This window comes from Pteronotus mesoamericanus, unplaced genomic scaffold, assembly GCF_021234165.1.
Source record: "Pteronotus mesoamericanus isolate MK-2021 breed Mesoamerican mustached bat unplaced genomic scaffold, CSHL_Meso_final contig_436, whole genome shotgun sequence".
Classification (NCBI taxonomy): Eukaryota; Metazoa; Chordata; class Mammalia; order Chiroptera; family Mormoopidae; genus Pteronotus; species Pteronotus mesoamericanus.
In genome coordinates, this window is record NW_026555164.1 from 471439 (window position 1) to 603510 (window position 132072).

A 132072-nucleotide genomic window follows, 5' to 3' on the forward strand; every position below is an offset into this window, starting at 1 on the left:
AGAAAACGCCACTCCTGAATAAAGCTAATAAGTGCCTACTATGCGGGGAGGTCCTGGGGCAGCAGCAGCCACAGCTGCTGCCCTCCGGTTGCCTGGTCTGTAAGGCGGGGAGGGCCAGACGCACAAGGCTACGTTGAGGTGAAGAGGCGCCGTGTAAACGCTTAGGCTAGCACGTAGCACTTAGTAGGTGCACAGTGGAAATTAGATGCAGTCGTTTACAGCAGGTCAACTGGAGACAACACCACCTGTTGACTTGCTGGAACACAGTCGCCAGGAAGGGGTACTGCGCCTGCTCTGGGCCCCGTGGCCCGGGCGGAGTCGGCCACACCGGGGACTCGGCAGGGACGTGTGTGGTGAGGGGTGAGTTACGTCAGGGGGGCATCGCAGGTTCTCAGCATGAACGGCCGAGGCGGGTGGCAGGCCCTCTCTTCCCAAACGCAGATGCTGGCACCGGAAAACCATCAGATGCAGCCACTGGCGCTCTGGAATTCAGCCCAAGGCGCAAAACAAGGCAAAAAGTGTTGATTCATCAGGAAAACTAAATTTCAGGATGAAGTGCAACGGTCCTCGGCATAAAACACCAGGCGTCCCTCGGCTGGCGGGGAAGGCGGGGAAGCGCGCTCCCTGGCGCCAGCGGGGAGGTGCCCGGGTGCTGGGCACCCCAAGGGGGCTCGGAAGCAGCCGCAGCAGGAACCCACCCACGAGCGGCTGCGAGTGGCGGACAGTGGGTATGGCGAGTCGCGGCCGTGGGGTAGAAAGGACGTCTTCAGCCTCACGGAGAGCATCCCAGAGCACCTTGCGCAGGCGCGGCCAGCACCACCCAGGGTGGAGAAGGACCGAGTCCTGCCCTGGACCCGGCCAGGCGAGGCTGCCCTGCTCACGGGCAGCATGGTGGCCTGGCGTCCCAGCCCCCCCAGAAGAATGGCAGCAAGACGCGAGGCCCCCACACACGCGCCAGCCAAAGCCCTGCAGACTAGCCATGGACTCGTAGAAGCAGACGTGTTTAAAAATGCCGTTTATAACAGCTACTCTCTGCCCACAAAACACTTAGGTATGAACCCAAGCAAACGGGGATGGAACTCGTGTGCCAAAAATGAAACGCTGACGGAAGAAATCCAAGACGACCCGGGCGCACGGAGACCAGCGCAGACGGGATGCCAGGGCCCTGCGGGTGGGCCACTCCAGGAAACGTCCCAGGAAGTGCTTTGAAGATGCAGGCGAGCAGATCCCAAAATTAATTGGTGGAAAGAGGAACAAATGAACTATGATAACTAAAGCTTTTCTGAAGTCTGAGAATATAGCTGGTTAAAGAGTAGTAAGCAATGTGTTGCGACTCGGGGTTTGAGGACAAGGTCTCCCTCAGGGCCCAGGGCGCCCCTCACCAAGGCCCAGCCGCCTGGGTCGGGCCGGCTCCCTGCTCCAGCGGTCGACCGCGCGGTGCCAGGAGCTGAGAGCGCGGCTCCCAGTTGCTGATGAGCGCCCGGTCCCCAGAGCCGTTCTGCCCAGAGACGCCCCCTTGCACCTGAGGTTGGGCTGGCCGAGCACGGTGGCCTCCCGTCGGCCACTCGGGGCAGGGTCCCGAAGGGCAGCTCTGCTCTGGGTCAGCGCCCCAGGGGACCCGACCTCGCCGGGGAAGGAGAAGCCGCCGCACGCGGCACTGCCCCCGCTCGGTCCTGGCGCCCACCGCAGGGGCGGCCCCTGCCTGTCCCCCCAGCGCGCAGCCGGGAGACCGGCGGCCGCCCGCCCCGGCAGCAGGCGGCGCTGGGCCTGGGCGGCGCTGAGCCCCGGCGCTGGTGTGGGCGTCCGCCGCACGCAGGTGCCACCCCAGCCCCTGGGGCGGGAGCGCCGGGGGGCGGGGCCTGCGGAGCTGCTGCGCCGTCACCATGGCAACGGCCCCTGCCGCGCCGCCGCAGGTACCGGGCCCCAGACAGCGGCCCCGGGGGGGGGGGCGGCCGCGCGCCCTCCGCACCCTGAGGAGCTGCGCCCGTCTCTGCGCTTCCCTGGCGGCCTCAGGCCCCCTGCGCGGCACAGGGCGTGGCGGCGAGGGGTGTTTGGGCGCCTGGGTCGTTCTGTAAATCACCCGACTCCCCCTCCACGGGCTGGCGGGACCTGGGGGCCTGGCTGGCGTGCAGGTGCCTAGCCTGCCCCCCACGCCCGTGCCGCCCACCTTCCTTCTCCGCTCTCTGATTCAGGGGCCTTGACCTTGCTTTTCTGGGGGACGCTCCATAGCCAAGAGCTCCTGTGTACCGTGGAGGCCATTGAATTGCACCTCGCAGGCAGCTCAGTTTCCTGGGTGCTGGGTCCAGAGAGCTAGGTAGCGGGAGCTTGCCCCCGAGGGCCCTGCTGCGCAGGCGGGCGGGGAGACACGCCGGCTCTGCAGATGCCCGACGGTGCACACCGGTGCCCTGAGGTCAGAGGGCAGCCCGTGTCCGAGGCCAGGGCCGAGGTCAGCCCTCGACACCCTGAGGCCGTTCAGCCCCGCCCCACCGAGGCTCCGCCCCCGGGGCCGTCCTCTGGGCGGCCGGGCCCCCGCAGGCCGGCGGCGCGGGCACAGGTGGTTTTCGTGCATCCGCAGGTTATTCTTAACCAGCAGTGACGTCACCGGCAGCCAATAGGAGGCGGGTTTATTTCCAGGGCCGACAGCTTGAGGGCCGTTCCTTTCGGCAGGATCTTCTTTCCCAGGCTGGGGCCGCGCGTGTCCCCCCAACCTGCTCACAGAGCGGGCCTGGGGGCCAAGAAAGGGGGCGGCGCCTGCACCCCTTTCCCCTGCTCCTCGGGAAGGCGGCCCCAACTAAAGCCGCCCCCCACCCTCGGCTGCTACGCGGGGACCACTGTGACCCGGGGCTCTGAGTGGGACTAGCGGGATATGGGGGCGGGCAGCCCAGGTGGGGCCTGGGCAGGCTTCTGGCTCAGGCTTCCCACGCTGACCGCAAATTCTGCCCTCCTGGCTCCGTGACCTTGGGCGCTGTCTGTGCCCAGCTGGCTCTCCGTCCACCGGCCCCGGGCAGCCCCGCCCGGCACCGGGTGAACCTGCAAGGCTTGGTGACTGGCCGTTTAGTAGGTCACGTCGCGCGTAGCGTCGCTGAATGGCCGTTATTCCGTGCCATTCAGTAGTGAGAGATCATTTAGCCCATTCCACCCAGCGGTCTCTCGTGCTCGGCAGCCCCGCCTGATGGCTCGCAGCTGCCCAGCAGTTCCACGGCGCCGGGCACTGTCCCAGTGCTGGAACGGAGCACCCAGCTCGCCTGGCGTCACCCTCTGCGGCCTGAGCATCTCCAGACGGCGAGGCGCCTGGTTTCCAGGGCCCCGCAGGGCCGCCCGGGGGCCGTGGGGGCGTGAGAGGGGGCCCTCTGAGGACACGGCCGGACACACGTCCCTGGGGTCAGCGCGCAAGCCCCTGGGAGGTCACTGCCTCCCACCAGCAGCGGCCACTGCTCCAGGCAGCGTGGCCTCTCACACGGGCCAGCCCCCGCAGGGACGCCAGGGCCACTTGGCTCCCGCTGCCAACAGCTGCGGGGAGCCCAGGAGGGTCGGGTGGCCGCGTGGGGGGCGGGGCGCAGCCCTGGTGCCAGGGTGTCCGATAAATACCCCCCGAGGTTGCAGGCGGCCTCGGGTCCTGGGTGCTGGGGGCCTCTCGGGGGAAGCCGGGGAGGCCGCCCCAGGGACCCCGGCCCCCTGCCCTGTCTGGCCCATCCCAGCCTTGGCCAACCCCAGCGTCTCCCAAATCCGGAGTAACCTTCAGGCAGAGGGGAACACATTAAATATAGCGACCGGCTGGGAGGGGTGGGGCGGGTCTCACTCTCTTGCCAGGCGTTTATTTTTAATTCCTGGCTCCCGTGCGGCGGTATCAGCAGCACAGAAAGTGCCGGGTCATCTGCCTGGCCGGTGGGCCGGCCCGGGGTGGGCCCCAGCTGCCCTGAGAGACCTCCCCACAGGCCTGGGAGGGCTGCGTGGCCCCCTTTTCCTGCCTGACCCTCGGGGGGCCCCCACGGCACCCCATCAGCGGCAGGCGTGGGGCCTGGGCCTCCGCTCCCACCCACTCAGCACACGTGTCTTGAAGCGCTGCCCCGCATCCTCCCGGACCTGGTGGTACAGAGACGAGGATGGCCGGCGGGTCCTCCAGGCCCGGATGGGCGGGGCCGGCCGCGGAGTTCTGGGACGACAGGCAACGAGCGCCTGACAGGACACAGGTCCCAGAAGGCCCAGGGTCTCCACAGGACACGGGGGTGCCCCATTCCCCTCCGTGAAACCCATTTTGGCCACTACCCTTGTCTTCCCAGGGCCTTCGGGATCCTCCACTTCCCTCAGGAGGCGGCCGCCTGTGGCTTGGCCCTCTGACCCCGGAAACGAGGGGGGTCAAGGGGCCACAGCCCGGCCCTCCGGGGGGCGATGGCTGTGTCGACGAACTCTGCGCCCCTGGTGAGCCTTGTCCGAGGGCAAACACCAGAGCAGGCCTTTGAGATACCGGTGGGCAGCGTTCTGGGGACACGCTTCGAGGGTCCCCACACAGAGAGGGGCCCAGGGCGGAGAATGTTCTCTCCAGGTGCCTCAGAAGGAGGGTGGTCTGAGTGGATCCGCTGGTGGAACCTCAGAGCACCTGGCCCAGCTGAGGGGACCCTGGAGGCCACCGTTCCCGGGCCACACCAGGGGGCCCACTGGGGACAAGCCTGGCTTTGGGGGCCCGCTGGGCTGAGCCATGTGGCGGGCGGGTGGGTCGGGCGCCTGCCAACAAGGAGATCCCCAGGGTCCCGCCAGGAGGGCCTGCTCCCCGGGCGCATCTGGGAGACGCCTCAGAACAGGCACCAAGCACGCAGGGCTCAGCCTGACCCTGGGAAACGCAGGCCATGCCAGCTGCCCGGACCCCCACCTCAGGCTGTCCCCCAACCCCGGGGGCGACCTGCTTCTCTGCCCAGCATCCCTGCCCCTCTGTCCCTGCAGGCACCGCCATCCCTGGGAACCTCCTTTTAGGATTGAAGTGTCTTTCTGCCTTGTCCTCCCTCCACCTCCCTCTCTGGCTGTGCCTGAACCTGGCGTCTTTATCTGTCCTCTGTCTCCAGCTGCGTGTCTCTCCTGGCGCTCCTCTCCATCCCGGCCCCTCCCGCGCTCCCGCTCCCTGCCCCGCCCCCCCCCCCCCCCGCTCTCCGCCCCCGGCCGCCTCCGCCTGTTTTTCCCTGCGCTCCCCACAGGCGCGTCTCGTCCCCGCGCCTTTGTAGCTCGCTCGCCGCATCCCGCTCCCGCGTCCGCGCCGCGCCCGCGCGCGCCCGCCGCCCGCGGTCCCCGTCCCCTGCGTCTCTGCCCGCGCGCGCCCCGCCCCGCCCGCCGGTACCGCATTGCCGTACTGCAGGGGCGCAGTGCACTGCGCCCGCTCCGTCAATAGGTGGACCCCTCCTGCAGAGATAAAACCGTCGCGCCGGCGCCGCCAGCCCCTCTGGCTGAGACCTCGGCTCCGGGTAAGGACGCTCGGTCCCCGAGTCCCCGCCCCCGCCCCCCGCGCCCCGCTGAGGGTCCCCCGCCCGGGGACCGGCCCTGGGGGCAGAGAGGCGCCGGGCCCCGCGCCCGGGGAAGAAGCTGCGCTGCTCGCCGCGGGCACCGGCCGCCCACCCCGTGCGCCCGGCCCCGCCACCGCGGCTCGGTCCCCACGGGCAGCCGGGGTGGGGTGGGCGCTCCTCGGTGGCGTTTGTTTACGCGGCGGCAGCGGCCGGTCTCCTGGGCGCTGCCGTGACCTTGGGGCCGCCCGCGGCCCTACGGGCTTGGGGCAGGGTCGTCGGTGCTGCGGGCTTGTGAGGGTCGGGCCTGGGGGGAGGGGTGCGCGGCCGGGATGCGGGAGTGGGGGGAGGCAGGGCGACCTGGGGCTCTGGTCAGCAGCCCCCTTCCCCCGCCCCTGCAGAGTCCACCCGGCGGCCGCATCCCCGCGCTCTCGCTGGGGCTTGCCCTCCCTCCCCCAGACGCCGGTCCCTTTGGGCTGCCCAGGCTCCGCGGTGACCTCCAGGATGGGGCAGGGGCTGTGACTCTGGGCCCTGACCGAGGGAAAGGGAGGGGGGTGCCCCCCCCCGCCCGGCTGAGGGCTGCTGCTGAGCTTGCCTGGGGGCCATATTCTCCCTCCCATGGACAGAGCAGGGACCCCCACCTCCGCGCCCTGCTGTCCGCCCGCGGCCCAGACGGGGGGGGGGGGGGGGAGGGCGGCCCGGCTGCCCCGGGCCCCGGATCTGGGCCCCACACCACCCCGCCCGAGCTCTGGGCCAGCCTGTGTCCCCTGGGGCCTGCCAAGAGAGGAAGATGGCGCCGTCCCTGCCCGAGGAGGGGCGTGGGGGGGCGTGGGGAGCTCTGACCCCCCCCCCCGGCAGCTCTGTGGTGGGGGCGGGCGAGGCGGGGGCAGCTTCGGGCGCGGGGCGCCGGGCCGGGCGACTCGCCAGGGGGCTGCTGACAGCTCACGGGGCTGCCCAGTCTGTGTTTCTTCGTGTCCCCGCGTGAGGGTTCAGCCCTTCCACGGGTGGCGGGGGCTCTGTGGGCCTGGCCGTTCGGGGTTGCTGCCTGGCCCAGCCGGTCGGGCACAGGCTGGGGGGCTCTTCCCTCCCTCCCAAACGGGGGCACTCGGCTTGGCCTGGGGGACTCGGGCAGTGGGCAGGGCTGTGCCTTTGCTGGGCTTCGCTCTGAGGCTCTCTGTCACCTGTCCCCCTACCCCGTGACCCCACAGACACGCTGCGCAGCACCCCCCGCCCCGAGTCAGAACACCCCAGGTCGTGCGGCCCCCTCACCCCACCCCGGGCACGATGGGTAAGGAGAAGACCCACATCAACATCGTGGTCATCGGCCACGTGGACTCGGGCAAGTCCACCACCACCGGCCACCTCATCTACAAGTGCGGGGGCATCGACAAGAGGACCATCGAGAAGTTTGAGAAGGAGGCGGCCGAGGTGAGTCGGGGGGCTGGGGCTCTCGCCTCTGCCTCCCCCGTGCGAGGTGCCAGGACAGACACAAGGGTGGGTTTCCCCTCAGAGGCTGGGCTGGCCTCCCCCTCCATGTGGCTTGGCTTATCCCCTGCCGGGCCAGCGGGCGTGAGCCCCGAGGCCCCGGGCGGGAGCGCTGTGAGGGCAGCGGGCGGCTGCCCACCCCCGAGGTGTGCCTGGGGCGGGGCAGGCGGCCTGCTGGGCTTGGCCCGGGGTGGGGGGGTCTGGGGGCTGCGTGTCGCCCTGCCCCCGGGCCGCGGGACACGGCGCCGCCGGGGTCTCCAGCGCCCCGGAGCCTACCTTCTGCGCCCCCAGGGCCGGGCTCCCGTGTCCCCAGCGCTGAGGCCCAGGGCCGGCCCGAGGTGGCACTGCCCTGCCTCGTTCCAGGGCTGGGCCAGGACTCAGGGTGGCTATTAATAGCGGATTGATGGGCATGTGGCCCGTCAGCTCCCTCTTCTCGTGCGGGCTGGGGCGGCTGCTCCTCCCTCGTGGCACCTGGGGGGGGCGTGGGATGGCTCCCTGGCTCCTGAAGCTGCTCTTTGGCCACTGGGGGGGGGGGAAGTGGCCATGGAGTGCGCCTGCCCTCTGCACCCCTGACCCCCACCCGAGCTCTGCGAGAAGCCCCCGTCTGCCGGGATGACGGAGTGGCTGGAGCTGGGGCCAGGGCCCCGGAGGGACAGTGTCTGGCCTCGGGGTGGGGCGGGGGTGCCCTGAGCTACCTCCCTCCCTTGCCTGCGCCCCCGAAGCTGGGTCCCTCCCCACTGTGGGCCTGGAGCTGGGGGCGGGGGTGCTGACGGTTCATGCGGGGCCTCTGGTCCAGGTCCCCTGTGCCCTGCCTGGGCGGCCCCTCGTGGCGGGGCAGCCCCCCGGGAGGGCAGGGCCCACCCGCGTGCGTCCCGGGCTGGGCGGTGCGTCCAGCCAGGCAGTGACAGGAACTGCTGTCCCAACGGCAGCCTGGCCCGGGCGCGGGGCTCGCGCTGAACGCCCAACACAGGTGTTCGCAGGGAGCAGCCGCCTGGCTTCCCCTGCACAGGTGGGGCCAGGAAGGGGAGGAGGAGCCTCGGGGCCGCCGGGGCCTGGCTGGCTGTGGGGGGAGCCCGAAAGCCAGGCCCTTGCCTGCGACCGCGTCCTCCTTCTTTCTTTCTTTCTTTCTTTCTTTTTTCCCCCCATTAAAAAGAAACCACAGAGGGTTTTTTGGTTTGACAGCCTGGAACTCAGTGGTGTTATCGGCTTCTGGATGAGGCAGGGACCTGGGGGGGCGGCCCTGCTTCAGATAAAAGGGAGCCCCCCAGCCAGGGGAGGGGTTTGGCGGCGGCGGCTCGCCAGGAGCGGGCCCCAGGCCCTTGCGCCATCTACTGGTGGAAGCTTGAGTTGCAGCCACTGAGGCCGGCGGAGGCTGGACCAGAGACCCCGGATGGGCCGGCCTGGGCAGGGCAGCGGGGAGGTCTGGCTGTCCCTCAGAGGTCCTCGCGCCCGGTTCCCTGGTTCCACAGACCCAGGGCCCCAGAGGGGAGCGAGAGGGGCTGGGGCCCGCTTCCTGCTTCTCTTCTGTGACACGCTGCTCCCGCGGCCCCGGGGGCCTGCTGGCCTGGCCAGCCGGTCGTGGGTCCCGCCCTGAGCCACGCCCCCCGCCTCCAGATGGGGAAGGGCTCCTTCAAGTACGCCTGGGTGCTGGACAAGCTGAAGGCCGAGCGGGAGCGCGGCATCACCATCGACATCTCCCTCTGGAAGTTCGAGACCACCAAGTACTACATCACCATCATCGACGCCCCGGGCCACCGCGACTTCATCAAGAACATGATCACCGGCACGTCCCAGGTGGGCGGCCCCGGGGGCCTGGGAGGCGGGGCGCCTGGAGGCACGGGAGGGGGGCAGGCGGGTCCCCTCGGCTTCCTTGTCCTCGTGCGGGGCCCTCACCTCTGCCACCACGTGCCCCACCGGGCGCACAGTTGCCCAGGGTTGCCAGTCACGTGCCCCAGCATGTCAGCCAGCGAGGGCGCCTGGGAGGACAGCCAGCCACTGACTGGGCCACCTTTGCAGGCAGACAAAGCAGGGGCTGGGATGGGGACAGGCAGACAGACAGACAGACAGGTGGAGGAGCCGCGCCCGCCCCTCGGGCTGAGGTCCCCGGGCCCCAGCGCCTGGCAAGGGCCGGGCTCACTGCACGGCCCCGCGGGCAGGCGGACTGCGCTGTGCTGATCGTGGCGGCGGGCGTGGGCGAGTTCGAGGCGGGCATCTCCAAGAATGGGCAGACCCGGGAGCACGCGCTGCTGGCCTACACGCTGGGCGTGAAGCAGCTCATCGTGGGGGTCAACAAGATGGACTCCACGGAGCCCGCCTACAGCGAGAAGCGCTACGACGAGATCGTCAAGGAGGTCAGCGCCTACATCAAGAAGATCGGCTACAACCCGGCCACCGTGCCCTTCGTGCCCATCTCGGGCTGGCACGGCGACAACATGCTGGAGCCCTCGCCCAACGTGAGTGCCTGCCGGGGCGCGGGCGCATCTCCGGCCGGCCGGTCGGGGAGGGGCGCGGGCCAGGGGCCCTGCCCCCAGCCTCCCTGAAGGGGGGGCGGTGCCGGGGGTGCCGAAGGGGGAGGCGCTGGGTAGCGGCATGTTGGCTGCGCCAGGAGACACGTGGCACAGCGGTCTCTCAGGTGGGGCTGGACTTCCCGGCCCGGCCAGATCGCCTTTCATCTTGTCTGGGCCGAGGGGGTGGCTCCGCTCCCGTGTGTCTCCCTGCTCAGTGTGTCTCTGACGGTGTGGATGGGAGCTGGGCGGGGGCTGGTGGTTCAGGGTCTCAGTGGAGCCCCCTCGGGTCAGCCACCGGCCCCAGGACGCCCGGAGGGGGCTGCGGGGCGGGGCAGGGCCGGGCAGGCTGTCGCTATGGGCACCGGTTCCTCCTGCCCAGATGCCCTGGTTCAAGGGCTGGAAAGTGGAGCGTAAGGAGGGGAACGCCAGCGGAGTGTCCCTGCTGGAGGCCCTGGACACGATCCTGCCCCCCACGCGCCCCACGGACAAGCCCCTGAGGCTGCCCCTGCAGGACGTATACAAGATCGGCGGTGAGTGAGGGCGCGGGGCCGCCAGGGCCGCCCCTGGGAACAGCTGCCGCCTGGGGGTCCAGGTGGCCCTCTGGACTGTGGTCCCCACCTGAGAGGTTCTGGGACCTCTCTTGTCCAGTCCCTGCCTTTTCTGTGGGGCCGGGGGAGCCTGTGCCAGCCTCTCACGGGCGCACCCCACCTGGGGCTTCCCTGTCCGCTCCCTCCCTCCCTCCCCCCACGCGGCCGTGCCCCATGCCTGCCAAGGAGGACTAAGGGCCCCCCCGGCCCCCCGCCCCTCACCGCCCGCTTCCTCCGGGCCTAGGCATTGGCACCGTGCCTGTGGGCCGCGTGGAGACGGGCATCCTGCGGCCTGGCATGGTGGTGACCTTCGCGCCTGTGAACATCACCACCGAGGTGAAGTCGGTGGAGATGCACCACGAGGCGCTGAGCGAGGCCTTGCCCGGCGACAACGTCGGCTTCAACGTGAAGAACGTGTCCGTCAAGGACATCCGCCGGGGCAACGTGTGTGGGGACAGCAAGTCCGACCCCCCCCAGGAGGCCGCCCAGTTCACCTCCCAGGTGGGTGGCCGTGCGGTGGCCGCGGGGCACGTTCCTGATGGCATTGTAATGGGCCGTGACGTTGGCGGCTGCCTGGAGCCAGCTGAGTGCCGGACCCCCCTGGCACCAGGGAGAACACAGACCCCTCTCCACACGTGCGTCCCGGAGGCCTGGAGGGGGGACGCAGGGCTGAGGGCCCCCGGGAAGGGTGGACATGGGGCGGGCCCGGCCTGCTGCTCAGGGTCCCCCTGAGTCCCACCTGGGTCTTGAAAATGCTGTTATCGACTTATTGCTGGCGATGTCGTCGTAATTCTTCCATTCTCTGCATTTTCACTGCATTCTTTGCCCGCCTCCTCACATGAGAGTAATTTTAAATATTGGCTTTGCAGCTAGGTAATTGAAGTCAAAAAATGGAGGTCCAGTTTTGTCACCCGCCTGCCTTGGTTCTGGCCTGGGCTGACAGTGCAGTGGCCCTTTCAAACCGCGCGCCTGTCTGTTGATTGTCTCTTGTGGTTTGTTTATCTGTTTATTTCAAATGAACAGTGAGGCCCCAGGGTCCAGGTCTGGGGTGGGGGTGTCTCATAGCTGGACCTGCCTCCACGGTCAGCACTCCGGGTCCGGGGACCTGCCTGGCGGGCTGTGGCCCCTCCCCGCCTTGGTGCCCACCTGCCAGATGTCCGCGTGTCCCTCTGCCCGCAGGTCATCATTCTGAATCACCCTGGGCAGATCAGCGCCGGCTACTCGCCGGTCATCGACTGCCACACAGCCCACATTGCCTGCAAGTTTGCTGAGCTGAAGGAGAAGATAGACCGGCGCTCCGGCAAGAAGCTGGAGGACAACCCCAAGTCCCTGAAGTCGGGTGACGCGGCCATCGTGGAGATGGTCCCAGGGAAGCCCATGTGTGTGGAGAGCTTCTCCCAGTACCCGCCTCTCGGTGAGTGGGGTGTGAGAGAGGCCCAGCCCGCGGGCGGCTGACCCCGGCAGAGGGCACCACGGTCGGGGAGGGGCCTTTAGTTTTCTGCTGCGCTTAGCGCTTAGCAGGAGACCCACAGCCTCGTCTCAGGGGGCTCCACCAGGCAGGCCTAGGATGGTGTCCCCCTCTGCAGACGAAGGTCCTTAAGCGACTCACCCAAGGCCGGTGGCTAGTCTAGCAGTGGAATTCAGGCTGACCGCCTGCCCCCAGCGGGCTGCCGCGCAGATCCCATAGGGTAACCCAATGACTTATGCTGGGCTGAGCGCCCAGCGCGAGTTCCTTGGCCCGTGAGCCCAGGGACTAGGGACCAGGGGGGATGCTGCAAGCGCCAGTGCGCACGCGCATTGCATCCCGGGGCGGGGCCTGGGAGCCCCGCCTACTCATGCTCCTCCCCTCAGGCCGCTTCGCCGTGCGTGACATGCGGCAGACGGTGGCTGTGGGCGTCATCAAGAACGTGGAGAAGAAGAGCGGCGGCGCCGGCAAAGTCACCAAGTCCGCGCAGAAGGCGCAGAAGGCGGGCAAGTGAAGCGCGGGCGCCCGCGGCGCGACCCTGCCCGGCGGCGCCGCGCCCCGTCCCCAGCCCCGGCCCCGCTCCCGGCCCCGCCCCGGCCCCGGCGCCCCGCCCCCCCGCCCGGAGCATGTCTGCACCTCCGCTTGTCAGAGGCTCTCGGTCCGCGACTGGATGCTCGCCATCAAGGTCCAGTGGAAGTTCTTCAAAAGGAAAAGCGCCCCCGCCGCCCTGGCTTCCGCCTCCAGCCTCCGCCACGCTCAGTGCCCGTTTTACCAATAAACTGAGCGACCCCAGAGCGTGTGCGCCTGCTGCTGGCGGGATGGGGGCTGTGCGCCTGGCAGGGGGCGGGGGACCCGCACGCTCCGCACGCCCCTTCCTGCCAGGTGCCCCGCGGCGTCCGCCCTCCCACGCTGCCCACGGCGGGCAGTGGGGCCCGGCTGCAGCGAGTGTCCCAGCCCAGGAGGCCGGGTCCCAGGCCCCGCCTGTCGGGTTTGCATCCCGGACAAAGACTCGGTCCCTTGGGATCTGCAGGCAGTGGGGGAGGGGGATGTCTGGGGGTCTCTGAGAAGCTGATGGGAGCTGCGGGTCCCTCCCCCACGAGTAATTCTCTCTCTCTCTCACTTTAACACACACACACATCCGCTCCCAGCCTCCTGGCTCCCCTCCCCCGCCGGTTACTGGGGGCACCCCCACCTCTGCCGCGTTCCTCCCCACCCCCGGCTCACCCAGAAACCCCAGGTGCAGCCCTGACCTTGGTCAGCGAGCGTGGGGACGGCAGGGTGCCCCCCTGCTCAGCCCGCCCTGCCACAGGAAGCAGCCCCCCACCTGCCCGCGCGGCCGCACGCGCAGCTGAGGGTGGGGTGAGCCCCCGGCCGGGCGCAGGGTCCAGGCCCAGCGCGGTCCCCCCGCCCCCGCACGCGTGTCTCCGGCCACAAACGGCCTCGGCTGGCAGCCTAAGGTGGCAGGAAGGGCCTCAGTGCCAACCCAGAGTCCCCGGGGCGAGGTCAAGGCGTGGGCGGGCCCGAGGGCAGAGGCCCCTCCGCGCCGCTGGCCCCTTGGCTGTGGCTACGTCACTGCAGTCTCTGCCCCTCGGGCCCCACGGTCCCCTCTGTGCCCACCTGGACAATCCAGGGTGATTTCATCTGAAGGCCCCTCACTTAATCATTTCTACAAAACCCTTTCTGGCCACACAGGCCCTGGGTGAAGCCTGGGATCTCTGGGGGCGTAGCCAGCCCACGACCCCGGGGGTGGATACGGGGTTTGGAGGTGCCCTCTGGGGGCTGCCGCCGTCTCCCCCCGAGTCCCACGGGGGGCTGGGCCCCTGGAAGCGGTGTGAAGGGAGAGTGGCCCGAGGAGCCGGGTCCGGGGGCGCGGGGGGCCGCGGCCTGGGGAGGCTCTGGGCGGACCGCAGAGGCCCCGCGGGGTGGAGTCGGCAGAGACAGACGCCGGACACGCAGCGGATCCGGGTTTCAGATAAGCGGGACAGCTTCTGATACAAATCTGTTCCGGGCAGCACTTACGCGGACCAACCGTTTGCTGCTCGCCTGGACTTCAAGCTGCTCTGTGTGTGTGGCGCCCCCTCTGAGGGACCGCGGCACCTCCCGCCACTGCCCCGAGCCCGGGCCTGTCCTGGGCCCCCCCCACAGCCACCGTCATGGAGGGGACCCGGTGTGACCGCCAGGAACTTGTCTTCCACACTTGGCCCAGTTAGCACTGGGGTCAAACTGAAGGAACTTGGCCACCTGAGACAGGGTGATAGTGAAAACCAGCCCCCCCGGGATGGGATGAAGCCCCCCCGCGGGGCCCCCGAGGGACCCTCGCCCTCCCAGCCCGGTCACTGGTCCCCTCTGGAACCCCCCGGTCGCCCAGACGCCGAAGGCATCACGATACCAGCCTGTCCGCATGGCAGAGGCCTGCCCTCCAGGCGGCCGTGTTTGGGATGGGACACAGCTCTCCCAGGCTCGTGGGCCCCCAGGGGCGTGTGGGGACAGGCGTGGGGGCATGTCCCCGTTCCCATCTGCGTCTCCGTGGTGGCAGGGGGCCTCCTGGGGGGGGGTCTCCGTGCCTTGGGCACCCCCGATGGGCTGGCGTGAGGCAGGCGGGTCCAAGCGGGTCCAAGCCCACAAGCCTGAAGCCGGGCAGGGTTCTGGGCCGCGCAGCACCCCCGGTGCCCAGCTCGGGGTGGGGCCCACGCGTGGGGAAGAAGGGGGACAGTGCCGCGCGGAGGGGGGAAATGGGACTTGGGCCGGGCGGGCGTGCTGCAGTGGCGCCCGGCGTCCACGCGGGGGCAGCACACGCAGGCACCTCTCCCAGGATTCTCGGATGACCTTGGCGCGGGAGCTCCCCTGCCGCCAGCTCACTGCGCGCTGCGGGTGAGCGGTCCTGTCCCCCGCTGTTCCTGCGCGCGCTCAGGGAGAACAGCTGCCGGCGGACGGTGGGTCTGGGCCACAGCTGGGGCGCGGGACACAAAGTGGGCGTGAGACGTGCCCGCCTGTCAGGAGGGGAGGCGGTGGGGGTGCGGGCAGGGCCCCCGCGTCGCGCTCTGGCCCTCACAGCGGCGGACGTCACCGAGGCCGCAGGTGTGGACGCTCAGCTACTGGAGACGAAAACAGAGACGTTGAAAACACGCAGGCAGCCCGGGCCGGTGCCGCTCGGTGGACTGGGCGCCGGCCTGCGAACCGAGGAGTTGCCGGTTCGATTCCCAGTCAGGGCACAGGCCTAGGTTGGGGGCCAGGTCCCCCGTGGGGGACACGCGAGAGGCAGCCACACACGGATGTTTCTCTCCCTCTCTTTCCCCATCCCTTCTCCTCGCTCTAAAAATAAATAAATAAAAAATTAAAAAAAAAAAGGGCAGGAAAACTCCGCTGCACAGGACAGAACAGGAAAGAAGCACCAGCTCTGTCATCGCAAAAAACCCAGTTCTCTGGGCAGCAGCGCCCGAGCCCGGCTCCACCTGCCACACGAGGACGGAGCAGAGGACCCCGGACGGGCTGGGGGAGGGTGGGTGGCCACTGAGGTCAGGTGCTGCTGGGGGCAGTGCCTCTGGCGGCGGCCGCTGTGGGGTGAGGCACAGGCGCAGACTCGGGCGCGGAGGGAGCTGGGGCCTCAGCTTCGGGAGCCCAGGGGCAGCTGGACAGGGCAGGGGGCACGTGAGGGGGCCATTACAGCCGGGACAGCGTGCCCCAGGGCGTGGCAGAGCTCCCAGGGCCAGCCGCGGGCAAGGCTCCCGCCCTCCGCTCTCTGGTGGATCATTTAGGGCAGGAGCCACCGGGACCCCTCTGGCAGCTTCAGGCTGCACTTCGGGAGCCTCTGAGAAGTTCGTGAGCCGCTGTGGCTGTGGGGTCCCGCTGAGCTGGCCCATACCGATCCCCCTCCGTCCTGTGTCCCCCAGGCTGGAGAGTGGCCCTGGCAGTGACTGTCTGGTGTCCTAATAGTGGCTTCAGACCCCGGATCTGTCACCGGGGAGTGACCGTCCCTGTGGGTCCGTCTCTGGCTGGGGGCCCTCGTGTGTCTCCGACTGGGACGGTGGGTGGCCGGCGGACAGGTGTGTGAGCCCAACCTAGGCCATGGGTCCCTGGGTGAGTGTGGCCGGGGTGTGGGGTGGGGAGAAGAGTGTCCAGAGCCCTCGGGAGCCGGGGCAGCAAGCGTGTGCACGGGTGCGCACGCGTGTTCACAGGTGCGCACGCACATAGGCACATGGGTTTGTATCCCTGTGTGTGCATGTGAGAGAGAGCATGCGTGTATGCTCTGTGTATGAATGTGCGCTTGAGTCTGGGCTCTGCCTGCCTGCTGGCTGGCAGCCTGGGGTCCAGGCCGAGCCCCCGGGAGGCGCCGTAGGCGGCTGGACCAGGCAGCGCTGGGCAGCTGCCCCCGTCCCTCAGCCACAGCCGGGGCGCTGTCCAGGCAGCTGGACTGTCTGGCTGGGAGCTGCGGGTGGACCAGGGAGGGAGGGAGGAGGCGCCGGAAGAGCCGTGACCGCCACCCGCCCCACGTCAGGTCGACGCGGCGCTGGGGGTCTGGGCCTGGCCGGAGGCTGGGCAGGGAGAAACGATCCCCTTCGGTGACAACCTGAGCGCCAGTGAGAGGTGACCAGGGAAGGAGGTGTTTCTGGGCCGGGACCTGTGGTTGCCGGGCACCCAGCTGCCACTCCCCAGCCTCCAATCTGTGTCCTTACCGCCAGGGCGTTTGGCTGCCCTGCAGGGTGCCATGACCTGCTCAAGGTCGCAGGGCTGGGAGAGCCCCCAGGGCGCCACGGTCACGCTCTGCAGCCAGCTCCGCGCTGCCCCCAGCGTGCCGTGGGCGGCCCTCCTGCCGGAGCCTGGGCTGACCTGCCCTGGTTTGCTGGCCAGAGAGCCCAGTCTTCCTGTCCCCTGTTCTGGCTTCACGTGGCTACCTTGTCCTGGGGCAGGGGTGTGTGGGAGCGGGCACTCCGAGAGCCCACGGGCCCTGGCTGAGGCTGGACAGCTCTGTCCCAAGCTACTGGACATCTGGCCAAGCCCGCAAGGCGCTCGAGGGAGCCTGGGCGGGCAGGCAGCCAGCGTCCAGATGCCGGCAACGCGCGTGCGGCAGGGCGGCGGACCCGCCGCTGGCAGCGAGCCCGTCTCCACGGCGCGGAGCTGCAGTCGCCCACGTCTTTCCTCCCAGAGTCCCCCGGCAGCCCCGAGCCGCACGCGCCCCCGGGGGCACGGAGTGCACATCCTGTCTGGCGGCTCCGAGCGACGCCCGTCTGAGAACAGGGTGGCTGCTCACTCCTTCGGGGGACGTCGAAGAGCGGGGCTGGGGGCGCACGCGTGGGGCGCGGGTGTGTATCTGGGGGGAGGGCGTGTGCAGGGGTCAGCACGGCCCTCCTCGGCGAGCTCCCCGTCCAGTGCGGAGGGCGGCCAGCGGGAGGCAAGCACATACATAAGGCAGCCTCAGGCTGCGGTGAGACACCGGAGCCGAGGGAGCGGCAGGGGGTCCGCTTCAGGGAAGGCCCCCCCCCCCCAGAAGATGCGCAGGGGCCTCCCGGCGCCAAGGGAGGGAGCAGCGCTCCTGAGGAGGGGTGGGTGGTGCCAGGCCCCTGTGCCTGCTCCAGGCTCCTGCAGGTTTTTGCTGCTGCCGCGTGGGGCCTCGGGGGGTGGGCGGCAGGTGGGGCAGACCCCGCCGCGAAGAGTCAGTGGTGAGGAACGTGTGTGGACAGCACCCCGAGGCCGTGGGTGCCCGGCAAGCCGAGACCCCGGCCGACCCGCGCATCCCCGCGCCGTGGGGCCATCGGTTGCTCAGGGCGTGTCTGCCACAGAACAGGGACAATCGTCACCGAGTCTCCTGTGGCCCACTGGTGTGGGGAGGGGGGCGTGCGGCTGGAAATGACAGAACGCACAGTCTTCCCCGCACCCCGCGAACTGGGGTGTGCACAGGGCCTCGCGGCGGGGGTCCCCTCGCGGCCCCAGAGCCTCCAGGCCGACTCCCTCCCGCCTGGGTGTCCAGGCTGCCCCGGCTGCCCGGCCTGCCCCCCGTCCCAGGCGCCGAGGCCTCCCGGTGGCAGGGTGTCACTGCGGAACCAACGGCACCAGGCAGCTCCCGGGTGCCATTAGCTGGGATGCTTGTTGGGAGCTTAAAAAATCAATGCTGTCTCGCGTTACGACTTTCCCTCACTTCCTGCCCCCGGTGAGCTGGGCAAATGCCACCCAGCCTCCTCCTGATGACCAGAAACTGCCGGGCGCGGGCGGCGGGGCCGGGCCTGCCTCCTGCATGGCATCCTGTGGCCCCACGCACAGCGCGAGGCCAGCAGGGCTCGGGCCCAGGCCAAGTGATGGAGAACCTGTCCTTTCTCGCTTCCCCAAATTAAGTCCGTTTTCCGGGCTGGCGGAGCCTTCCCTCCAGGCCTCGGCCGGGATCATCTGTTTTCTGCCGGCAGCCGTGGCAGGCGTGGGGGGCTGGGGTGCTGGGGAGGAGCGCACTGCCTTTCCGCTGGGCAGAGGGGGTGGTGCTGGCGAAACACGGAGGTTTTTCAGGCCGCCCCCCCCGCCCCCGCCCCGGCCCCGCAAGCTCCAGCGTAGGGGGGCACCTGGAGGGCCTGCCACGGCCCCAGAGCAGACCGGGGCCGTCCCAAAGGGCCTGGCACGCAGGCCGTCAGAGCCGGTGCATCTCCACGTCACCAGGGGACCGGCCTGACCCCGCGGCTGTGCCGACTCGTGCCCCCGCCCTGGCCCATGTTAGGGCCGAGAGAGCAGAGCCAGGCGCCCCAGGGTGGGGAGGGGCAGGTGTCCGACCCACGCGGCCTCGGGGAGGCTCACACTGCGGGGCCCCCAGGGGTCTGGCTCCTGCCACCAGCGGCTGTGACATCTGCTGACCTCCCAGCATGGGCCCTGTCTGTGTGAGGCTCGGCGTGCAGGACAGTGACAAGGCCGGAGGCCCACAGAGGCAGGGAGCAGGCCCGCGAGGGGAGGGGCGCAGGGCGGGAATCCTGAGACCCCGGCGCGGGCGGGCGTTGGAGAGGGTCTCGTCACCTCGCTCACCAGCCTGTGCTGGCTGCTCCCTGTGTCCAGTGACGGGGCCGGGGCCGGGGGTCAGCGTGCGGCCAGAAGTGCTGACAGGGCAGCGCCCGGCCTGGTGGCGGCCCCGCTGGCCGCCGGCCCGCCCAGGCTGGAGCTGGGCGCTCTGTGCGGCTGAATTTTTCCACTGCTCCCCGGTGCCTCACTGCTGTCTTGGCAAAGATGGCTCGAGCCTGAAAGCTTTCCCGTCTATTTTTAAATAAGCGGCATTCTTGTTGCTTGCGTTGACCTCACCCCAACGGAGCGTGTTCACAAGTTGTTCCGCCGGGGGGGGGGCAGGGGTGCGTGTGTATGTGACACCAGGTCGAGGACATAAATGACCGAGGAGCCGGCTCGCGAAAGGACGTCGTACCAGGGGAAGCTGATGTGTGAACCTCGCTGGAGGGTGCGCCTTCCAGAACCTGCCGAGCGCCTTTGTGGACGAGAGAGCAGAGGGCCCAGCAGGTTCCCTGCCGCCCCGGCTGCTGGTCTCCTGGCCAGAGGGGCCTCCCTCTCCGCACGCCCCTCCTGGGGCGCCCCTGTCCTTCCTGGGCCCCGCACTCTCACGTCCACGGAGAGCCAGAGGCGGGGCTCCCCTTAGCAGGCGCGGGCTGCCCGCCCTCCTGGAGCCTGTCTGAGTCACGGACACTTTATCCGGTCCCCCCAAGGGCAAGGGTCACCAGATGCCACCCCTGAGGGTCCGGCTGTGCGGGGAATGCAGGGTGTCCCTTCTTTCCTTGTGCCACCTGGGCCCCCGCCTGCCCGGGCCGGGCCGGAGCTCCTTCCTGGGCCCGCGCGTAGCAGGGGCGCAGAGCATGGTCAGTGAGGACCGGGGTGGGGGTGGGGTCAGGAGTGCGGCCGGGGCCTGCCCGCGGGCGCAGGCGTGTGTGTGGCGTGAGCCGTGGTCTGCCCCCAGCGCTCGGAAAGGCTCACACGTCGGCCCCGTGCCCGCATCAGCCATCACGTTTTCTGCTGAATTACAACAGAACAGGCCACACGGCTACTCGCTTTGGAGAGCACAGGGCAGGGCCGGGGCTGGCTGACGGGCCGAGTGACCAGGGAAGACAGCGCCGGCTGCTGAAGGGCCTTTCCCTGGGTGACCCGAGGGCGCTGGGCGGACGTGGCGGGAGGCTGGATGTGGCCAGGGGAGGCACCTCCATCCCGGGTCGGGGGGGCAGGAGAGGCCCTGCCAGGGCACTGCCCACGTCAAGTGCCCCTGGGCTGGGAATAGCCCCTCTGGCCTCCCAGCCGCAGGTCCCAGAGGGACCGTCCAGGACACCCCTGGCCCCCCGCCTGGGCACCGCCGCTCCCCCGCAAAGGGGCAGCCTTCTGCCTGCGTCCAGAGCCTGACCTGCTCGGTCCTGGCCGGTGCACCAGCATCCCCGCTGGCCTCAGACAAAGTCTGCAGACAAAACGCAGGCTTCCGGGGGCCAGTCCCTCAGGCCCCAGCGCTGACCGCTGGGCCCCCCTGCCTGCAGCGGCGGAGGCGGCCGGGGCTCCCCCTGCCTCTTCTTCTGGGACCCCTCCTCTGGGCCCAGGTCAGGCCACCTCTTAGGGATTCCTCCCAGACGCCTCCCTGCACCCAAGGGGCAGCATGGGGTGCAGCTCCGGCAGGGTCCCCCGCCCCCCTCCCCCACAGTCCCAGCGCAGAAGCTCCACAGGGGCTGGGCCCGCCAAGCCCGAGCCTGGAAGGGCTGCTTCCTCCCCGCCCCGCGGGAAGTGGCCAGTCTGGCCGCTCGGGCGTGCGCTGGCCAGGTCCTGCCCACCGCAGAGGCGACCTAGGGGCCGGTTCCCTCGTCAGGGCGCAGGCGGTCGGGCAGCGGGAAGGAGTCCGTCCGCCCGGTGACAGCGAAGCCTGGCTCCGCCGGCCCAGCCCCGCTCGCTTCCCGCCCCTCCCGGCTCGCGCACGGCCGGCGCGGCGTCGCAGGGGTTAACGGGGGGCGGGGCGAGGCGGCGGGCGGGGCGAGGTGGCCGCCGCGTCCCTGCGCGAGACCCGGGACGGCAGGAGCGCGGAGCCGCCGCTACCGCCTCGGCCATGCGGCTCTCGGGCCGAGGGCCTGGGCTCGGGCCCGCGCCGCCCCCTCCGCGCCGCCCCCGCTGAGCCCGCGCCCGCGCCCGCGCCGCCGGCACCATGGTGCAGAAGTCGCGCAACGGCGGCGTGTACCCCGGCCCGAGCGGGGAGAAGAAGCTCAAGGTGGGCTTCGTGGGGCTGGACCCCGGCGCGCCCGACTCCACCCGGGACGGCGCGCTGCTCATCGCCGGCTCCGAGGCCCCCAAGCGCGGCAGCATCCTCAGCAAGCCGCGCGCGGGCGGCGCGGGTGCCGGGAAGCCCCCGAAGCGCAACGCCTTCTACCGCAAGCTGCAGAATTTCCTCTACAACGTGCTGGAGCGGCCGCGCGGCTGGGCCTTCATCTACCACGCCTACGTGTGAGTGCCCGCGCCCCGCGCCCCCCGCGCCCCCCGCGCCCCCCGCGCCCCCCGCGCTCGGAGCCTGATCCCGCATGCCGCGGCGCCGGGGCAGAGCGAAGGGCGCAGATTGGAGGGCTCAGGCCGGAAGGAGTTTGGGGTGCGGGGTTCAGGTCGGGTGGGGGCGCCCGTCCCCTGCCCCCCCCCGCCGCCCCGCGGCCTGGCCCGGTTGCATCAGCCCCTCCCCCGCAGCATAGGACGGGGTGTGTGGAGCCCTGGCCGCCCCCCGCCCGGGGGGGCCCCTCCTCGCGGCCACGGCGCGGAACAAAGGGCCAGCGGGGAGGGAGGGCGGCGCTGCCGTCCTGCCGCTGCATCTGGACTCCTGGGGGTCCCCCTGGACTGGAACCCCCCAAAGAAGTCTAGGGTGGGGGAAGGGCTGGCTTACCCTTTCCAGCCCCCGAAGCCGCTCACTTCATCTGGGGCGGGCGTCCGCCTTCCTGGAACGCGGAAGGGTGCTCGCCTTGCCCCCCGCCCACAGCCCCAAGCGCAGGGCAGGTGACTCCGGTCCCGCCGCGCTGCCCCGCCCCTCCCCTGCCCTCCGGCGCACCCCTCACTCCCCTCCCCCGCCCCCACGCAGCCCTGGCCCCCCTCTGCAGCTGCTGCTGCCCCCTCCTCGTTCGGGCTGCGGACCCTCCTGGGCAGAGTGGGCACCCAGGGGGAGGGGCGCCGCTGCCTGGGCCTGCCCGCCCGGCTCCCAGAGAGGCTGCGAGTCCCCCCGCCTGGCGTTCAGGGAGCTCCGGCTCCCGGGGCAGGGCCCGCCCCGGCCGGCGTGGTGCCCACCGGGCCTTCGGGGGGTGACGCCGGTGCAAGTCAGCGTGTGCGGCCGTGGGGTCGCCGCGCCCGGCCCCTGAGCCGCAGGCGCCCTCTCCCATCCCGCCCGGCCGGGCCAGCTCGGCCATTTTGTTGTGTGAAGGCATTTTGGGACGGGAGCGAGGGGTGGATGCTGGGAAGCGGTCCCCACCTGACCTCGTGCCCCCCTGGGGCGAGGGGGTGTGTCCCCGTGAGTGTGCCCGCGACCTGCCCGAGGACCCGCGTGTGCCCCGGACGGACCCTCTGTGGGTGGGCACGACGGCCCTCAGAGGGAAAGGCCAGGCGGCCCGCGGACGGGGAGTCCTGGGGGTGCCGCGTCCCTGGGGACACCCTAAGCACGGCCCCCGTCCCCGGGGCCGCGGTGGCCAACCCGGAGTCCCAAGGGCAGGGGCTCCCCGGCCCGGTGAGTGTCAGCCCCCGCGGGCCCCTGCGGCGCCTCCGGCTCAGCCTCTCCCAGGCGGGTGAGCTCAGAGGTGCCGCCTACCCCTGGAGGAGCCCTGTGTCCCCTCCCCAGTGACCCTCCCACGGCACCCCTCCCCTCCCGGCCGGGGCTGGGGGGCTCCCAGTGGGACTGGCTCCGGCCATGCAGGTCCTGGCCCGCAGGGACCTCCGCTGCACAGCAGCCCACCCCGCAGCCCGGCGGCTGGGCACGGAGGTCCCCTCTGCGTGGCCCCGTCCCTGGTCCCGTGTGGCCCTTCGTTGCTAGGGCCTGAAGTGACCGGCCCGTGGTGCCAGCTGCCCCTTGCGAGCTGCAGTGTTCACACCAGAGGCAGGCGTGGGGGGAACCTGGGTCCGGCTCTGTGTTGGTGTGGGGCAGGGGGGTCTAGGTCGTCTGTTTTTCTGGGGACCCTGCGCCAGGACAGGCGGACCACCGCCTGCGTGCGGTGGCTTCGGGGGCACCGGCCCTCACTGCCGAGGCAGCTCTGCCCTGCCGCTGGCTGGGGCCGCTCCTCGAGCCCTTGGCCGGGGCATGGGCTTCCCTGAGCCCCCTGGCTCCCAGCTCACCGGTGAGGAGGCTCAACTCAGGGAGGGCGGCCCAGGGCCAGGCAGGAGGGTCGGTCGCCGCTGCTGGGCGAGGCCCTTGAGTCCAGTGAGGGATGCGCTGCAGCCTCGGTGTTCCCGTCAGTGAAGTGGGCGCGGCAGGGCCTGCGGGGGAGCCCCTCAGGGTGGCACCATGTGGGCTCTGCCCACGGTCATATGTCTGTCCCGCCCGGCACATCCGCCACAGTCCCCGGGCGTGGACCCTCCACCGACACTGTGCCAGCCTCCTCCGGAGGCCTCCGCCCCCAGGGCGTGGCTGCCCTGCGCCCCCGCTTGGCCCAGCTCTGGCTGACGCGCCGACCCCTGCTCTGGCTTGTGGGTTCGTTAACTGAGTGACATTCAGGCTCCTCTTCTGGGCCTGGCGCCTTGTGGGCCTGGGAAGCCAGGGTGCGGGGTGGGGAGCCCCGGGCTGGCAGGCCTGGCCGCGGGCCGGTCCTGGGGCCTGGGACAGCGCCGAGCCCTCCTGGGCCACCTCTCTCTGCCCTTTGTCCCCACAGCCCGGTTTCTGGAAGGTGGAGGGGTCCCCCTGGGCCCCTGGGGCCCCCTCCTGCCGACCCCTGCGGAAGGGTTTCTCTGCAGACGCCCCCTGGGCACAGGGCCCTGGCCGCCACCCCCTGCACCCCCCACCTTGCAGAAGCTCTTCTGGAGGCTGGAGCCTGCTGGGTGCAGGTGTCAGGAGGGGTCCAAGACCCCAAGGTGTGGGCCGGCCCTTTGGAAACTGCTGGGAACGCCCCCCCCCAGCCCTGAGGCCCCTGGAGGGTCCTTCCCCGGCTCATGCCGGGTGGGGAGCGGGCCCAGCTCTGAATGACAGGCCAGCCAGGTCTGGGCGCATCAGGTGCTTCCCAGGCTGGGGGGCGGGAAGGGGCGCCTCTGGGCCGCAGGCAGCCCTGAACCCGCTGCCTCCATCCACGCCCACCCTGCCCCGGCAGAGCGGGTGGCGGTGCGGCGGGTCTGTGCCTGCGGGGGGCATCTCTGTGCCGAGGATTTTCCGGTGCAGGGTCTGGTGTTTGTGGGGCTTCCTCCACGGGGGCGTGAGCCACAGGAAAGGCCCCAAACCACCGTGCAGGGGTGGGAGGGGCATCTGCTCAGGACGGGGCCACGGTGTCGGGGGCGGGGCCCCTCGAGAGGCCCGCCCCCTGTGACAGGAGCCCCGTGGGCCACACTCGCCATGCGCCTGCTGTGTGCGGGTCCCTGGGGGCCCCTTCGCTTGTGGGTAAACTGAGGCCGGCAAAGGCTGAGCGGGTGCCAGGTCGCCCGACTCAAGTTGGAAGGGTGCCCTGCCTCCGAGAGGGGTGCTGGGGGTGCCGGCCGCCTGGCCTCCCGGGCACCCGGGGGCCACCGAGCGGCCAGGACTCAGCGCAAGAGCACGTGCCGACCGGCAGCGGGGGCCTCCCCCGGGCTGGGCCCTGAGCCCTCTCTCGCGGCCGGCGGCCGCATGTGCCTCTGGAGCCCCTGAGGCCGGGCTGCTGGGCAGGTGTCCTCCTGCGTCATGGGCCCCGTCCCTTAGCGTGTCCGGCCGAGCCGGGGTGTAGTCCCTGTGGGGCCTTGGGTGACCCAGTGGGGTCACCTCCTTGCCCCTCCCGCCTGCCGGCCCTGAGTGGGCGGAAGGCGGGCCTTGGTTCTCAGTCTGGGGTCCTGCCTGTCGGCCCCCGGCCCCCTCGGTCTGGCCGCGTTCGAGGGGCCAGTGCGGGCAACCCCGGGACCAGTGCTGTGGGGGGCTGTGTCCTCAACTCTCTTCACGTCTGTCCCGGGAGGAACCGCCTATCCATCAAAGAGTTGGAGAATCTTATGGAAACTCCCGAAAAGGCGAAGGTGCCGCTGGCAGACCGTGGCCTCCAGGGAAGCCCGGGCTCTCGGGCTGCCCGGCGCATGGGGGGCCTCCGCCCTCTGGAGGACTTCTTGTTCGCAGGAATTTAACGTGAAGTCAACCCGCGGCAACAGCGTAGGTTAACGCACGAGTGTGCCCGCACTGCGGGCGAGTCCCACAGACCTCCCACTTCCGCAGGTGACACGGTGGCAGGAAGCGCAGCGCTTCACAAACGGCCCCGCCCATCGGAGTGGAGAAAATCTTGGTGTTATTGGGAACCTGTCCAAGTCAGATCCTCAGCCGGTCTCCCCGGAGACTCGGAGGGCGGCAGCGCAGGCCCCGCCCGCAGGTGTGGGTGCTCCCGGCCTCGGGCGTGGGGGCTGCCCTCGTTGGCGAGGCTGTTCCAGGGCACACGCGCGTGGCATGGCTCCACAGACGCTCCCGGGCCCCAGGCCCCGAGTGCCCTTGTCCGAGACGTGGGGTCACAGTCCCGTGAGTCACCCTGTGCTTGTGCGCGTGACGCTCACAAAGCTTGTGGGGCCGTGGGCGCCTTCCCCGGGGCTCGCTCAGTGGAACGAAGGCCGTCGTCCTGCGCGGTGGGCGTGTGCTGGCTGCGTCCGCGGCCGCCGGCGCCCCAGCCTGGCCTGGGCCAGTTCTCAGTCCCATCGGCCGCTGCCTGGGCCTGGATGGGGGTGTCACTGCCAAGCAAGGAAGGGCCTGGGCCCGAGGTGTGTACAAGACCCCAGGACAGTACCGGCTTTTGAAAAAAGTAAAAGGTTTTTATTGGGAGGTCATTGGGCAAGGAGACAGGAGACGGGGGCTCAACCCTGTCACAGCCGGTTCCGCGAGATTTGAGGGCTTTCAGCACCGGGCCTTCCTGGACAGCGCCCGCCCCCACCCCCTTGCTGGGGACAGTGCGGCTTCAGGCTCTGGCTCCGGCCTCGCCCTGCGGTTCTGTGTGGGGAGCGGCTGTGGGTTCACGGGGTGACTCGTGAGCTTTGGTTCTGGGTCTCGTTAGACACGGGATGAAACCCCTTTGAGCTGGTTCTGCTGTTCGCAAGGGGTTTGGGGCTGCGGTTCAGATGTGAGGCCACACCTTGGACATCAAGCCAAGCAAGCCTGATGCTTGCACGCGGGACCGGCCGCCTTCCTGAGGAGACTCGGGCTCCGCGCGGCCCAGGTGTCTGGAGGTGCCCGTGTCCTGCTGCGTGGCAGGCGACCCGGCCTCCCGATCCTCCGTGCGTGGAGACAGCGGCCGTCTGGCTCGAGGAACGCCATCAGCACTGCCCGTGAGCCCCGGCCGTACCGGAACGCCACGGGGCCCCGGGCCATCGGGTTTCCACGCTGGCTGCGTCTGCGAGGCTGAAGTGCGCGCTGACCGGGTCGCGTGGGCCGCGAGGCCGAGCCCACCCTCGGGCGGCGCTGCTGCCCCGATGAATGGGAGGCGCCGGCCGGGCAGCGCGGGGCTCCGCTGGGCTTCCCGACACCCGTCTGCGGACGGCTCGGGCAGCCTCTGAAACTGGCGCCGGCGGAGGAAGTGCGTCTTCCTGTCACGCCGCCTGGCGCCCGTCCCGCCCCCCACCCCCACCCCATGGAGCCCGAGCAGCTCAGTTGGATCCGAGGTAGAAGGAAGGGCAGCAAACTCACAGCCGTCCCCGGAGAACATCGTTCTCCACCCTGGGTTCGGGCCCGACAGCCTGGTTCTGGGCCGCACTCGGGCCAGGTCCCCTCACGCCGCCCCACCGAGCCCGGGCGGGTCCCTGCCATCACGCGTCCCACTCACAGGAGCTTGTCATCCCTAATTTGTCCTCGGGGAGGTGGGGGTGTGCAGGAGCGGGTCAGGGATGAGCGGCGCCTGTCCCTCTCGTGCAGGAAGGGATCTGCGGCCACAGGCTCCGCAGGGAGGCCCCGGGCGGGAAGCCCGTGGGTGGGGGGCACAGCACCCGCTGTGTGTGGCTGCGGTGGGTCTGCTCCTAGTCGAGGGGGCAGGAAACAGGCCGGCGGCCTCGGGGGTCTCGGGGCCCCTGCACAGGAGCGCCCCAGCCGCGCCGGGCCTGCGTTCCAGAGGCTCCGCCGGACCCCAGGGGAACATTCCGGAAGAACAAGGGCCTCCGCGGGTTGGTGCGGCTGCGTCGCCCCGGACCCACGCAGGGGTGTCCCGCCAGAGCCCCAGGGCGGGTCGACGTCGGGGCCCGCGGGTCCTGCTGGGGGGTGTGAAGGGCAGGAGCGCAGGCCCCCGCGTGGGGGTCCCCCCTAAAAGCAGGCCAGGCTCTGCGCGGGTGCGCGGTCGGTCCCGGGGGCCGCGGAAAGGGCGCCGCTTGCCCTGCGATGCGTGTTCCGCGGGAGTCGGTGAGCATGACCCGTCCCTGGACGGCGGGTGTTGGCGTGTGACGTGGCGGCCCAGGTGCTTCGCACGCCTGCTGCCGTTTAGCCCCAGGCGAGGTAAGGGGGCGTCCAGGTGCGGGCCCGGCGGGTGCCGGGCTTGGGGAGACCTGGCCTCCCCCCGCGGCCCGTGGGCGCAGGAGGGACACCCGCTCGGGGTGGCGACCCGCCTCCCTCGGGCAGGCCCTGGCTGGTCCTCAGCGGCCGGCTGCCCGGAGCCTCCGTCCCGCTGCCCGGCAGCAGGCGCCGCTCACAGGACGGGGCCGCGGGGGCCCGGCAGGCCGGTGACTCACCCGGCCTCTCTGAGGGCTGGCACCGTGGCGGGGCTGCAGGGGGGACAAGGGAGGGGGCGTGTCCCGGGCCGCCGGCCCCGGGTCTGACTTCTGTCTCTTGGACGTGTGGGTGGTGCTCCCTGTAGACTGTTCTGGCTGCAGAGTGCGGCCCCCCCGCCCCCTGCGCCCCCCAGTCCTGTCCGGCCGGCTCCGTCCCTACGTGCAGCATAACTAGAGAACTTAGGACTTTTGAGTTTGCTTTTCTATTTAGGTTTGGAAAGAGTATTTGAACGTCTGTAGGAGGAAAACGCCAGTGTCTCCTGGGGCCCAGGTGTTGGGGAGGGGGTGAAACGCTTCCAGAGGCCGGTCCTTCAGAAGGGACGTGGCGGGGGGCGGAGCCTGGGCCACCCCTGAGCCCCGTGCAGGCTGCGGTCTGCCTGCTTCCTGCGGGTAGGAGCTCCCCTGGGCCCTCGGGGGCCGGGTCTGCCCGGGAGCCTGGCGGGCTCCCCAGGAGTCGCGGAGTTTGTTCTCCAAGAGACCGGCCTCGAGGAGGAGGGACGGGGTGGTCTCCTGGGATGGGCCCTTTCCCCGGACGGCAGGGCTTGGCCCTGGGAGCGGAGCCGGGGAGCTGGCCGTGGTCCTGAACGGGGATCTCTGCTCCCCGCTCAGCAGCGGCTCGGACGCGTAGGGAGCGGGGAACCGAGTTACCATCGCGCGGAAGGAAGTCGGGGTTTGACCTCGCGGCGGGTGGCGGGCGGCGGGCAGCCAGCGCCATCTGAGCGAGGGGGCGCCGCGGCCTCTTACGCGCTTGGTTGGGGTTCATTGCCTCTTCTGATTACAAAAATGACAATGGCCGCTGTAGGAAATTGGGAAGATGCTGAGAAACGCAAGGAAGGCTGTCGGTTTCTCCCCGGTTATTTCCAGCGTCTGGGCTCCTCTGTGCGTTTCTTAAATGACGCAGGACTGAGCCTCAAATCCTTTTCTGTGTTAGCAGTACCTGGCGACAATTTCATCACGGACTTCCAAGCCGGGGCACATGCTGGTGCCTCCCGGGGCAGGTGACAAGGGGGCCCTGTCCCCAACATCCCTTCGGCCTGGGGGAGCAGAGGGCAGTGCCCCTCACAGACCCCACGCTCCGCCCTCGGAAGCCCCCTGGTCCCCTTCAGGACACCGGCCGCCGGCTGGGGGCCCCGTCCGGCGCTGTTGGGAGGCCGCGCGCCGTCGAGCCAGCTCCGTGGGGCTGCGGGCTTTTGCCCTCAAGCTGATTCTGACCTCACGGCCTCGGCTGCCTCTGGGGCCACCCCTGCGCTTGGGGGTGCACTTGGGGGGCCGGGTGAGCAGAGCAGGCGAGGAGAGCGGTGACCCCTGCTTGGAGGGGTCAGGACCCCCCTCCCAGAGGGCAAACGGGGAAAGAGTTGGGGGCCGGGCGGCTCTCGGAAGAGAAGGGGATGTTGAGAACGGAAGCCGGGGGACATGGGGGAGGCGGCTGCGAGGCCGCCGTGCGCACAGGAAAGAAGTCCCGGCAGCGGGATGGGTGCGCCCCGGGCCGGGGGCGGCGCGGGCCGCGAGGCTGAGGCCGAGGCGGGCGTCGCAGCGGCTGCCGCGGGGCGCGCCGGGCGCTGTCAGGGCCTCCCCGTGCAAGGCTGAGGCGCGGTCTTGGGAGGGGCAGAGGCGGGGAGGCCGCTGCCCGGTGTGAGGCCGGACACCCTGCCGAGACTTCGTCCAGCGCTGCGGTCCGTGGCCGACGGGCAGCGAGCTGCCCTGGGTGCAGCCGCCCTCTCTGGGGACCGGCGGGAGGCACCTGGGGAGCCGTGGGCTGCGGCGGCGGGCTTCCTGCCAGGCCCTCGTGTCCTCCCGGCCTGGCGGCGCAGGGACAGCGCTCCACGCGCCCGCGGCTCCTGGAGCACCTGGGGCTTCCCCGGAGCACCCGCTCTTTCAGGGGCACCCGCTCTTTCTGGGGCGCCTAGGGCCCTGACCTCCACAGCCCCCTGCCCTGTGGCCGAGGCTTGGGGGATGCTGGCCACCCTGAGGTCACTGGCCCCTGGGAGCCCCTTGCTGCCTGGTGTTGGGAGGAGGAGGGCTGGATGGAGCCTGGGCGGGTGGGGGAGGGGCTCGGGCCGCCATGGCGGCTGCTGGGGGCGTCCAACGCCGAGCCAGGAGCGGGACCCCCGAGGGCCCGGTGCCTCCCAAGTTGTGGCCTCTCGTGCCGGATGCATCTCTCGAGCACTTGCGTGTAGAGGCTGGGTGCTGGGTGCTGGGTGCTGGCCCGCATCCCCCACACAGCCTGAGGCTCAGGCAGGAGCTGCCAGAACCTTCCATCCTCAGAGTAGCAGGCGCAGCCGGGTGCCGGTAGATGGGGTGGGCCGGGGGGGCGGCCTCTGGCGAACCTCGGCTCGAGAGACGGGCCTGCGTGCACAGCAGCCCCCGGAACGCGGCCTCCCGCCACCCCCACCCTGGCAGCCGGCGAAGTCCTCTGTCACGGCAGGCGCACGCCTGGGGCGGCGGCACAGCCGGGCTCCCGTCACCCACGATCCGAAGTGGCAGCGGGGCCTGGAGGCAGAGCAGTTTATTAGGGGGCGAAATTAGATTCCCGGTGGAGCGCCGGCCGCAGCCCTCAGGCCGGCCGCAGCCCCCACGCCGGCCGCCGGCCGCGGGCAGGCGGGGCTCCCCGGGGAGCCTGGCCACCGGCCTGCAGGGCACTGGCTTTGGCCTCGCGCGGGCCGCCGCTCCCATGTACCCGGCGCCTGGGCCCTCGGCGTGTCTGCGGACCCCGCCAGGGGAAGGGGGCTGGGCCGACCCCGCCGGGCCACCGAGCTGCCCTCCAGCCTGTGGGGGCTCGATGTCGCCCCCCCCCGCCCACCTCCCCGGGGCTCTGCTGCGAGCAGCCTGCAGGGCGGGCTTCCCGAGCCGGCTGCCCCGCCTGGAACTGGGACCAGCTGCTTGAGATGCTGTTTCCCTGGCAACCGCTGCCAGGCTCGGGTCTCCACTTTGAATTCATTATCATAATTAGCCTCGGGCTGTGGGAAACCACCTTCCCGTCTGCCTGCCTCCCGTCTTTTCTTCCCATGCTGGGGGACTGGCGAGACCCCCAGGGCTCCCAGCCGCCTGTCTCTCCCTGTGTCTCCTCTCCCGGAGGAGGCGGCCCCAGGTCCCCTTGAGCTTCCCTTGTCCTCTGGGACCTGAAGGGGTCCGCGTTCTGGGTGCACAGGGCTCCTCCCGCAGAGACACCCGGGCAGGGGGCGGAGGCAGGAGCGGGCGGAGGGGTGCTCGGGCGGAAAGCTCTGCCGGAAAGCAGGCAGGGGCCCCCGCCGCGCTCCCGTCCCTGGGCGCCCATGGGCGTCTCGGCGTCTGCCCGGGGTCACCCCGATGGACAGCGGGGCTGCAGGAGGTCATCCCCATCATCTTCATGTCTGAGATCCGTCCCCCCAGGGCCGGACCTCAGTGAAGTGTCTCCTGTCCCTGAGGACGCTGTGCCCGGAGACCCTGAGGCCAGAGGCCCGTTTCCCCAAGCCTAGTTCCCCGTCGGGGGCCCGGGAGGCTGCCGCGCGCTGGGTGGGGCGGTGGCTGGTCCCAGGGTGCTGAGGACCGGAAGAGGCCCGGGAACGTGCGTCTTTCTCCACATCCAGCTGCTTGGAGGGGGAGGCCCCGCCGCCTGGGGGTACCCCCCCGCGCGTGGGCGCGGCCCCATCCTGGGCCTGCAGGTCCGGTGGCGGGGGGGCCTCTGCCGTCCCCACTCCGGGGGTGTGATAGGAGGCCCGCGCACGCAGCTGCCCGGCCTGCCCCTCCTCGGGCGGGTGTGGGCGTCGAGAGCCTCCTTCCTGAGCAGCGAGTCGTCTCCCCCACCGGGCGCCATCTGGGGCCGTCTGCTCCAAAACTTCAAAAACAAGCCTGGGGCTGCGGGGTGGGGCCGCGGGGGGCGGGGGCTTGCCTTCGTCCGTCTGGTCACGGCTGGCTGGGGCGGGCTCTGCGGCCCGGCTAGGCCATCCCGGAATGATCTGGAATGATCCCCTCAGAGCCGCCCTCAGCATGCAGGGTGGAGAGGGCCCGGCCAGCTTGGGACTCAGAGTGCCCTGCCCGGGGCTGCGGCAGGCCCTCCCCGCCCCCTCTCCGGTCGGCTAGACGCGGCCTCGGCTGGTCAGGGACATGCCGCCCCAACTCGCTCTCCCTCTGCCAGGAGCTCGCTGCCCTCCCGGGCTGTTGACCCCGCCAGCTCTGCCCGCTCCGCAGGAGCGTCCTCGCGGACACCTCCTCAGGGAAGCCCACCGGGCTCCGTGCCTCCCCTGGCTTCCCGCCTCACGGTGCTGAGCCGGGCTGGGCCCGGGCGCCCCGTCTGCGGTGCAGGTTGCCTTCTGTGCACCCCCACGCCCAACCTTCGGATCCCAACGTGGGGCCTTGTACCCTGCCCCGCTGGTGGGCCCGCTCCGGGCGCGGGCGCGTGTCCCCACGGCCGCGTCGGGAGAGGACGCCACCAGGCGGGTCGACAATTATGAATATAAGGCACACGAGAGAATCTGGACGTTTTTCCAGGGCTCGGTTAATTGAATAAATTGGCTAATGAGCAAAGGAAATTAATTGCGGTTTTGAAATGTGACAGTCTCTCTGAGGCTCTTCGTCTGTGGTGGCAGGCGCTGTCTGTGCCCCTCTGTCAGCGCCTCTGCGCGTCCACAGTCCCCGGGGGCCGGTCAGCCCCGTGGCGGGGGGGCCTGTGTCTCCGGGCGCGGTGGCCAGGCTGTGGGGCAGGGCCGCCGCGGGCCCCCTGGTGCTGGGCGCACGGTGCAGCCCAGGCTTGGGCGCCGCAGGACGGGGCGGGCGGCCCAGTGGGTGTCGCCGAGGGTCAGGCGGACGAGGCAGCGTTGGCCCCAGCGGGCCTCAGCCGCCCCCCACCACGGGGCTGATGGCCCCGACGAGTGCCCCGTGGGGCTGGGGCTGGGCCACGGTGTCCCGTGGGAAGGGCAGGCTGTGGGTCCTCCTCCCGCTTCCCCTCGCTGTGTGCTTGGTGCCCCGCAGGAGCCTGGGGCCAGGTTCTCAGGCATCGGCTTTGGGCGGGGCCTCAGCTCCTGGTGCCCGTCACTTGGGACGGCAGGGCGGCCAGAGACGCAGGTCCGCAGATGGGACCCCCAACCCACAGACGCCGCGTCCCGTGGGACAGGACCCCTCACAGGCCCCCGCAGGCCAGGGCTGCGCGTGAGGTCGGCGTTAACAGGAAGACAAAGTGTCTGCCGCGGACCCTAGAGAGGGGCCATGGTGAACGAGGAGCAGCCATGGCCGGGTGGCCAGGGGTCTCGCCTGCAGCCCAGGAGGCCGGCCCGTTCCCTCCGGCGCTGAGTTCGGGCGCCCTCCCCGAGCACCAGGCTGCCAGGGCGGCCGGGCGGGTGGGGGCGCGGGCGGTGGGGGTCCCTGGCCGGCTGACGGCGCCCCCGCCCCGCAGGTTCCTGCTGGTCTTCTCCTGCCTGGTGCTCTCTGTGTTCTCCACCATCAAGGAGTACGAGAAGAGCTCGGAGGGCGCGCTCTACATCCTGGTGAGCCGTGCAGGCAGGCGGAGGACAGCCGCCACCTGGCCCTTGCCCAGCGCCCCAGCACCCCCGCCCCCACGGCCTGGCCTCGCGTCCTCCCGACCCACGGGACCTGGGGTGTCTCTGGCCCAGGCGGGGCGTGCGGGTGGTGCCGCTCACAGCGACCCCGAGGGGCAGGGCGGGCGCCAGGGCGACCCCGGTGGGATTTCTGCGCTGCGGTTGGGGATGGAGGGGCCTCCAGGTGCAGAAGGCACGTCCGGGGAGACCCCTCCCGGTCCTCTCCCGGGTCGGCCCCGGGCTGGGGGGAGGCACCAGAGGGCCAGGCCACGCCCCCGGCCCCGGCCGGACGGCGGCTCAGCTGCGCCCCCTGCAGGAGATCGTGACCATCGTGGTGTTCGGCGTGGAGTACTTCGTGCGCATCTGGGCCGCCGGCTGCTGCTGCCGCTACCGCGGCTGGAGGGGGCGGCTCAAGTTCGCCCGGAAGCCCTTCTGTGTGATTGGTGAGGCCGGGCGCGGGTGCAGGGCGGACAGGGGCCCTGGAAGGGGCCGGGAGGCCAGGAGAGACCGCGGATGCTCCGCCCACGTGGCGTCCGAGCTCGTGGTTCATGGGGCCGGAGAGGCAGGGGCGCAGGGCGGCCGTGCCCAGGGCAGGGCTGAGCGGACGCCAGCCACCGTCCCCGCGCTGGGCGCTCCGCCTGCGCCTCCTGGAACCCCGGCCGGGTACCCCCCAGCCCGCAGCCTCCTCGAGCTCCCGTCTCCGCAGACATCATGGTGCTGATCGCGTCCATCGCGGTGCTGGCCGCCGGCTCCCAGGGCAATGTCTTCGCCACGTCTGCGCTCCGCAGCCTGCGCTTCCTGCAGATCCTCCGGATGATCCGCATGGACCGGCGCGGCGGCACCTGGAAGCTCCTGGGCTCCGTGGTCTATGCCCACAGCAAGGTGAGCCGCCACGGGGCAGGGCCCAGAAGGTCCGTGGGCCGCCCGCAGCCCCTGGCTCGGAGGCCGGTGGGTGTGTGGGAGCCAAGCCCCAGCCACGCCCATTCAGGCCGAGGCTGGCATGGGCCCGGGCACTGGAACCCACAGGTGGCTGCAGCCGCGCCCCATCTGGGACCCCCCCACTTCTAGGGAGCCCCGGGAGGCCCGGACCCTGTCTTGCCTGGATGTGCCACTGTGGTTGGGGGTGGGCCCACAGGCCCCTACCCACTGTCCCTGCTGTCTGAGCCCTGAGGCAGGGACTCGGTCAGCCGGACCAAGCGTGTTGGTCCCCGAAGGTGCTGAGGTGCTGGACCCCAGGGACAGCCAGGGTGTCTCGTGGGGTCGGGTCTCAAGCTCCAGCGTTCTCTGGCCTCACGGCCTGTCGGCTGCCAGGGGACACCTTCAACCCTGGATGGAGGCACGTGCGGGGCTGTCCTGGGCTGCTGTCCCCCCGGGGGTGAGGTGCACAGTCGGGGGACGCCCCAGGACACCCGCCCCCCCCGTCGCCTGCCCCGAGCCTGGGGCCGTGTGGCCGGGCAGCCGCCGGCCCTCGGTGCTCCCGGCAGCAGGCGGGGCTGGACGCGGGTCCGGCGCTCTGACGCGGCCACCTCTGCAGGAGCTGGTCACCGCCTGGTACATCGGCTTCCTGTGCCTCATCCTGGCCTCCTTCCTGGTGTACCTGGCGGAGAAGGGCGAGAACGACCACTTCGACACCTACGCAGACGCGCTCTGGTGGGGCCTGGTGAGTCCCGGCCGCGGGGACCCTGGTCCCCCGCGCCTGTGCCCCCGTCCCACCCCCCGGGGCCTGGGCTGGAGACGCCCGGGCTCTCTTTGGCCCGAGACTTCTCCCTGGGGCCACCTGCTGGGCACGCGGGGCGTGGCGCCCAGGCTGGCTGGGCAGGTGCTCTGGCTGGCTTGCGGGCGGGCGGAGAGGGGCCCAGCCCCGGGGAGCCTGCAAGGCCTGGCCCTCATCTCCCTCCCTCCCTGCCTCCCGGGCCACCTGCGTGTGACCCCTGCTGGTCACACTGAGGGACGGAAAAGTTGGTAAAAGGGAAGCCAGGCCCTGCTGGAGCGGGGAGCTCAGCCCGCTGGGCTGCCCCCGCCCCGCCCTCCCCTGGCCTGAGCTTGCGTGTGGCCCCCTGAGGCAGCCCCTGGCCCAACGCTTGTTTTCCTCTCGGCCCCGCCCCTCCCGGGCCCCGCCCCTCCCGGGCCCCGCCCCCTCCGGGCCCCGCCCCCAGGCCCTGGCCTCCCTGTGCCTCCCGGCTGTGGGGGCAGAACCCTCAGATGCCCGCCCACCGCGGTGTGCAGGGAGAAGAGGGGAGGCGTGAAGGGTTCTGTGGTCTGTCACAGGTTGGAGGTCGGCTGGGGCCACCAGCCTGGCCTCACTGAGGCCCACGGGGGCGGCGGGGGAGGCGTGGCCTCCGAGTCTCTGCCACCACGCAGGGTCCAGCCTGCCCTGCGGGGCGTGGGGGCCCTGGTGTCAGCCCCCGAGGGCTGAGGAGTGTCTGGCTCAGGGCCGCCGGGCCCTCTGTGGCCGCCGCCAGGTCTGGCAAGTGACCCAGCTGGCTGTCCTGCAGATCACCCTGACGACCATCGGCTACGGCGACAAGTACCCCCAGACCTGGAACGGGCGGCTCCTGGCGGCCACCTTCACCCTCATCGGGGTCTCCTTCTTCGCGCTTCCCGCCGTGCGTCCTATCCCTTTCTGCCCGTGGTGGACGGGGGGCCTCGGGCTCCCGGGGGCCCCAGCAACATGGGGCGGGCTCCCCACAGGGTCACCGTCCTTCGGGAGCAGGAGGTGGCAGCGCAGGGGCAGAGGGGGCCCTTCCCGGGAACCCACGTGCGACTGCCCCAGCCTGGAGCGGGGAGTGCCCGCGGCTCACCCCCAGAGGGCCCGGAGCGTCTCCAGGCTGTGGCTTCCGGCCCCGCCCCTGCTGGGCAGCGGCAGCTCCTCCCTCCGGCGGGACCGGCCGGCAGGGCCCCCGGGAACGGGATCAGAGCCCTACGATGACCCGCTCCCTTGTCAGGCCTCCAGGGGGCCGAGGACCCCGTCTGCTGCAGCAGGGGCGAGGGCTCTCTAACTGCCCACCCAGGGCTGGCGGGGCTGGGCAGAGGGCAGCTGGCGAGCGGCCGGCGGCCTTGGGGAGGCGGCTGTCCCCGGTGGCCCTCGCGGAGGCCTGGCCGGCGCTCGCTGCAGTGTGGACAGATCCGGGAAGGGCCACGCGTCTCCGCCCCGGCGTGTTCACTGTGGGCCCTGCCGCGCCCCTGCAAGCTGCCATGTCCTTCACCCCAAGTCCAAACGTTCTCCCCCAACCTGGCATCCAGCTGGCCGGGGGCTGAGGAGCTGGGAGGTGGAGCCCCAGGGCCGAGTGGAGGGTGGGGGGCCACGTGGTGCCAGAGGCTCCGTCTCACCCCGGTGACTTGCAGGGCATTTTGGGGTCCGGCTTCGCCCTGAAGGTCCAGGAGCAGCACCGACAGAAGCACTTCGAGAAGCGGCGGAACCCGGCCGCAGGCCTGATCCAGGTGAGTCGGGCAGCGCCCCGGCCCCCCGGAGCCGCGGACCCGGGCCGGTCGGGCGCAGGAGCCAAGCCCTGCTCGGTGCAGGCCCGTCTGTGGGCCGGCCCTCGTCCCTGTGCTGGACGGCGTCGGTCCGTGTGCTGGGTGCCCGGTCGGAGGCCCGAGGCTGTGCGGGCTGCCGTCCCGCGTGGGCCCCGGCCCCGGGCCAGGCTGTCGCCGGTGCCGCTGAGCAGCCTCTCCCAGCGCCCTGGCAGACAGAGGCGTTCTTGCTCAGAGACCCCCCTCCCCGGTGGCCGGGGGTGCATGAGCCCCATCTGCGCTCCCAGCTCACAGAGCCGGCCCCCCGCCGGGACGCAGCCGCCGCCCCGCGTCCCCGGCTATCCCGTGAGCTGGCCTTTGCGCCGCTTGCCCGCACACCCACAGGGCTGGGGCGTCTGTCCAAGGCAAAGGCGGGGCCCGCTGCAGCCATGGGGGCCGGGAGCGGAGCCCGGAAACCTGGAAAGAGCAGGCTCGGCAAGGAGACGTAGCGGGAGGCGAGGGAGACACGGGTGTGTACCGGGGTCCGGGAGGCCGCCTACGAACCCGCAGCTGGACGCAGAGTCCGAGGTGACTGCAGAAGACCCTAAGCCTTCACCGCGGGCTGACCTTCGGGCTCTGTGCCAGCAGGAAGTGCAGGCGGAAGCGGGGCTGCACGCGGCCTGGCCCCGCGGGGAGGGAGCGCCCCACGCAGGGCCAAGCTGCGCAGGCTGAGTCTTTGCTCCCGCGTTGGCGCCTTGGGCCTGGCATGTTGCCGCTGAGCACTGAGCTGGTGGAACAGAGGCCCGAGGAGCCACACGCGCGGAGGGACGCCGCGGGCACGAGAGCGTCTGGAGCGGCCCTTAGAGGGGTCACAACGAGCCGCCGCAGCCGCCGCAACCAGCACGGGGCAGCGGCGGGGCCTGGCCTCCCGGGCTCCTGCGTTTCCCTGTTGAGAACGTCCGGTTTTCAACAAAAACAGGAGGCAGCAGAGAACAGGGGGAATAAGAGAGGGGCGCAGAGAGAACTTCAAGAAATAAGGCCGAAGGCTTTCCAAATGTGCTGCTGTCACAACCCTGCGCGGCCAGGACGTGCAGGGAGCGCCGTGGGGTGGACGCCGGTCGGCCAGAAGGCGCGTGCGGCCGGACCGCCGGAGCCCGAGGGCCGAGAGAGACTCGCGGGGGCAGCGCGGGAAGTGACGCGTCAGGGACGAGGACCCCGGCAAGACTGACCGTGGAAGCCACGGGGGGGGGCGGGGGCGGGCGCAGGGCAGTGCCGAAACCTGTGGTCAGACAAGAACGGCCCGGCTGGGAAAACCACCCTTCACAGGCGACGGGGAGAAGACATGCCCGCGCAGCCAACAGCCGCGGGAGTCGCCACGGCGCCCGGCCACACGCGTGCCGGGGCGGTGAGCGCGGAGATAAACGCAGACGCCTGTGGCCGGGCGCTTTCGGTTTGAAACGCGTTTTTCCCCCTGTCTGTTTGCAAGCCCCGGGCATAAAGCAACAATCACACACCTGCATTTCCGGGCACGCAACGCGTCGAGACGCCGTCTGCGACAGTAACAACAGGCGGGGGGGCCGCACGGGAGCAGAGCCGAGCCGAGCGTTGTCGCCCGTGGACGCCGCATCGGCTTGATGTGCACTGCACCGCTGGGAGCCTGCGGTGTCCACCGTGAGGGCGCGGCGCCAGCCCCACCACCTCGGCTTCTTAGAAACGACCCCAACATCGCAGGCAGTGAAAAACGTAGACAAAGGCAACTCGATCAGCTTGGAAATCTTTGCTGCAAGCGACGGCAGAGAGTGGGCGAAGGTATTTGCAGCTCTGATGTCTGACAGGCGGCTGGGACGTGGAACACGTGAAGGACTCCTACGGCTCACTTCGGGAACAGGCAAAGGGCTCCCCCCGCCCCCCGACGTCTCCCCAGAGATGGGCGGGGCCGGCCAGCCGTGCGGAGCCTTCAGCCTCGCTGGTCACGAGGGGAAGGCAAATCGAAGCCACAGGGAGACGCCCCCGCCCCGCCGGGAGAGGACGTGGAGGAAGGGAGCCCTCGCGCTCTGCGGCGGGGACGTGAAACGGCGCAGCCGCCCTAGGCAAGTCCGGGGTTCCCCAAGAAAGTAGCCATCACGTGACCCAGCAACCCCGCTTCAAGTGAACGCCCAAAAGCGTGGACGATGGGCGTTCCACCAAATGCACGCACGCCGATGTCGGGGCAGCCTTGCTCGTGACGGCCGCAAGGTGGGGACCGCCACATGCCCGCCACGGAGGGGCAGATGGGCCGGTGGCTCTGCCTGTCCCAGGGCACGGAATTCAGCCTTAAAAGGAACGAGGCACGTGGATGGGCCTCGAAAACAGGCCACGGGAAAGGAATCAGCGCCGGGCGCCACACATTACGAGTCCTTCGGAGGGAAGCCGGGGGGACTACGCAGCCTGGGGGCCATGGGGGTGGCTGCCAATGGAGGTGGGGGTGGCTCATCCTCAGGTGACGGGACTGTGGCACCAGGTGGAGGTGAGGGTCACACAGCAACTAACTGCTGCTGGACTGTGCACTTGAAGGTGGTTAAAATGGGGAATTTGGGTAATTTCACCACACGTACGAAAGCTGAGGGCAGAGGCCCAGGCCGGGCTGAGGACGGTCTGACCAGCCGGCCCGGACCCTGCGTGGTGGTCAGTTTGACCCCCTGCTGCCTGTGGGCCACCACGCTTGGAGGATAGGCCCTGTGTCCCCGGTCCCCCGGCTCCTGAGGTCACATGGGCCGGCACGTCCCTCAGGACTGGGGAGGCAGGAGGCGACTGTGAGGCAGGTTATCACCGCCAGGTGTCAGGTAAGAGCGATGAGGACAGGCAGGTGCGCGCCACCTGCCCCATGCCAGCCCCCGCCCCCCCGGCAGGTGGCAGCCACAGGGCAGGACCTACAGAGGGTAGACGGAGGCTGGGGGGTGGGGACAGGCACCGGAGACCCTGGGACAGGTGGGAGGGCCCCGCCGGGCCACCGTGGCCCCAGCGCGGCCCGTGGTCGACCCGTGTCTCCCCCGCAGTCGGCCTGGAGGTTCTACGCCACCAACCTGTCGCGCACGGACCTGCACTCGACGTGGCAGTACTACGAGCGGACGGTGACCGTGCCCATGTACAGGTACCGCCACGCCGCCACGGCCCCGCGCCGCCCGCCCTTCGGAGACCGCGTTTTTGGTTGTTCATTGTTTTGATTGGTTTCTGTTTCGTTTCTTTTTTCTTTAAAAATGCACATACTTTTCAAAATGGAGTTCTGTGTGTGGTTTCTTTCGCTATTGGTTTTGTTTTTTTCATACCTCGCGGCTTTTGTTTTCACCTCCACCCCCTCCGCCCCTCCTTAGCCTCCCCGCCAGGTGCGCAGTGTCGTGGGCACCGTGGGGACCCCCGCCCCGCCCCAAGCTCGGGCACGCGCCCCGGGCGCCGCGACCGCGGGGGCGGCCGCATGCTTTAGGGGACCACGGCCTCAGCACGGAAAGGGGGCGACCCCGACCGCGGCGCGGCTGTAGGGCCGAGGCCCGCGTCCCCTGGGGCTGCAGGCGGCTGTGGGTGGGCGAGGGGGCGGGAGGCCCTGGCTGGGTGCGGCTGGCGGAGGCGCCAGCAGGCCCGTGCGGCCGCGTGGCCAGCCCGCAAGCGCGTCCCGGGCGAGAGCAGCGGGCGGCCCCAACGGGGGACCTGCCCGGGGTCGGGCTGTGCCCGGCTCCGGCTTTGACGGAGGCCCTGGGCGTTCCCGCCCCCGGAGCCTCAGCAGCTGAGGGTCCCAAAGCCGGGGGTGGCCAGGCAGGCCAGAGGCGGCCCCCGCCTGCCGTCAGCCTCAGTAGGGATTTGTCCCCCGGGCAGAGGGTGCCGCCCTGCCCTGCGTCCGCCCGAACGCGCTGCGCCCCGGCCCCGGCAGGGCCCCCACGCTAACCTTCTCTGTTCTGTTGTTCCCCCCGCCCCCTCAACCCTGATTCCGTTTTCTCCTCCTTATCCCCTTCTTTTAAAATTTCCGTTCTCTCCCCTGTGTGCGTGCGTGTGAAAACACTTGAAAGCTCGCAAGCTCAAACCTACGGGGCCTCCAGGTAGGACATGCATGGGACAGAGGCGTGTGGTGTGGTCTGTCCTCCGTGTGGGGCCGTCGCGGGGCCACCCGCCGAGCCCCTGCCTCCCGCCCCTGCCTGCGGCCGGCCGGGCGCTGCCCTCGGCTCCCTGGGCTCCTGTCTGGAGTGCGCCTCCCCTGCCTCCCCGGTGTCCCCTCTCCTCTGTCCCCTGCCTCCCCCTCGGCCGCTTCCCTGTGCTGGACCGTCCGTTCCGGGTCGTCTCCTGTTCCTTGTCCTGCTGCCCGCCTTGTCTCGGTGGCCGGGGTCGCTCCCGGGGCCCCCGCCCTCAGCCCCCGGGCCCCGTGGCACAGCGCAGGGGCGTGGCCGGGGGTTTCCACGTCCCCGTCGGGGACACCAGGGCCGCCGGCCTGGTGGGGCCCCCCGTGGACCTGCTCCCGCGGGTGGGAGGCGTGGCCCCGTGTGCCTGCACGGGGCTCTCTCCTGCCTGAAGGGGGGCACGGGGTCGTCTGCCCAGGCTGGGGGTGCCGAGCTGCTGCAGGAAACCCCACCCCACAGCACGCCCCTTCCTTCCCGGGGCGGGGGCCCCGCACGGTCCCCACCCACGGCCCCGCAGAGTGAGGGCTGCCCTCTCCCCATGTGGACAGAGCTGGGGTCCTGGGCCAGAGGCCTCTCCTGCCACCTCCAGGGGTCGGGAAGCCCCCTGGCTGCCCCCCCAGAGGGGAGGGCGGTGCTTCGCCGGGCAGGCAGGGCCTAGCCGCACGGTGGGTGGGACTGAGCCCCCCATGGACCCGCCCTTCTCCCTGACCCCGGGCCTCCGCGGGGAGGAAGGTGGCAGTGGGAGCTGCTCCGGGCCCCGACAGGGCCCTCCACCGGGAGCTTCCGGGTTCACCCTCTCCAGCCGACCCGCGCCCCCCGGGGTCGGCCAGGCGCCCCGCCCCGGCTCCGACCTGGGTCGCTAGTGCTGCCCCCAGGCCGGCTGATCCCAGACCAGCTGCCGCTCGGTCCTGGGGGTGCCCCTGACGTACCCCCCCACTCCTGCCCGCACACCAAACCCGTGTCTTCCCCAGCCGACCGCCCTTGGAGGTGGCGGGCTGCGTGTGGTGCGTGGCCCTGTGTGTGGTGCGTGGCCTTGCGTGTGGTGCCTGCGCATCCCTGCCCCAGCCCTGCCCGCCCGTGTCCCGCCCCCGCTGCTGTGTGTCCAGGGCATGGCGCCCCGTCTGCGTGTCTGACCTTGGACCTGGTGGGGGGGGCGTCCTGGGGCCTCTGCGCCCACAACGTGAGCACCTGACTGCCCAGCCTCCTGCCTGGCGCTGACCCGCGAGGACAGCGGGCAGCCCTGGGTGGGGGCGGGCGGGGGGCGTACAGGACCGCCCGCCCCCAGCGTGTCCGGGCACCGCTGCCTGGCCTGTCCTGCGGGGCCTGCAGAGGCTCGGGACAGTGACTGGCCGGGCCCCGGGAAGGGGAGGGGCCAGGGCAAAGCCAGAGACAGTGGGCGGAGGTCAGGGTCGCGTGTGCAGTGGGGCCACGCTTGTTCTGCCTGGGAACCACTGAGTGTTCGAGCGCAAAAATGACAGGGGCCTGTCACATGGAGGGTGGCGGACGTCCTGAGCCCCAGCCTGGCCTGGAGGCGGAAGGACAGAGGGACCTGGAGGATGAGGGGCGGAGCCGCCGGGCGGCCGCAGGCTCAGGAGGAGGCGGGCACAGCCCCGCGGGCAGGGGGACCCAGAGCCAGGGGCCTGGGGGCTGGGAGGGACTGGGGCTGCACAGGCCGAGGGGTGAGCGGGCGTCCCGGGGTGGGGGTTGGCCGGGTCAGCAGGGAGAGACCAGGAGGTGGGGAGCCTGGGGCCTCCCCCCAGGAACCTCCCGGGTCGCAGGCCCCCCGCCCTGGTGTGGAGGCTGGGCCTCGGTTCTTCACGGAGGTCCTGTCTGCGCCTTCCCGGGGGCCGGCAGGTGGCGGGGGCGCGTGAGGCGGCCCGCAGGGCTGTCTGGGCCTGGGGCGCGGGCCTGGGGCAGAGCCAGGCCAGCTGTCGGGGGCTCCGGGGCTCCTCTCTGTGCCGGCAGCTCCTGTGCAGCCCGCGGAGCTGCTCTGGGACCCTCCCTTGCCCCGGGTCTGCAGAGAGGGAGCCTGGGTGCGCGGGGGCCTGTGTCGTAACTGCTGGCCTCGGGGTGTCCAGGGACTGGAGAGGGGACGGTGCCCACAGCCCCCGCGGGCGAGGCTCCGCCCCCACCCCTGCTGTGTGAGCCGGTCACCGGGCACTTCCAGGACCGAGGGCCCGGGAGGTGCGGCCAGCGACTGCGGGTGGCACTCCCCGAGCCCTGGGTCCCCGCCCCGGACCTCTCCGCTTCCTGCCGGGGCCAGGCCGCGCCCCCAGGCTCCCGATGCCCACAGGCGGGCGCTCACGGGCCTCTCCCGCCCGCAGGCTCATCCCACCGCTGAACCAGCTGGAGCTGCTGCGGAACCTCAAGAGCAAATCCGGGCTCACGTTCAGGTCAGCAGAGAGGCCGGCGGCGGCGTGGGCGGCCGGGCGTGGGCATGTCCGTCCTCCTGGGGTCCTGCTGCCCACGGGCTCTCAGCGGGGACAGGCCGCCCGGGCAGGGGTGGCCGTGGGGCCTGGCAATACCCGAGAGCTTGGCATGGAGGGGCGGTGGGAGCGAGGCGGAGCCCTGAGTGGAGCAGAGCGGCCGAGGGGTCCGTGCGGGCCCCCCGAAAAGACGTGTCCGTGCCCTGGAACCCATGACCGCGACCGTACTGTGGAAAGGCCTTTCCCACGTGATTAAGTGAACGACCTCAACGCGAGGCCGCTCTGGCTCAGGGTGTCTAAATCCAGCTACGAGCGTCCTCGTTAGAGACAGCAGAGACAGATGGCCCCGTGAATGAAGGCGGAGATGGGACGACGTGGCCACCAGCCTGGGGACTCCAGGGCCCACCAGGAGCGGAAGGACTGTCCCCTGCCGCCTCAGCGGGCGCTCCGGCTCCCGAGCTCCACGCCTGGCCTCCGGAACGGGAGAGCCCCCCGTGCGTGGCGCTCGGTCCAGGCAGAGACAGAACCCACCCAGGTCCCCGTGTGGGAAGTGGGCGCCGCGGTGACAGGGGCCGGATGTGCAGCAGTGGCCTTGGGATCACGTGGCAGGCGGCGGACGGTTTGGGGAGACCTGTGAAGCGCCGGAGCAAAGAGGCCGGGTTGTGCAGGGGAAACGGCGGCTGGGACCGGGGACAAGGAAGGCGCCGGCTCCCGCTCGGCCTGGAACGGCCGACAGACGTGGCGGAGCCCCCGGCGAGGTCCCAGCCGGAAGTGAGAGGCGTGGCCGCCGCTGGTGCCCACGCTGGGCTGCCACGTGGGGTGCTCGGCGCAACCCTTGTGGACAGGCTGGGGGCCCCGCCCCAGTGTCCAGCTGCACGCAGGAGGCGCGGCCTGGTTTCTCCTGCCACCGCCGCCGCCGCCGAGGGAAAGACACTGAAGGGAGACGCGCATCGGAATCCAGGGGGAATGGCTGAGCGAAGCGAAACCGCCTCGACGACGTGGGGGTGTCGGACGGCAAAGGGCAGGGAGCCGGGAGCCCCTGCAGGGGAAAGTGCGCGTTGGGGGCGGCGGCGACGTCCGTGGGGGGCCTCCGTGCCCGCGGTCCCTCCGGCCCCGAGGCAGAGGCGCGTGTAGACGGGGCCCGGGGCAGGAGCGGGGGGCCCAGCCGGAGGGCTGGAGCCCCCTTCCTCCAGGGCCAGCCGCCTCGGCCTCGCGGGCTGGGGGCCCTGGGCGGCGGGGTGGGCGGGGCCCTGGGCGGGGGGGTGGGCGGGGCCCAGGACGCTCGGGAGCCGCGGGGAACTGTCTGACAGTCCCGTCGCTTCTGTTTCCAGGAAGGAGCCGCAGCCGGAGCCGTCTCCCAGGTCAGTGCGCCCACGCCCGCACCTGCGCGTCGCCGCGGGGGCCCGGGCCGGTTCCCTGTCCCCGGGGAGGGGCTTTCGGCGACGGAGGTCCCAGGGGGGTCCGTGCCGGGGCGGGGCAGGCGGCAGAGAAGGGCGCTCGGGGGACCGGTCCTGGATGCCCGAGGGGCAGAGCTCGGTTTGCTGAAGGTTTCTGGGGGGAGTGGGAAGGTTCCTTCTGTAGCACAGGGTGTCCTGTCTTTTGGGGGGCCCTGCCGGTCCCCGCCTGTCCAGTTTGCGGCGGGCCGTGGGCGGGAGACCCTGCGGTGAGGTGCTGCGGGCGGTCTGCCGGCGGCGCGTGGCGCCCACAGCTTCGTGGGGGTAGAGAGAAAATCCAGGTGCCGCCACGGCCTCCTGTCTCATGGACTCCAGCCTGGCTGGGCGTCCCCGTGCTGAGTTCTCTGAGCCCCAGGCGACAGACCAGCATGCGGCCCTCTCGCCTCTCCGCTCCCTGTTGGTACGCAGGCGGCCAGCTGGTTGCTCGGGCAGGGCACACGGAGTCGGGCTGAGCCCACCCGCTCCGATGGCCAGGCGAGGGCACCGTCCGGCCCCCCAGGTCCCCAGGGAATGGTGGCTGGGGCCCAGGATGGCAAAGCGGGCACTACGTTTGCCCTGAAATGGCCAAAGATCAGCAGTGAAGGCCCCTCACAGAGGCTGAGAAAAGAGCACCGGACCAGAGCCGGTTTAGCCAGGGGGGCGGGGGGCGGGCAGGCTCTGCCCCGCGGAGCGCCTGCCTGGAGGCGCCGGCGGCTGCTGCGCCCCGCCCCGGCCCGCCCGCCCGCCCGCTCGCCCGTCGAGGCCCCGGTGGCCCGCGGCCGCTCCTCCGTGTGCTCCTGGCCCCGGCCCCCCACCACAGCGACTCCGGTCTCAGCCTCTCTCTCTCTCTCTCTCTCCTCTCCTGCCTCCCCCCAATCTGCACACCTGGCCCCTCCCAAGCGCCTTTAATCATGTCCTTGCCCTTCTCGGGGCCTCCCCCGTGCGCTCTGTCTTTGGGGACGAGGTGCTGACCTTGAAAGCAGGACTCAAGGTGAGGACACGCGGGAGCCCCCGGGCTCTGCTCCCTGCTCCCCGCACACCGATCCTCCGTCTCCTCCCCGTGTGTCCTGTGTCCCTGCCTGCCCGTGACCCCGCGGCCTCCCGGGGGCACCTGTCAGCCAGGACATGGAGGGCGGCGGTGCCGTCCCCTCCCCTGGGGCCGCCGCAGACCCTCGGTGCGCAAGGAACCATCCTGCTCCGGTGTCCTCGAGGGGGTGGGAGTCCCGTGAGGGGCAGGCGGGCAGGGCGGGCGCAGGGACCCTCGCCCCGCCCCGGGGTCCCCGCCCCTCCGGAGCCCGGCTCGCAGCGGGCGTCGCATCTGCTCGGAGGCCAGGCGGCCGGGTCGGGCTGTGCCGCTCCGGGCGCGTCTCTGACCCGCCGGCCTCTGACCTTCCCCTTTCTGGCTGCCCTCCCCCGCCCGTCCCTGGGGGAGACCCCTGTCCCCAGCCGCTTCGCCCCGTGTCCCCCTCGTCGCGGGCGTGTCTGTCCAGTCTGGTCTTGGTGCGTGTGTGTGATGTGTCTCCTTCCTCGGGGGCCCAGTTCCCTGGGCTTGACGCCCCGGCTCTCCGACGGGGAGGTTCGGGCTGGCCGACGGGGGCAGGGAAACCCCGGAGGCTGGGCTGGCCTTGCGCTTGTGGGGGCGCCGGCAGCGGCCCCCCGGCTCCGCCAGGGTCGGGGCTGCGCCGCCCCACGCAGGGGCCACTAGTCACGCGTGGCTGTTTACGTTTTCATTGAAAGTGAGCGAGTCCTGTCTTGCATGCTGAGGGCCCACGTGCGCGGCGGGTGCCCCGTCAGAGAGCAGTGGGGGGCCGTCCCCCACGGGGCGGCGGTGGCGTGGGGCCGAGGGGCCCCAGGAAGTGCTTCCAGGGCAGGCGACAGAGTGGGGAGGTTTGCAGCAGCCACGCTGGTCACGGGGGTGGAGACAGAGCCACGCCCGCCGCCCTGTTTCCCGGGCGACCGCCCCGAGGTGGGGGGCTGACCGCCGGCCTGGGACCCTGGGAGGAGCGGGCCAAGGGGTCCCCGTCTGTAGCCGCCGGGCGCACTCTGATGGACCTGCGGTTGATGTGAGGGGTGCCCTGGGAGGGAACGTTTGCCCCAAATCGGAGGGGCTGCCGGGTGGGGCCCCGGGGCCTGGGGCCACCATGTCGCGGGGACGTCTGCCCCGTGTGCCCGCGCTTGCCGGGACCGCTGGAGCCCCACTCCCTCCTGCCAGGATTGGCTGTCCAGCAAGCCCTGTTCTTCATCCACGTGACAAGGCAGGTCCCACGGCGGGGCGGGGGCGGCTCACGGGGCGCTCGGCGTCCTCGGAGGGCGAGCCCGGGAGGGCCAGCGGCCGGCGCCCAGGACCCTGGACGTGCCGGCTCCGCCGACGCAGCCAGGCCGGTCCTCCGTGCGTCCGTGGAGAGAGGCATCTCGCGGCCCGCAGGGGCCACCGGTGCTCCCAGGAGCGCGAGTGCGTCGGGCGCTCCTCCCCGGAGCGGAGACACCCCCCCCCGGCCCCGCCCGCGTCCGGGTCCCTCGGGAGCCCGGTTTGAGACCTGCTGCTCCAGGGGCAACAGCTCGAAGGCGAAGGGCGAGGGGAGGGCGCGGCCCCGGGAGAACGAGGGCTCTCTTGGGGTTCCCGTTCGTCGCTTTCCTTTGCGCTTAGACATTTGCGTGCTCTGGCGAGGAGATGGGGTCTGGCAGGCTGACCGTTGCGGGAGTTTCCGGCAGACCCCCGCCCCGGGCAGGCCGGGGGCCGCACCGCTCGGGCGCGCCCGCCGGCGGGTGCGAGGCCACGCTGCACGTCTTCCTGCCCCGGCGCGCGCTTCCCGGACCCCTGTCCGCCTAGAACGAGCCTTTCGCGAAGTCTCAGCCCATGTATTATTTTTTTGTTCGCATGGATGTAGCAAAAAATAATACATCTTCTCAAAGACGTGACCCCCAAGCTCTGACTCTGGAAGGAAAAGATATTTTTGGAGGAAAAAACACAAGTGTTTTTTTTTTTCTCTCCAAAAATAGGGGACCGTTTTCTCTTCCAGGCCGGCAGAAGACCTTAGGCGCAGCGTCCTCACGGTCCTTGTTCAGACGCAGGCGCGGCGGCTGGCGGACCCGCGCCCACAGCTGCCCCCGCGGCGGGCATGGTGCCCCGGCGCCCCTGCCCGGGCGCTAACTGTGCTCTCCTCACTTCCAGTAAAGGCGGACTGTGCAGCCAGGGCCTGTGTGGATGCTGCCCGGGACACTCTAGGTACCGCGGACGCGGCGCACGGACGGCCTTTGCTGCACGGCTCTCCCGCTCCGAACTCCGCCTACTAGAGGTTCTAGACGGGCCAGGGAGAGGCCCCCCCGGCCCCCGGCCCCCGATTCCAATTGGCAGCTCGGCCCTGCGATTCCAAGGCCCCTCCTCCCCCGGCAGGAGGGGGCCGGCCGGGGGCTCGGAAACCCAGGGGGGCGCCGGCCCCCAGGTCCCGACCGCTCGGGGCGCCTTCCTCCCGGTGTCCGCCCAGCACCTCTACCAGGCCGCCTCCTGCCCGGGGCAGCCCTCTCCTGTGTGTGCCCGGCTGCCCTGACCCACCGGGCACACCGGGGAAAAGCCAGAGGCCACGGCTCCCCTCCCGCGGGCAGGCCTGGTTTCGGGCAGACCGGAGATGGGCCGGTGGAGAAGCCGCCCGCCCTGGGCCCCGTGGGAGCCGCCCCCTCGCTGCCCACTGGCGGCGGGCGGGCGTGGACGTGTCTGCCGTTCTGCTTGCTCCAGGCGCATCCTCCCGGCCCCGTGTCCCCCCTGCCCGCCCCCGGCCCTGACCGGCGTAGCCTGCGAGGCGCGGGCGGCCGCTCACCTGCTGTCCTCTGCATGCAGTCGGCGCCGAGCGGCAGGAGGGGCCGCGCGGCGGGACCAGGCCCGGCAGCCGCATGCTTGCACCTCTGCATCCGTGCATGCTCTGGACCCTCACCCCGAGCGGCTCCCGGGTCGCCCCGCCTGCCTGTGCCGCCCGCGTGTCCTCGGGGGTAGGCGCTGGGCGGAGGCCGTCCCGCCGGCCCGTGGGGCCCCGGCCGCCAGCTGCTCCCTCGGGTCAGGGGCTGTGTTCGGGGTCCCGGCCTCGTCCAGTCCTGCTGTGCACAAGCCTCACAAATATCACCCCATCCTCCGCACCCCCCGCCCGTGGGCGTCCGCGCCTGCTGTGGCCGGCAGCTCCCTGTGGATGCGTGTGTGCCCGGCCGGGGCGTGGCTGAGCCTACTCGCCCCTCCCAGCTTGCAGCTGCCCCGCCCCCGTATTTAGAATGTGGGAGGGGCGGCGGGGGCGAGGAGGGCGGCGGAGCCTCGGCGTTCGCCCCCGGACCCTCCTGGACGTGCCCCAGCCCCGTGTAAACACCAGAGCGCAGGCCAGAGTCTCAGAACGGCCCCGTTCCCGCCAGGGCCACCTGGCCAGAGCCGCCCCCCCGCCGCCCCCGTGCACGGGCTCCGGCCGCGGCCTGTGAGGGAGGGAGGGCCTGCAGAGCCCCGGTGTCTGGGTGTCCGGACGCGGGGCAGGTCCGGGGGGCCGGGTCGGGGGCGAGTCCCCGCAGGGGACCGGAGACGCGGGCGTCTGCCCCGCGGCAGGGAGCCCCGCCCTGGCCTGAGCAGGGGCACGGCCGGGCCAGCCAGTCGAGGGCCGGCTCCGGCCACGCGGGGCCCCTCGTGCCGCACGGGCAGCAGGTCCTGGCCGGTGGGGCCGCCCCTTCTCCTGGTCTCCCCGCACCAGCCGGTGGGCTTTGTTGGGACAGGAACACGAAAGAGGTCGTTTGGTCGCGGCCCCCACGATGCCTGGCACCGGGTGTCCCTCGGTCCCCCTGCCCAGGTGGGCCTCACCCTGGGTTCAGCGGCGATGAGCGTGGGGCCAGCGTCCTGAGCAAGCCGACGCCCGGTCCTGTGCTCTCAGGACACCCGGGGGCTCCAGGGGGGCCGCCCCCGCAGGACACCCCCCTAGCCCTGCAGAGACCCCCAAGCCCGCGCAGGCTGGGGGCCAGCTGCCGTCTCTCCGCAGCCGGTCACCCCGTGCCCCCGACAGGCAGGCCTGGGCCGTGGGCGCCTGCAGAGGCCGAGGGAGGTGGCTGACCCAGGGCGGCTGCGGTGGGGCCGGCGATGCCCGAGGGTCGGTTCGGCGCGGGGGCGTCCCGCAGGGCCCCGCCCGGGGCAGGCCTGTCCCAAGTCCGCAGCGGCGGCAAGAGGCCCCGACCAGAGGCCCGGGTGGGCTCAGAGCTCACAGGGCTGTGCCGGCCTCTCCCAGCACCTGGGGGGCTGCCCAGTGGGAGGAAAGGAGTGGCGGCCTGGCCCCGGGCCTGATGCTGCGTCCAGACCGCGGCCGCCCACCCCCGTCTCCTGGCTGCTGCCCAGTGGGGCCCGGCTCCACGGTCACCAAGAGCCACGTGGCCAGGGCGGCCCGAGGCCCCCCAGGGCTGCGGCTGGCTGGCTGTGGCCGCCCCCGCCCTGTAGCGCAGGCCGGGGCTCGGGACGGCAGGCCTGTGGCCGCCCAGGCGGCCGGCGGAGCAGGCCCACCCACTGCAGCCTCCAGGAGTGGGGCGGCGTTCCCGGCGCCGTGCCCGGGCGGGCGGGCGGGCGGAGGGGAGGCGGGCGGGCACCACCCTCCCCGCGCTTTTCCTCCCTGGCCTCAGCTGCTGCCGGGGCTGCCGAGGGCCCAGGGGCCGCTGACCTGCCCCTCCCGACCCTGGGGCAGTTAGAAGGTGAGGCGGGGCAGACAGGGAGCCTGCTGGGTGCCCAGGGAGAAGCCGCTGCCCCTGGGCTCGGGGGGACCTGTCCTGCCGCGGGTGTCACCTTGCAGAGGGAGGCCTGGCTGGACGCGTGGAAGGGGCGCGGGCCCCCGCGGGTGGCGGTATCAGCGTCCACTGACCCCCGGCTGGGCCAAGCGCCTGAGCAGCCCGGTCCCCCCGTGGAGCCGACCACCCGCCGCCGCGTGTCCCTCAGCCCGCGCCGCCCCTGCCCCTGGGCTCTGGCCGCCAGCCGCCGCCCCTCGCGGCGCCTCTCCGGGGCTGCGTCTGCCCCTCTCTCCTGTGCACGAGGGACACCAGCTCGGAGCCGAGGGCAGATGCGGGGGTTCTGTCCAGAGTGACTTCTCTTGCTGTCTCTGTGTGTGTCTGTCCGTCTGTCCTCCCGGGAGCAGTCAGAAGGTCAGTTTGAAAGACCGTGTCTTCTCCAGCCCCCGTGGTGTGGCCGCCAAGGGGAAGGGGTCCCCGCAGGCGCAGCCGACTGTCAGGCGGTCGCCCAGCGCCGACCAGAGCCTGGAGGACAGCCCCGGCAAGGTGCCCAAGAGCTGGAGCTTCGGGGACCGCAGCCGCGCGCGGCAGGCCTTCCGGGGCAAGGGCGCTGCCTCCCGGCAGAACTCGGAAGGTGGGTGGCCTTGTGGCCCTCCGGAGGCCCAGCTGTGTCGGGGTTCACTCCCCGGGGGCGGTACCCACTTTACCTGTTTCTTTTTCTAGTGGGGTGAAGTTCACGTCACATAAAACTAGCCATTTTAAAGGGAAGATTCGGGGGCACTCAGCCATTTACTGCGTAGCTCCAGGCCGGGCCGTCCCCCCACAGAGCCCCCTCGGCGGTCACCCGGCCCCGCCCGCCTTCCTCTCCATGTGTCCTGGACGCGTCCCACGGGCGGACCGCTCGGTGTCCTCGGTGTCTGGCTTTGTTCGCGAGTGTTTTCTGGGCGCCCCCACGGTGCCCGTGGGTCGGAGCTCCGTTCCTCCTCACGCGGAGCGATGCGTGGTCGGGGTGCGGGCGTGTCCCCTCATGGGCTGTGTCCCCTTCCACCCAGAAGCAAGTCTCCCCGGGGAGGACATTGTGGACGACAACAAGAGCTGCACCTGCGAGTTCGTGACCGAGGACCTGACCCCGGGCCTCAAAGTCAGCATCCGGGCCGTGTGGTGAGTGACCCCAGCGTCGGGGGTGAGGGCGCCCCCCGCACAGGGCCCAGGGAGGGGCGGGGCTCTGGGGAGACCCCTCGCGGCCGGCACCCTGTGGTCCCCGCTCCTCGCGGCTCACAAAGCGCCTCGCGTCACAGTGTTCAGCTGCTGTTAGCGGACGGCCAGGTGGACAGGGGCCTGAGCTGCGGGCGGGCGGCCGCTGTACGAGGCGGGCGGGCGGCCCAGGCCGCCGGGAGGTGTCGTCCGCGTTCCCGGAGATGCTGGGAGGGCCCCGGCGGGTGGACGGGGCTGGCCCTGCGTGGAGGGGCCTTGGTGACCCTGCCGGGGGCTCACAACCCCTGCCCGGCCGCCAGTGTCATGAGGTTCCTGGTGTCCAAGCGGAAGTTCAAGGAGAGCCTGCGGCCCTACGACGTGATGGACGTCATCGAGCAGTACTCGGCCGGCCACCTGGACATGCTGTCCCGCATCAAGAACCTGCAGTCCAGGCAAGAGCGCCGACGCCGCACGCGCTGGGCGCGGGTGCCGCGGGGGAGCGCGCTCCCTGCCAGAGCGGGAGGGGCAGGGCTGCGGGGGCTGGGGGTCGGCCCTGCCTGCGGCCGCCTCCGGGCCCTTCCTCTCAGCCCCATGTGCACTTCCTGTTGTGTGTGTTTGGTTTTGTAAAGGTTTTTTTTTTTTTTTAAAGATTTTATTTGTTTATTTTTAGAGACGGGAAAGGAGGGAGAAAGAGGGGGCGAGAAACGTCCGCGTGTGGTTGCCTCTCGCGCGCCCCCTGCTGGGGGCCTGGCCCGCAGCCCAGGCCTGCGCCCCGACTGGGAATCGCACCGGCGGCCCCTTGGTCCGCGGGCCGGCGCTCCCTCCGCTGAGCCGCGCCCGCCGGGGCCGTCGTGTTTGTTTCACACCCCTGCCACCTCTCCCTTCTCTCCCCCTCCACCCGCACCGCGGCGTGTACGTGTGCCCACACATGTGTACACATGCATGTGTGAATGCAAAGGGTGTGCGCATACCATGTTGGTCACTGTGTGCACGTGTGTGCATGGGAGCGCATGTGGGTGTGGGTGTGTGTCCTGCTGTATCCTCTATGTGTGTCATGCACACGCGTGTCAGGCGCAGGCGGCTCCCCCGAGAGGCTGCATGGCCCTGCAGACCCCGTCAGGCGCACGCGTGCACCTTGGCACCGCTCCTGCCAGGCCGGAGGTCGCCTGCCGCCCGCTCCACGGGCGCTTCCCGCTGCCTGCAGCACGTGGCTGCGGCGTGGCCGTCGCGGGCACACACTGCTGTCTCCAGGCCCGTGTGGGCGAGGCTGGCTTGCTCGCCCCAGAAGCCAGCTGTACACACATGTGTGCAGACACGGCAAAGGCTTGGGGCACGCAGGCACACCTGTGAAGGGGCATGTGCACACTGTGCACACAGACCCGTGCCTGCCCCAGTGCACACGTGTACTGCACACCTGTGTACACATACACAGGCTCTCAGCCTGGTGTCCACATATGTGCACCACATAAGTCCATGCACACACATACATGCCAAGTACATGTGTTCTCCTAGACCCCACATCACAGACAAGCCACACACACACGTGTTTGTGAGCAGGCTCCGCGGCAGCTGCCGTGGGTCTCTCCGGAAGCGAGTCACACGCTCCTGCAGCCCGGGCCCCGGCTGCGGGAGGGTCTGGGCGGTTGGGGGGCAGTTCTGGGGGGCGGCCCAGCTCCCAGCCCCGGGAGGAGTGGAGTCAGCGCACCCCGCGGGGGGCGCCTCCCCCTCCTGCTCCCGGATGCCAGTGGAGGGGTCTCTCCAGGCCTTAAGCTGCCGCTGGTGGGGGATCAGGGAGTGACACCTTTCTCCGCCCGCGCTCAGCACCCCCCCAGCATCCTCTGGGCCTGTGCCATGTGTGTGAGCTAACGTGTGTGCAGGTGTGCACATGGGGAAAATGTGAACGTATGTGGGAGCAAACGTGTGCGTGCAAACACATCAGACATGTGCACATTCAAGGGTGCATGTGAGAAACATGTATGAGTACACATGATGGTGCACGCGTGTAAGCATATGGTGCGAGTGTGCATATGAGTGCGCGCGTGTATAAGTAGATGTGTGTGAGTGGGCATGTGTGAGCAAACATGTGCATGCATGAGTCCACACATGCGTGTGTGAGCAGCTGTGTGAGTGTGCAGGTGTGTACACAAGCAGACTGTGTGCCCGTGTGAGCGGGGCGTGTGCATGCGTGTGCGAGAACAGCTGCCCCCCCTCCCCCGCCTCCCTCGCGCCCCTCGCAGCAGCTGCGGGCTCTTCTGCCCTAAGCCCCGCCCTCCTTCCTGTCGGAAAGGCCAAGCCCCGCCCCCCCGCGGGCGTCTGTGTCCGCCGCAGCCCCGAGCGCCCTCCCCGGCAGCGCCCGGCCCAGCCCGCTTGAACACGGGAAGGGCCGCGTGGTTGTGTGCGGCCGCGGCTGCAAGACGTGTCCCTGTCGCTTCAGCTGGGCCGTTCCGTCTGTGTGTGCAAGGGCCCAGCTGCCGCCTCGTGGTGCTTCACGCGCGTTCGCTGGTGTCTCTCTTCTTGTTCACTTGCCAGGATAGATATGATTGTGGGCCCCCCACCCCCTTCAACTCCCCGGCACAAGAAGTACCCCACCAAAGGACCCACGGCCCCTCCGAGAGAGTCGCCCCAGTACTCACCTAGGTCAGGATGCCAGCCGCCCCCGCCTGTGCCTGCGGAATGGCCGGCCCCCCTCGCTTCAGGCCACATGACGGCCGGCCCGCGCTGCGCTTCCGACGGGACCACCCAGCCAGGGAGGAGGCGGCCCCGGCAGGGCCCCGGCTGCTTTCCGAGGACGCCCTGTGTGCTGTCTGCCGGCGGGGGGGCTCCCTGGGCCGAGGCAGAGGGCAGCACCACGAGGACTGGGGGCGCCCAGCCTGCAGGGAGGACCTTCGGGGCTCCAGGGCCACCGTGTCCTCGCTGCCCAGCCCTGGGGCTGACTCAGACCCCCAGCTCCCACCCTCCGCAGGCCGACCTGGGCCCTGCGAGGGTCCGAGCAGGTCCTGCCGCTTCTGTCGCCTTCCTGAACCCTGTGGGTGATGGGGTCCGGTGCCCCCTCTTCACCATCCACCCTCACGGTCGCATGACCGATGCGCACGCCCGGCCGCCGGGCGGAATGCGAGGCGAGGGCTCGCTCAGGGGGCAATTTGGCACACGCGGGCTCCCCAGCGACAGCACGTTCAGACGTCGGGCAGGTCAGAGGTCAGGTCGGCCCAGGGAGGGCAGGGTCCCCGGAGCAGAGGTGTGAGGCCGAGGGCAGACACACCCGGCTGTGCCGGCAGCCGGGGGGCAGGGGGAGCAGGGGCGTCCGGAGACCAAGGGTCAGCGCTCCAGGCCTCTCAACCTAGCGCTCCCGGGGGCAGGCCTGACCCAGGGCCGCCCCCGATGGGATTTTCTGGGTCCCCTGCTCGACCTTGTCCCTCAGCCGTGGGCCGTCCTTCTGGACGTGGAGGCAGGGGACAGAGCTGGGCGCGGAGAGCCAGGAGCTGCGAGGGCCACACCGCCTGGGAGCCGCACAGGCCCCTGGCCGCCTCAGCCAGAGGACCCATGGTCAGCAGAGAAGGGCCCGGGGGGACAGTCTGGGCACGTGGGGGCGAGGCCCGAGGCCCAGGGCAGGGGCACAGGCTCCCTGGAGGACCCTCCCGCCTCCAGCAGGAGCGGCAGCCGGCTGCGCCTTTGGCCACGGCGCGCGAGGACTAGCCAGGCGGGCGGCCCGTCATGTGGCAGGGGCGAAGGCGCTGAGCAGCTGTGCCTGGACCGTATGGACGCACGGAAATACCTAGAGCCCCTCCTCCCTGTCCATGCCCCACCAGCGCCTGCTTGGAGCCCGAGGGTCCCCCGCCGTGCCCCCCACCCCGCCCCGCCGGCCCTTCGGTGCATGAGTCCAGCATGACGCCCGGCGGAGCATGAGGAAGCTGCACCGTACCTGACGCAGCCTGAGCCCCCCTTCTGCTTCCTGCAACAGAAGGCGAATCGCCCCGAGTTCCCCAATCAGAGACGGGCAGGGCGGCCCCGGGCCAGGAGGTGCGGCCCTGGCTGCTCACGCGTCCCCGCACCCGAGCTTGAGAGGGGGCTTCGTGCTGGGGGCTTCCGGCGAGACAGGGTGGGGCCGCGGGGCCTCAGCCCGGGGCTCTGCCTGCTGGCCGCACCGGCGGGTCCGCCAAGGGGGCGACACAGCCGGCAGACGTCTGGGCCCCGGACCCCGAGTGGGCGTCCACATACCGCACTCCCGCGGCCTCGCCTGCGCCGTCCTGCTCAGCGTGCTGGTCACGCAGAAGCCCGTCCCCGACGGAGGCCGCCCACCCTCTCGCTGGCGTTCACAGCCTGCGGCCTCGTTCGAGATCAGCTCAGCTGCATCCTGCATCTGGCACACATGTGCACACACAGTGCACCCACATGTGCACAATGCACACAGTGCGTGCACACATGCACATGATGCAGAACATGCACACATGTATATACATGCACGTGTGCACGTGTGGTGCGCACAAATGTGTGCACATGATATCACATGACACGTGCACACAGGCTGCACACACTACGCACAGGCACCCACGCGAGCACACACAGACACCTTTTTGGTTGGCGGCGGCTCTGTCTGTCCTCTCTGGCTGTGCGTGGGCCATGTCCGTGACGTCCCTGTCCCCGTGCCCACCCCGTGCATGGAGCCCCGCCTGTTCGTTGTCCTGGCCCCTGCTTCTGTCGTTCCCCCCGCAGACCGTCCGCTCTGTCCCCACCGGACCGGCTGGGCAGAGGGCCCCTGGCACGTTGTGAAGGAGGGGAGCTGGGGGCGGGCAGAGCCGGGGGCAAGGGGCTGAGGCCTCCATGGGCCTCCGCGCTGATGTGCCGGCCCACGGGGGCGGGGTGGGCAGAGGGCAGGCCCTGCGGGTCCAGAGCCAGGTGAGAACAGGTGCCTGGAGTCCACCTGCCCCGACACCTGCTGTCCCCACGCTGGCCCCAGGCACGGCCTGGAGCCGGGTCGGAGGAGGGGCCGCAGGGCGCCCACCCGCCCGAACTCACGCTGGGGGCGGGGCCTCTCCCCCGCAGAGTGGACCAGATCGTGGGGCGGGGCCCGGCCATGACGGACAAGGACCGCACCAAGGGCCCTGCGGAGGCGGAGCTGCCCGAGGACCCCAGCATGATGGGCCGGCTGGGCAAGGTGGAGAAGCAGGTGCGAGAGGCCGGCCGGGCCGCCCGGTGCGCTCAGCCCCGCGGGTCTGGGATGGGCGCCGTGGGCGGGGCCCTCGAGCGCCCAGGGAGGCGGGGCCGGCACCGCTCAGGGCGCCGCATCCGGACGCCTCCCGCCCCCACGCCCGCCACTGTCCGGGCGCCTTCCCTTCCGTGGCCGCAGGCCCTCGGGGCAGGAGCACCGTTTTTGCCCCCTCCCTTGCCTGGGGGCGCCACTGAGAGACACCGTGGGCTGGGCGAGGGGCCCTCTGTCACGCCTGGGGCCTTGTCCTCGCCGCCCTGTCCTGGGAGCGAGTCCTCGGGATCCACACACAAGGACGCTGCTCAGCCCGGTTCCTGGCGCTGGCTCTGAGGGGCGCCCACGGTGGGCGGGGGAGGGGGCCCCACAGGGAGCAGCCCGCCCAGCAGCCGCTCCCGCAGGTCCTGTCGATGGAGAAGAAGCTGGACTTCCTGGTCAGCATCTACACCCAGCGCATGGGGATCCCGCCGTCGGAGACCGAGGCATACTTCGGCGCCAAGGAGCCCGAGCCGGCGCCGCCGTACCACAGCCCCGAGGACAGCCGGGACCACGGGGACCGCAGCGGCTGCATCGTCAAGCTCATCCGCTCCACCAGCTCCGTGGGCCACAGGAATTTCGCCGCGCCCCCGGCCGCACCCCCCACCCAGTGCCCGCCCTCCACCTCCTGGCAGCAGCAGGGCCACGCCCGCCACGGCCACGGCACCTCGCCCGTGGGGGACCATGGAGCGCTGGTGCGCATCCCGCCGCCGCCCGCCCACGAGCGCTCGCTGTCGGCCTGCGGCGGGGGCCCCCGGGCCAGCGCGGAGTTCCTGCGGCACGAGGACACGCCGGCCGGCAGGCCCCACGAGGCCGCGCTGCGGGGCAGCGACACGTCCATCTCCATCCCCTCGGTGGACCACGAGGAGCTGGAGCGCTCCTTCAGCGGCTTCAGCATCTCCCAGTCCAAAGAGAACCTGGACGCGCTCAACGGCGGCTACGCGGCGGCCGCGCCCTGCGCCAAGGTGCGGCCCTACATCGCGGAGGGCGAGTCGGACACCGACTCGGACCTCTGCACCCCGTGCGGGCCGCCGCCACGCTCTGCCACCGGCGAGGGCCCCTTCGGCGACGTGGGCTGGGCCGGGCCCCGGAAGTGAGGCCCCGCCCTCTTCTAGACTCTGGGCCCTGCGGTTTCCAGGCGGGACCCCTGGGGCCTTCTCTCGGAGTCCCGTAGCAGTGCCCCTGCGGGCTGCCGCGGCGGGCAGGCAGCTCCGCGGTCTCCGTGGCGCAGGTTGACGGAAGTCCTTTCCCAACGGGGCAGCCAGGTGGCTGTGCTGCGTGCGGGTGTAGGCCCAGGAGTGAGCGGGCAGGGGGCCGGCGGCAGGGTGGGCGCGCGGCAGGCAGGCCGGCCTCCGTGAGGACCTGCCCATGTGCACGACTGGGACAAGCCCTCCTGCCCGTGGTGCCCGTCCACGGGGCAGCCGCCAGCGTCACCTGCCCTCCCTCTGGGCCCAGGGTCCTGGCCCGGAGAGGGGGCCGGGCCTCAGGACCGCAGGGGAGCGCGCCCACCCTCGGACCCCCAGCCTCGGCTCAGTGCGGAGCCTACTCCGTGGGCCTCAGGAAGACAGGAGGTCTCGGGGGCGGGCACCCCTTGTCCTCTCCGCTCTGCCGGCCCCCGGGCTGGGCCGGCATTTCGACAGGGACCTGAGTGTGGGCAGCGGAGCCGGGCAGCGGGCGGGGGCCCTGCCCTGGGCTGGGCTTGTGTCCCGGAGTCCTGGGACTGGGCGGAGTGGCCGGCAGACCTCCCCGCTGTCCTTTGCTGGGGTCCTGCTTCGCCCGTTCCCTGTCAGTGCCCCGACAAGACCCAGGTCAGGGTGAGGCTGAGACCACTGGGAAAAGCCTCCAAAGCCCCCAAACACAGTTAGAGAAGGCAGCTCCGTCCCACGGGCCAGCGGTTGCCAAACTTTGTGGCACCCGCGGCCAGTTCGGGGGAAGACACTTTTCCCAAGGATGGCGGGTGGCGGGCGGGTGGGGACAGGAGGCGGCGCTCAGGCAGCAGTTCCAGCGAAGCTTCACCCAGCCACTCACCTCCTGCCGCGTGCCAGTCCGCGGCCCGGCGTTAGAGGGCCCCGATATAGGTGTCTCTCCCGTCCCCTCTGGAGCCAACCATTCCCCACGTGCTCTCCTCTGCTGACTGGCCCCGTGGCCGTGGCCTCTCGGTGCCCTGGAGGCAGGGACACCGATCGACCCCCACCGTCCCGTTGCAGGCACGCGGCCCGAGGAGCAGCAGCTCTGAGGGGGAGCCCCGAGGCGGAGTGGCCCCCCGCAGGCAAGCCTGGCGCCTGGCGCGCGCCGAGGCAGCGGCCCCGTGTGCACGGGGCCACTGTGCAGCTACGGCCCCAAACGCGGGGCCGCCTCTCCTCGCCACTTACGGGAGCCCGGACTGGCCGGGCCGAGCGGTCAGCGAGAGAAGCCGCCGTGCCCTCTGGGAGGGACTTTGAAAGCAGCACCTGAGGGTCCTGGAGTCCCGGGTGCCGGGGGGCTGCTGCTCGGGGTCCTTGGGAGCGGCCTCTGCTGTCCGCGGGGGTAGGCGGAGGGTCACTGCGCGGCTGCGGTCCCGGCCCCTGCCCCTGCCCCCACCCCTGCCCGGGCAGCTGCAAGGCAGCGAACTGGCCCGAGGGCCGTACCAGTGGGGGGTCCCATCGCCGCCCCCGCTCAGGGCAGCCGCTCCCCGTGGGGGGGGGGTCTGGCGCGGACGCTGCCATGCGGCCCGCAGATGAAGCACCCCGCCGGCCCCACACCCTGACGCGTCTGCTCCGAGCGCCTTCTCGATCTCAAGGGCAGTGTTTTTCCAGCCTCAGACCCCGCAGTGACACTGAGAAGTCCCTCCCAGAGTAGACGCCTCTGGCGCTTGCTGGGCCCCAGGCCAGTGGCCGCTCCCCTCTCTGCCTGCCTCCGGGTGAGGCCAGGGCGGGGGGACGGAGGCCAGCTGTCGGTCCCCGGCAGGGTCCAGCAGGCGGGCCCCTGAGCCAAGCACGTCCCTGTCGGACCCAGCCCGGTGCCAGCAGCGGCACCGTGTCCCCTGTCGGATCTCGGCCGGCGTGGACTGCAGGCCCCGGGAGGAGCCCTTTGCCCCAAAGAGAGGCTCCGTCCTGTCCCCTGTCCTGGGTGTCTCTGGTCCCCAAGCAGCTCCGCCAGACGCCGGTGCCAGGAGCCCGGGCCAGGTGCCCCGGGGCAGAGGCTGGATGTGCCTCTGGGCGCAGTCGCTTTCGCGGGCCTGCCTGGGAGGACAGGCGGCTGGGGCACGCGTTCCCAAGGCGAGCGCATGCACCACGCCACGCGCACACGGGCACCCCCTCAGGCGCACACGCCACACACACACATACAGCAACACGCACAGGCGTGCGCGCACGCCCCCACACGCCCATGCGCAAGCACATACCCTTCACACGTACACACACGCTCACCCACATGTGCATGTGCGCGCACACCACATTCCGACGTGGCTGCCCTCTGGCCTCCCTCCCTCTCGGCTCCGAGGCGCCGGGAACGAGGGTCTCACGGGGCAGCCCTGTCCTGGCAGGCGGGGGCCGTCGTGGGGCTCTGGCCTCCCGGACCCTGGGCAGGAGCGGCGGGCGGTCCCATGGCGCCCGCCCAGGGCCGCGGCTGCCCCCCCCCAGCCGGGCCGGTAGTCGCGTTTGGGTGGCCGATGCCCCGCGGCGGCCTGGGCGGGGCCCGGGAGGCCCTGGCACCTGTGCGGGTGTCCAGATGCAACGCTGGGCGCTGCCCCCTGGGCCGCGCGGCCTGGCTGGGGCACCTCCCAGGGTGGGGCTGCCCCTCCGCCTTTACTGGCCCGACATCTCCCTCCTCTGCCCACGTCGAGTCATGCGCCGCGGTCCCGAAGGGGGCCGCCTTGGACGGGCAGAGGGCTCCCCTCGGCTGCCCCCCCAGCCCGGCCCCGCCAGTGGACGCAGCCGCCTGCGTGGCAACACCGCCGCCCCGGCCGCACAGGGCCCCCGCCCCGGAACCCCACGTCCAAGTCCAGAGCTGTGGCCAGCCCCGCGGCATCGCGCCCCTTCAGCGACCCTTAGTGACCCGCCTCCTCCCCGCTGGGCCGCCCCCGCCCCCGGGCGTGGGTTCGAGATGTTGAAACGGGAGTCGGGGCCCCCTCGCTCTGTTGCCGCCCTGTTCCCGGGACACCCGGACATCAGACGCCCGTCTTTGTGGAAAGAACTCGGTGCTGAGGTGTTTCCAGACGCTTCTCGAAGCCCTGGGGCGGGGGTGGGGGGCGGGATGGGCGCCGGAGCCTCTGTAGAAACGCTGGTGTTTGTCTCAATTTTATATTCACCCGAATTGTAAATAATGTACAGATGGCCCTCTGCCGCCCTCAGCGGGGGTGGCCCCGCCCCGCCTTCTGTGACTGCTCCTCCCCCGGGCCCCGCCCCCGCCCCCGCCCCCGCCCCCGGGCCGCCTGCTCCTAGTGCCCCAAGGGCAGGCTCCACGTGGGCCCCGCCACGCACGAGGGAGGACCAACCAAGGAAGGCTTTCCGGAGGAAGCAGTGCGGTATGGTGGGGGCCGCGCCTCTTCGCTCCCGAGGGACCTGGGGAAGCTGTTTGCCCGGAGCCAGGACACCGTGTGAGTCCTCGGGCACAGGGGGTCCTGGGAGGGCGGGGGCTGACCCAGGAGGCTGCCCTGCGGGCGGCGGGGAGCAGAGCTTTAGGAAACAGGGTAGGGAGTGAGAAAGAGTCGCTCCTTGGCGGACGAGACCCCTCTCGCGACCTTTGACAGACACCTGTGGGGTCAGGGAGGAGCTGGGGGGTCTCTTGTGTCAGACACTTGTGAGGGCGGCCCCGGCTGACGCGGACTTCGGGAGAAGAGGGGACCCTTTCGGGGCGGCCCTGGTCCCGGGACGTCCAGGCAGGTGTGGTGCCCCCGCCGCCGCGCTGCGCACCCAACTCTGACCTGGTTTCACAAAGCTGTGGCCTTAATGCACGTCGACGGGAATGGACTGAGGCCTCCGCCAGGCACCGACCGGACGCCTCCCCCTCCGCCGGCGGTCCGCAGCGCCCGCCCCGCCGCGGGCGCAGAGCGGGCGGGCCTCACCGCCTCACGCCGGCGGGCTCCCCGCACGCCCGCCTGGATCCTCCGCCGCCCACCGCCCGCCGCCCGCGGTCGCCCGCCGGCCTGAGGGCGGCCGCAGCCCCCCACCCGCGCTGTTGCCTTGGCTGTGTTTGCACTTCTGTTCATGCTCCAAAGAATACTTCCGAATGCCTTGCGTGCGGCGCGCCCTGGGCCCTGGCGGCCAGGCCTCCTCTCCACAGACGCGCCGCCGCCGCCTTCCTCCGAGGACGGACGCCCAGCGAGCGGCCTGTTTCCCAGGACCAGCCGGCTGCCTGCTCCCTCCGCTCCCTGGCGGGCTGGCGCACCTGCGGCCAGAGCGGACCCAGTGCGGGCCCCCGGGGACCTGGGGTGCAGCATCTGGTGGCAGGGACGCATGTGCAAAGTTCTGGAAAGTTCTACTGCCACGGGGACGGGTCCAGGCGCCCAGGGGACCTGTGCACTCAGTAAAACGCAGTGATTCAGCCTGGACAGCGTGTGGCCTCGTTCCTCTGCTCGCTGTTGCCGGCCTGCGGCCTCCCCGCTGCAGGGAGCAGCTTCTGGGCTGGGGCGACCTTGGGCCCAGCCCTTGGGTGCGGGCTCAGCACACAGGGCCTGCGGTGGGGACCTCTGGCCCAGGTCCTCAGAGCCACCTCCCACCTTGGCTCCTGCCTGGTCACTTGCCTCACTCCCATTCCATCTTGCACACCGCAGCCTCCTGCCCCTGCCGGGCCCTCGGGGTGAGGGGCTGGGGGCGGGGGAGTGGCCAGGACATCGAGTCCCCCACCCGAGGGTCCCAGGCAAAGGCCCCGCAGCCACGGCACTGGGTTTGCGATGAGCGCCTGGGCCTCCCTTCTCTGGAACATTCCTCCCACCAGACCCTCCCTGGCCTCCGCGGCCGACTCAGCCGGAAAAGCAGCCCAGGGGGTCTCCTGCCCAGCCCCTCGCAGACGCCGGGCCCTGCAGCGGGGGCAGGGGTGTCCGGAACCCCAGAGGGCAGCCCAGCCGGGGCCAGCTCTGCCACGTGCGCCAGCCACGCCCCCAGGAAGGTTCTGCGGCCACCTCCCCCACCTCCACTTAGTCAGCCGGGGGCACTCCAGGCTCCCCGCGCCTCGGTCCAGCCCCAGCAGCGTGGGGTGATCGGTGATGCCCTCGTGGGGCTGGGGGACGCGCACAGAGCAGGGGAGTGGCGCAGGCCCGAGCGGGCGTGTGGCCACGTGGGCCGGGCGGCCACGTGGGCCGGGCACAGACAGGGCCGTGGAAGCTCTGGGCGGGTCGGGGCACAGCCGGGGCTACGGGGCTGCGCAGACTCAAACCCCGCCCCTCCCGCTCTGCTCTGTTCACCCTGCCAGCAGTGGCCGGTGCCCCCTGGCCCGGGAGGCCTGCGGGGGGCGGGGCTGCCTGCCACCAGGAGCCTCTCTCTGCTTTCTGAGTCGAAGCCCTGGGTTAGCCGGGCGGGGGGCCCGGCGTGGACACTCCACTCCCCAGCCTTCCCTGCAGGCTGTGACCGCGTCCTGTGGAGGTACGCAGACGCTGCGTGTGCGCGTGTTGCTCAGGTAAGGGACGGGGTGCCCTTGCCCCCCACACTCCCTGCCGCTGGCTGGAATGCAGGCGCAATGGGTAGACTCCGGCAGCCACGTCGGCCCACGTGGTGACCCTGAGGAGGGAGCGAGGTGGACAAGAGCAACCGGGCAGCAGGGGCCCAGGCCCCTGGCAGCGCAGGGCCTCCCCCGCCCCGGACGTGCAGACCACGAGAGACACACGAGAGTCTTTTCTGTTGAGCCCATGGCTAGTTAGGTTCTCTGTTTATCACAGCCAAGCCCAAATCTAATCCAAATTCCAGGTGGCAACTCCTAGAAAACCAGAGAAACTTCTAAGGCACACAGTTCCAAGCACAACCAATAATATGGGTCGCATGTTCTCCCTTGGCTGCGGAGCACGGAGGAGGGTGGGGGAGGCCCCCCAGCACCGGGGGGGGGGCAGCTGGAGACGCCCCAGACACAGCAGGGAAGATGGCGACGTCGGTGCCGCCCCGCGGCTGGCGAGCCCCGCCCCCGAGCCCAGGAACGCCCCCAGACACGCTGCCCGGCTTGCTGTCCCTCATGCCCCACGGGGCCCCATCTCAACGGGCCACCCTGCAGGCACCCTGCGTGTCCCAGAGGGAACGGGGCACAGGGCACCCAGGGGTGTGCCTGGCGGCCTGAGGGCTCAGAGGGGCTGCGGTCGGCGGGGTGGCAGGCCACAGCGTAGTCGGGAGCCCCGGGCAGAGGCCGGAGCAGCAGCCTGGGGGGGGGCGGGGGTGAATCCCAGCTCCCACGTGAGCCAGGCTCCCGCGGACCCTGTTCGGGCAGGACGCCTGCTCTCGGCCCCCGGGCCCAGCGCCCACTGTGGCCAGGACGCCACTAGGTGGCGGTGCTCGCCCAGGGAACGGCAGCCGCGCGGCCCGCCGGCGGCTCGGAGGCAGCCCGCCCCGCGGCCAACCTTTCATTCAGCGAAGCCGCCGTGGAAAGGCTGCCGGGCTCCGAGGCCCTGCGGCTCCTTCCAGACCGATGTCCACCGCCTGGGCCCCCGGCTCCGAGCTGGGGGGCAGCCCGCGGGGTCCGAGGAGGGCTCCTCTCCTGAGCAAGGGGGTTCCTGCTGGGAGCGGGTCTGGAGGGGGGGCTCAGGACAGTGGAAGGCGCCGCGCCAGGGCCAGACCCGCCCGGCGGGGCTCCCGGGGCCCCGACTGACCCCTGGCCTGCAGTCCGGCCCCTCTTCCTGCCCCGTGCCCGTGGCTCCCACGGCCCCTCCCCACCAGGACTCTGGGGCCTGCTGCCCCCCAGGAAAATAAAACCTGGAGAAAACTGCTGGGAGTTCCTGCCAGGACAGCCCCCTCCGAGGGGACATCAGGCCGGCCCCGCCCCCATGTGCGTGCCTGTGGTGTGCATGTGTGTGACGTGTGTGCACATACGTATACACGGATGCGTGTGTGTGTGTGTGTGGCGTGTGTGTGTGTGTGTGTGTGTGTGTGAGGGTGGGTGGGCCCAGGAAGGAGCGTCAGGCCGCGGCAGTGCCAGCCTCCGGGCAGTTTTTCTCCAGGTACAGCCCCCCCAGTCCAGGGCCAGCATTTCTGGGGGGCCTGGGGCCGGCCTTGACCCTGGATCCTCCGGGGTCCAAAGTGGGCTCGGTCCAGTGAGGTCTCGTGTTGGGACCCTCTCACGGAGCTGAGCCCCAGGGAGGGAGCCCCCGGCGGGAGGCGGGCCAGAGCCAGGCTGACGTCGGCCTCCTGTGTTGGGGGCCCCAGAGGCTGCAGCAGAAACGGGGCCCCGCCTGCCCCCCACCGCCAAGGCCTCAGCTGCCCAGAGCAACAACCCTGTTGCTAGGGTCTCACTTTCCGGAAGCTCGAAGCGCGTGGCCAGGTCTCCCCGGAGCTCCTGCCGCAGCTCAGCCGTTCCCGAGCCGCCAGCGAAGGACAGAGAGGACGCGGATCGTGGGGGCTGTCTGCACACCCTCCGCTGTCTTCCGCTGGCCTCCGCTCCCAAGGGCATCGCCGGACTCCCCGAGGCCAGAGCTCCGCCCCTCACGCCCGCCCCCGCCCCGGGGCTGGTCCCTGGCCTGGCGTCAACGTCCTTGGGGACTCGCTGTGGGCGGGCACCAACAACGTCCTGGAATTGGGGAGCCACCGGGTCCTCAGGAGTCCCTCCCGTACTGCAGCCTCCGGCTACTTTTTTAAGTATGGGCTTTCTTGTCAGCGTCAAAGGAGAGGAGCCGGCGTTTGCCCCGAGTGCAGAGGTGGCGTAACCTGAGACCCTGGCACCATGGGTTCCTCTCGGACAGTGTCCCCTGGAAACCGCCTGCCGGCCTTCAAGGACGGCCCTGAGCCGCGGCGGGCGGCCCCGAGGGACCCGGCGGGCGGCTCGGAGCTGAGGGGTGGCCCTCCCGCCGCAGGGACCCCGGATGGGGCCTGCCCATGTGTGAGCACCTGCTGTATGCGCGCTCTGCTCTCGTCACTGTGGGAGGCTGGCAGAAGGCTTGGCCACGCCTTCAGACCCCTCAGGATCTGCTGGACCAAGGGACTGAGGGTCCAGTGGGGCTCTGGGGGCAGCTCTGGGCAGCCCTGGCTGCAGCCTCTGTCCCCCCTCCCTCAGACGTCACCTAGCTCCCGTGCGGTCAGCCCTGGAGCCCATGAAGGGGGTCCACTCAGCTTGCTTTGCCCTGGCCTGCCCCCTGCTCACAGAAGGCCCCGGTCACACCTACCACGGCTGCGTGTCGGTGCCCCATCACCCAGACTCCTCCTCTGCACGGAGTCCACAACTGGGCCCAGGACCCCAGCACACCCCCTGGCGGAGGTCAATGGCCCTCTCCCCTCCCACCTTCCAAACAGGAGGTCTCGGGCCATTCCGCCCAGCTGTGTCCCGGGCAGCTCGTGGTCCACTAACACCTCCGGTCCTTTCCTCCCGACCGGGCCTCAGCCCAGGACAGCGGATCCAGGTCTCTGGGCCTGGACAGGCCTCTCCCTCCCAGCGGCCCTCCCACCAAGACCAGAGTCCTCAGCCACTCTCCCCACGTGCGTGGGTTTCCAGAGAGCCCAGCAGTGGCCCTGCCGGCCGGGGTGGGGGTGAGGCCGACTCGCCCTGACGTTCGGAGCTACGGGCTTCGCATTACGCGGCGGGTCTGGCATTTGCACTGGGATCAGCGTGTTGCCTTCCTCGCTGCACCGGCTCGGGGGCCAAGCGCTCCTGGCTGCTCAGCCATCGTGGCCCGCGGCCCGGCCCCCCGGGGGCTCTGGGGGCGGCTGCCCCTGCCAAGCCGCCTCCTCCTGAGGCCAAGTCCCCAGGGCCCGTGGCCGTGACCTCCCGGGCTGACGGCCGTGGCTGCAGAGGATGTGAGGGCGAGTCCCTTTCTCCAGGCTCGAAAAATGATCGCGTAAATATTTTATGAGCCTTTCAAAAAAAATCGGGCCTCGGGAGGCCTCTGCGTGTCAGGGGCCTGCCAGCAGCAACACACCGGCCACACAGAAACACGCAGCTGGAAGCCCTGTCTCCCGGCGCTGGGGCTGGCAGCGGGGCGCGTGCCTGGCCATCCCGGGCAGCTGTGGCCAGGGAGGGGGCTGCTTTGATAAGGCGGATGGACTGTCCCCGCGGGAGGGCCCGGCCTGGGTGACATCTCCCTGCGGTGACGGTGGCGGCAGGGCCCGCAACCGAGGACACAGGCCCACACTAGGCAGAGGCCAGGCTCAGGCTGTAGGGCTGCCCGGGGTCCCAGAGCCCCTCACGGTGGGCATCACCTCCTGGAGGGGCAGGACAGGCAGACGGGGTTTCCCTGGCCCCGCCCAGCCCCCTCTGCCTGACGCCACCCATGGCCGGCCAGGCCAAGGGCGCTGTGGACCGAGCTGCCCTCCCCCGCAGGCGGGGCCTGGGCCAAGAGCAGGGGGAACCCCGTCCTGGGAGTGTCTGGACTTTCCTGTATTCACTGTCCCCCTCCCAGTGCCGCAGGCCCTGGGACGCCCCACGCCCGCTCCCAGGACATGGGCACAGACCTGGCATCTGCCAGCCCGTGGGGTGCGGGCAGCCCGCGCCGAGCGCAGGGGCAGGGCTCGGCATCCACGCCCAGGGGCGCGTCGAGGACGCGGTCCTGCCCCAGGACGGCAGCGCTGCCGCGGAGCTGATCCCCTGGCTCGGGCAGGACGGTGGGCAGGGAGGACGGAGGGGACTGTCCCCCTTGGGGAGCCCTGTGTCCCGTGCGGCTCCCAGAAGGGGCAAGGTTGCCCCCGGTCCGTCTGACCCCCTCTCGCTGCAGCCGAACGAGAAGTTTCTCTCTGGGCCTCAGTTTCCCTGCCTTCAGGGATGCGCCCCGAAGAGATGCGCCCCAGACTGAAGGAGGCTGTGGACACAGGCCCCTGATCCCCCGCTGGCCCCCAGGTGCTGACCCCGTCCCGGTGCCCCAACCTCATCAGCGACCCAGGTCACGGCCGAGCCTTCAAAGCCCACAGGCTGATGAGAGGCCGGCAGAGGCTCACGCAGGTTGCTATGGAAACACGCACAGGCCGGGGGCTGGGGAATGGGTCCCAGAGGGTCTCGGATGAGGTGTTGAAAGGCTAACACGTTTCTGAGCAGAGCAGGCGGGAGGGGTGGGGGTGGGGGACGCATCCTGGGCGGTAGCTTTTTGCAGCCGGGAGGCCGGAGAGGAAGCGACTGGGTCCACAGGGGCAGGATGGATGCAGGACTCAGAGCGTCTCTCTGCCGCCTCCTCCCTGCCCGCAGCCCGTGTCCCTGCGCGGCCCTGGGCAGACTCCGGGCGGCACAAGTGTGGTGTCCAGGCCATCGGCCGGGCCAAGCGAGGTCCCAGGGCCCCGCGGTCACGCCTCGGCCTCTGTCTCCGCGCGGAGCCGCCGTGCGCAGGAGCCGGGCCTCGCAGGCGGCCGTGTCCGAACCTCCAAGTGCTTCCGTGGCAGCTACACAAAGGCGGGGAGCGTCGGGTGGCCCGGCGGCCCACGCTCCTGTCGGTGTGTCCTGGGCCCCACCCGCCGCGGGCAGCCGGACCCCAGGCCCCGTGTCGGGTGCAGGGACAGCCCCCTCTTCAGGCCAGCGCAGGGCCGAGGGGCACCGGCCAGGGCAGAAGAGGCCCCGCGTGGCGTCCACGCTGCTGACGAGCCGCAGCCGCCGGCGCTCCCCACAGGCAGTGCCGTGCCCGGGCGGGGGAGCCGAGCCGAAGGAGGGACACGTGCCAGGGCCAAGCCTGCGTTTCCAACGCCAAGCGAACATGGTCGGTCCAACTCTGCCAGCCAGCGTGACGGTGGCTGTATTTACCCAGCGCCGGGGCTGGGTCCAGGCCTCCCTGAGAGCAGGCCAGGGACCGGCACGCGCTCTAGTGAGGAGAGAGCGAACAGGCGGGCCCCTGGCACCCAGAGAACCACACAGGCCCGGTCGCCCCGTCCGCAGGGCGGGGGAAGGAAAAGGGAGCCAGTTGGGAGGCGGCAGCGGAAGTGTGGCAGCTTCACTGGCAACAATCAGAAGATGCCTGAATATGCATGAGCCCGCAGCTGGCCGGCCCAGGGAGCTGGGGACCGGCCTCGCTGGCTAGGCGTCGGGGATGAACTGCGTGCAGCGGAGCCCTTGTCACCAGGGAGCCGCACGGCTGTGGGCACAACTGGGAGGAGCACGTGGGTGGGGAGACGGTGTTGCGCCGGGGCGTCCTCTGCAGGGACAGGGATGGCGGGGCCAGGTTGGCGCCGGGCCTCTGCTTGGCCAGGTGACCTCAGCTTGGTCATGGTGAAAGTGACAGAAGCATCACGCTGCCCAGGTGCGCGCGGCGATCCAGCTGCCGTGCGTGACAAGGGCTAGGACAGGCCAGAGTTCAAAGGGGCAGCCAAGAGGCAGCTCCCCGCCCCCGCGACGGTGGGGGCGGGCGCAGGGACGCAAGGCCGTTCGAAATGCGCGCAGGCTCGGCCGGGGATGTGGCCGGCCGGGCCCCATCCATGCGCTGCCCAGCAAGGACCTCACCGGGGAGCTCCGTGTCCTCCTCCCACGGCACCTCGCCCCGTCCCGGCTCCCCGCCCCCTGTCCGAGGCCAGGCGTCCAGCGTCCCGTCCCCAGGCGAGAGCAGAGGGCCCAGCGGGACGTCGCTGCGTCCCCGCATCCCTGCACCTGGGGCAGAAGGTGCAGCAGTGAGAGGGAGAGCGGGTGGCCTCGGGCGGAGCCCCACCTGGGGCTGCGGAGCCTCCTCTCCACCTGGTGCCGGGCGTGGGGGCCGAGACAGACACGCGAGGTGACCGGAGGCGGAGGAGAACAGAGAGGACGCACAGAGGGATCTGGCGGTGCTGGAGGGTCATGAGGCGCCCGGTCCCGGCCCGCCCCACGCCCACCGCCGCGGCTCCCGGCCCCCCAGCCCCTCCCCAAGGGGTGCACCAGGGACGTCTGCAGGGCTCGGGCGGGGGGCACCGGCGGGGGCCCAGCTGTGCCGGGGCCCTGTCCCGGGGACAGAACCCTTCACGAAGAGCTGACTCTGTCCCTCTCCTGACGCTTGGCTGTGATTCGCTGGCTCAAGAGGCAGGCGGGCGTGGTCGGGGCTGGGGTTAGGCTGCCCGGGATGGAGCCCAGCGTGCGGGTCCTCGGCCGCAGACCCGGGCCTGTGCCGCTGGAACGCTCCGCAGCCCCGGGGGCCGGCGGTGGGGCCCACCCCGGTCTGGCCCACGAGTGCGGGAGGCTCCCCCGTGCCGGGCAGACCCCGCGGGCAGGGGAAAGGACGGCTTCAGGGGCGGCCGTGCTGGCGACCCAGACGGAGGGAGGGCGGGGTGGCTTCGCAGGGCCCGGCGAGGAGAGCGCCGCTGAGTTCCCTCCGACCCCGGCCTGGCAGGGCACAGGGACGTCAAGGAGGCAGGTGGAGGCGCTGGCCCGTCTCCAGCCCCCAGCGCCCCTGCTCCTGCCGGACCCCTGTGGTCGCCGTCCGCCCCCCACCCCCGCGGTGTCGCTGCCTGTGGCTCGGGAGCCGTCCCAGGCCCCCACCGCCCGCCCGCTGCGACCCACCCCAGGAAGAACAGCAGGAGCGTCAACGACGGTTGTCACCGCTGGGGTGAAGGTTTGGGGAGGGCAGGCGTGGGCCCCCCCGCCCCCCCCCCTGTGGGGGAGGCCTGGCCGGAAGGTGGGAGGACGGGCTCTGGCGGCACAGAAGCCCCGCTGGGCCCTGGTGCTGACGGACGCTCCGGTCCCCTCCCTGCTCCCCGGCTGCCCTTCCCCCTCACAGGCTCCCCGCCCCCCCCAGCCCTCCCGCTGCTCGGACTGGGCTCCCAGCCACAGCTCCCACCTTTAATTCAAACCCTTGCTCACGCCTGAACTGGTTACCATGGCGATGTCCTTGGGACAGGGCGGAGGGTGGGGAGGGCAGCCGCAGGCGGGGGTCCCTCCCAAGACAGTCCCGCTGCAGTCCCGGAGCTGCGGCCAGGGATGCACTGGCGGGGGGCACGTGTGTGGCGGGGCGGGGGTCCTTGGGGCGCCCGCGCCACAGCTTCCCGCCCCACGGCCCCTCCCCTCACCGCCCGCAGTTGCCCTCAGGGGACACGTCCTGCCACGGAGGCCGAGACCCGGGGGGTGGGGGCGTCCGCTCTCCAGAGCCGGTCTCGCGCACCTGCCTGTGAATCGGGGTTCCCTTCCCTGGGAAGTAGTTTCGGGAGCAGCTGCGGGGGCAGCCGAGAGGCCGGGACTGTGAATCTGACTCAGAGGCTGCGATGAGTCCCCGCTTCCGAAACCGGCGATGCCGGCGGGCGCAGGTGGGGAGGGAGGGCCGGCAAATCAGCGCGTTAGACAAGAGACCCGCGGGGAGAGAGCCACACGGGGCCGGGCAGAGGTGCGTGAGCCGCGAGCCCGTCGGCCGCCGGCAGACAGCCTGCGGGCCTCGCGGGGGGTGCTCCTGAAGTCGCCCGCGCGCCCAGCCGAGAGCCACGGCCTCGACAGCCTGGGAGGAGTGAGGGGAGCAGAGGGTGGGGCTGGCGCCTGGGGGGGCTCCTCCCTGGGGGGCTGGCGGCCCCAGAACCGCCCAGGCCGGGTGGGGGTCGTGGCCTGACCCCGTGCGAGCCGCTGGGCCGAACCAGCTCGGGGTCTGAGGCTGCCTGCGTGGGCCGCCCGGAGGGGCCGCCGTAAGGAGCAGGCTCGGCGGCCGTAGCCGAGGCTGAACAGACTCTGAGGGCCACTGAGAACCCCCAGGGAGCCCCACCCGCCCGGGGAGCGGCCGAGTGGACGCATCCCAGGCACCCTGCCCCCGGTGGGAGAGACCGGGCTGGGGGCGGTCGGCCTCGGCCACGGGCGACAGAGCGTGGGCTCAGCTCTGCGAACCGGCACACCCGGCACCGCGCGTTCCGGACAGTGCCGAGCGGGGCTTCTGGTCGGGACGGGACGGAGAGGCCCAGGGCTGTACCTCCCATCACGCAGGAGCCACCGGCCACCGTCACCCCTGCCCGCCAGGGAGGGGGCTCTGGCCTGTTCTAGCCCTGGGTGGCCCTGCCCCAGGGAGCAGGTGGCCTTTGCCTGCCTCGGACCGGTGGTCCGGGATGCTCCTCCCCTCCGGGCACCCAGTTAGGGCCGGCGCAGCAGCCCCTGCTTCCGTCCAACTCTCAGGCAGCCCGGAGCGCATCCTGGTTCGTAGCTCGGAGCTGGCCCATGACGGGGCGTCCAGATGCCAGAGGAACCCAGCGCCTGGCCCTGCCTGGGGGCTTGAGTGGCTGAGGATGAGGAGGGGGTGAGGGCGTCCTGCCCGGAGGGACCTCAGCCTACCTGCCGAAACAGCACAGGAACCGGACCAGGCTCCGGGGCTGGGGGACGGTCCAAGGGAGGCGGCTCGTGGGCCTGGGGGGCCCGGAGGGTCCCCCGAGGGGGGACCGCGGGGTGCCACCAGGACACGTCCCGCCAGGGCCCGGGCCGGCCCTGGGACACGCGGTGGCCGAGGCTGGGAGGGAGCCAGGGCCCCGGCCGCAGGCAGGGGGCCCGGGTGAGAGCCCGCTGCTGGCTGGGTGACCTCCAGCAGGCGGCTGTACCTCCTGTGTGTCCGTCTCCTCGCCTGAATGCAGGGGAGCAAAGACCCCCTCCTAGGGGCGTCGTCGGAGCCCAGAGAGTCCACAGCGGTCCCGGCTTGCTCCCCCGGCCCGAGTGGGGAGGCAGGAGGGGCCTGTCACCCACAGAACACCTGGCCTGGGGGGGTGGGGGGCCCTGCAGGAGCCCTGAGAGATGCCCTGCCCCTTCGGGGCGGAGGTGCCTCCAGCGCCTGCTTCGCTGCCCTGTCCAGGACCCCAAGGCTCCGTCTGGGGCTCGGTCCCGGCAGAGGGGACGGGGCGGCGGTGGGGGGAGACGCGGGCTCAGGGCTGGCCGTGGCCCTGCCTCGCTGCGGAGAGCACCCTCTCCTCTCCCCGCAGGCCCTTCACCCCGGACCGTGGCTCCTCACACAAAGGGGCCCCTCGGCCCCTCCTGCTCGAGGCACCTGCTGCTGGCGGGCGGCGGCCGCCGTGACCGGCCTGGCTCCCAGTGCGCCCACGCCCGCCTCTGGGTTCCGGCCCGTCCTGCAGGAAACCAGCCGGCAGCAGGCGTCTGCTCCCCGGCGCCTGGGCCCGAATCCCCCACGGCCGCAGCCCAGAGGGCTCAGACCCCCAGCCCTCGGGCTCGCGGGCTGCGCGGAGGTGGGGCCGGGAGCCTGCAAGACTCGGCTTGGTGGGGGGCAGGGGCGCTGGGCTCCCTCCCTCTCCCCAGAAGGGCGGCCGCGGGCCGGGCTCCCCAGGACGCTCCCGCTCCCCATCCGGTCCGCCGGAGACGGGCAGGAGGGGCGGGCTGTGTCCTGAAGGCTCGCCAGACGGGTGAGGGGCGACCTGCAATTTCCAAGCGGCAGAGCCAGGCGGAGGCGGTGGAGTTAACTGGACCTGCGCAGGGCCCTTGTCCCGACTCCCAGAGTCCCCCACCTCCGCCGTCCCAGCAGTGGCCGCACCCCCCCCCCCCCCCCCCCCCCCCGGCTCTGACACGTCCCCAGTCCCAGGGGACGAGGGAAACTTCACCCCACCACGCGGCCGAGCGCAGCCTCCTCCCCTCCCTCCCGGCCCCTCCCGCTCGCCCTCCTCCCTCCGGCGGGAGGCGGGCAGGTCCGGGCGGGGCCGCTGCTGAGCCCACAGCCCGGCTCTCAGCCCTGCGGGAGCAGCCGCCGAGCCAGACCCGGTGGACGGAGCGGCCGGCGCAGCCCAGGGGGCATGAAGTTGGGCGCTCGCGGGCCTCGGCGTGGGGGCGCGGCGGAGCCGGGAGCCGCTGACGTCTAGAGCCCGCTCGGTGCGCCATGGAGCTGGGGGGCCCGGGGTCCCCGCCGCCGCCGCTGCTGCCGCTGCTGCTGCTCCTGGGGGGCGGCCTCCTGCCCGGTAAGTTTCGGGGAGCTGGACGGCCCCCTTTCGCCCGTTTTGGGGCGGCCAGAGTCCGAGGAGGGGAGGTTCCTGGGTGCGGTCCCAGGCCCTGGGTGCGCGGTGGGGCCGCGGGGGGCGATTCCCCCACCGAGACGCAAAGGCTGCCCTGCCGACGCCCTGAGCAGGGCCCGGAGTGGGGAGTTCATCCGCCCGGGTGTGCGGAGAGGGGTTTGGGGGGCGTGGGGGGGCTGCTGTGTCCGCAGCCGGACCGAAGCTCCACCGCGGGTGGGGAGAGGCGTCCACCTCAGCCACCGCCATCTGGCCAAGCCGACCGCAGACCCCGCGCCCGCGTCTGCCCAGTTTTCAGGGTCCGGGGGTCGATCGGCCATCTGTGTGCAGCCCCTGCCTCCTGCCACCAGACGCCGTACACGGCGCAGCCCACAGGGGCCGGGAAGTCCCCGCCCCACCTCCCCGCCCCGGGCAGCCACGGAGCTCCTCTGGGGGAGCCGAGGGGGGTGGAGCCCCGGCCTCCCACTGGCTGGTGGCTGCTGCCCGCCGTCCTGGCTAATGGGACCTGGGGACAGGGTCTGGGCTGGGGGCTGGGGGCTGGGAGAGCAGGTCTGGGCCCGGACCCTCTGCAGGGCCTCCCCGCCCCCTCCCCACACCCCTGGCGATGCCGGTGCTGGGGCTGCAGACTGGGCCCGACGAGAGGGGCCCTTCGCAGGCCCTCTCCGTGGGGGGGCTCCCTCCAGCCTCCCAGGGGCGCAGCCCGCAGCCCAGCCGGGAGCTCGGGGCGCTGGGTCAGCACCCACAGTGCCCCTCGGGTGTCTGGGCCAGACTCGGGGTGCGGGCAGGCGCTGGGAGCAGGCTCTGGGTGGCTGGACCCTTGCGTCCCTTCTGTCCGCTGCCTGGGCCTGCCCCCCGCTGCCCTCTGCCCCCCCTGTCCCCCCGGCCTGCGGGTACCCCACCTTGTGCTCTGTGGCGAGGTTCCCGGGATGGTGCTGGTGGCTGGAGACACAGCCTCCGGGGCGGGCTCTTCCGGGTCAGCGCTGTGGGGACCCTGTCCCCTTCCGTGGTGGGACGCCCGCGTGTGGAGGGTGGGAGGGGGCTGGAAGGGCTTCCCTGAGGCTGTGAGGGTCACACCTGGTAGAACTGGGCGGGCGGGGCGTAGGGCAGCCCGGGCAGAGGCCCTGGGCTGGGAGGCTCGCGTGAAGGACACTCGGAGGCCGGGGCGGTGGAAGGGTGCAGGGCTGCCGAGTGCGGCCCGGCGTGCGTCCCGGGAATGGGGCTCCTGAGCCGCCCGCCGCCCGCCCGTCCCCAGCGAGCAGCCACGTGGAGACGCGGGTCCACGCGGAGGAGCGGCTGCTGAAGAAACTCTTCTCCGGCTACAACAAGTGGTCGCGGCCCGTGGCCAACACCTCGGACGTGGTCCTCGTCCACTTCGGCCTGTCCATCGCGCAGCTCATTGACGTGGTAGGTGCGGCGGCGGCGGGGTGGGCGCACCTTGCCTGTCGCCCGGAGAACGGGCGGTGGCCCCGGGGCGGCGGAGCCCACGCAGGCGGCCAGGCTGCCGACCGGACCGCCCAGACCCGCCGTGCGCCTGCCCCAGGCCGCGCGCCTCACTCCCCCGCACGGAGAAACCCAAGTGCCAGGTCCCGGTGTCCAGCTGTGGTCAGGACTCTCAGCCTCAGGAGCCGAACTGCCCCGGGGGGTGGGCAGGGGCCCGGGTCAGGCTGTGGGCGGCAGGGCCGCCCGCCCGGCCCTGCCTCCTGGCCGCTCCGCCCGGCCCTGCCTCCTGGCCGCTCCGCCCGTCTTCCCCGGCAGGGCCTGTCCACCCGCCGCAGGCTGTGCAGGCCGAGCGTCTGCTTGTGTGTGAGTCCACCGGCCGGGAGCCCCAGGCAGCCCGGCGCCTCCCGGGCCCTGGGCACTGTCCTCGCAGGAACGGGGCTGGGCGCCCAGGGGCAGAGGCCCGGCCAGCGCGGCCCCTTGGAGCTCCCTGAGCCGCAGGGCGGGGGCCGGGCACAGCAGGGGCAGCCTGTCCACTTGGCGGGAACGGCGGGAGGGGCGGCCGCACGTTCCTGGTTCTGATTAGGTCACAACACTCCTCAGCACCCTTTCCTGGGGGGCCCCCCGGGTCAGCTGAGTGGCCTGTCCCAGACGGACCCGCAGGAGAGCAGGACCACGGGCAACGCCTGAGGGTCAGGGGACGTGGCCTCTTCTCCCCGAACTGGAGCAAGAGGGGAAGCCCCGAGGCTGCACCCCGGCCGGAGTCTGGGGGCAAGCGGCCCGTGCAGCCCAGGGGGCTTGGCGGCCGCAGCAGGGGCAGGGGGCTGCCCCCTTCCCCCCAACGCCCGTCCGCAGCTGGGGAGCCCCGGGCCGTGGCCGCCCGCGTGGGTGGCCAGACCTTGACCCCGTTTTCATTCTGGAAAGTTCACGGCGGCCTCGTCCTAAGTCTGCCCTGGGCTCGGCGGCCTCCAGAGACGAGGGGCTCACTGCCCGCGCCCCCCCCGCCCGCCCGCTGGCGGGGAGTCTGTCTCGCGGGTCAGGACACGCGGGGCCGAGGCCGCAGGCCCGTCCGGGGGGGTCGCCACCCTGCCTTTGTCTGTGTCGCAGGACGAGAAGAATCAGATGATGACGACGAACGTGTGGGTGAAGCAGGTGAGGGGAGGGGAGCCCCCGCCCCGCGCCTGCCGCCCGGCCCGAGCCCCGCCCCCGCTGCTCAGCGGCTGCTCTCTGTGCCCGCCCCGCCCAGGAGTGGAATGACTACAAGCTGCGCTGGGACCCCCGCGACTACGAGAACGTGACCTCCATCCGAATCCCCTCGGAACTCATCTGGCGGCCAGACATCGTCCTCTACAACAAGTGAGCCCGCGGGGGCGGGGCGGGGGCGGGGGCGGGGGCTCTTAGCGGGCGGGGGCGGGGCGGGGGCGGGGGCGGGGCCGGGGCACCGACCGGCGTGGCCTCACCCAGAGCAGCAGGCGACCGAGGGGCCTGGGCGCCGTGGGGGCACTTGGGGCTCCATGGCCGCCAGGCCAGCCCCGGGGACCTCGGGGCGCCACCTCGAGGCTCAGCCTTGGCCTGTCTCCAGGGGCGGCAGGGAACAGGGGCCGGACGCCCCCGGGGCTGCTCCCCTTTAGGCTGGAGGCATTTTCAGAGTCTGTCCCTGGCCACATGCGGAAGCCCCAGAGGGCTTGTCCCGTTCCAGCTCACGGCCCCCGCCCGCCCCCACCTTTTCGCCTGGGCTCTGGGCGCCCCCCCGGCACCCTCGCGGGGGGATCCCGGCGCCCCGGGCAGCCCGACACCCTCCCATGTCCCCGCGTCCCTGCAGTGTCATTGTGGGATGTCCCGCCTGTGACTCCCTGCCTCAGGCCGGGCCGCGGTGCTTAGAGACCAGCACTTAGCGCCCTGGGTCCCGCCACGTGGCCCGGCCACGCGTGTGCGGCCCCGCCTCCCAGCCGCCTGCACACGGCCCCTCCCAGGACCCCGGGCGCTGGGTCTGACCCACAAAACGCTGCTATTTGATTAAGACCGACTGGGCTGCTCTCCCGACTTAATTGACTCCGGTAATGGCCCCGGGAAAAGCGGCCACACGTGCGGAGCTCGGAGAGGCTGTTGGGATGCGCTGCCTTCAGCGAGGTCGGCTCGGGCAGCGGGGCGGCGGGGCGGGGCCGGCTCTCTGCTCTCTCTCTGCTCTCTGCGAGCCTCCGTCTGGCCCACAGGCCCCGAGTCCCCCAGCCACCCCGCCTTCCTGGGGCCCCAGCTCAGCTCCCGAAGCCTGGACAGGGGCCTGGGTCCCGGGACACACATCAGTCCTGTTCCTGGGGAGCTAGACATTCCCTGAGAGGACCGTAGCTCCCCGAGCTCTGGGGCCTGTGCCGCCCCCAGCCTGCAGCCCGGGAGAGCTACCCCCGAAATCCGCCACGCTCTCCTCTCTGCCCGTGCCCCTGGGAGGTAGCGGGGTGGACGCCGGCCTCTCTGTGGGGCTGTGGTCGGCGCCAAGGCTCTCTCGGGACAGGGCCCGGGGGTGCGGGTGGCGGGAGGGGCTGAGCTGGCGGCCAACGGAGGCTCCAGCTGGGCCTGAGCCGTTTCCGGGGGCAGCGGGGGCTGCTGGCCGGGGGCAGGCACTTGGCCGTGGCCGAGCAGTCGGCCTGCACTGCTGGGCGGCGCGGGGGGGCGGGACCTGTGCCCAGCTTCTCCGATGGCTTTGGGGCTCCCTGTGTTTGACGGTCATGCACGCGAGGCCATGCTGCCTGCTTGAGGCTTTTCTATGTTGTCCCTTTGGGGCCGAGGGTGTCCCGTGACCAGTCACGGGGCATCTCGGGGCCCGGACCAGCCAGACGGGCTTCCCTGCTCCCTCTGCCCCGCCCCGGAGCCCCGGCCCACGCAGAAGGCGCCCGGAACCAGACGGCTGAACCCCGGGCCTGCTGGGGGCGGGGGGCAGGCCCGGAGGCTGCGGCTGGCGCTTGCCTGGCCCAGGCAGAGGACCCCGCCCCGGGAGAGGGCCCAGGCCTCTGCGGGGGCGCAGCCTCACGCGAGGAAGCTGCTTCTGCCGGCTGCCCGCTCACCCCTCTCTCCCTCCCCAGCGCGGACGGGGACTTCGCCATCACCCACCTGACCAAGGCCCACCTCTTCCACGACGGGCGGGTGCGGTGGACGCCGCCCGCCATCTACAAGAGCTCCTGCAGCATCGACGTCACCTTCTTCCCCTTCGACCAGCAGAACTGCACCATGAAGTTCGGGTCCTGGACGTACGACAAGGCCAAGATCGACCTGGTGAGCCTGCACAGCCACGTGGACCAGCTGGACTTCTGGGAGAGCGGCGAGTGGGTCATCGTGGACGCCGTGGGCACCTACAACACGCGGAAGTACGAGTGCTGCGCGGAGGTGTACCCCGACATCACCTACGCCTTCGTCATCCGGCGCCTGCCGCTCTTCTACACCGTCAACCTCATCCTGCCCTGCCTGCTCATCTCCTGCCTGACGGTGCTGGTCTTCTACCTGCCCTCCGAGTGCGGCGAGAAGGTCACGCTCTGCATCTCCGTGCTGCTCTCCCTGACGGTCTTCCTGCTGCTCATCACCGAGATCATCCCCTCCACCTCGCTGGTGGTGCCGCTCATCGGCGAGTACCTGCTCTTCACCATGGTCTTCGTCACGCTCTCCATCGCCGTCACGGTCTTCGTGCTCGGCGTGCACCACCGCTCCCCGCGCACGCACTCCATGCCCGCCTGGGTGCGCCGCGTCTTCCTGGACCTCGCGCCGCGCCTGCTGCTCCTGCGGCGGCCGGCCGTGCTCAAGGACAGCGGCCGGCGGCTCATCGCGTCCGTGCACGGGATGCCCGGCGCCCCGCGCTGCTGGCCCGGGCCCGAGGGGGCGGCCGACCCCACGAGCGGGGTCCCAGGCCGGGGCCCCTCGCCCGCCTCGTCCATCTGCGGCCCCCTGGACGAGCCGGGCGAGCCCCAGCCGGCCTGCACGTCGCCCCCGGGCCAGGCGTCCACTCTGCCGCCGGCACAGCCCGGGAACGCCAGTCCCTGCCCCTCGCCCGGCCCCTGCCCTCAGCCCGGCCCCTGCCGCCCGCCAGCCAGCACGCGGGCCCTGGGACTGGCCAAAGCTCGGTCCCTGAGCGTCCAGCACATGTCCAGCCCCAGCCAGGCCGCGGAGGGCGGCGTCCGGTGCCGGTCTCGGAGCATCCAGTACTGCGTTCCCTCGGACGAGGCCGCCTCCCCGGCAAACGGCCCCGCCACCGGCACCCCCCACGCCCTGAAGGCCCCCTGGGCCGAGCTCCCGCACCCAGACCAGGCCTCTCCCTGCAGATGCAGGTGCAAGGAGCCGCCCACGGGGTCCCCGAAGGCCGCGCTCAGAGCCCGCAGCACCAGGGCACCACCGCGGCCCCCGGCTCTGTCGCCTGCCCTGACGCGGGCCGTCGAGAGCGTCCAGTACATTGCGAACCACCTGAAGGCGGAAGACACGGACTTCTCGGTGAGTCCCTGCCCCGGGCCGCGTCCCAGGCGCCCCGGCCCCCGAGGGACGAGCAGGTGCTCTGAAGGCGGGCGTCTGGGAGCGCCCCCTCCCTGGCCTGCTCCCTCTTCCCTGAGCTCCCCGACAGGCCGGGTCCCCGGGGGGCAGCCGGGGCGGGTGGCCCACAGTGGCGATGGGGGCCGATCGTGGGGACACCCCTTGGGCTTCGAGAGCCTGCGGCGGCGGGAGGCGCCGCCCGCCCCCTCTGTGCTGGTAGCTCTGGCCGCCGGCCGGCCGGCCCGCCCTTCATCGGCCTGGCGCGCGGCCTGGTTCTGGTTCCTGAGCGTCGCCTGCTCTGAGGAACGAGCTGACTTCACAAATGGCCCGATAACCAGGCGGCGTTGGTCCGCGCTGGCGTTTCATCCTCGGGGCGGCGGGGGCCGCGGCACCACACGCAGGGGGATGAAAGGCGGCGGGAACAGCGCGGCCTCTGGCCGCAGCGGGGCCTCAGGCGCACGTTTTATTTTTAAGTTGCCCTGTTTGTGCTCAGGCTCCCTGTGAATAAGCAGGCTGTTTAGGTTTGGTTCAAACCCATCCGGACGCCCGATTACTTTAAAACCCCAGTAGAAAACGGCAACGGAGAATCCGCTTCCCCCCCGGCGCTCCCAAACCAGGACGGCCGAGCCCGGCCCGGCGGGGCCTGGCCCTCCCACGCGTGCCCGGCCGGCTGCTGGGGCTGCTTCCTTCCCACTCACAGCTCCCAGGGCTGAGCCTGCCCCTTACGTGTGCCCTGCACCTTCGAGGGGCTCAAGGGACAGAGCTGAGCCACCCCACGGATCCCGGAGGGGCCTCGGGACCCCGGGCACCTGGCGGGGAAGGTTTTGGGCCCTCGGCTGCCAGCCTCTGACGCCGTCCCCCGGGGGCTCCTGGGGGCTCCTGTTAGGAGTCAGGCCTGTTATGCAGGGTGCTCTGGGCCCTTCCCCTGCGCGGCTGGGGGCGTGGGCCCGCCTGCTCCGTCTGGGAAGTGGGGGTCCCTCGACGGTGTGCGCGGCGCCCCCGCAGCGGTGGCACCCGGGAGCAGATGCCACCGTGACGCGGCCTGTGTCCCAGGTGAAGGAGGACTGGAAGTACGTGGCCATGGTGATCGACCGCATCTTCCTCTGGGTGTTCGTCCTCGTCTGCCTGCTGGGAACCCTGGGCCTCTTCCTGCCACCCTGGCTGGCTGGCATGATCTAGGGGCCCCACTGTGGCCTGCCCTGCCTCCCGGGGGGCCCTGCATGGCACAGCCTCGGGCCCGCCCGACTGTCCCCCCACCTTCTGTCTGCCGCCCCCCGGGGAGCCCGCGCTCAGGCGCTGGGACCTGCCCGGGCGGGGGTGGCGTCGCTGCCTGAGTCTCATTAAAGTTTACCCAGAGCTCGACGTCGGCTCCCTGTACATGCGTCTGACCTCTGTCTCCGCAAGGTCGCAGCAGCCTGGGGCCTTGCGCTAAGCACCCCTTCTCCCCGGGGATCTCCCATGTCGGGGGGCCACCCGGCCCACAGGGGCAGGTTGGCTCGTGCGCAGCCCCCGTTGGCCAGCGGGGGCCTACCCAGAGGCTTTGTTTTGGTAAATTAGTGAAAGCCCAAGTTTTGTTCCAAAGGGGCCTTGGGGAGCGGAGCTGTTAGACCTGGTCCTGCTTGGAGGAGGTGGGGGTCCAGTCTCCCACGGGGGAGGGCCCTCAGGCTCGGGGAGTCCGGGTGTTTTCCTTTCGGGGGTCCTGGGGGGTCTTGGGCAAGCCCTTCGACTGCAGGTCCCTGTGGGCACTGGGATTGTGTGAGGGACCCACAGCAGAGCCCAGAGCCCAGGCTCCGGGTCCCTGTCCTGGTTTTCCCCCCGACTCCTCCCTGTGGGCTCCCCCTCTGTGCACCGCCTCCCCCCAGGGACCCCCCGGGCACACCCAGGAGCTGGGGCTCCCCTGGAGTGCCGGTAGCCGCAATGAGGCCGGGGACCCTGAGGACGGCTCACCGAGGGCCGATCGGGACCCTCACGTGTGGCACCGGGAAAGGGGCGCCTCCTAAGGGGATGGAGGGGCCCCGCCCCAGGCCTCCCGCCCTTGGCCGCACCCGCTGGGGGCCGGCTCTGCCCAAGGACCACCGTCACCCGTGACACAGGGGCCGTCGGCCCAGCAGCGGGGGCCCGAGTGACGGCCCTGGGAGCCCGGTCGCCCCCGAGGCCGCGCTGGGTGGCGCCCGCTGTGGGCCCTGCGACCCGGGAAGCCATCGCCCGGGGCTGGCGTGGGGGTGGCGCGTGCTGCCCCCCTTCCTGGCTCTCTGGAACCTTCCGTCAAGGACAGCGCGTCCCCCCAGGAGTGACACTGGTGGAGGACAGAGGTGGGAGGGCGGCGGGAGGAGGGACCTGTCCCTGCTGCCCACGGTCCAAGCCCCCTCTGCAGACCGCGGCGTCAGGGCGGCCACGGGCTGGGGTCACGAGGTGCTTGGAGGAGCTGAGGGGACAGTTTGGGGGGGCTGCAGCTGAGCTCCCCCAGCACCCAGGTTGCCGGGCTGCCGCGGGGTTGGCTTGCAGGTCTCAGCCGGACAGCGGGGCCGTGCGGGAAACAGGAGCCACACCCCCACCCGGGCATCGTGACGCGGGGGTCCCCCTGCCGCAAGCGGGAGGCAGAGACCCCGGGACCTGATCTAAGCCCCGGGCACCCTCTCCTGCCTGGCCCCGGGCCGCAGGGACCCCGTCTGCCCAGCCCTGCTCTGCACCTGTGGCCTCGGGGCCTCATTCCAGGACGCGGGGCAGCTCGGCCCGGACAAGCAAGGCTGCGGGGCAGGGACCACAGGCCCCGGGAGGGGAGCAGGGCCACAGATTTCCTGCGGAAGCCCCTCAGGCCTCCTTACGTAAGCGGATTCGGCCGCCAGATGCTCCGGCGCCTGCCAGGAGCAGCCCTGGCGCCGGGCCTGGCCGCAGATGCGCTTTCCTGGGCCGGCAGGGAGGCCTCGCCTGCAGCTGCTGGGACGGAAAAACGTCAGGAAACCCACAGAAACACCAAAGTGCCCGTATTCCCACCGCAGCGGACGGAGCCCGGGTGCTGTGTGCCTCTCCCGTGTGTGTGGTGGGGGAGGGGTTCTCGGATGTGAATGTTACATACAACACGCGTGATCTTAAGCCCCCACAGGAGTGAGTTTTACTAAATTTGACACCAACGACCCACCCGCTGGGCACAGTCGGCTCCAGGCTCCCAGGCAGGCCTCTGTGCCCGCGGCCGCGGCTCCGGCTCCCTCGGAGCCTCTGTTGACGGCCCCCGCACGGGGGCGGGGGCCCCTCCGCCGCCCCCACACCGGCGGGCCTGAGACTCGCTGCTGCGCCGTCCGGCCCGCGAGCGTGGGGTCCGTGACGAGCTGTGAGCGGCTCCTCGCCGGGATCACCGCAGCTCGGCCACTCCTCCGCCCCCAGCCTGACCTCGTGCCCCGCGGCCGAGGATGCGCCGCAAGGTCTTCCCGGGCGCATGTCCTCGTTCTGCGCACTGACCAGTTTCAGTTGTTTTGCCATCTCGGGGGCCTTCCAGGTCCGGGGAGACGGTGCAGCCACCGGGGTGGTGGACGTCGTGGGCGGACGGACAGCCTGCGCCCCCCCCCCACCCCCTTGTCCCACATGCGCACCCCAGGGCAGCGTTCCCCGTCCTCAGTCACCCAGGGCTGGGGGAGGAGGGACAGCCGGGGCCCCAGGGCTGGGGTTGTCCTAACGAGTCGCTCCTGAGCTGGGGGCCCAGCCCCGCCTGGCCCGCCCCCCACCCCCCACGGCGAGGAGCACCCCCTTCTCTCCGGAAATCAAGTAATAGGTTTGTTTTTTAAATACGTGCTTTTTCTAGAGCATTAAGAAAATTATTTATTTTCAGAGAGGGGAAGGGAGAGAAACACCCCGTGCGGTTGCCTCTCGCGCACCCCCTGCTGGGGACCTGGCCAGAGACCCCGGCCTGCGTGCGCCCTGACTGGGGCTCGAACCCGCGACCCTTTGGTCCGCAGGCCGCGCTCCGTCCACGGGGCCGCACCGCCGGGGCCCTCCTGGTGTGTCTGCTGTGCCGTGTTTCCAGGCGGCGTCCCCTCGCGCCCCGACGTGGCTCACCCCGCCCCGCCCCCACCCCGCCCAGAGACACCGCGGTCTCCGGTTACTGGGCCCCAGAGCGTGCCCCTCTCTGTCCCGCTCAGCTCTGCTCTCAGGCGCCCCGCTGCCTCCAGGCCTGACAGGAGTGCTGTGTGCGTGCGGGGTGCGTGCGTGTGCGTGCGTGTGCGTGCGCGTGCACGGCGGCAGGGCACAGGTGTGTGCGTGGACGTGCGCCGGCAGCCCGCAGCACGGTGCCGCGGCCAGGGGCCGGCAGCAGGCCCGTCCTTCCCCGCTCAGGCCCCGGACGAGGCCGCCGCTGCGCGGGGCGTGCGCCGAGACCCGCGGCGCCTCCGCCTCCTCCAGTGAAGACACAGCAGCGACGGCTGCACTTGCTGGCCTCCTTGGTCAGAGCCCCCGCGGGCTCTGCGCCTCCCGGCCGTGCTTCTCAGGCAGCGTCCGGGCGGTGGCCTCCGCCCGCACCCCCGCGGGGCCGCGGCTCTCCCCTCTCGCCGCTGCGAGGAGCTGGACTCAGCGCTGGGACCAGTCCGCTCACCTTCGCCCCCAGGGAGCCTGCCCGTGGCTTCCACTCACCCCGGGGATGGTGGTGCCCGCGCGTCCGCCCGGGGGCCCCAGACTCACGGGCCCACCGGCGCCCCTTCGCCGCCTGCCCCCCAGGCCAGGGCCTGTTCCTGGGGCCCTGCCACCCCACCCAGGGGCTCAGCCACCTCCCTCTCAGGGGCCCACAGGCGAGGTCCCACCTGCCTGGCCCCCCCCAGTCTCATCTCAGGGGGTCACGTCAGTTCCCCGCCCAGAAGCCCTGGGGCTTCCGGTCGCTCCTAAGACAGAACCCAGACCTGCCCACAGCGCCGTCCGAAGCCCAGCGCTGACCCCCATTCCCCACCGTGCGCTCGGCCTTCCTGCGCTTGGGGCCTGCCCAGCTGGGCCCAGCCTCAGGCCTCCCGGGGCTGTGTCCCCGGCGCCTCCGCCCACCCGCCCCCCGTTTCTGCCCCGCTCCCCGGTCTCCGTGGAGCCCTTGTTGGCTTCCCGCCCCCGCCCCCCACCCCCCCATTTTTCCTGGTGTTCAGGAGACTTCTGGACTGGCTGGAAGGCCCCACAGCCGGCGAGGTTTCCCGGGGTGGCCGGGGGGGACGCTGAGGCTGCCCAGGCTCCAGCCTCGGGGATGGGCTGGGCACTGTTCTCAAAGCCCCCCCAGGTGACTCAGTGCGTGGCTTCGGCTGAGGGCCGGCAGGGGGACTGAGCTGTGGGGGCTGCGGTGGCCTTGACGGAGGGGTGAGCCCCAAGGCAGCAGGGAGGCTGTGGGATTGGAGGGGGCCCTTGGGTGGCTCCTCTCCGAGGCGCAGGGAATCTGGCCGGCCTGGCAGGGGACACCACGCGCCCGCCCCCGCACCCCCACCCCCAGAAGGAGCAGCCGCGGCCCTTGCCGAGCTCGGGTTTATGTGGCTGTGGGAACAGCACAAGGGGGTCCCAGCCCACGCCCTCTCTGCCCGACCCTGCGGCCTCCATGCTGTGCAGCCTCTCTGGCGGCTACCGCACCGACCACCACGGTGTCCGGGACTCCAGGCGGGGGCGCCGGTCACTCGAGGCGGCACGGGAACCGCCCTGGCCGGAGAGAAGGCGGCGGTCTGGGGCATGGCGGGCAGCGGACACCGGTCTGCCCGCCCAGCCCCCACCGCCCGGCGCATGCAGCGGGGCGCCAGCTGAGTGGAGCCCCGCCGTCCCCCCACCGTGTCTGCCCAGCCCCGGCTCCTCCTGCCCCAGCCCCCTGCGCGCTGACCCTGGCCAGGGCCTCCCTGGGCTCCCTCGGGGCCCCCTCAACCTCCCCAGCTGCCCTTTGCCCCCAGGCCCGGCTCACCTGCTCCCCGCGGCGGCCCCGGGCTCCCGCTCCCCTGCGGCTGCGCACTGCCCGTCTGAGCCAGGGCTCCGGGCTCACCTGAGGGGAGGGCCGTGCTGGGACCCAGGGCAGCAGCCCCTGCTCCTCAGGCCGAGGGGGAGAGCGCGGGAGGGGCTCCCTGAGCCCCCAGCGGGCACTGACCGGGGCTCTGTGGCTGAGGTTTAGGGGGAGGTGGGACGGGGTCGGGGCGGTGTGAGGTGGGGTTTGGGCTCTGGGCTGCGGTGGGCCAGGGACCCCAGGCAGGCCCCTCCCTGCCCTGCCCTGCCCTCCCCCACCCGCGGGGTAACACGTCCCCCCTCGCCCTGGGCTCCTTTCTCAGTCTCCCTTCATCAGCCTGGGACACAGGACAAGGTCACTGGACCGAGTCTCCCATGTGCCCGAGGCAAGGAGGTGGGAGGAGGGGCGGAGCTCAGGCTTCCTGGGAGGCTGGGGAGCGGCCACTTCAAGGCCAGGGGAGCCCGGCAGCCCTCAGTTCTGCAGGACCGACCTCTGAGGGGTCCGTGCCCCCCACCGGCCACAGACACCAGCTGCCGGACAGTGTGGACGCGGGTCCCCCACGACCCTCCAAGGGGCCAGTACCTCTGTCCTCAAGGCGGGAACCCCCACGTCCCCCCTCTCCAGGGGGCCGGGCTGCACTGTGTGTGATGGGGGGTCCGGGGGCCCCCAGGACGGGCACGGGGGGCCCGCTGCTCCCGTGGAGGAAGGAGCCGAACTTCAGCAGGTGCGCTGGGGTGGGGGTGCAGCGAGTCAGCGGGGCGGGCGCTGGGCGGACCCCCGCCTCCCCAGGACTCCGCGGTGCGTGATGAGGAGGGCGGGTGGGCAAGGCAGGGAGTCTGCTAAGATGGGGCGTGGGGCGCGGGTCCAGGCCCAGCCCGGCCCGGCCGTGTGGGGACAGTGCCGGCGTGCGGGGCCCTGCGGCTCGGGGCCGACACTCACTCTGGATGGCGGACTCGCAGGCCTGGCTCACAAGCTGGTAGATGGTGGCCAAGGACTGGGGCTCCCCCTGCCGGGGAAGGAGGGCCGCTGCCGCGCCTGTCCGGGCAGCCTGCAGGGCGGGGCCACCGTGTGGCCCCGCCCCTGCCCCGGGCGGCCCCGCCCCCCGCACTGCCCCACTCACCTTCTCTCCTCGCTCCCCCTTGGGCCCCGGCAGCCCCTGGGCCGGAGGAGAAGGAGAGAGGTGAGCCCGCGGCGGGGGGGCCCGGACGGGCCGCTCCCTCACCCTCCGCGCTCTGGCGGCCCTGACCACGCGCAGCCTGCGGTCTGCCCATCGGAGGGAGACCGGGCATCCGGCCCCACAGGGTGGGCGCAGCCTCGGACCCTCGGAGGGAGAGTCGGAGCCACATGGCCCCGTGGGCCAAGGACCCACGTCTCGGGTGGAGGTAGTCCCTGCCGCTGGGATACCCTAAGGAGGGCAGGTCTTCCCCCGACCTGAGCCCGCCAGGCCTGGACCCCCGATCTGCCCCGCTCCTGCTCCGGGGAGCCTGCTGGACCCCGCCCCTCCCCCAGCCCCTGGAGCCCACAGCCCGCCCCCCGCCCCCGCCTGTCCATCCTGGCAGGGCCACCCGCTCTCCCTGCTGCTGCAGACAAGCCTCCCCCCTCCCCGTCCCTGCCCCCCCCCCCGCCCCCGCACCGCACCGCCGAGCCCGCCGGCACAGGCCTCTATGCGAACGCGCGGCCCGGGCCTCCCTGGGCGCCGACCAGGGTGCCTGTGCTCGCGTGTCCCTCCCGCCGCCGGCGGCGGGGCTCTCGGGCGGGGAGAGGACTCACCGTGGGTCCCACGGCCCCGGGGGGTCCTCGCTCCCCACTGGCTCCCTGGGCCCCTGCCATGCCCTGGAACCCCTGTGGGGACACACAGGCTGGGGTCCAGACGGCAGCACCAGCGAGCCTGCCCCCCACAGCCCCGCCCGGCCCTTCGAGTCCCCGCTGCTCTGCACCGAGGCCAGGCCCCGGGGTCCGTCCCCACCCTCCGCGGCCCGTTCCTCCCGCAGGCCGCGCCTCCTGCCCACGTCGGGGGGCGGGGGCAGCTCGGCCTCCCGGGCACCCGGCCCCGGGGCCCCGCTCAGGGCGGTCCCCAGGCTCGGACCCCAGCACGGACCTCAGCACGGCCGGGTTTCGGGAGGGAAGGCGCTTCTCAGTGATGGCGGTGACCTGGCCAGCAGGCAGAAACCGCGGCGCCTCCCGCCGGCGGAGCCGGGGCGCAGGCGTGATGGGGGCTCCCCACCCAGCGGCCCGGTGCGGGTCAAGAGAGCCGTCGGCCGGGCGGCCGCTGCAGGGCCCTGGGGCCTGGGAAGGCGCCAGCCCAGGAGGGTGGCGACCTGGCTCGGTTCAGCCCCTAGGAACCTCGGGAGGTGGGGTGGGGGGGGCGCCTCAGGAGGTGGTGCCTACCCTGGGTCCGGGGGGTCCGGGCAGGCCAGCAGTGCCCTCCAGGCCTCTCATTCCCTGAGGGCAAAGGAAGGGTGGGGGCTTGGACCCCTACACACCCCTCCCGCGGGGGCCCACACGGGGCACACACCCGAGCTTTGCTCTGAGAGCCGCTGAGCCCCAGCCAAGCTCAGAGACCGCCCCCAACCCGGGTCGGCAGACATTCCCCTCCCCCAGCTAGGCCACGGGTGGGGCAGAACCGGCAGGAACGGGGGCCAGACAGGGGGGCCCCACCCCCAGCCTCCGTCTCCCACCTTTGGACCCTGGAGGCCAGCCGTCCCGGGGGCGCCCTGGTGGCCGGGGTGACCCTGGAAGAGGACAGAGACTCCGGCCAGGCTGGTGCCAAGCCCCACCCCGGGGAGGAGGCGCTGCCCCGGCCCCACCCCGCTACCTGCAGGCCCGGGGAGCCGTGGTCCCCCTTCTCTCCTTTGACCCCGGGCGGACCCTGGAGGGAAACAGGGACTGAGCCGCAGAGGCAGAGGCGCGGGCGCGGCGGGGGGGCGGGGGGCGGGGGGCGGCACCTACCACGGGGCCCTGGACGGTTCGGCCCTGGGTCCCTGGCGACCCCTGCTGACCTCCAGGACCCTCGGGTCCAGTCTGTCCGGGAGGCCCGGGCTCCCCCTGGAGACACAGGCAGAGAGGGCTGAGCAGGCCCAAGGCCGCCTCGGTCGGGTCCCCGCAGCCCCAGCCCGCTGACCGGCCTGCAGCGTCCAGGCCCCGGTCCTCGGAGCGGCTCACACCCACCCCGCGACCCACCACGCCCCTGCCAGGACCTGGGCCCGAGGCCGCTGCTCGGGTCGGAGCTGGGGAGCGAGGGAACCCCTGGGCACCAGACCCCAGGCCACACAGCTGGCGGCTGCGCTGGCTGGACCAGGGGCGCAGGGAAAACGCTCCTAATTCCTTTGTGCGAACACGCACATCCACACCCAACCCCCAGAGAAAAGAGGCCAAACTCTCTCAGGAACCTGAGTGTGAAAATCCAGACAAGCCACAGTGAGACCACAGGCAAGCGGCTCATCCCCGTGAAACACGGAGCCTCAGAGGGAACGAGAGGCGGTGCGGGGACAGGGACCCACGGGCACACATCCAGCAGAAGCCCGGCAGGTTTCCGGGGCGTGGCCGCAGCTGTGGGCGCCTGGCGGGGGCGCGTCGGCCCCCTCACGGGGCCAGGACCCATCGGTGACCGTCAGGGGCGCATGGCGGGGAGCTGGTCCCCCCCGGGGAGAGCCCCTCCACCTGGGGTTGGGCACTCTTGTGGTTGCGCAGGGACCCCCCGGGAAGGGAGGACCCAGTCCCCCGGGACCCCCCACGACTTACCCGGGGCCCAGGGAGACCCTGCTGTCCTGGGGCTCCTCTCCTGCCCGGGAGGCCCTGCGGGGACACCGCGGGGCTGAGCCCAGCACGGCCCTGGGGAGCCAGGCCCTGGGCTCCAGTGTCCAGCGCCACCCCACCCCTCCCCCGCCTGGGGCAGCGAGATGTCGCCAGGGAGGGAGGGGCTGCTGGGCTCACCGGAGGGCCCTGCGGTCCTGGGGGCCCGGGCGCTTCCGAGGAACAGGCGCAGGCAGGAGGTGGGGCAGGGCAGGTCTCTCCATCCTTCTGGGAGAAAGGATTGCGTCGGAGAATGGAGCCCCAGGGCTCTTGTCTGACCTCAGATCGCAGGGAACTTCCAAACCGCACCTGAGGGGGCGGCGGGGGCAGGGCAGGGCCCCTCATGCCTGGCTGTGACCGCCCTGAGGCTGGGCCTCCCTATCCGCACTGACTGGCCGTGCCCCTGGGGCCTCCAAGACACCCCCAGGCCACCCCCCTTCAGGAAGCCAGCCCCGGCTGCTCCCGGCACCGTGATGCCCCGGACGCCCGTCTGCCGCTGGCCCGTGGCCCGTGGCCCACGGCCACCTACCGACGCAGGGAGCTCGCAGCACCGGTCCCCCTCCGCCCAGGTGTCGCTGCACACGATCCGCAGCGTCTGGAGCTGGAGCTGCGAACCGGGGCGGGAGGCGGTCAGCCGGCGTGGCTCCCGCGAGAGGGGCTTTGGCGGCCGCCAGCCCCCACCGGCCGGGCAGGCGAGGCGAGGCGAGGCTCACCGCGGCCGAGCTGCTGCGGGGGCCCCGGGCCTTGGCCAGCCTCCCCAGCGTGACGAAGCCGGAGGCGGGGGTGCTGCCCGCCTCCCCGATGGGCCTCTCAGCCACCTTCCTGCAGTCCACGTAGAGCCGCACCCGGGAGCGGCCCACGGCCACGTGCACCTGGAGGCACGAGAGAGGTTCCCACAGCCCGGGCCAGGGTGTCTGGGGCGCCACCCCTCGCTGGCCTCGGTCTCCCCTCTGTGAAACGGCCCAAGTGCGCCCCCGTGGGCCCCTCCTGGGCTTGTAGGAGCAGTTCTGTTGCAGAACTTGGGGCCAGGGGAGATTCAGGCAGGAGTGTTGCAGGCTTTGGTCCTTCTGGAACCTTCCAGGACCTTGTGGAAACTCCCAAAGAAGATCCTCCTCACTTCAGGCAGGTCAAAGGTCACCTCTTGCAAGGCCGCCCTGGCGTCGTGGCTGAAGTAGGTCAGGGTCTTTCTGCCGGCTGTGGGAGCGGAGCGGGGAGCGCGTGAGGCCCCGCGGACCAGGGCGGACGGGGCCGCCCGGGACCCACAGCCGCCGAGGCCCTCCCCCGCTGACCGTCCAGCAGGACCCCCAGGACAGGCTGGAAGTCCTCGGTCATCATCTGCCACAGCGCGAAGGCCTCGCGGGGCGTCTCGGGGAGGAGGCGCAGGAGGAAGACGACCGTGTGCTCCGGCGGGAGGGGGGCCGGCTGGATGTCGCTGTGGGGCAGGGGGTGGGGGCGCCGCAGGCCTGAGAGGCCACAGCCGTCCCGGGAGCCCAGACCCACGGGGCTGCGGGGTGGGGTCCATGGGACCAAGAGCTCTCCCGCCTCGGTTTCCCCAGAGTAACCGGGGTCCCGCGGACAGGGCTCCCTCCCGCGGCTGTTGCAGGGGCAGCCAGAGGTGCCCGGAGGGCCGGGCGCAGGCCTCTGCCCAGGACCGGAGGCCACCCCATCACAGCCAGTGTCCCCGCCCCGGCCACCGCCCCCACCCCCGGCCGCCCACCTGGCCCGGCGGGTCAGCTGAGCGTCCCTGAGAAGCGTGAAGGTCCTGGCGGGCCCCAGCGCCGAGGGCTCCATGGCGACGCCGCGGAGGGACGCGTACTCCTTTTCCACCAGCCCGAAGGCCGCCATCAGGTCGAAGCCTAGGGTCCCAGTGGGGGAGGGGGGCAAACGGGATGGGGGTGAGGGCGGAGGGGCAGGAGGCGGAGCGGGAGACGCAGAGGGAACACCCGAAGCCAGGAGCTTAGGGCGGAGACAGGGCCCACAGAGACTCAGACAGGAAGGAGAAGAGAGGCACTGAGGGGAAAGCAGGGGCCCTCGGGGGTGAGGTTCGGGAGCTCAGCGGTCCACCCCGGGGGCCACCCCTGACCGCCAGCGTCCCCGCCCCCGCCCCCGCCCTGGCCTGGGGAGGGATGCCCGTGAAGCGCCGTCCGGCCCCTCTGCCCCCCCCGGGCGTGGCCAGCGGGGGCCGACAAGGCTGCGCAGGACCCGGGGCCCCGCGTTGCCTCCGCTGCGCCCGCCACGGCGCATGGCCTTGGTCAGCGACCTCGCGCAAGCCTTGGTAACGTGGCCCGTGAGCAGGGAACGATGGCGCCCGCCACGCCTGAGGGACCCTCCTGTGAAGGGCGAGGCCGCCGAGGTGCCCTCCAGCGCCGCTGGCCACCGTCCCGTGGCCCCAGAGGAGGAGGAGCGGGCGGGGGAGGGGCGGCAGGGCGCCGTCCCGGGGCAGGACCCACCTGCGAGGGAGCCGTCCGCGAGGAGGCCCGGGCAGGCTGCTGAGGGGCGACAGGGAGTCGGGATTGGCGGGGAGCGGCCTGGGCTCCTCCCGGGCGGGCCCTGCCCTGTGGCTGGAGACAGGCTGGAGCCACGGCGCTGTCCTCCCCTCTCCAGGGTCCGCAGGCCCCTGGCCCCGCGGTGCCGCAGGGACGGTGGGGGAAGGGCGGGGCGTCCTGCCATCTCAGGGGTCGGACTTCACGCCACCGGAAGGTACCAGCCCCCCGAGACGTGCCCCGAAAGGCCGGGCCAGGGGGCTGCCCGGGGCTGCCCGGGGCTGACAGGCCCATGAGCTGCCGGCAGCCGCAGGTGGGAGGCCCCACAGGCTCTGGGTGTCGAGAGGCCGGGGTCCGGACCCCCGTGCCCACTCACCTGTCCGGCCCGTGGCAGACACGGCCGCGCTCTCCCCCGCCCCGTACACCGCGGTCACCAGGACCCTGTACTTGGTGGCCGCCAGCAGGTCGGGGAGCGTCGCGTGGCTCCTGGATCCTGGAACAGAGACCTGCGGGGCACCGGCGCCATTGCCTGAGCCGCGGCCCGAGCACCTCGGCTCGCCCGGCCTCTCGCGCCTCTCCGGCCGTGTCCCGCGTGACAAGCTCACGCACGGCAGGCCACGTCTCCCCCCGGCCCCCGCCACCACGGAGACCCACCGATCTCTCCGGTCCGGAGCCCGAGGCCAGCGCGTAGGTGAGCCGGTAGCGGAGGACAGGGCCGGTCGGGGGCGTCCAGCTGACCCGCAGGCTGCTGGGCGACTCGGAAGCCAGGGACAGGTTGGAGGGTGGGCTCCGGCTGACTGAGGGGGTGTGGGCTCAGCGAGGATGGGCCCAAAGCCAGCGCCACACCCAGCCCCAGCCCCCCACGCCCTCCTGCGCCGACCCCAGCCCCAGCCCCGGCCCCGGCCCCAGACCACCACACCCTAAGACCCTTGCTCCCCCCCACCCCCCCGCTGCCCTGAGACCTCGGGACAGACGGGGCCGCCAGCTCAGCCCCGCGGCCTGGGAGCACGGTGTCCCTTGGCCGCCCCAGGGGCAGTGCCCGAGGGCTCAGGGAGGCCCTGGGCCCCAGCGAGCAGGCCGGGGGGTCAGCGGCCCGGGGCCCCCGTCTGTCTCCGGCCCGGGCAGCTGAGGGCCACCTACGGGGGGCGTAGCGGACGGACGCAGGGTCGCTGTGGGCGCCGTCCCGGTCGTAGGCCAGGACGGTGATCTCGTGCTCCGCCTGCCGCCCCAGGCCGGGCAGCACGGCCGCGCCCAGGCTCCCCGGGACAGAGATCTGCGGAGAGGAGGGCCGCGTCCCGCTGCAGTGGGGGCCTCACGCCAGGGCTGGCCCGCAGGCCGAGGGCGGGGTGGGAGGGTCCCCGAGGCGCTGCACGGGGGCGTGGGTCCCCGGGACACGGGCGAGGGGCGGGCTCCACTCCCCCGCACCTCGTGCACCTTCCCGTCTCCCAGAGGCGTCCACCTGATCCGGTAGACGAGCACCCCGGACGCGGCGGCCACCGCCCATGTCAGCCGGACCTCGCCCCCAGGCAGCTCGGTCACCGAGAGCCGGCTCGGGCTGGGGACTTTCCCTGGGAGACGAGAGAGGGGGCGGGGGCTGGGGCGGCAGGGCCCAGGCAGCCCCCTCGGGGGCCCATCCAATGGGCTCTCAGGTGACCGGTAAGGAGGTCTCGGGGTCACGGCCCGCCCCGCGGGTCAGAGGGGACCGCAGTCTCCGGGTGGCGGCTGTCCCCATGCCCCCCTCTCCCCTGGACTGGGCTACAGGCAGCGCGGAGGCCGGCTTGCTGGAGGCGCCCCAGCCCCCAACTCTGCTCGACACTGGGGCCCCCGCGCCCCACCCACAAGGGCCTGCGCCCCCTATCACCCTCGGGCCGGTGCCCATCCCACCGGGCTCCGGGCTGCACAGAGCGGACACCTCAGCATCGTGTTGATTTGAACCACCCGTGGGGGCAGAGGGATGCAGCCCAGCCCGGACCCCCTGACCACCGCCCACTCACGCGTGGTCAGGCGTCCGGTCATCGCGGAGGAGCTGCCCCCGGGGTGGAGGCCGGTGACGCGGACGGAGTAGGTTGTAGAGGAGGAGAGGGGACCCAGGGTGACTGAGGTGGCGTTCCCAGGAGCCTCCGTCTGCAAGGCGGGTATAGACATGGGGTGTGGCCCCCACACTGGGGCAGCCCTGGGGCCCCGCCGGCCCAGATGACCCAACGGCCACACTCTCCCCCCACAGCCTCCCAGGTCACCATCTTCGTCGGGGCTGTTGTTCGTGGTCATTTTAGGGTCTTTTGCTTCACGCACGACGCCCCAGGCCTGTCAGACTGGGGGCCAGGGGCAGGGGCGGCTCTGTGTCCCGGCCGCAGGCTGGGAATCAGGGTGGGGGCCCCTGGGGACGCCTCAGCACCCTGGACGCCCTGTCCCCCGGCGGCTCCACGGGACAGCAGCCTGCTCTCACCTGCCCCGAGTGGCTGCCCTCGCTGGACACGTAGCTGACTCTGAACAGGCGCACGGGCCTCAGGGGGCTTTCCCAGGACACACGGGCCGAGTCGTGGGTCACATCCGAGAAGCTCAGGTGTCTGGGGGTGGCCAGGGGTGCTGCGGACACAGCGAGGCCTCAGGGACCCCCGCTGCCGCCAGGTGTGGGAACGTGTGGGCGGGAGCTGGGGCCCCACCGCCCGTGGGAGGCTTGGGGTCCCCGCGGGCGCCTTTGCCCCCCGGCGGGCGGCAGGGGGCAGGAGGCACTCACGGGTCCTGGCGCGGATGCCCCGGGCCTCGCTGGCCTGCGCCCCCTGCAGGCTCTGCACCCAGATGTCGTAGTCCCTGCCCGGCTCCAGGCCACCCAGCAGCGCCTCTGGCCGCCCCACCTGCACCTGCACGGGGTGTGGCGCTCAGGCTGGCCCCCGCCGCCTCGCCCCACCCCCGCGCCCCAGCCGCCTGCGCCGCCCTCGGTCGCCCACCTACCTCTCTGCCCTCCTCCTCGCCTTTGGGGGCGGCCGGCACGCACCGCACCAGGTACTGGGTGGCCCCGGCCGAGGGCTGCCAGGTGAGGCGGACGGTCCTGGGCGTCACAGTGGCCAGGGCGAGCGCCTGGGGCGGAGGCAGAGGCGCTGGAAGAGGAGACGCCGCAGGCAGAAGTCACGCCACCGGCCGCAGGCGACTCTAAGGCCCTGACCCCACACCTCGCCCTGGGCCAAGATTCCAACTCTGGGGACACACAGCCCCCTCGCGGGCCCCTGCATAGGGTGGGAGGGCCGCGGTCCGCAGGGGGCTGCCGTGGGCTTGGGGTCGGGGGCGGGTAAGGGGCGCGGCAGGGCCTGTGTGCTGAGCTGGACGGCGGTGGCAGGAGGCCCAGCCCTGTGAGCTCCGCAAAGCCAGTGGCCTGTGCGCCCGGAGTGCTCAGTCGTGCGACCTGTGTCGCCACCGAGCGACAGGGCTGAGGACGTCCTGGCGCAGCGGGGCGGGGGTTCCTGGAACCCGTGAGAAGGGACAGGTCTCGTCCAGGAGTGGCAGTGACGCGCATGACGTCACTGGTATTCGGAAGAGGGCGCCGAGGGCCAGAGCGGGACCCCGAGCCACCTCGGTCACACAGCGCGCTGGGGGCGGAGCCCCCGCCCCAGCCAAGACTGAAGCCCCTGACCGCCCGCGGCCCCCACCTGTGGTCACCAGGCCCCGCAGGCTCTCGCCGACGCCGGCCTCGGAGACGGGGAGCACGGACAGCAGGTGCTCCGTGCCGGCGGCCAGGCCGTGCAGCTCCGCGGACGCGCTAGACCCGTCCACCACCACCTGGAAGGAAGCCGGCTGCAGCGGGCGGGGGCGGGGCCGAGGCCGACTCGGGCGGGGCGGGGCCGGCTGGGGCGGGACGGGGCCGGCCCCGGCTCCCAGCGCCCCGGCCCCCGGAGCCGCGTTGCGTCGGGCACCGAGCAGGCGTGGGCGGCGCGGGCGGCACAGGCGGCACACCTGCTGAGCCTGCTTACCGGCCCGGTGCGCCCCGAGGCCTTCCGGCCGGGTCGGCGCCGTGCCCCGCCCCCACGGCGACTTTTCATCCCGGACCTTTCCCGGGACGGCTTGGGGGCCGCTCACCTCCCGGGGGGCACCGCCCCTGGAAGGCCGCCACACCACCAGGTACTTGAGTGGCGGCTGAGGGGCTGGAGTCCAGGACAGGTGGACGCTGGAGGAGGTCACCTGGGTCAGGACCAGGCTGGTGGGAGCGGCGGGGGGGTCGGAGGCTGCCGCTGGTTTAGCTGAGGGAGCAAAGGCCGGGGGTCAGGGGCCCCGCGGGCCGCCGGCCCGAGGGGCTCCTCTGCTCCCCCTGGCGGCCCCTTGGGGAAGCACAGGCGGGGGCAGCAGACGCCCACGGAGCCCGAGCAACGGGCAGCGGGGGTGTCGGGGCCCCCCACAGAAGCCACAAGCCAGTCCTTCCACCCAAAGTGGCCGGGCCCCGAGCGCAGGCGACCCGCCCTCCAGCCCCCAGGCTCCCGCTCACCTGGGCCCCCTCGCGGGCTCCGGCCCTGGACCTTCTGGCAGATGAGGCGGCTGAGCAGGCCGGCCAGGGTGCCGAGCTGCGGGAAGTCCTGCACGTTGTGGACGGTGACGTCCAGGGGCTGGGACGCCAGGAGCCTCAGCTCTGCCTCGTCGGCGTTCTTCACGCCTGCCGACAGGCCGCGGGAGTGAGGCGGGGCCCCAGAGCTGCGGTCACGTCTCGGACTGAATCCCTGGCCCTGCCCTGGTCACCGCGGTGGGTCGGGGGCTGTCCCCGCCGTGCACCCAGGGCCCCACCTGGCAGGGCCCGCGATGGACAGTGGCGGCGGGGGCCGGCCCACAGGGGAGGCGGGGCGGGGAGACGGCTACGGAGGAGACGGGAACTCCGGGAGGCGCAGGCCGCTCACCCACAGCGAAGACGTCGACGCCCAGGCTCTTGAGGACGCGGCCAGCGGTGCGGGCGTCGTCCTGGGACTTGCCGTCCGTCACCAGAACGACCACTTTGGCCGCCCCAGGGCGGGGGCCCGCTGTGGGCTTCAGGTTGCGCTCCAGCACGTGGGTCAGGGCCAGGCCTTGGGAGCGGCGGGTACACGGTGCAGAGGCCTGCGCCCCCGCCTGGCGCCCTCCCCGCTGCCCCGAGCTGCACCCCCACGTCCGTCCCTCCGGGGCCCTCCAGCTGGGGGGTGCCCACAGGGCAGGGGCGCCTCCTCCTCGCCCACCGAAGGCCCTCCACAGCTGGCCCCGAGCAGCGGGGGCAGCCGGCGTGGGCAGGCTCGGGCTGGGGGAAGGCTGTGCCGTAGGGCTGCTTCCAGCGAGCCCACGCCCACACCCACTGGTGACCCCCTGGGGCTTCTGTCTGTCGGAGGAGCAGCTCACTGGCAGCGCAGAGCAGCCACACTCCCAAAGGTGGGCAGGGGGGGCCCGGCCCCACCCGGCACTGGGCGTGGTCTACGCCCAGGTGTGCTGGTCTGGGCGGGTGTGGGCGGAGGGGCTGGCTCTCTGGGCAGCGGGAGGGGTGGGGTTGCGGGACAAGGACGGACCTGTGAAGGTGTTTCCCCCCCTATAGTGGAGGCTTCGGACGGCCGCCAGCACCTCCTCCTTGGTGCCAAAGGTGTTCAGGTCCCACTCGGTCTGGGGGTCTCCACTGTACTGTGTCAGTCCTGGGGAGGGCGCCCGGCGCGGGTCACCAAGGAGAGCCCACACTCCCAAAGCCCTTGCCCTCCACACAGGGCTTGGCAGCGCATCCCCCTGGGGGCCAGCGGCCCCAGCAGGCCTGCGGGGTCCCCACCTGGCCTGGCCCGGCCCGCGGCTGCAGGCCACGCCGGTCAGCAGGAAGGTCTGCCCAGCCCTGGGGGCTGGGGAGAGACAGTGAGGACCACCGCGAAGGGGCCGCGGGGGAGGGACCAGAACCCACCGACTTGGACTTTGTCCGACCCGATTTCAAAGGGCTCGATGACGCTGGCCAGGAAGTCCTTGACCTGCTGGAAGTGACTGTGGCCGATGCTCCAGGACCCGTCCACCAGGAAGATCATGTCCGCGGGGGTGGGGGGCGTGCAGCGGAACTGGGGGCCAGCTGGGCAGGCAGGGAGGGCGGTGAGTTGTGGGCAAGGCCCGGTGCCGCTGCAGGACCCTAAGCGGCTCCCACCCAGGATCGCCTTCCCTGGGGCGGGCGGACGCGAGGGGCCACAGGGCTTGGCCTCCGAGTGAGGCGAACGCTGAGTCTTGGAGGACACGGACTCCAGAGGGGCTCGGGGCTCAGGGGACTCAAAATACCTCATGTGGACCCTGATCCCTGGGGTCGGCCCCTTGAGCCCTCCAGAGGGCGAGTGCCACACCCAGGTGCTCCCGCCGGGCAGGCCACCGGGCGGGGTCGTCTCGTGCGGGCTGCTGTTCTAGTCCCCCCAGCCGGCAGCCACCGGCACCAGGCCCGGGGCAGAGGCCGCCGGGGGTGCTGACTGCGGCGGCGCGTCAGCACCTCGGACAGCGCCGCCCGCGGCTCGCCCTGAACGGCCAGGAGCTTTTCGCAAAGCCTTGCGCTCCGTCTCCGGGGCCCCCGCTCCCTGCGTCGCGCACAGAGACAGGGCCTCCTGGGCGAGCCCCGAGTCAGGGCCAGACGCGGAGGTTCTGAGACGGCAGGCGCCGTGGGACCCCCACCCGACGGGGAGGCACCGCCCAGCCTGCAGGGCCTCGTGCAGAACACGGCGCACCTGCCCCGTCTGGTGTGGCGCAGCGGACTGGGCGCCGCCTGCGAATCGAAGGATCCGCAGTCGGGGCACAGGCCTGGGTCGCGGGCCAGGTCCCCAGCAGGGGGCGCGCGAGACGCCACCACACATGGATGTTTCTCTCCCTTTCTCCTTCCCTTCTTCTCTCTAAAAATAAAATCTTAAAAAAAAAAAAAAAAAAAAAAACACAGCACACCTGCTGCCCTGCCTGGGTCACACGGTGGCTCTGCCTCGCTGGCCGGGCTGGGCAGGGGCCGCCCCCCGGGGCCCTTAGGGGAGGCCACAGCTGTGTGGTCTCTCCCCTGCCCGGCTCCGGCGGCGGGGGCGTGGGGACCAGGCCCCGGCCCGCGGGTTTGTGTGGCGGGTTTGGGTGAGCCCCACAGCGGCCCGGGCTTCGGTTAAGCCACGGAGGGCAAGGTCGGGTGTGAGGAAGACGCTTCCGCAGAGGAAACGTGACTGGCCCGATTGCCACCTCCCCGGCCCCTTACCCTCGCCGCGTGCGGACCCCGCGGGAGTGGGCGGGGCTGGGCTGGGCGCCGCGGTGACTCGGGGCTCAGCGTCCGGGCTCCCGGCGGCGGAGGGCGTGGGCTCCGGGGGCCGCCGGCTGCTCCCGCTCACGGGGCGACTCTTCAAGTCCTCGACTGCGGGCAAAGTAGGGGCCGGTCGGGACGGCGCCAGGGCGGGAGCAGGGGCTGGGGCGCCTGGGGACAGGCGGGGACGGAGGGGCGGTGCGCGAGGCGCCGGAGGCGGGCCCGGGATAGGCCCCGCCCCCGCCGCACAGGCCCCGCCCCCGAGGCCGGAGGCCCGTGCGGGCGCCTGACTTACTCACAAACTCCGTCCGAGCCAGCAGGACGCGCCCGGAGCCCGTGAGCTCGAAGATCTGCAGAGTGTACTCCTTGGAGGGGCTCAGGCCGCCCACCGTGGCCTTGGGGGTCTTGGTGGTCAGCATCACCTCCTGCTCCGAGTCCCCTGGGGTGGCGGTGGGAAGGGCTGCGGAGGCCGGTGGAGTGCGCGCGCGCGCGCGTGCACACGTGTGCATGCATGTGTGTGTACATGACTGCATGTGTGTGCATGAGTGTGTGCGTGTACGCGCAGCGGGGGGAGCCGTTCCCCCGGTCCCGGGTCACGCTCTGCCCCTCCCGGCGGCTACACGCGCACGTGTAAACTGTCCTCCCAGTTTTCAAACCCCGCGCCCCGGCCACATCTGCGGAGCTCCGTGGCCGGACCACGCTCGGCCTCCCGGGGCCCCCGGGCCTCCCTCCTGTCCCCGGTGGCCCTCCCACCAGCCGCTGGCACACGGAGTCCCGGAGGGGCTCTGCGCTGCAGCAGGACCCGCCGAGTCCTCCCAAGCGGTGACAGGCGCCTTCTGTGTGGGTCAGGGTCCGCGTGGGAAACGCGCGATTCTCCCGCTCCGTGCCCTGCCCCCAGGCAGGCACGGCGGAGTCCCGCAGACGCATGGGCGCAGAGACACAGAACGGGGCGCAGGGACGGCCGCGCACACGTTGCCGTGGCCCTCGCAGCGCTGGGAGGCGCAGGCGTACCTGCCGTGGGCTTCACCTGCACCAGGTAGCCCCGGCCGGGCCCCTCCGACTCCGCCCACTTCATCTGCAGCCGGTCCTCCGGCAGCACCGCCAGCCGCAGGCGGCCACTCGCTGAGGAGATGGGACAGGGCGGTCAGAACTGACCCCAGTGAGCACCCCAACTGCTGTGGGACCTGCTCTAAATGGTGCGAGGCGAGCCTGGCCCCACTGGGGGGCACTTTGAGAAGACGAGGCCCTGCCCTGGCCGAGGGAGGCCCAGGCCAGCGTCCGGAGGTGTGACAACCACCCTGCCAGCAGCTGCAGGAGCTGAACCAACTGCCCCGCCCCGGGGTTGGAGGGGGTGGCTGGTGGGCAGAGCAGCTGTGCCCCGCGGCAGACACCCCACTGCCCCCCACAGCCCCATGGGGCGGGGCGCCCTGCGGCGTGAGGGTGTGTGGGGCACGGGAGTGCCCCGGAGGGGCGGGGGTTCCCTGGGGGTGGCTGTCCTGGAGGATGGGGCAGCAGTGGCCTGAGCTCTGGGGCAGGGCCTGACCTCCCAGGGAGGCTTCCGGGAGCTCCAGGCTGGGGGCAGCTATTTTTGGAAAACGGAGACAGGGATGGGCTTCTTCTGGCTGCCCCTCGGACGGCTGGGGTGCACGCGGAGGAGGGCAGCAGCCGGGGCGCCCGGGCAGACACAATGCGGCCTCAGAGCGCGGAGCAGATGAGCCCGGCTCCGGGCAGCCCGGCGGCTCCCCCGGAGCGCGGGGCTGAAGGGCAGGAATGTCCGGGCCGCCGGGGCCTTGAAAAGCCGCTTGTGCGCAGGGGCCTGGCTGTGGCCCAGGAAGAGCCAGCCCTCTGTGTCCCTGAACCTCCGACATGCCGGGGGGCACCCCAGCCTGCCTCCTGGGGGCCCCAGCTGGGGGCCCTGGCGGGGCGCTGCCCAGGCCACGGGGGTGCCCCCTCTGCGGGGCCCTCCTCAGGGAGGGGCCGCCCAGTGCGCGAGTCCTGAGCTCATCTTGTCATCCGGTCACTTTGTGACTTGGTCCCACCTCGGTGTGTCCTGCCAGAGCCACGGGGACCGAAGGACCCACCCAGGCGGCCGTCACCAACCCGGCACAAAAGCAGACAGGAGACGAGGCAGGTCGGCCCCGCTGGCCTCGGCCGCGCCCCCACAGCGACGGCCGGCGGACCCTGCCCTCACGTCCCCAGGCGGGAGCCGGCAGGTGCCAGCGCCCCGCCCAGCTGGGGGCAAGGCCAGCTTGCTGGGCGCCAGAGGCTCAGCCCCCAGACGCCGGGACTGCCTCCCGGCGCCCACGGGACCCACTTTCCGGGATGCACCCCTGTTGGGGTGTTTTGAGCAACCCTGCGATGGCCACCACCCAGGAGGGACACGGGGTCAACGCCCTGCAGGACGCGTCCGACTGAGGACGTGCCAGAGCCGGGCGCCGCGGCCATGAACCTGACCCCCACGTGCCTTAAACGAGCTGGAAAGTGCTAGAAGCCAACGGCCCACACCCCGTGCTTGGGGCGGGAGGGAGTCACTGCCGCCGTCGGCCTACGGCGTTTGAAAATCTTACGTGGAAAAGGCATCCGCAGCATAATTAGAAACAAAACATTAACACGAGAGAATCGAGTGCAGTGTGTTAATACCTGTTTTCAAACAAATGAACCAGAAAACAAGTATCCTCAAGACAAGGTGAAAGGTTGCAAGGCCGAAGGTCAAGAGGCCGGCGGGGGCCAAGGCTGCGGCAAAGGAGCCCAGAGGACCCCTGCGGTTGCCCCGCCCGGCGTCCTGACTGAGCACCAGTTTCTCGGGGGCAGCCACCCCTGGGGCTGGGGACGGCCAGGGGCTCAGACCCCAGCAAGTCCCTGGCCCTGTCCTTACCTGGCTCCCAGGCGAGGCCCAGAGCGATGCCCAGCCACAGCCAGACGCCCAGGTGGGGGCGCACGCGGGCGCCCATGGTGCTCGGCCTGTGGCAGGGGAGGCCGCTCAGCCTGCTGTGGTCCCTCTGTCCGTCCGTCCCTCCCCTGCCACCGCCACGCCCGAGCTTCGCCATGACGCCCTGCGGCCGCGGCCTGAGCCGACCTCGGACGTCCACGTGCAGGCGTGGGGGCCCCGGACGCTGCGCCCACAGCCGCCCGCCCCCATGATCTGCAGGACGCGTCCTCAGGGCCCGGCAGGAGCTTCCCGAAGCGAGAGGCCACCGCCCCTCTGCCGGCCGCCCCCCGAGGATGCTGGCTCGTCACTGCCTGGCCACATCCCGCCCTCAGGGCCTTGTCCACGGGCCAGCGCGGGTCCCACCGCGGCCACAGTTACTCTCGCGTCCCGAGCCCAGACAAGGGCGGCCGCTGTCAGGGCCGAGCAGCCGGGGCGGCGGGGGGAGCTGAGGCAGAGCACCAGCCGCCCGCCTCTCGGTGGGGAGAGGAGGCCCCGGAAGCAGTTTTGGGGTGCTGGGCAGGCTTCTGGGGGCGCCCCCAGCCCAGGCTGCCTCTGCTGGTGGCACAGGACACCAAGCGTAGGACCTCGGCCCCGGCCACCCTCAGCCAGCCTCCCCCAGGGCAGGGCTACTTGCCCGCCGAGCCTGCAGGCTCCTCGGGCCGGGGGCGGGGGTGGGGGGTGGCCAGGGGCCTTGCGGCCGCCCCAGTGCCTGCGCCCTCACTCTGAAGCTGGACCCCCCCCAGAGCCCTGGCCTGACTCGGTGGGACCTTTTCCCGGGGCCCAGAGCCCTTGCCCCCCCCAGCCCAGCTCCTCCCAGCCTGTCTGAAAGGCCAAGGTTGCAGCTGACGGCGCGGGCCACTCACCAACCTGCTCGTGCCCACGGGGCCCGGCTGCCGCGGCCGCAGGGCGGCCGGGTTATGAAGGCCCTTCCCCCGACGTCACTGCCCGGCCCGCCCCTTGGCCTCCCCCTGCCCCCATGGCTGCCGGGATGTCCCTCTAACAGTGAGGCACGCTGGTCAGAGCGCAGAGGACCCTGCCTCATGACAGGATGGGGACACCGCCTGGAGGGGTGCACCCCTCACTCCACAGGGCTGGCTCTAGAGGGCGGCTCGGGAACAAAGGCCGCCGGGGTGGCCCCGGGCACCGAGATGCAGGCAACGGGCACTGGGTTCTCCGGCAGCGCGGGGGGTGGGGGGGAGGGGAGCAGCACCTGGACCGCGTGCCACACCAGCCCTCACCCCTCCCCGCTCCGCCGGCATCGGTTTCAGGGCCAGGACCCCAGACCGAGCCCCGGGGTCCACGTGGCGGTCCCCAGCGCCCACGCCCCCGCTGTCCCCAGAGCCTTTCCCACGGACCCCAAGGCTCCCTCCCTCCTCCGCCTGCGCCTCAGGAAGCTCAGCCCCTCCGCCTGCCCAGCCTCCCCCAACAGCCCTGCGGCCTGGCCGACGTGGCCCCCAGGAGCCAGGGCCCAGACGGGGGACCAGCCCTGCCCGGGAGTCGAGGGGCGCTCTGGGGACGGCCAGCTCTGCTCTGGGCTCAGCCTCTGCAGACGGAGGCCTTTGGGGGCGGGAGGCCGGGGGCGCGGACAGCTCAGGCCACCGGCTGCAGGCTGCGCAGGCGGGCCAGGCCGGTGTGCGAAGGTCAGGGGCCCGCCCACCCCGAGGCTGGGTGACAAAACCAAGCTGCTTCGCCCCAGGCATCCAGAGGCCCCGCTGAGCCCAGCTTCTCCCCTGGTGTTGGGGCTCCTGGGGCCAGGAAGCGCCTCAGGGCACAAGGAGCCTGGGAGCCGCCCCGCCTGGGGACCCGGGCATCCAGAGGGGACGCGGTGGCAAGGCTGAGCACGCGGGCCCTGGGGGAGCCTGGGACCCACGCCTGTGACCCAAGGGCCCTGCAGCCCCAGGCAGCGGCCACCAGAGGGCGCCCAGTCACCAGATGGGGCTCCCGGGCACGGGGGACACGCATGTGCACTCACACACAGCCCACTGCAGCGCTACCCTCCCCACACGTGAGGCCATCGAGTCCTGGGCGCTCACGCCTGCCCCACAGTCCCTGCATCCAGGGGGCCGAGGTCCCAGGCGCCGTGCACACCTGCGAGGGCTCGGCTGGGAGGGGCGGGCGGCCAGGCGCTGAGCGGGAGGCCTGTCCTCCGGGGGTGGCAGAGCAGCCCGCGTCCCGGCTGTCACCCGCCCCACCTGTCACAGGTGGGCCCAGAGCCTGCCCCACAGCGGGGAGGTGGCCCCGGGGCTGGTTCTGACCTAGGGGAGTGGGCAGAAGGCCCCTCTCCCCTGGCTTGAGCCTGGGGTCCCCGAGGCCCACCCACGGGAAGCACCTTTGGAACAGGGAGGCAGCGCGTGAGGGGAGGGCGCCGAGCAGGCAGGTCCCAGGCAAGGGACCCCGCGGGGCGGGGCGGGGCCTCACTGCCTGCTGGCTGGCCCCGCACACGGCAGGACTCTGGGGCAGACCCCTGGGCCCCTCCTCACTCGCCCTGCACAGCAGCAAGGATGGCTGCACCCCGCCCGGGGTCTCAGACCCCAACACCCCTGCCTCTGGAGAGCCGGGCCGGCTCAGGACTCGGCCAAACGCGAGCCGCCTGAGGCCCCTCGACCGGCTTCAGCCTCGGGGGCACGCGAAGGCGCTCTGCGGCAGAGACACTGCTGGCGAAGGCCCCCAGTGGCTGGCCGGTGGGGCAGGGATCACCGTCCCGCCTGACCACACAGACCTGCAGCCCCTTTCTGAGCTGGGCCGGGCGCCCTCGGGGCTGCCGCAGGCTGGGCCGAGTTCCCGTGCAGACAGGGGCGGGGTGCGCGTGTGTGTGTGCACGTGTGTGTGTGTCTGAGGCCAAGCCCCTCGTGGAGGGTGGAGGGTGGGGCCGGCAGCAGCGGGGACTCTGGTGCTGCCTTTGGAGCCTGTCTCTTAAGACCTGGGGCATGTTTTTCAGAGAACGACCACAAGGTGGGGGAGGCAGACCCTCGGGGAGCACCGGGTCACGGCACAGACACGGGCCGCCATGCAGCCGTGGGGAGCGCATTTATTAGCGAGTGCGTGGCCGGCCTCCCCCAGCAGCGGGGCCCGGCCCTCCACGGCCCCGAGAATGCAGCGGAGCAGGACACCTTCAACAGGACAGCGGCCCAGCCCCTGCCCACTGCGGCCGCAGGGCCTGGAGGGCAAGCCCCCCCACCCCCCGCACCGAGACCACCGGGGGGCAGGAGGCAGGCCCCCAGGGCCGCGCCCACGGCGCGGCCTTCCCGTCGCGGCCAGGCTCCTTGGCCCACACGGAGGGAGACTGGAAGAGAGCCAGTGCCCGCACAGGGCCACCTGGGGCTACCAGTCCTGGTTGTCCCAGCCCTCGTCCACCTGCGCGGCCCTCGGCGCCGCCTTCCCGGCGGGCTTGGCCGGGCCCTCCCCGCTGCCCGCCCAGGCCTCCGCGCCGTCGCTGTTGTCGCTGCTCCTGGGGTTGGAGGCGGAGCCCGGGCCCCACACGTCCCAGCTGTCCGAGCTCCGCTTCTCCGCAGACGCATCCGCGCAGGTCCAGCTGTCGCTGCTCGGGGACCCGTGGGCCTTGGCGGGGTCCGCAGTCCCAAACGTCTCCCAGAAGCTCTGGTCGATGGTGCTGTTCTGGTAGCTCTGGCCCTCCGGGGGTCTGGGGAAGAGGGGGGCTCTGAGCAGCTGCTCCCCAAGCCCTGGCCTCCCCACGGCACCGCCCCAAACACACCGGCCCCCTTACTGAGCCCCGTGCCCAACGCATGCGGGAGGGATCCTGCCAGGCCTCAGGCCGGGGGCCCGGGCTCCACTGCCCACCCCAGTGGAGGCGTCTTGAAGGGGGTATAACAGAACCAGGCTCGGGGGCACGTCAGGACGGGGGCCTGGCGTACCTGTCCGAGGGGTCCTCCCCTCTCCCCGAAAAAAAAGTGGTGACGTCCCGCCATCCCTTGCTGCCAACTCCCTGGACCTGGAAGGGGGTCGGGACGCAGCTCAGCTGGGCTCAGACCCGGAGTGCACCGGCAGCCCCTGCTCCAAGACCCGGCGGAGCTCCCGCTACCGCGACGCCGCCCTCCCCGCCGGCCCCGCGGCTCCCCCTCCGGCCCCCTCGGCAGCGAGGGCAGCTCGCCAGCCAGCGCAGGAAGCTGGGCCGCAGGCACGCGCCCCCCACCCGGCAGGCCCGAGGGCCGGCACTCACCGGGGACCGCCAGCGGCAGCAAGAAGGGCACAGAGGAAAAGCGACAGGTTAGAGGCCGTGCTGCGCCGCTCAGCGTCCCCTCATTCCGGCACCGTCAGCACCGAGGGCCCGCCTGCCCTGCCAGCACCGCAGCGCCTGCGCCCCTCGGCCGCAGCGGCGACCAGGGCAGGACGCGCCCAGCCCTCGGCTCCCGGTGCCGGAACGTGGGGACGCTGAGCGGTGCCTGCACATAGGCAGGCGCCCTACCTTGGACGCCAACTGAGAGACCCCGCTGGACACATCATCAAAGATCCTTCCCTCCTTCACCTGCGTGGGCCAGACAGTGCCGTTACCGTGCGGAAGCCGGCCACCCTCACGGACCAGGGACACTGCCCCACGGCAGCCGCGTCGGGGAGCCAGCCGCCCGGCCGTGACCTGGCTCCCGGAGGGCGGGGAGGGGTGGGAGCCGGCGACACGCGCCCCTACGCTGGCCTCACTCCGCGCCCTCCCCAGGCACAGGCCGCGTGGCCCTCTGGGAGCCTCCGTCCGGGGCAGGCCCCTCTGTGCCACCAGCCCCGGGGCCCGCGGAGCCCGGCGCCGGGGGCAGCACGTTACCTTCTCCTGGGCGGGTTTGAGGACGTTCTCGTTCAGGCTGTGGCCCAGCTCTGACGCCTGCGAAAGGACAGGCGCCGTGGGAGGGGCGCCCGGGCGGGGGTTGCATGGCGGCAGCCGCGCAGCCGTGCGGGGAGGCTCCGGGTCGGCCCGCGCGCCAGGGTCTCCACTCGGAGCCCCGTGGATCCTGTCCGGTGAGGACGGCCGTGTGCCGAGCGGCCACGTGCTCCCCTAGCGATGCCGGGGCGCATCTCCCGCCGCCCAGCACCTGCCCTGCAGCGGGCACTCGGGAGCTGGCTGGAGGGAAAGGGACAGAGCCGGCTGACCGGAGGCCCGCTCGGGGGCAGGGTGCACGACTGGGAGGGCCAGGACCTCACCCCCGCAGCAAGACGCCTCTGCAGGGTCGGGCTCGAGGCTGTCACACCCTGAGGGTCCCCCCGGCAGCCACGGGGGCTTCCGGGCCACTACCCCTCCGCCTCCTGGGTCGCAGGCAAATGCGGGTCACCAGGGAGTGTGCACGGGCCCGGCAGGAGCCCGTTGGGCCGCGAGAGGCTACGCGCGGGCACACGAAGCACAGACACGAGACAGGCCACAGCACGCGGGACGGCGCGGCGCCCAGCCCCGCAGCAGGCAGCATGCCCGGGCGGATGCGGGCCTTACCGGCTCTGGCTGCTGCTTGGAGCCCCAGAACTTTACCCAGCGGCACGGGGGCAGCGGGGAGAGAGGAGAGAGCGAGGCGGTAGCGCAGCGCGGGCACCCGGAGGCGCTCGGCGCAGCCCCGCCCCCGGCCACCGCCAGCCCCGCGGCGGGGCTCACAGAGAAGCAGGGCACAGGCCCCGCGGGGCACAGGAGCGGGGAGGCCACCCCTCCCTCACTGGGCTGGGCAGCCCGGTGGCCGCTGCCCGCTCCTGAGACCTCACCCCTGACCCGCGGGCGATCGGCCACGCCAGGGCCTGGCACCTCCGGGGCTTGCGAGGGCCACAGGCGGGGTTTGAAGAAAACAGGGCTGAGGCCAGAGAGCCCGCCTCTGGGAAGAGGGCCCTGACCCGGGACGCAGCCCCGCCCTGGCCACCCCGAGCCTCCGCGGCCGGTGGGCAGGCCTCCCCCTTCCTGACCAGGAGGCTCTGCAGCGGCCCCGCGGCCACCCACACCCTGGCCGCGGCCCCACAGGCCCCGAGCATCTGGAGCCTCCCACCCGACCTGCCGAACGCACAGGCCCCCAAGGCACCAGTGCTGGCGTCAGCCGGGGATGCGCGTCCCCACACGGGCCGGTGGGGGCCCAGGGGCACACAGCACTGTCCCCTCCCCAGGCGCGGGGCCCAGGAGGGCCACCAGGGCGCCCCAGACACTGGGGGGACGCCTGACTGGGGTTTCGCAGGGCACAGGGCACAGGGGGCCCCTCTGTTACCTTCTGACTCGCCTGGGATCCCAGCTTCGTCGCCTGGAAGGGAACGGGGCCGATGGCACCGGGCCTCCTGAGAGCGGCCAGGGGCGCCGGGCGCCCACGCGGCCCCTGGGGCCACTGTCCTGCTAATTCTCTGGGACACGGGGCCCCTGGTGTGGGGGCGCCCCCCCCCCCGCCCCAGCCCCAAACGGGCTTTCCCGCTGCCCAGCCCGCGCCACTGCCCCCCGGCGGCCAGCGGGTCTGGCACCCCAGTCACGACGGCCGTCACAGGGGAAGGAAAAGCCTGGCCACGCGCGCCCACCCCCAAAGCCCTGGGGCTGAGCCCCTCCCCCGCTCAGGACGACCCCTCCCTCCAGGCCCGCTGGCGCCTCCCGCAGGCCTGGCGCTGCGGGGCCGGGCTACTCACGCCCTCCTTGGCTGCCGAGGCGAACTTGCTGGCTCCCGTGGCGAAGCTGCTCCAGCCCTGGGAGAACACGGGTCACGTCACACCCCGCACGTGTCTGGACCTGGCGCACCGCCCCCCACCCCGCGAGGAGGCTCCCCGGCAGGAAGGACTCCGAAGAGCCAGGCCTGGACCACCGCGGGGCTCGAGCCCCCGCCTCCCCTGCGGGGCAGAGTCTGGCGCCCACTCTGGACAGACAGGCCAAGCCCGGGCCCGGGGCAGTGGGCCCGTGACCCGCCTTCTCCTGTCCAGTCCCAGGCTCCTCCTAAGCCTCCGAGATGTGTTCAAGCAGCTCAGGAATCGGAGCGACCCCTTCAGGTCCCCCGGTGCCTCTCGCTCCTGAGGAAGCGCGGAGGGCGGCGCACATGGGGGACACTCCGTTCACCCAGGCCGCTGCGACCCACTCGCACAGCAGGGGCGCGAAGCCACGCGCCTGCACCCGGGGGTGGCGCCCGGCGCCAAGATGCTCCTGCTGCACGGCAGGCTCCAGGGACAGGCCCGCCTCCCAGGCCCCGCGGCGGGTGGCCCTACGCGACCCTCACTGAGAACCCGCCCACTCCTGGCGTGAGTGCACCTGGCGCTGTGGCGGTGACCCGGCCGCAGCGCCCGAGTCAGGGCCCCACAGCAGCGGCCAGGAGGGGACGGCTTCCGCGCAGCTCCCTCCGGCTTTTCGCACACCCACAGCACCGACGGCCCTCGGTCGCTTTTGCTTGGCACCCGCGTCTGCCCTGGCTTCCTTCACTCAGCCCTTGGAAGACCCCGTCCCCCCACCAGGAAGCCGCCCCTGGCCAGGCCCTCGGGCGCCCGCAAATGTTCCTGCCACACTGGAGCTTCCAGGGGGCATCGCGCTTTTTTTTATTTTAGAGACAGAGAGACATGTCGGTGGGTTTCCTCTTGCACGCCCACAACCGGGGACCTGGCCTGCAACCCAGGCCGGTGCCCGGACCTGACCCTTTGGTTCGCAGGCCGGCGCTCAGTCCCCTGAGCCACACCTGCCGGGGCAGCGTCACCGCTTCTAAAACCAAGAACAGTTTGCTTGGAATGCGGCGGTTTGGCTGGGAGGGACAGAGGGCGGGGGGACCGTGCGTGGCTGAGGGTGCCGTCCCCAGAGGGCGCCAGAGCCGGGCAGCCCAGAGCCATCGCCCCTGCAGCCACACCCTGCAGCCGCCAACAGAGCGAGTGAGCCCCGGGGGGCTGGGCGGGCGGCCCCGGCTCTCGGGGGACAGCCAGCCACATCCCTGCTCCCTGAACGTTCGCTCTTGGGAGGAAACGCGTCTCGTTCACTCAAAGTGTGTTCATTGCTGAAGTCGGTAACTCAGGGAAGCCTTCCGGGGTCGGAAGGACTTGCGGGCGTCCGTGGGCGGGGGGGGGGGGCCCGGCATGGGCCGCCCCACGACGGGCTCCCCCAGGGGCGCTCACCGAGTACAGGGACGACATGGCGCTGTTGAGGAAGTCCTCGTCTCTCTTCGGAGGCGGCACGGTGTTCCCGAACCCCACGTAGCGGCTCTCCTGGGCCCTGGCGGGGAAGCACAGCAGCCACCGCGCGGCTCACACAGGCCCCCGCCTGCCCCCGCCTGGGCGCCCCCGCGCGGCGGCGCAGGCGGGCTGAGCCCGGGATGGGGCACGCGCCCCCGCACCCCAGACCCTGTTCACAGGCGGCCGTCCTGACGTGCTGACCCAGGACGGCCCCCGGCCCTCACCCCTGGTAGGACCCGAGGTCCTCGTCCAGCCAGTCCTCGAAGGCCTTGTCTGCGGAGGAGGGGCAGCTCTGCTGCTGGCTGGAGGCCCTGGAACAGAGACGTGGGTCAGGACGGCCACCAGAGGGCAGCACACGCCCGCCGGACCCCCAAGGCCTCCCGGAGGTGCCGCTAGGGCTGCTGGGTCCCGCGGGCTCTGTTCTCCCCCAAGGCGGCCAGGAGGACAAGCAGGGAGACAGAGCGGCCTGGCGGACGGGGCTGGCGGCGGCGCCCCCTGGACCTATCACGGGGGGCAGCAGGCGGGGAAGACCTGGGCGCCCCAGTGCGAGGGCAACGTCTCCCCAAACCGGTCGCCCAGCACCAGCCTCCGACACGTGGGGTCGGCTGGCCCACCGCGGCCTGCGCTCCCCCGACGGGACAGGAGCGTCCCGTGTGACGGAGCTGTACACGTGTCCTGTGCACGTCCTTGCGGGGTCTGCGCTGGGCCGGCGCCAGAGGAGCAGGCGGAGGCCGGTCTCCTTCCAGACCCGCCTGCGCGGGCTGAGCACTGAAGCTCCTGGCGTTGCAGCGACCCGAGAAACCCGCTTTCCCCACCGACTGAGGGAAGAGCCCGCGCGGGGCTACAGCTAAGGTGAGGCCTGGCCCGGAGCCGCGGCCAGAGGAGGGGCTACCGGGGGACGGCGGACGGCAGCGTCTTGGACTGCGGCGGGGTCCAGCTCTGCGCAGGCGACGCCTCCAAAGACCATTCTCTCCCTTCGGCCAGAGTGGCCACCTGCCGAAGGGACACGGGCCAGAGAGTCGGACCTGTCACAGCCGCTGTGGTTGGCGTCGGCGCCAACAAACCCCAGGGGGCCCCCCACGCGGCGCCCCCGGCTCAGGGGCCGCGGGCAGGGCCTCTGCCGGGAGTGAACACCAAGGTCGGCCTTGCTGCGATGCTCAGGCGGGTTCTCGGCCGGGGCCGCAACCCCAGGGGTGTGGGACCCACGATGGACGGGGTGGGGAGGAAGGCCCAGTCCCCAGCCCTGTAACGACAAGCCACCTGCGTCCCTGGTGGGGGGGCACCAGACAGGACCCCGCGCGCGCTCTCCGTGGACGGGAGCCCCCGAGGCCCCGGCGGGGCACCCAGGGCGCACCCTGGCCTCACCCTGTCCCTGAAGAGGGCGGCCGCTTTGCTGTTGTACTTGTCCTGCAGGGACCCGCAGGGGTCGTAGTCCTCTTGCGACTCCAGGAACCGCCGGAACTTGGCGTTCCCGCCAGCCTTCATCTTCTCGAGCTCCACGTCCTTCCACTTGTCCATGGTGACCGAGCGCACGAAGCTGGGGGCAGAGGGGCGACCACGTCCTCGAGGGCTGGGCCCCCGGCCAAGAGCCCCCTGGCCCGGGGTCAGATGCGAGCGTGTCCAGGGACAGCGGCCCCGGGGCCCCGGGGGGCACGCGGGGCGGGGGAGGGCGGGGCCCGCGCCTCGCTGGCGCCCAGCTGGACGGCGGGCCCTAGGCCGCGGCTGGGGGCCCGGGGCCGGGGGCCGGGGGCCGGGCTGACCTGAGGTGCACGCCGAGCCCGCGGTGCTTGCCCGAACACTCCAGGCAGATCCAGATGCCATAGCTCACGCTCGCCCACTGCGGGTTGAACGCACCGCACTCGAAACACACCTGCGGGGACAGCCAGGCGCTGCTCACCCAGGCGGCTCTGGGCAGGCCCAGGGTCCCCGCACGCCCAACGGGTGGCCCCAAGGGGGAGCGGGGGAGAGGTGGGCTGGGAGACCGACGGTGACCGGGGGCCGGCCCCGTGACTGCCAGCCGCGTCCGGGAGGCGGGGAGCCCCAACCCAAGCCTCAAGGCACAGCAGGCACTCACGTTGTTCTCATCCTGCACCCTGACTTCCTTGAGGACCTTCCGGGTCCTTGGGCTGGCCATGGCGCTGCAAAGGAGAGGGGCAAACTTTAAAATTCACCCACGGGTCACTTGACGAAAAAACCCAGTTGGTGCAAAAGCACCACCAAATGCAGCTTCACTGAAATCCCGCCGCGCTGCGCGGCGCCTCTCGCAGGAGACGCCTGGACGCCCCGGCCAAGGCAACCCGCCCGGAGGCAGGAGCGGCACCGCCGAGCACTCCGTGCTGCTGCCACCACCAGACGGGGGTTTGTGCCACCCCAGAGGCAGCAGCCCCGTGTCCGCCCGCCGCCCGCCCGTGTGGTGCTGGGGGGCCCCAGGCCCGGGGGCACGGGCGGCGGAGCCACAGCCTGAGCGGCGTGCGAAGGGGCTGCCTCGCAGGAGGGTCTGCAGGTAGGTCCTCCCTGGGGCCATCGCCCAGCGGGGCGGACCTGCCACCGTGCCTCACAAGGACACTGCCGGCGAACGGCGGGCACACAGCCCAGCTGCACAGTCCCTATTTCTTTAGAGATCTCCTGGCTTTGGCCCAGCTCAGCTTCCACCGGTGGCCCTCTGACTCCACGGCCAGGAAACTCAAGACGACAGAGGGCTCAGGCTGGAGGTGGGGGCGGGGGGGCCAAGCACAGCGCTGGACACAGCTGCCCCGGGGGCCCTGCGCCCACCACCACGGGTCAGACTGGGGTTCGGGCCCCCTCTGCCGCCGCCAGCCCCCGCCGCGCGCGCCACCGCCGCAGACGGCCCCTCCCTGGAGTGTGAGCAGAAGCCGGGAGAGGTCCCTCCAACTCACAGGGCAGCGCACGCCCTGTGGACAACATGCTGCACGCCCGCTGCCGCCAGCGACGGTTCCGACCGGCGCTCGCGGTGACGGTGGCGCCACAGCTTCATGCGGAAATGCAGGTAAAAACGACCCCAGAAGACTCGCCGTCCAATCCCGCCTCCAACCGTCGTCAGCTCCTCCCCTGGGGGCCCCAGCTCGCACACGCCAAGCCCCCAGGCCCGGGGGGGCCCTGCCGCTGACAGGCCTCGGTGCCCACCTCCTGGGCCAGACGAAGCGGAACACACAGTGTTTTCTGAACCAACCGGAGTTCGCCTGCGGCTCCTTCCTGCCCTGGACCTCTCTGTGCGGCATGGGGCGCCCCACCCCTCAGACAGCCCGATCTCGAGGGCAAACACACTGATGTACAGTCCTGCCCAGGACCGGCCCCTCGGCTGACCCTTTTGGGTAGAGCACTGCCCCCAGAGTGTGAAAGGCGGAAGCAGGCAAACACGCTCGTGGGGAGGTGCTCTGGTGGGTTTGGATTCCCAAAGCTCTTTGAAGACGCTGGTCTCACAGCGGCCCCAGGAGAGCCACGTGGGCTGGTGCACAGGGCTGACACACACCTGCCGACCCAGGCCCCAGAGAGCGGTGCCCTCCCCCTCGTTCTGGCCGACGGAACACGGGCAACAGAGGTCAGAGCTGGGGGGAGCCTGCTCTGCGTTCTCGCTGTGGCAAATAAAGCGGAAGGGACGCTTGCAGAGCCTCTGACGTGGAAACACGTGAAAGAGAGACTTGGCTTGGAGTTCGAGGAACCCCTCCGCGACCCTTTAGGATGTGAGCATCCTCGAGGTCCCGGAAATGCTGTTTTATGTGAAGGCCTCCACCGTTCTAACGCCTTAACTGTGATTTATCCCGAAAGACAATCCCGGGATTCCTGTTTTAATGCCGGAAACCAAGGTGGCCCAATGGAGCTCTTTCTGCAACTGAGCGTCACCTGGGGGCCCAGGGCAGATGCGGTTTCCTGCTTTGGGAGGCCACTTGCCAGACGGCAGCACGTGTGGTCTTAGGCTGGGACTTCCTTAACACCTGAGTGACCACGGAGGGCACCCCCGGTCCTCGGGGCTGTTACGCGGGTGACAGGAAGAAAGCACCCGCGGAGGCTCCGTTCAAGAACAGCGCTCACTCCTTCTAACAGGTTATTTCTGCACTAGGGAGGGTCCCTGCGGACGCCAGCACCAGCCAGGGGCCGGTCACCGGTCACCGCGACCCGTGAACAAACACCACGGCAGGATCCTCAGACCTGCGTGAACAAGCAGAGCTTTTTCTCCAAATCAACGGTCTGGAAGGAGATTGTCTAACACGCCAGGCGAGGAGCACAGTTCTGCGTAAGTCCACGTAAACCGGGAGGAAAACGGAAAATCCTTTCCCCGCCCCCGCCCCCGCCCTCCGCACGATCATCCACCGCAAAGGATGGGAGACAGGCAGGAAAACGGGCCGAGGCTGCCCTTTCCGCCCCGCCTGCCCCCCAGCACCTGCGGGGGGCTGGAAGCCCCTTCAGGCTCGGCCGGACCGGACCGCTGTGCGCAGGCCAGGCCCTGGGGCCGAGGGGACGGGGGCCGGGCCAGCTCAGCGCAGGGCGGGGGCGACGGCAGCGGCGGGGACCCCGGAGGCGTGGGCGTGGGGGCAGCTGAGAGGCAAAGGTGGGGGGCCGTGGGATGGGGATCGGGCGGGGGCGTCCGCCAAGCTGGGCCCGGCGGGCGCGCGCCGGGCACTCGGGCCGTGCGCTTACCGGGCGGACTCGATCCCTGGCACCGGGATCGGGCGGTGTCAGCGGGATCCAGGCCCGGGTCCAGCCGCGCAGCAAGCCGCACCGAAGACTCGCCGGCCGCCGACCCTGCCGCCACCAGCTTCCGGCTACGTTGCGCCTCGCAAGGCATCTCGGGAAGCCAGGAGATGCTGGCAGGGGCGGGACTTCTGCCTCAGCCTGTGGACCGGAAGCGCGCCCAGCGCCCGTCGCCATGGGGACGCGTCCCGGGCGCCGCGCGGGTGCCGGGGCCGGTTGGGACCCGGACGGGGGCAGGAGGCGCGGCGACCGGCCCTGGGACCAGACTCCCGTCCTCTTCGCGCCTCTCCCCCGCGCCTGCTCGGCCCTGCAGACCTCGGCGGATCCGCCACGGTTCGCGGACCGCCCGCCGTCCCCAACGCGGACAGGGGAGGGCGTCCGCGAAGCCCGCCAGGCTCTGAACGAGGAGGGCGGTGATGCGGGGGCCGTTTATTTACGGGAACCAGTTATGGGAGGTGCGGTGGTTCCGGGAAACCACTGTAATTCTGAGGCTCCGGGGAAAGGGGGGCGAAGAGGCTCCCGCGCCCTGGAGCCTGGAGGGGGAGGCCTTAGGGCCAGGGCCGCTGTCACCTGTGGTTGGGTGACACCGCCAGCCCAAGGCGGCGAGCGGGACGGGCCCCACAATAAATGCCTGGCCTGTTGGCCTCTCGCCCTCTGGTCTGATCTTGCCTCTCCTCGGCTGAGCGCATTGCTGCAGGGGCAGGTGGGGAGGGTGGGCGGGACAGACAGACAGGGACGGTGGGAGCCAGCCTACAGCAGGAGCCCAAACCTGCGACCACGTGACTGTGGCGAGGTGACTGTTCACAGTGACCACCTGGGGGGGGGGGTATAATTGCAAGTGATACTCGGTATATCGTGTTTAAGTTGGGCTTTTCTGTGCATGCCACGTGTATTCACTGATCTGCGAATGCTTTGGAACGATCAGTGTGGAATCACGCAGCAGGTGGCCTTTCGGGCGTGACTGAGCATCACGTTTCCCAGGCCGCTCCGTGCTGCAGCACGAGTCAGGGCCCCTCGGTCCTCTCTGTTGCTCAGTAGTGTCCCCTTAAAGGAATATACCACCTTGTCTGTCCATTCACAGGTGGATCCTGGGGCCGTTCGAAGTTGTGGCGATTCTGAATAAAGCTGCCCAGAAATTCGTGCATGAGTCTCCTTGGGGGCGTACATTTCTCATTCAATGACTTAGGAGTAAAATTGCTGGGCGCTACGGTGGGTGTATGTTGAACATTATAAGAAACGGACAGCCCCGGCTGGTGTGGCTCCGTGGACTGAGCGCCGGCCTGCGAACCAAAGGGTCGCCGGTTTGATTCCCAGTCAGGGCGCAGGCCTGGGTTCCGGACCAGGTTCCCCAGTGGGGCGCATGTGAGAGGCAACCGCACACAGATGTTTCTCTCCCTCTCTTTCCCTCGCTCTAAAAATAAAATCTAAGAAAAAAAGAAAGAAATGGACAGTCTTTCCACATAGTTGTACCATGTGGATTTCCCCTGACGGCCCGAGAGGTCCAGTGGCTCCACGTCTTTGTCAATACTTGGTATTGTCAGCCTTTCTAGTGGGTACAAAGCGGTCGCTCCCTGCAGTTTAATTTGCCGTTCCCTGTGTCGTCGGTGGAGCGGTGCTGGGCTCGTGTGGTACCTTCCAGGCATCTCCAGCCTGCCTTGTGCCCGGCCGCGCATGAGCACCCCCCGACCCCCCACAGTAGGGGCCCCCGCAGGAGGAGCCCCCGGTCCCTGCAGTAAGCAGCCGCTGGTATTCGCAGGGATGGTGACGGCTGAGGGGATGTGGATCAGCACCGGCAGGGTGCACGCAGGTGGTAACGAGAAACTGCAGATTTCAGATCCCGTGGTTGGGCCTGCGCCGGCTCCACGGGTCCAGAGAGTGACAGGCGGGTGCTGGGTCAGTCACCGTGGGCTTCCTGGAAGAGGAGAGCCGGCGGGGGAGCCGCTGAAGAGGAAGGGCAGAAAGGGGGCGGCGTTCCAGGAAAGCGCCCGGCTAGCCCCTGCGTTCGACACGAACCGGACCAAGCGACCAGTGGAGGCCGAGGTTCCGTTCCCTGGTCACCACCCCCTTACCCCGGCTGTGGGAGGTCCGGGGCCACGTTCACCGGCCCCTCCCCCCCACACACACACCGGCCTCTCGAGCAAGGCCCGGTCCCCAGCGCAGAAAGGTGGCCCTTCCAAGGACAGGCTGCCTCACAGCCTCGGCCTCCCCTGCGACCCCAAGGCCGGTGCGCTGACGACGTGACGTCACAGAGAAGAGACGCTCGCTGGCAAAGGCGCAGCCGGCGATGACGTGGACAGCGGCGCGGAGCGCGCAGCGTCACCCTGAACGCATGCTTTACTCTATCTTAAACATTTCTTTAAAATATTTTATTTATTTTTAGGGAGAGAAGGAGGGAGGAAGAGAGGGAAAGGAACGTCCGTGTGCGGTTGCCTCTCGCGCGCCCCCCGCTGAGGACCTGGCTCGCGACCCAGGCTCGTGCCCTGACTGCGAATCGAACGGGTGACCCTCTGGTTCCCAGGCCGGCGCTCAGTCCACCGAGCCACGCCCGCCAGGACCGTCTGAAACACTGAGATAATCTGTGTTCCTCTCAGAACTGCCAGCGGCCATTAACTTTCAGTCACAGCGATGTGGTCACCTTGTGGTCCCCTCCCTGGAGCTCTCAAAGTTCTCAATGTGAATCAAAGGAAGGGAGTTCGAGGGCGGCAAAATGGACGCCTTGGAGTCGATGGCTGCGCAGAGCTGGGGGCTCCTGGCACCCGAGGGCGGGGCACAGGAGGTGAGCAGGAGGGAAGCCCCCGCAAGCCAGGCAGCTGCTCAGGAGATCTGTGGAGTCGCTGTGGGGGCTGGGAGAAGCTCTACTTTGTCCGGGACTTGGTTTCCCATCTGTGAAAGGAGGCCCCCATTCCCCCTTCAGCCAGGGCCCCCCCTCCTCAGCACCTGCCGGAAATCAGGCCCCGGGCTCGGTAAAGATGCTGTCGTTCGAACCGCACAACAGCCTGCACGCTGGGGGGACCCCTGTCCAGGTGAAGGAACGGGGGCCACAGCCGACCCCAGAGCAGAAGGACATCGTGGGGCACTGGGCCACGGGGAGGGGTCTCCGTGTCCTCCCAGCGGGAAACCAGGCACCAGTCTAAGAGGCAGAACCGTAGCGGTTTTGTCCCAAACACACACAGGCCACCGAGAAACTGGCCACGGGGCTGTGCGCCCCCCCAGCCCGGTCAGCCAGGGTTGGGGCGTCCAGCGGGCTCCCGTAGGGGTGGCGGAGCCCGGAGAAGCCGCTGGGGCCACGGAGCGCTGGACCCGCCCAGGCTGGCTTCCCAGGCCCCCACACGAGCGGCGCCACGCTCTCCCCTCACTCAGCACCTGCTCGGCGGGCACGCTTTCCTGCCAGTCTCCGCAACAAGGCGCAGCTCCCTGGGTGCGGGGTCGCCGTGCAGTTTCTCTGACCGGCCCTGCTGCCGTCCGGCTTCCCCGCGGCTGTGCTGGACGCCCGTGTGCCGTGGCCTCCACACTCACGTGTTTCCCGGGAGGGGTTCTAGAAGCGGGGTACTGGGTCAATTCCAAAGGATTCGATCAAATCGCTCCCCAGACCTCGTGCCAATGCCCTCGTGCACGCAGGGCGATGCCTGCGGCCTCTCGCTGGCCGGGAATCACCAAGCCGGGCGCTTTACCAGAAGCACATGGGTCGTCCTCACGGGCTTAGTTTTCTTTTCCCTAATGCGGGGGCGGGGGGGCAAGCACAGGAGCAGGGACAGTGTGCGCTGCTCCTGAGGACCATCTCCGATGGATCACCTTCCCGCAGCAGCCTTCCCTGAAGCAGCTCTGTCCTCACCTGGAGGGAGGCGCACGGGGCTGGTTCGGGTCCACGGGGCCCGGCGCCTGCTCCGGGCCTCGGCCGCTGGAGGCTGGGACTCCGCCCCGCCGGTCTCCCCGCTGCGGCCTCCGCCCTGTGCTCAGGAAGAACTGGGACCAGGGCCGAAGGAAAGAGAAGGAATGTCGGAGCACATGGCCTGGCTAACGCGAGAGGCTGCATGTCCCAGGGAAGTGCCGCTGTTCCTGAAACTCTCAGCTATCGCTCTACCCCACAAGCCCAGGACAAGACCGTGGACACGCCCAGGCCACGCCCGGGCACGGGCGACTGTGCTCCAGGGCACTTGGCGCCACCTGTTAGGGAGTCATGGCTGAGAATCCTCGAGTCTGGGCCAGGGTCTCAGATTGCCAGCCCGAGCGCTCTGATCCTGGGCTGGGACCGGAAGGACCTACCGGAGCCAAGACGACCGCCCCCGCCTGACCGGAAGCACCGCCCGGTCCCTCACCCGGTGTGGACCCTCCTGCCCCCAGCCCCGCGGCCCTCCGCTCAGGCCGCTCTCCGCTCGAGTGCCCTCCTCTCTGGGGCTTGACCGGGGCCACCTCAGCCCAGGGCGCACCCCCTGAGGGCAGGCGTGACTGCGGCTCACCCTGACCTGGGGGACGCCCCACCCCGCCTGCCAGCAAAGCCTCTGGGCCCGGCCCAGCCCGCCTCCCTCTGCCCGTCAGCCCCACAGGGAGCCCGGACCCACCTCCACGCCGGGGTCCCGCGGAGCCCTCCCCGAGTCCCCCATTCACCACCGGCAGGCCCCCACCCCGAGGTGCCCCCAGGGGGCCCGCCCTCAGGCCGGAACCGCGGGCCAGCCACACTCGGGGCCGACCCGGGCTGCAGGTCCCCCACGTCCCCTGGGAGGTGAGGCGTCCCCCTCCCAGTCCTGAGCCCTCGCCCCCAGGATGGGGCAGGACACCTTGAGGTCGGGGAGCCTGGGGCCCTGTTAGACGGAGGGTGACTGGGGGGGCAGGTCACACTAGGGCTGGGGAGGCGCCCCGGAGGAGGGCTCCTGGCCGAGGGGAGGCGCTAGCTATCCTGGGGCTCGGGCTTGAAGTAGCCTCGGGTCTGTCGTGGGGCCGCTGGAGTAGCCGCCCCACCGCCTCTTTAAGAAGGGGTCTCGCGCCCCGCCCCCAGCCGGCGCCAAGTCCCCAGAGGCGAAAAGTGTGGGACGGGGAAGGAGAGGCAGGCGCAGCTGTTATTCGAAGGGGCGGAGCTGGGCCCGGGGACCCGCGCTGTGGGGCGGGCCGGGCAGGGGACCCCGGGGCCAGGCTGGAGGTCGGGGCAGCGCCGCGGGGTGGGACCCAGCCGGCAGCGGTGGTGAGTCTGCGATCCAGGGTTGGGGGTCCCCGTGGGGCGTGGCCAGGGGCTGCGCGAGACCCCGGACAGGGGGCCGGGGTGTGGCCGGGACTTTGGGGACTCAGGCGGAGCGGGGGACGGGCCCGGGCCCGGGGCCGGGGAGCCGCCGGCCGAGGCGCAGGGCTCCCCGCGCTCTGGCTCCGCGTCCGGACGGCGGCGGCTGCGCCCGCGGGCTGCGCCGGCACCATGGACTGCTGTTCCGGCCGCTGCGCGTTCATCTTCCTCTGCACTTTGCTGCTGGTGAGTGGCGACCCCTCCTCGGGCGCCGCAGCCACCGCACCCGGGCGCATCGGGGCGCGGTCACCTCCCCCAGCCCCGCCGCTGCGTCCACACCGGCTTGTGGGCCCCTGGCTGGGGACGGCTCGGACTCGCGGGCTTCTGCAGCCGAAGTTCCCCGCTGCCCGGGAGGCGTCGGAGACCGTGGGAAGCCAGCGCCCTGAGCGCGACCCCTGCGGCCCCTTCGTCCCGCCCCGGGCGCCCCGCGGGGTGCGCGCGCGCTGGGTCGGCCTTGGGGTCCCGGGCGGCTGGGACGGGGTGCGGGGGTGCGGCGGGAAGGGGCCGGCGCAAAACAGAAGCCTCCGGGCCGGGCGCCTGGACCCTGCTCTCCTCGAAGCCTCAGGTTGGGGACTCAACATGTCCGGTGTGCGGCGGGGGAGGGGGTGGCGCGCTGCTGAGCCCGCGCGGTCCACGCGTGTCCGAGGCGTGTGAGGCTCCGAGGAGGCGTGCAGGAGCGTACGCCAGTGTCCCCTTCCCGAAGCCAGCGCCAAGCCCGAGCGCGGCGCCGAGTTCCGGTTCCGAGGCCACTGGGTGGGGGGCGCTGGTGAGTTTGGGAGCGCGAGCCGCCTGGCCGGTTCCCGGAGCCTCCCATGGCGGAGGCGGCAGCCCCGCTGCTGCGGGAGGGAGCCAGGCGGACGCAGCGTGGACAGGAGGTTGGAGCACTTGCGCGTTGTCTGCGTCCGGGGTTAGCTGAGCCCCCAGGTGCAGCCTTGTGGAGGAGCTTGACCGTCCCTCAGCCAAGTTTCCATTCTGTTCTCGGAGATCCAGGTGCCAGGCCAGGCGCATTCCCAGAGCCTGGGGGGGGGGGGGGCAACAAATAACAGAGGTCTGGGCCACCGGGCTGGGGAGCAGCTGCAGACAGTCCGGTCCGGGGCCCCCGGTCTTAGAAAGAAATGCCGCTTTGTCCAGGGCACACTCTTGCTCCGGTGGGCACAGCGGGGCTGCTTCGGAGGAGTGACTGGGAGGCCCTGCCCTTTGCCTGGGGCAGGGGTCGCGGCCGAGCTGGTGTGGAGCTGAGATGCGCAGGCTGGTGCCAGAGGAGGCTGCTTGCCCATGGGCGCTGGGGGCTGGGAAGGCCGGAAGGGGTGGGGTGAGGGGAGCAGGGGGGCCGTGGGCTGCCTGCAGGGGTGGAGCTGATAAGGTGGGAGAGCCCCCCTCTTTGAAGCCCGAGGACCTTCCTGCTGGCAGGGCCGGGGGCCTGTTGCCAGCCTCCGGGGAGGGAGAGGTGCCACTCGGTATCTTCAGGTGGGAGGGGCCCTGGGGTGGGGGCAGGAAGCAGGAGAGGGGAGGGAAGGATGGGGTGTCAGGTGGAAGACAGCACGGAGCCCCCCGAGGGGCCCCAGGAAGCAGCCCTGCGTCGGGCCGCTGGGACTTGTTTGGTGCCATGGGTCCGGATGAGCAGATGCTGGGCGGGCGGGCGAAACCGATGCTCGGAGAGGTCGGGTCGGGCCGTGTCGCCTGTTTAACCTCCAAAGTGGACAGAGGGCTAAGGGGCCTCCCCGCAGGCCCCTGGAAATCTGGGTGCAGCCTAGGAGGAGAGGTTGTCTTGGCTTGAGGGCGGCAGGGTCTCTCTGGACCGGGCGCAGACTCTAAGTCTCAGCCAGGCGGGCAGGGGGGCTGATAGCCGTGTCCCCGCGAGGCTGGAATGCAGCGCGGGCTGTGGAAGCCTTTTGTCCTGAGCCGGTGGTGGGGGTGGCGGAGGAGGCGGCTGAGCTCTGACATCACCCTGCCCCCGTCACTGTGTGTGGGGCGGGGGTCTGCGGGGGAGCCAAGCGGGGAGTCCTGAGGCTTTTCTTTTCTCGTTCTGACAAGCGTGAGAGTTTCCTGGTTACTCAGCTACGGGACAAAGGCCGGGGCAGGACGCGCCTCCCCGGAGCCGTCTCTCGGAAGAATAGCGTGAACTTTGCTGCTCTGGCCAGCGGAGCGGTGGGGCCATTTCCCAGGCTGTGCCCCCGGCGGTGACAGGAGGGCCACGAGGCCCAGCCAGGGGTCCGGGCAGCGGGCCGCCCTCCTGTCCTCCCTGCTTGCCAGTGGGGCTGAGCCTTCCGGCGTCCTGGCTTAGGAACCAAAAGACAAAAAGACGCCCCTCCCAGCCCCGGCTGCGCTGGCCACCCTGCCAGGCCACGAGGTATCAATTCTAGGAGAGACCCCGGGGCCACCCCTCCAACTTGGACAGCCATCAGCGGGGACACGCACGACACCTGTCGCATCCAGGCCTCAAGTCCGCCGCGCGCAGGGGCCTGAGCTTGCGAGGCGAAGGCCAAGCAGATTCAAAGAGCCGGGAGGGTCGGAGGCCCTGCCGCCGGCACCGCGACCTTCAGAGACTGGGCTTTGCTCCGGCCTCTCCGGACAGGACAAGCCGCCCCCTCCCGCCGCAGTCACCCAGCCTCAGGGGACTTGCCCAGAGCCCCCATGGGAGGCCTGCGGTGGGATGCGCTGTGACGTAAGGGAAAGGGGCCCGGAGGGGAGGGTCCGTGTGCCTGGGGGCGCATCCCGTGGGAAATTTCCTCATGCTATGCGCGTGGTCCCGCTTCCCCCACCCCCTGCGCCCAGCTGCCTCCTCGGGCCGACCCCAGCCCCACAAAGGACAGGCCTGGACTGTGCCCCTGCCCGAGGCCTCCTGGCAATGGCCGCCAGACCCCAGGGCCATCCCGAGCACTGGACTCTGCCCAGAACACACCCACAGCAGCTGTGTCTGGGGCCAGTCAGGGTCCCCCGCGGGTCAGGACACAGGCCGGAGTGGCAGGGAGCGGCTGGGGTGGGGAGCGGCCGGGTGTGCCAGCCGGGACGGCACCTGTGCCTGCGCCCCCGGGGAGAAGCCCCCTGCCGGCCTCTGCCCCGACGCGGCGCTGCTTGCAGAGCCCCCTCCCTCCTGAGGGTGTGGCTGTGGCGCAGCCGTGGGCTCTCAGCCTCTGGTTCCTGCCCTCCGGCCCTGTGAGTCGGGGCAGCCCCGGGTGGGGCCCCCACCCGCCACGTGCGGACACTAGGTGCGGGGGGGCTCCCTCAAGGGGGACCCTTCGAAGGCGAGGGACGCCCAGGGGAGCGACCCTCGGGGGCGCGGGCTCGTGGCTGGGGGCGCCGCTGCAAGAGCAGGAGCAGCGGCGCTCGAGCAGAGCAGCGCGTGGGGCGTCCCGACGGCCCCGGTCGGTGGGGGCCGCTCCGGGGGGCCGGCCCCTCACGCGCCCGCCCTGCCCGAGGTCACTGCCCTGGAGCGGCAGGTGTTTGACTTCCTGGGCTACCAGTGGGCGCCCACCCCGGCCACCTTTGTCCGCATCGTCGCGGTCATCCTGGGGCTCCTTGGCGCCGTCCAGCACCGGCCTCGCTGTGTCGTGGCGGTGGGTCCGCTGTGCTCGGGTCCCCACCCACCAGGGGCGGCGGCCCGATGACCTGCATGGGGCTCCCCGGTGGCCCATTGTCCTAGAAACCACCAGGATGCCCGGCAAGGCCAGGGCTTTAGCCACGCACCGTGGCCCCAGGCCCCCGGGCTCCCGTCTTCCCGCAGCCTGGAAGCCGGGCCAGACACCGAGGCACAGGGCGGGGACCAGGCTCCCGGGCCCCCTGGCCTGGCCCCTGCGCCAGCCCTCCTGCCCCGGACGAGCTCACAGGATATGCAGGGAGTTTCATTCTGCGCTGTGCAGCCTTTGCAAGCGCAGGCCAAGGCCGCTGGTCCAGGCCCCGGTGTGCAGCAAGACTTTCCTGTGAAGGGCCCAGCGGCGGGCGTGCCAGGCCTGTGCCACCATCGCGGCCCCAGGGCAGGAGGGGCCCTGGGCACAGCAGACAGAGGGACCTGCCAGCCGTGGCCCCGGCTCCGGCCCCAGCCCCCGCTCCGGCCCCAGCCCCCGCTCCTGTAGGCGGCTGTCCGGGGCCCTCTTCAGCGCGGAGCCCTGGGTGTGCTTTGGAGGTCAGGCCGTTCACGCCCTCACTTGTCATTGGGCCCCCTTGGGTGGGCCACGGGCATTTCTGGGCCAGGACACAGAGCGCGCGAGGGGACAATGCGCAGCCGGCTGCTCCCAGCGGCCCCTGCGGGGAGCAGGCACCCTGTCGCCCCGGGAAGGCTCCGCGGTGGGGACTTGGGAGCAGAGGCCCCGCCCCGCAGGGGCCTTGAGGAGTCTCTGCAAGAGCAAAAGCACAGCGGGCCTTCCCTGTGAAGAACTAGGTCTCCCCGGCCCCGTATTCAGGTCCAAGTTCCTTCATCTAATCCTCCCCCCCCCCATTCTCCCTAGTACGCTGGCTGCGTGGGCAGCCGTCTGGGTCACCTGGGATGTTTTCATTACCTGCTTCTACCTGGAGGTGGGGGGCCTCTCCAAGGTGAGTCAGGTCCGGAGAGCTGTGCACAGGGCGAGGGCCCTGCGGGTGTTGTTAGTCACCTGTCCCCCCGCCCCGCCCCGCAGTGGGCGGGCCCCACTTGCGTTTCTGCCCCGGCCCCCCGGCAGCGACTCCGCGGAGGTCTGGCCTGAGCCCCGTCCGCCCTCCTGCATCCGCTGGGCTGCTCCGCGCCTTCAGACCCTGATGAAGCCCGTTGGTCCCTCCTGCGGGGGGTGGGGTGGAGGGTGGGCAGGCCGCGTCCAAGCCCCTAGGAGCGCCCTCGGTGAGCAAGACCTGCCTGGGCAGCTGTTTTGGGCGCTTTGCATGCAGCAACGTCCTCCGTCCTTGCGTGACGCTCAGAGACAAGTCGGGAGAGCGAGGACTGGGGGTGGGGGTGGGGGTGCAGGTGCCGGGCGGGGAGCAGCAGGGACAGCTCCAGTGCCCTGTCCCCAACAGCTGGAGCCCCGGGCGGGGGGGAGGCTGGCTCCGGGCCTAACCTGGGCCCACCCTCTTGCCCCAGGACAGCGAGCTCCTGACCTTCAACCTCTGCCGACACCGCTCCTGGTGGCAGGGGCGCGGCCCGGCTGTCAGTGTGAGGGGCCGCTGATGGCCGGGCCCTGGCGCCCGGTGGGGGCTGCGCCCTGGAGCACGGCTACGGGGAGGCCCTGCACAGCGCCCTGCAGATCGTGGGGGCGGCGGGCGCGGGGGAGGGTCTCACCAGCTGGGGAGCCAGGCCCCTCCTGCAGGGAGGGCCCCCACGTCCTCTGCCAGGGCAGGACGCCCTTCCTCGCCCCCGCCCCTGCCCGAGGGACGAAGGACTCACCCCGCCACCCGGCTCACACGGCCTGAGCCACGGGACACTCAGCGTCCTGCTCTGTGAGGTGGGCTCAGGACCCGCTGCGCCCCCCGGGGCAGCATGAGGAGGAAACCAGGGGACAGAACCCACAGGTTCTGATGATGCTGTGGGCGGGGGCCGCCGGGGCTACTGCGGTCTGTCCCCTCAGCCGGGGAGGCAGCCCAAGAGCTCCTCCCGGGCCGGCCAACGGGGCCATCCCCTCGCCCCTCTGCGCTGGGGCCTGGAGAGGGATGCGGAGAACCGGCCCGGCCCGGCCCGGCCCGGCCGGCCCGCCCCACGGTGCTGCGTGGGGCTGCAGATCGTGAATAAAAATGCAGTTTGTGCTCTGACCATGGGGCTCAGAGGGTTGGGCGCCGCCCCACAAAGCGGGAGGTCGCCGGTGCCAGGCGGGGCCCAGGCCTGGGCTGCGGGTTCGGTCCCCGGTCGGGGCACGAACGAGAGGCAGCCGATCGATGTTTCTTCCTCCCTCCGTCCCTCCCTCCCACCCAAGTACATAAATACAATCTTTAAGAAACATACAGGTCTTTCTGTTAAATTTGAATTTCAGAAAAGCAAGTTTTAGTGTGTGTTCTGTTCCACGTTTGGGATATATTCACACTAAACACAAAAAGCAAACAAACAAAAAACCCCAGGTCGCTCCGTATCTGAACTTTAGACCTCACTGGGCGCTCTGCGCGTACCTGCTGCCCCCGCAAAGAGAAGCGACTTCCTGGGCCGAGCCCAGGGCACCCCCGTGGCCTCCCCGCACGGCCGGCCCGGTGCTGTTCGCTGTGGGGGGTCCAGGAGAAGCTGGTGCCGTCCTGCCAGGAAGCAGAGCGCCCGCTGCTGGGGGGTCCGGCGCTGCGGGTCCTGCGGGCGTCAGGACGGCTTTGTGGAGAGCCTGGGGCGGGCGCCCAGGGGTTGGACCCGCAGGGGCTGTGGTGGGCGGGGTCGGGGGGGGTGCTCTCCCCGGGTCCTGAGCCCTAGGAGGGAAGGGCAGGGACGCGGGAGGCGTTTTCAGCACCGTGGTCAGCTGCCGGCCCGGCTCCTTCCCTCGAGGGCCTCCCCCGGCCCACGCAGTCTGTCCTTCAGTAGCCAGCGGACAGAAGGCCCACGGCCGGTCCCCGACGGGGGCGGGGCCTCCACAGCCGGGGGCGGGGCAGAGCCCAGCTTTTCCAGCGCGTCCGGCAGCCCTGGCGGCCGAACACGCGCGCTCGGGAGGAGCTCGTCCTGTGGTGGGTATCGCCGGCCCGAGTGTGTGGAGGGCTCGGGCTGTGGGCAGCGCCGGCCCTGCCCCGTCTCGGCTGCAGCCCTTCCTGTCCGGTGGCCTGGTGCCCGGGGGCCTGTGGCGGGTTTCACCGGGGCCTGCCCTCTCCCCCCGGAGTCTGTGCATCCTCTCACGCGGGGCCGTGGCCCTGTCTCCTGCTGCCTCGTCAAGCCGTGGAGCCTGGCTGGCCCGCAGCCTGCCCTCTGTAGCCCCCCGGAGCCCGCCCACCCCCAGGAGGAGACCCGGTGGCCGGCTGCCCAAGGCTCCCGGGGAGGCGGCTCAGCCCGGGGGCCCGCCCAGGCCGTGGGCACGTGTCTCCGAGGGGCTTCCTCTGCATCTCGCGCCCCTGGGAGCGGGGGCTCGGTCATCCTCCGGCCTCACCTGCCCCGTGCCAGCCCGCCCGTGGGGCCCTTAGCCCGGGTGACGTGCCTGCGTCTCGCCGGCGCCCTCCCCCCGGCCTCACCCCGTGTCTTTCAGCTGGTGGGCTTCGTCTACGCCTGCTACGTGGTCAGCGTCCTCACCGAGGAGGAAGACAGCTGTGAGTGAGCGGCCAGCCGGCTCTGGCCGCCGGGGCCGGGGGAGAGGGCAGCGAGGGCGGCCGCAGCGGGGCGTGCCTGAGTCCTGCTGCCCTCCTCTCCTGGGTGGGCCCCCATGCCCGGTGGGGGGGCCCTGCCTGGGCAGGGAGGGGATGGTCCAGCCACCTGCGAACAGGTGAGGAGGAAGTCCCAGGCTGCGGGCACCAGGGGTCAGCTCGCTCCGTCGCCCCGAGACCTGCAGGTTCAGGGGCTCCTGTGCTGCAGGGCTGGCCCCCCACGCCCCCCACCGCTGCTGCAGGGGGCGGGCTGAGCCCTCAGGCCCGGGGGGGATGGGCCACTCTGCTTCCTGGCAGCCGAGAACAGGCCCCTGCTGCCGGGAGCCCTCCAGGCCCTCAGGACTGGCCTGGACCCAACTGAGCAGCGTCCCCCCCCCCTCCGTGACTCCTCCCACGTCCCTCTGCAGCGTCAACACTCAGCCCCTCCCAGGCCCCCACCGTCCTGGCTCGGACCTGCTGTTAAGAGAGGGACGGAGCCAGGCCGGGCGGGGGCTGGACACACCAGGGGGCCCCGGCTCCCGGGGCAGGCCCTGTCCTGGGGTTGGGGTCGGAACTCAGAGCCTCTGTCCCAGGAGTCGGGGGGCGCTGGGGCGGGCGGCCCACGCATCCCTCCGACGGCGGCGCTGAGAGCAGGCTGGCGCCCAGGCCAGCTCCCCGCAGCCCTCTTGCTGCGTGAGCGCCCCACAGGCCCTCAGGCCGCAGCTGGTGGGAGGAATGAAAGGCTTCCCGCGCTGGTCACAGTTAAACGTGCCGGCTCAGGAGCCAGGCTGGGGCTCAGAACTGGGGCTCAGAACTGGGTTAGTGTTGCCCAGAAAGCCCCTGACACCCGCTGGCTGTGCGGACAGCGGCCGGCGGGGGTGGGTGGGTGGTGCTTGTGAGCAGGACTGGACGTGGCCAGGAGAGCCTGCAGCCCCCGCTCCCAGGCTCCGAGGGCCCGGTGTCCCCAGGCCGCGGTCCCGAGCTGCCAGTCCGTGCCCACGGAGACATCTGTCGCACCTCCCACCGCCCCCCGCCCCCTCCCGCCCAGTCCTGGCCCCGCCCCCACGGCCCCCACCCCCAGCCCTGCCTCCCTGTCCCTGCGCTGCGTCTGTGGCCATGCTCATCCTCCGTTCTGCCATCTTTTCCGTCCTCTGGGTTTTGCTTTATTTGGGTCTTGATTTCTTTCCATTGATTTCTTTGGTGGATTTGACCCATTTCCTCTCTACCATGTCCCTGAAAAGCCCTCCAGCCTCCTGTTCAAGCAGGTGTGCTTTTCAGTATGGCTGGCGCGCCTGCCCCAGCTGGGTCCGGCCAGCCAGGCCCGCACAGCCAGGCCGCCACCTCTCTGTTCCTCTGCCCACTGTCCATCCGCCCCCCCGCCGTTCCGAGGCCAGCTCTGTGCCTCTCCAGGCTGGGGAGGGCGGGGTGCAGGGTCGGGGCTTGGCCCGCCTCCGGAGCTCCCCGCCCAGCAGAGTCCGTGGGAGGCTGGGGCTGAGCCGGTCCTGTGCCGGAGGCCACCAGCCGGCGGGGCGATGTCTTGCCGTGGCAGGAAGTCTGGGGTGTTGGTTTTCTGCTTTTCTGTCCCTGGGGTGTCCTGGCCTCTGCCTCCTCTTTTCGGAGGCGGCCTTCACCGCCAGCCCTGCCCCCCTTGTCCTCCTGAAATTGGGGGCCAGGATTGGCGGCGGGCGGTCCTGTGCCCGGTCAGGCTGCACGTCCTTTGTCCCCCCACAACCTCAGAGACAAGCCTGCCCTTCAGAGCCACCCCCTGTGGACCCTGGCCCTCCTGGCAGCCCCCCATGCTTTCCTCCCTGTAGGCGAGGGGTGCCCCCGGCCCGAGGCCCTCAGAGGTCGCAGGCACCCCACTCCAGTGGCAGGGACAGGCCTCCCCCAGGCCCCTGAGCCACCGTGGCGGCGCCAGGCAGCGATGGGGGTGGGCCCTGGAACGAGCCAGCCTGGGGGAGTCTGCGCGGCTGCGGAGAGGGCCCTTACTGAGCCCCTCCCCCCACCCCCACGGACGGACGTGTCGGCTGAAGCGCCTGCCCTGCCAGGTGGGAGGCCTGCCGGCCCCAGCCCCGCCTCCACCCCAGGAAGCTGTCCCTTTCCTGGATTTCCTCCGTTGCAGTTGGCTTTTCCAGCTCTCCGGGGGGGCGAGGGCACAGCAGCCCAGATGACGGGTGACCTCTGACCCCTGCGCCTCCCTTCCAGGCCAGGAGCCCCTCCTCAGGGGTTCTCTGACCCTCCACCCTTGTCCCCACAGGCCTGTGACGAAGTGAAGTGGCGAAGGGCCCGCCCTGCCCCGGCCTCCAGCTGCTGACCCGCCTCAGAGGGCGCAGGGCTCCCTGCCCCAGGGCAGCTGCTGCGTCAAAAGTTTGGAATTTCCTTTTTCTAAGAAAAAGAAAGAACACCGCCTCCAGGCCTGGGACTGCCGTCTGCGGAGCCCCTCCCACAGGTGCCCTGGGGCTGCAGGACCCTGCGGGCCACACACAGGGACTTCCCGCCAGAAAGCCGACCCCGCCCTGAGGGTGAACGGGAGCCCAAGCCCCCCACGCCCCCACCGAGGGGCGTTCCCGCTTAGACACTGCACAGCTGGCCAGGCGCTGGTGGGGCGGGGCCTCCACCCACCCCAGCCCGGCTGGGCTAGTCCAGGCGCAGTGGCCCTCTGCCCTCAGGGCAAGGCGGTGCCTGGAACCATCATGGAAAGGACCTTACAGTGTCCCCAAGGGACGAAGTAGCTAATAAACCACTTTACCTAAGAGGCAAGTGTCAGGTGGATAGTTACAAGTTTGGTCTGAGACGTGGCCTAAGTGGGGCGGGTAGGTCCTTAAAATGCTGGAAAGATACAAACTGGGAGAGCAGGCAGGGGCTGGAGAGGGGGCGCTTGGGGAACCAGCCGGCAGAGGGCCAGGGGCGTGGGTGCTGCCCTGCTGGTGGCAGTCAGCGGGCCGCTGTTGAGGAACGCAGGCTGCTGAGCAGCATCCGGGAAATGCTACCACTTTATCGTGACCCTTCAAAAGCATCCAGGCTTCGGTAAAACCAGTAAACCGCCCCTCCCCTCCCGCCATGCCAAGCCCTCTCCCGCCCTGGGCTGCCGGTCAGGATTCGGGCAGGCGGCGCAGGACACCCGCTCAGGGCCCTCAGCAGGCCCAGGACACGGTCCGCAGGACGGGCGAGCCAGGCGTGGCCACGCTGAGCGCCTGTTGGAGAGGAGGGGTGAGCCAGCAGCTCCCAGCTGCCTCCTGCTCTGACCGTGGGGCCACAGGCGCACAGGGGGCCTCAGCGGGGCCTCAGCGGGGCCCGCAGTGCAGTCCTCGGGGGTGAGACGAGGGGAGCCGTTGGTGCCCCGCCCTTCCCAAGGGTCTCGAGGCTCCAGGAGGGGGCTGGGCCACCTCCTCCTTTACCTCCCCAGGCCTCAGCGAGGATCTTCCGCACGGGGCCCATCTCAAGCCTAGAGTCCTGGCTCCTGGCCTGAAGGCCTGGGGTTGGCGGGGGGGTGCTTGCTCCAGGCCCAAGTCAAAGCTGCTGGCCCCCTCCCCTGGAGCGGCTTCCCTCAAACTTGGTCCCAGCCACATGGTTGCCGTCAACCATCCCAAGCCCAGGGACCCCCGTGCCCCCCAAACCAAACAGGTAGGGACCACGGGAGAAGGAAAGGGAGAACTTCAGGGGATCCAAGGGCTCCCGGGGGCAGGGATGGAGGAAGACTGGACAGGGTGCGGGTCCCTGCCCCACAGCGCCTCCCTGGGGCGAACGTCCCGCCTCAGCCCGTGGGCCTGCTTGGGCCCTAACACCCCAGTCTCCCCTCTCGCTCGCTGTGCCCCGATCCGGCCAGCCCTCGCCTGGTCTCAGGGCACTGGCCTTTCAAAAACAAGTTCACAAAGAACGAAAGAGGGACCAGGCTACGAAGGGCCATTGCTAACGGGACAGGGCTCCCTGGGCCTGGCCGGCAGGGTGGAGCTGGAGGAGGGGGTTCCTCACCGGGACCCGGGGCCCCGACTCCCCACGGGCCTGCCCCAGTGGCCCTCGTTCGCCTCCTGCCGGCATGACCCCACAGACCGAAGGCTGGGCGGCCGTCCTGTATACCAGCCCGCAGCGGCAGCTGCGCCTCGCTCCCGCAGGTGGCAGTGGGGTGGGGGCTGCCGCCTCACCCTGCACGAGACGCCATCGCTGTCACCCTCTCGGCTGCACCGCCCGCTCAGCCCCGATGTTGCCAGAGCTCCAGCGAGCCCCCAAAGCCTCTGCTATCAGAGGCCCAGAGCCACCCGGTTTCCTGCAGGAAATCCTGGCAAAGGGTGGGACCCAGGAGCGCGCCTGCCTGCAGTGCAAGACAAGGACTCCTGGGCACCACAGGGCACCAGGGAGCCCGCTAGGGACCCAGGAGGCGGCTTCGGGCTTGGGCTTCCGCTGCGGCCGAACAGCGGGGGGGCGCCCCGACGCATGCACCTCGAGGCCTTCACAGCTCCCGTCCACGGCTGAGAGCTCGGGCTGCAGCTCTGCCGTCCTCACCCCAACGTTCTGAATCCTGCCTTTCCATTGGCGTTCTGTATGGGGCCTTCTGATGGGACGGCCTCCCTGTATCGTGTCTCGTACCTATTCTCAGCAGCCCCCCTCCCCTGTCCGTGACTGCTGTCCCCCGTCACCCCTGCCAGGGCCTGGGTGTGAGCACGGAAGGGTGCCACTGAGTCCCAGTGGTGGGCTCAGGGGTGTCTAGGAGGGTCTGTGTTCCCCTGCTTGCGGAACTGTGACATTAAGTAGGGAATGGAAGTTCCAGGACAGGGCTAGAGAGGGGGGAACAAGGCCCTCCGACCAGGCGGCAGCGGCCGCCCCGCCGGGCCCTCCCGGCTGCCCTCCCAGCTGCCAGGCGAGGCCCCTCTCCTTCGTGAGCAGCTCACAGAGGTCACGCAGCAGGTGCCCAGGCTGCTCTCAACGCCACGGTTGGCGCCACCAGAGCAGGGAGGAGCTGCCATGCAGCCCTGTTCCGGCTCCCGCGGGGGCCACCAGGCAGGCATGTCCCTGTCCTGCTCCCTCACCGTGAGACCTCTGGGCCCCAGA

The 132072-nt window shown here is 71.4% G+C and overlaps 6 protein-coding genes across 14 annotated transcripts; 4 read left to right on the forward strand and 2 right to left on the reverse strand.

Moving 5' to 3' along the window:
- Positions 1–5306: 5306 nt before the first annotated feature.
- EEF1A2 (eukaryotic translation elongation factor 1 alpha 2) lies at positions 5307–12322 on the forward strand. Its single transcript, XM_054577536.1, has 8 exons — positions 5307–5450; positions 6695–6914; positions 8586–8765; positions 9128–9424; positions 9858–10008; positions 10310–10566; positions 11245–11479; positions 11917–12322. Exons 2-8 carry the CDS (start codon positions 6771–6773, stop codon positions 12042–12044), a joined length of 1392 nt encoding a protein of 463 aa, XP_054433511.1. The 5' UTR covers positions 5307–5450; positions 6695–6770; the 3' UTR covers positions 12045–12322.
- An 8350-nt stretch (positions 12323–20672) lies between these two features.
- KCNQ2 (potassium voltage-gated channel subfamily Q member 2) lies at positions 20673–57597 on the forward strand. 4 transcript variants are annotated; one of them, XM_054577531.1, is made up of 17 exons: positions 20673–20968; positions 32748–32838; positions 33206–33332; positions 33596–33771; positions 34424–34549; positions 35385–35495; positions 36235–36330; positions 39378–39472; positions 40380–40409; positions 42809–42877; positions 44242–44271; positions 47516–47569; positions 50478–50704; positions 51123–51231; positions 51585–51716; positions 56305–56428; positions 56866–57597. In XM_054577531.1, exons 1-17 carry the CDS (start codon positions 20673–20675, stop codon positions 57595–57597), a joined length of 2625 nt encoding a protein of 874 aa, XP_054433506.1. The 4 variants fall into 4 exon arrangements, with proteins under 4 accessions (XP_054433506.1, XP_054433505.1, XP_054433507.1 ...); XM_054577530.1 differs by lacking the exon at positions 47516–47569 and adding an exon at positions 53794–53901; XM_054577532.1 differs by lacking the exon at positions 47516–47569.
- A 15722-nt stretch (positions 57598–73319) lies between these two features.
- Positions 73320–80571, forward strand: CHRNA4 (cholinergic receptor nicotinic alpha 4 subunit). Its single transcript, XM_054577534.1, has 6 exons — positions 73320–73398; positions 74702–74853; positions 75994–76038; positions 76133–76242; positions 77964–79356; positions 80446–80571. Exons 1-6 carry the CDS (start codon positions 73320–73322, stop codon positions 80569–80571), a joined length of 1905 nt encoding a protein of 634 aa, XP_054433509.1.
- A 4395-nt stretch (positions 80572–84966) lies between these two features.
- On the reverse strand, positions 84967–101778 carry COL20A1 (collagen type XX alpha 1 chain). The gene is made up of 35 exons (XM_054577552.1): positions 101703–101778; positions 99839–99949; positions 99123–99266; positions 98786–98938; positions 97490–97648; positions 97116–97235; positions 96483–96647; positions 96080–96244; positions 95677–95828; positions 95250–95379; positions 94558–94703; positions 94343–94466; positions 94052–94191; positions 93600–93729; positions 93031–93173; positions 92746–92878; positions 92260–92417; positions 91982–92111; positions 91573–91608; positions 90840–90978; positions 90412–90554; positions 90207–90316; positions 89836–89994; positions 89652–89729; positions 89264–89350; positions 89072–89125; positions 88146–88199; positions 88009–88062; positions 87719–87772; positions 87101–87172; positions 86451–86486; positions 86288–86336; positions 85913–86059; positions 85295–85372; positions 84967–85064 (listed from the first exon to the last, which is right to left on the reverse strand). The coding sequence occupies exons 1-35, from the start codon at positions 101776–101778 to the stop codon at positions 84967–84969; spliced, it is 3927 nt and encodes a 1308-aa protein (XP_054433527.1).
- Positions 101779–104968: 3190 nt separating this feature from the next.
- On the reverse strand, positions 104969–114616 carry ARFGAP1 (ADP ribosylation factor GTPase activating protein 1). Of its 6 annotated transcripts, none has more exons than XM_054577538.1 (14): positions 114504–114616; positions 111922–111985; positions 111608–111717; positions 111213–111384; positions 110740–110840; positions 110072–110158; positions 109791–109887; positions 108336–108392; positions 107933–107965; positions 107185–107214; positions 106528–106584; positions 106180–106239; positions 105629–105699; positions 104969–105396 (listed from the first exon to the last, which is right to left on the reverse strand). In XM_054577538.1, the coding sequence occupies exons 2-14, from the start codon at positions 111979–111981 to the stop codon at positions 105078–105080; spliced, it is 1254 nt and encodes a 417-aa protein (XP_054433513.1). In that variant the 5' UTR covers positions 111982–111985; positions 114504–114616; the 3' UTR covers positions 104969–105077. The 6 variants fall into 6 exon arrangements, with proteins under 6 accessions (XP_054433513.1, XP_054433515.1, XP_054433512.1 ...); XM_054577537.1 differs by having other exon boundaries at positions 104970–105396; positions 105629–105705; XM_054577540.1 differs by lacking the exon at positions 106180–106239.
- Positions 114617–119958: 5342 nt separating this feature from the next.
- Positions 119959–129340, forward strand: NKAIN4 (sodium/potassium transporting ATPase interacting 4). The gene is given in 8 exon segments (XM_054577554.1): positions 119959–120012; positions 123246–123394; positions 124272–124356; positions 124874–124953; positions 124955–125048; positions 126933–126993; positions 128215–128291; positions 129284–129340. Coding segments are annotated over 8 exon segments (657 nt in total).
- The last annotated feature ends 2732 nt before the right edge of the window (positions 129341–132072 follow it).

What these genes read in the sequence shown, in the direction of transcription:
- ARFGAP1 (XM_054577537.1), bottom strand. Translation starts at nt 111,981, where the DNA reads ATGGCCAGCCCAAGGACCCGGAAGGTCCTCAAGGAAGTCAGGGTGCAG. An exon ending in CTGCCGTCCGCCGTCCCCCG is followed by an intron (nt 110,159 to 110,739) that starts GTAGCCCCTCCT and finishes TCTCTGTTCCAG; the next exon opens with GGCCTCCAGCCAGCAGCAGA. An exon ending in CCTCGGCAGCCAAGGAGGGC is followed by an intron (nt 107,966 to 108,335) that starts GTGAGTAGCCCG and finishes GTTCCCTTCCAG; the next exon opens with GCGACGAAGCTGGGATCCCA.
- EEF1A2 (XM_054577536.1), top strand. Translation starts at nt 6,771, where the DNA reads ATGGGTAAGGAGAAGACCCACATCAACATCGTGGTCATCGGCCACGTG. An exon ending in TGCTGGAGCCCTCGCCCAAC is followed by an intron (nt 9,425 to 9,857) that starts GTGAGTGCCTGC and finishes CCTCCTGCCCAG; the next exon opens with ATGCCCTGGTTCAAGGGCTG. An exon ending in CTCCCAGTACCCGCCTCTCG is followed by an intron (nt 11,480 to 11,916) that starts GTGAGTGGGGTG and finishes TCCTCCCCTCAG; the next exon opens with GCCGCTTCGCCGTGCGTGAC.
- KCNQ2 (XM_054577530.1), top strand. Translation starts at nt 20,673, where the DNA reads ATGGTGCAGAAGTCGCGCAACGGCGGCGTGTACCCCGGCCCGAGCGGG. An exon ending in CAAACCTACGGGGCCTCCAG is followed by an intron (nt 40,410 to 42,808) that starts GTAGGACATGCA and finishes TCCCGCCCGCAG; the next exon opens with GCTCATCCCACCGCTGAACC. An exon ending in ATCAAGAACCTGCAGTCCAG is followed by an intron (nt 51,717 to 53,793) that starts GCAAGAGCGCCG and finishes TTCACTTGCCAG; the next exon opens with GATAGATATGATTGTGGGCC.
- COL20A1 (XM_054577552.1), bottom strand. Translation starts at nt 101,778, where the DNA reads ATGGGCGCCCGCGTGCGCCCCCACCTGGGCGTCTGGCTGTGGCTGGGC. An exon ending in CCTGGGGGTCCTGCTGGACG is followed by an intron (nt 90,317 to 90,411) that starts GTCAGCGGGGGA and finishes CCGCTCCCACAG; the next exon opens with CCGGCAGAAAGACCCTGACC. An exon ending in CCAGCTTGTGAGCCAGGCCT is followed by an intron (nt 86,060 to 86,287) that starts GCGAGTCCGCCA and finishes CCCCCACCCCAG; the next exon opens with CGCACCTGCTGAAGTTCGGC.
- CHRNA4 (XM_054577534.1), top strand. Translation starts at nt 73,320, where the DNA reads ATGGAGCTGGGGGGCCCGGGGTCCCCGCCGCCGCCGCTGCTGCCGCTG. An exon ending in CGAACGTGTGGGTGAAGCAG is followed by an intron (nt 76,039 to 76,132) that starts GTGAGGGGAGGG and finishes CGCCCCGCCCAG; the next exon opens with GAGTGGAATGACTACAAGCT. An exon ending in GACATCGTCCTCTACAACAA is followed by an intron (nt 76,243 to 77,963) that starts GTGAGCCCGCGG and finishes CTCCCTCCCCAG; the next exon opens with CGCGGACGGGGACTTCGCCA.